The 118,849-nt window shown below is 35.2% G+C and overlaps 1 protein-coding gene across 2 annotated transcripts; it reads left to right on the plus strand.

The window, feature by feature from the left end:
- Window positions 1-5,033: 5,033 nt before the first annotated feature.
- Window positions 5,034-98,022, plus strand: LOC126819068 (CAD protein). Of its 2 annotated transcripts, XM_050546889.2 has the most exons (47): window positions 5,034-5,105; window positions 5,196-5,462; window positions 13,140-13,409; window positions 13,620-13,678; window positions 13,874-13,957; window positions 16,268-16,409; window positions 27,250-27,421; window positions 32,026-32,211; window positions 32,650-32,751; window positions 34,764-34,917; window positions 35,428-35,559; window positions 36,250-36,483; window positions 40,260-40,481; window positions 40,721-40,909; window positions 42,098-42,331; window positions 42,523-42,660; window positions 49,462-49,629; window positions 49,806-49,888; window positions 51,663-51,909; window positions 53,597-53,695; window positions 54,056-54,157; window positions 54,375-54,497; window positions 55,003-55,185; window positions 59,165-59,383; window positions 62,940-63,107; window positions 64,084-64,266; window positions 65,108-65,212; window positions 66,562-66,807; window positions 67,008-67,089; window positions 67,841-68,007; window positions 68,615-68,779; window positions 70,627-70,758; window positions 71,876-72,077; window positions 72,314-72,429; window positions 73,570-73,785; window positions 74,788-74,995; window positions 77,409-77,444; window positions 78,574-78,633; window positions 82,992-83,176; window positions 83,623-83,700; window positions 87,312-87,453; window positions 89,494-89,564; window positions 92,714-92,839; window positions 94,207-94,362; window positions 94,859-94,960; window positions 95,088-95,182; window positions 95,662-98,022. In XM_050546889.2, exons 2-47 carry the CDS (start codon window positions 5,366-5,368, stop codon window positions 95,762-95,764), a joined length of 6,783 nt encoding a protein of 2,260 aa, XP_050402846.1. In that variant the 5' UTR covers window positions 5,034-5,105; window positions 5,196-5,365; the 3' UTR covers window positions 95,765-98,022. The 2 variants fall into 2 exon arrangements, with proteins under 2 accessions (XP_050402846.1, XP_050402847.1); XM_050546890.2 differs by lacking the exon at window positions 78,574-78,633.
- The last annotated feature ends 20,827 nt before the right edge of the window (window positions 98,023-118,849 follow it).

Consider the following 118,849-nt stretch of genomic DNA (forward strand, 5'->3'; position numbering starts at 1 on the left):
GTAAAGTGATGAATTTGTTAGAGCAGTAATAGAATACAGATTAATAGTAAATAAATATTAATATTGACTTACACGTGTAAAAAAAAAAATTAAAAAAAAATTGTTAGAGCAGTAATAGAATACAGATCAACAGTAAATAAATATTAAATATACATTATGCAAGAGCTAGATCTGCCTATTGCAGCTCTTTCTCTAAGCCTGAAATGTTATCTAAATTATTAATTAGACATTAATTAACTTGTCTAGACCATAATCAACTCTCGATGTCATCGCTAGCCTGTGATATTTACTGGATTAGCATCCGATTTGCTGCTCAACTTCCATTCATGATTTAATCATGAAATGGATAATCGAGACTATTTTGTTTATCGTACCGACTTTAGTAATGATGATCGAGGCTAGGCCAAAATAGTGAGAACTGCCAGCTCTTTATCTGATCTCCCATAATGTATCTTTAATATTGACTTAAAAATACATTATGCAAGAGCTAAATCTGTCTATTGCAGGTCTTTCTTTATGCCTGAAATGTTATCTAAATTGTTAATTAGACATTAATTAACCTATCCAGACCATAATCAACTCTAGATGGCACCGCTGGCCTGCGATCTTTAGTGGATTATGAGCCGATTTACTGCTTAACTTTCCTTCACGATTTAACAATTAAATGGATAATCGAGACTGTGCTGTTTATCGTACTGACTTTAGTAATGATGATCGAGGCTAGGCGGAAATTTCAATCGCTTAGTTCTCGGTTCATAGTGGATCAATTTGAATGAAATTTTCAGCAAATTGCCTTTACATTATCTAGTTTTTATACGCCCACATTTTCATGTGGACGTATATTGCCGTCGCCCCTGTCCGTCCGTCCGTGCGTCCGTCTGGACGTCCGGACGTCCGTCCGTCCACAATTGTTTGTGAACAGTCTACAGGTCACAATTTTTATCCGATTTCAATGAAACTTGAAATATAGGTTTATCGCCCTAAGATCTCGGTTCCTTACGATATTGGCGTCTATCGGACCGTAACTTCATGGATTATGGCCCCTGATTGTACGAAAAATCACGTTTTTGGCTTGTGAACACTGTAGAGGTCACAATGTTTATCCGATTTTGTTGAAACTTGAAATGTAAGTTTATAACCCGAAGATCTCGGTTCCTTTCGATATTCCTGAATTATGGCCCCTGATTGTACGTAAAAACGCGTTTTTTGGCTTGTGGACCCTATAGAGGTCATAATTTTTATCCGATTTAAAAAACCGTATTATTATATCACCGTTAAACCCTAAGGACGGTTGAGTTCGAATTTCGTGAAAATCGGCCCAAAACTGACAGACAAAATGGCCGCCGTTCGTTCTCAAATAGCGTAAAAATATGGTATATCAAGGTTGTAGACCCTATCGAGGCCACAATTTTGATCTGATTTTGATGAAACTTGAAATGTAAGTTTATAACACAAAGATCTTGGTTCCTTTCGATATTCGCGCATATCGGACCGTAACTTCATGAATTATGGCCCCTGATTGTACGCAAAAACACGTTTTTTGGCTTGTGGACCCTATAGAGGTCATAATTTTTATCCGATTTAAAAAACCGTGTTAGTATATCACCGTTACACCATAAGGACAGCTGAGTTCGAATTTCGTGAAAATCGGCCCAAAACTGACAGACAAAATGGCCGCCGTTCGTTCCCAAATAGCGTAAAAATATGGTATATCAAGGTTGTGGACCTATAGAGGTCACAATTTTTATCCGATTTTGTTGAAACTTGAAATGTAAGTTTATAACTCAAAGATCTTGGTTCCTTTCGATAGTTGCGCATATCGAATTGCAATTTCCTGAATTATGGCCCTTGATTATAGGAAAAATCACTTTCGTTTTAGCTTGTTTTCTGTCCATCTCTCGAAAATGTGGGCGTATCCTGCCTGGCAGCCGCTGGTTAACTATTATAGTAGTCAACTCGTTATCGAATCTCCCATAATGTAACTTTAAGCGTAAAAAAACATCAAATAAAAGTCTCCAAATCCTTCACATGTCTTCAAAAAAAAAATGACCAATGTTAAACGTCTATTGTAGAAGGGTGAATTACGACCCGATGTTAGTATTCATTGTATATTTTTGTTCCTCGCCTTTAGAAGAAAGCAGGGGACTATTAAAATGGTTCGTCCGTCTGTCTGTCTGTCCGTCACACTTTTTGGGACACAATAACTCTCCTTTTAATTGAGCGAGAATGTTCAAACTTGGTGTGTGGGTTTATTAGGTCAATGCCTAAGCATTTTCTGCTTAGGGTAAGCAAAGATAAGCAATTTATTGGTTGATGCTTTAATTAAGTGAGAGTGATGAAACTTGGTGTATAGTTTCATTACATCAATACCTTGACTAAGTTCGATAATGAGCATTTTCTTGCTCAGGGTAAGCAGAGCGATGCCGATAAGCAAATTGATTGGCCGAGACTTTGGAACACAATAACTCTCATTCTATCATTCTAATTGAGTTAAAATGTTCACACTTGGCATGTGTCTATTAGGTGAATGCCTTGATGGAGTTCGAAGATGAGCATTTTCTGCTTCGGATAAGCAGAGATAAGCAATTTGATTGGCTGATGCTCTGGGAAACGATAACTTTAGTTCTAATTAAGCGAGAGGGATGAAACTTGGTGCATAGTTTTATTACATCAATACCTTGACTAAGTTCGATAATGAGCATTATCTTCCCAGGGTAAGCAGAGCGATAAGCAATTTGATTGGCCGAGACTTTGGAACACAATTACTCTCCTTCTAATTGAACTAGATGGTTCAAACTGGGGGTAGGTGTTTATTAGGTCGAAATTGAGAATTTTCTGCTTAGGCTAAGCAGAGATAATCAATTTGATTGGTTGATACTTTTGGACACGATAACTTTACATGTAGTTCTAATTAAGTGTTAGTGAGGACACTTGGTGTATAGTTTTATCACGTCAATACCTTGACTAAGTTCGATAGTGAGCATTTTCTGCTCAGAAGCAGCGCAATAAGCAATTTGATTGGTCGATACTTTGGAACACAATATCTCTCCTAATTGAGGTAGAATGTTCAAACTTGGTGTAGGCGTTCATTGGATGAATGCCTTGACCCAATGAACGCCTTGATGGAGTTCGATGATAAACATTGTCTGCTTACGGTAAGCAGATATAAGCAATCTGATTGGTTGATGTTTTGGAGTTAGCCGGTAGTTTTCAGCGGTAGCAACCTCCAAATATCTTCACTAGGATTCCTTCTATCAGAAACCATCGTCAAAACTTGTTCCCCAAAAAATGGTCACGGATCTGGGGACTGTAAACCGACTATGGTGTTCGCTGCCACCGAGGTGATGTCGCATACTAGTTTTTTTTTTGTTTTTTTTTTTAAAAAAAAATGTTTTGAAAACCTTTAATATGAAAATGGAAACAAATACATTGTGTATACTAAACAGCAAAAAACCCCAACAAAAACAAAAAAAACGACCCCCCCCCCCCCAAAAAAAAAAAACAAACAAAAAAAACGTCAGTACGATTTCAAAATCAGAGAGACACTTTAATCAAATCATTCTAGAAAACGACTTACTTAATGGATCAAAGCAATTTTTTGTGAACAGTATGTTGACACATTAGTGATTAATTCATCACAATTCCAAGACATTACGAGAAGGTTTAGAGTCTGTACACAGTCTACACATCCGTATTTGGTGTGTCCGAGTGTTAATAACAGAAGCGCAGCGTCTGTACATGGAGTGGACCAGACGATTGATGAACGCCATTGGGAACTAGAACCACACTCTCAGAATAGCCTGGCGCAATCCATCGGCTGTGTTTGGTCTCGGTACGACGTTATTAAGTCTCCTCTGAATTTTATCCCAAGGCTGTTCAATCGGGTTTAAGTCCGGACTAAGGGCTGGCCAGTGCATAACGTTTACATCGTTCTGCTGTAGAAAGTCCCGAGTAATTCTGGCGGTGTGGACACGGGCGTTGTCATGCTGGAAAACGTTTCGATAACGTGCGAAATGTGGTATTATTATTATTATTATTGTTCGATTTATATGACGTGGGGTCTGAGTGCCTGATCGATGTAGCGCACTGTTGTGATGCCGCCTCCTCTTCCTGGACCAAGATTTTGGAACAAGACAGGACCTACTCTCTGGTTCAGGCCGATTCCACCCAAAACCATTATCTAAATCTTACATAAAGTAATTTAGAATACATTTGATTGTTTTATATATTTTATTGTTCGTATAACCATGTATAACCATGTAAATATCATCATATTATATTCTTTTATGTTCTATCTTTACAGATAACCAGCAATTTAGAGACAATCATGTAGTAAAACTGCCAATAATATCCTTTATCTAACAAGACATTTCTATAACATCCAGATTATATGTTATTTCAAAGTTCTGTTCTAAACTTAAAACCGTAAACTTTAGTGTAAATGAGTGACCTCGTGCTTTCTGATAGCCTAGTCATGCACAGTAGGCCTATATAGAGACTACTGATAACGCTGTGGGTATGATTTCCGTTATTTACAAAGCTGACCTTTTTTTGTTTTGGTATCCTACGACGAATATATTAGCAACCCTGAAGAAATCATATTAAGACCGATGTTGAAAGAATCCAAGAGTACGTTCACTTCTGTACTAGACTTGTCTATAACCATTGAATGAAATTATGGGAAAATAAGTCAGATACCAGTACCGGTACAAAATTTCTGAGAAAAACATTATATTAGGATATAAATGTCAAATAATAATTTATAATGAAAACAAAACCAAAAAACTTACAAAAATGCAGCTGCATATTTAAGAATTATTGTAGTTAGCCTACTACATTTAAAAAATGTAAAATTTTAATAATGACTAAGGAAGTCAGTCTATAAATAAATTTGAAAAGCGACGCGCGACCCAAAGGGCGACGTGTCGCTTTATAAAGGGTGACGTCGTGTTAAAAAGTCGACGTCGCTTTTTTTTAAAAGGCGACGCGGGAAGTGGCCGAAATAGAACACCATAGTAGTTACGCCCCTTCGCCAAATGAATATGGCGGCGGCCTCCATTGCACGTGTTTGTTTTCATTAGGGTGCAGAAGAAAATGATAATTTGGTAAAGATCAAAACAATGTCCAGGCTCACAATTTCCCTAATGTCCAGAGAAGATAATAGTAACTAAATATAACAATATTTTTATTTTCAGAATATAAACAATTTGATCTAAAACAGTCGTGGGAAATTTGAAGTGAGAAATCGGCATCTCCATTCGATTCGCTGAAACAAACTCAAACTGATTGATCAAGACAAGCCCAGGAAACAACTTTTACAGAAGATAAAGAGTAGTCCGGCGAGTGTAAAGTGGACATCAACAAAATGACTACCGCAAAACGATCAACTTTATTTTTGGAGGATGGTTCCAGCTTTTCTGGAACATCTTTTGGCGCGCCGGTCAGTGTTGCTGGCGAAGTAGGTAATGCACAATACTGAGGTCAGTGGTGACGTCACGTCTGAGAGACGCGCCGCTAGTATAGTGAACTTTCGCACCTCTACCAGTTCCCGCGGTCTTAGTGACTTCAAATTTTATTAGGGGATGTTAAGGGGGACTAGCGATGACATCAGATCAAATGTAAGCCGAATCGATCAATAACAACATTGCATTTTACCGACCTTTTAGTTTACACTATTTCTGGGATATTGCGGAGATAATATTCTTAATATTTAGAATAATAAAATCACACAAATATTATTTTTCTATATGAAAATTAATTCAAAGAAAATAAATTCTTTAAAATCTTTCAAACATCAGAATTAGAAGAAAAAGTCTCACTGCAAAGTGAGGCCGATTGGATTCTATATGTGATATAGGGAGATGAATTTCCCTATTTTGATGAATATAGGATAATATTCTTAATATATTTATGTAAAACACTCACTCAAATATCGTTTATTTTATAAAAATTAATTGATAAAAATCACTGAAGAAAATTTCAAGCATTAAAAAATGACTCACTGCTCATAGAGCGAGGAATTCACCCAATTCTGGGATATATTAGATAATATTTTTAATTTATATGATAAAATCACTCAAATATTACTTTGCTATGAAAATTAATTCAAATAAATGCTTCAGAATCCTTCAAACACAAGAAAAAGACTCATTGCACAGCGAGGCCGATACGATTCTATAGATGATATAGGGCGACTAATTTCCCTATATCTGGGAATATAGGATAATATTCTTAAAATACGTAAAACAATCACTCAAATATCATTTATTTTAATTTTTATGAAAAGAATAAAAAAAATATCCCAAAATCTTTCAAACATTAGAAAATGATTCACTGCACAGCAGGTCCGATTCGGTTCTGTATGAGATGGTAATGAATTGCTATTTTTTCTAGGATATATATATTCTTAATGTATGTAAAACACTCATTCAAATATCATTTATTTATTGAAAATTAATTAAAAAAATACTCCAAAATCTTTCAAACATTAGAAATCCACTATTTCTGGAATATATAGGATAATATTCTTAATATACGTAAAACGCTCAGTCAAATATCATTTATTTTATGAAAATTAATTGAAAAAATACCCCCAAATCTTTCAAACATAAGAAAAAGACTAACTGCATAGCAAGGCCGATTGGGTTCTATATGTAATGTAGGTTGATGAACATCACTATTTCTTGGATATATAGGATAATATTCTTAATATATGTAAACAGTCATTCAGATATCATTTATTTATCACCCAATAATACATTCTACAGTAGATATCGCTTGTGTGATATATTTCATAATCTCCTGAGGAGATATCGCTTTACATGAATTTGATTGGTCAGTTGAAAAGGAACTACTTTTTTTATTTTCAAAGAACAGTTCATTTCTTATTAAAAGTAACTTTTTTTTTTTTTATTAAAAATGAACTATTTTTATTCAATTGACCTTGATGGAAACACTGGGTCAATAAAAAGGACTTTGCAAAGGTTGAATTGCTGTCAAAAAATGATGTATCACTACGCAGTAAAGTTCAGTAAATCTACAGCAAAGAATTATATTTATCTATTTGTGCATGTAAGAAGGGATTGGGTGATAAATAAAATCTCCTACTCGTTGATGGCATCAGACTTCTTCGATATTAAATAGATTAGAACAGTACAGCCATATTTTGATTTAAACTAAAAATGGAGGAGCGAGACTTAGCTTCGAACAGCCAGTACGGTGGTTGAAATTATTGCACACGTCTTGTCAAACCTTCAAAGGCTAATATCTTCGCTCGCAATAGAGTAATTTGAATGAAATTTTTAAATTATTAATTTTACATTATCTATTATCTATTGTCGAACTATTATAGCAAGAATGGCTACCTCTTTATCTAAATCTAACATAATGTATCTTTATACATACATTATGCAAGAGCTAAATCTGCCTATTGCAGGTCTTTCTTGAGGCCGGGTATGTTATTTAAATTATTAATTAGACATTAATTAACTTATTCAGACCATAATCAACTCTCGATGGCATCGCTAGCCTTCGATGTTTATTGAATTGGGTTCCAATTTGCTGTTCGACTTCCATTCATAATTTAATCATGAAATGATTAATCGAGACTATGTTTTTTATTGTACCCATTTTAGTAATGATAATTGAGGCTAGTTTTTATACGCCCACATTTTCATGTGGACGTATATTGTCGTCGCCCGTGTCCGTATCGTATTGAACGATCTCTAAAGGCCATAAGGCGTGGGTGCTACTCTCTATTTTTATATGCCCACCTTTAATCATGAAATGGATAATCGAGACTATGTTTTTTATTGTACCCATTTTAGTAAAGATAATTGAGGCTAGGCCGATAATTCAATCGCTAAAATCTTGGTTCATAGTGGATCAATTAGACTGAAATTTTCAGCAAATTCCATTTACAGTATCTAGTTTTTATACGCCCACATTTTCATGTGGACGTATATTGTCGTTGCCCGTGTCCATATCGTATTGAACGATCTCTAAAGGCCATAAGGTGTGGGTGCTACTCTCTATTTTTATATGCCCACATTTTCATGTGGCGTATATTGCCGTCGCCCCTGTCTGTCTGTCCGTCTGTCTCGACGTCCATCCACAATTTGTTTGTGGACACAATACAGGTCACAATTCTTATCTGATTTTGACGAAACTTGAAATTCATTATGGCCCCTGATTGTACGAAAAATAACTTTTTTAGCTTGTGGACCCTATAGCGGTTACAATTTTTATACGCCCACATTTTCATTAGTGATGTGCGGTTTTTAAATTTTCTTTCGGTTTCAGTTTTTCTGTGGCAAAAAACCTTGGTTTTGGTTTCTGTTTTTTTTATTCATTTAAACACTGTATTATGAAAGTGCTGATTTATGGTTATTTTATAGGAATACTTGGAAGCTAGAAAAGATATCAAACATATTGATGTAAATTGTAAACAAGTTTTTTTTTACTGTTATATGACCTTAATTATGACTAGTAAAAACAAAGTTACTGTAAAAAAAGATCTGACAAACTTTGTCAAACACAACATAATAATAAAGTTACTGTAAAAAAAAGATGCAGCAGAAATATGTTTTTTACAAAGATTACATCTACATTTTGTGTCATCTAATCTTCCATAGTAAGCAAGCCATGGAGACATTTTACTTTTAGAATTTGGAAAAAGTAAACCGAAATGCACGGTTATTTTTTTGTTTTATCGGTTCAGTTTTTGGTTTATATGTAAAAACCGATACCGTGCGGTTTTTCGGTTTAACTAATTTTCATGTGGACATATATTGTCGTCGCCCCCGCCCGTCCGTCCACAATTGTTTGTGGACACTCACAGGTCACAATTCTTATCCGATTTTGACGAAACTTGAAATATAGGTTTTATCTCCAAAATATCTCGGTTGCTTTCGATATTGGTATGTATCGGATCGAAACTTCATGGATTATGGCCCCTGATTGTACGAAAAATCACGTTTGTAGCTTGTGGACCCTATAGAGGTCACAATTTTAAATGGATTTTGATGAAAATTGAAATGCATGTTTTTAACCCAAAGATCTTGAATCCTTTCGATATTTGCGCATATCGGATCGTAACATCCTGAATTATGCCCCCTGATTATATAAAAATTGCCTTTTTTAGGTTGTGGTCCCTCTGGAGGTTCCAATTATTATCCGATTTTAAAAAACGTTTGATTATATCACCATTACACCGTAAGGAAGGTTGACATAGAATTTCGTGCAAATCGGACCAAAACTGCCGGACAAAATGGCCGCCGCTTGTACGCGAATGGTGTAAAAATATGGTATATCAGGGTTGTGGACCCTCTAGAGGCCACAATTTTGATCTGATTTTGATGAAACTTGAAATGCATGTTTATAACTCAAAGATCTTGGTTGCTTTCGATATCTGATCGTACATTCCTGAATTATGGCCCTTGATGTTAAGAAAAATCGCTTTTTGTTTAGCTTGTTCTCTATCCATCACTTGAAAAATGTGGGCGTATCCTGCCTGGCAGCCGCTGGTTAACTATTATAGTGAGAACTACCAGCTCTTTATCTAATCTCCCATAATGTATCTGTAAGACACTCGCTGAAATATCATTTATTTTATGGAAATTTAATCAAATAAACTCTTAAATTTCTTTCAAACATTAGAAAATGAATCATTACACAGCGCGGCCGAATATGGAAATTAATTAAAAAAATGATACAAAATCTTTGAAGAGAAAGAGAGAAAGAGACGCCACTCTAAAGCAAACTATGTAATTTTGAGACTAACATATAGCTCAATTTTATTTCAATAATTATCTTAACGTGTAAGGGTCTTGAGCAGTAGGAAGCGATCCTTAACAAAGATTTTAGAGGAAGATTTTAGCCACTACAATGCATAATGTCAAAGCTGTACATCAAACTGTCAATCAAATTGACTGACATGGGAACCAGACATCCTTTACGTGCACCAAGTGCTAAAGGGTTGAAATAATTTGTGTTTAGGGATTTGTTTTGATATGCCCACATTTTCGTATGGACGTATTATACCGTTTCCCCTGTCTGTCCGTCCGTCCACAATTTGTTTGTGGACACATAATCTACACGTCACGATTTTTATCCGACTTTGACGAAACGTGAAATATAGAACTATCTCCCAAAGATCTTGGTTCCTTTCGATATTGGCATGTATCGGATCATAACTTCATGGATTATGGCCCCTGATTGTACGAAAAATCATGAGGTCTAGAGGTCACAATTTTCATTTGATTTTGATGAAACTTGTATTGCATGTTTATGACCCAAAGATCTTGGTTCTTTTCGATATTCACGCTCATCGAGTCGTAAATTCCTGAATTATGGCCCCTGATTGTACGAGAAATCACGTTTTTAGCTTGTGGTTCCTCTAGAGGCCACAATTATTATCTGATCTAATATATCTCCGTTACACTGTAATGCTGGTCGAGTTTGGACCAAAACTACCGGACAAAATGGCCACCCCTCGTACGCAAATAGTGTAAAAATATGGTATATCCAGGTTGTGTACTCTCTAGAGGCCACAATTTTGCTCCAATTTTGATGAAACTTTAAAGATGGGTTCCCGCGTACAAACTGGGTGATTTAATGGTATATATGGACCAAAAACATATTCAAACTAATTAATTTGTCATAGTTATGCTTCAAATCCTTCTCAAACATTGTAATTGCAAGGAATGCCCTGCTATTAAAATTTGATCAAACCAGGTCATGTTTACGTCACGTCTTGGAAGTAAGAGGAGAATTCATTGCATACATAAGACGTTGTTGTCTTTAATCGCTTACTATTTATTACAAATATCGAATCCTAATTAAATTCTCGGATTATCCACTACCTGCGTCTTTTTCTGTCATTTTTATCTCAGAAAGTATTGTACGTCTAACTCTTCATAAAGTTTATCAACTTGTACATCAAGCGCTCAATGTTCGCTTGTGACCTTTGACATCACGCGTCGGGCTGTTGATTAGGGGAACCCTTACATTTTTGTCCTGTATACGCTCCATGAATGTTTTTCGGGGAATCCAGTATTTTTCTAGTAAGATTGGATATCTCTACTTTCCATATATACCAAAATTGCCATACTTTTATTGGAAATAACCACCCGATAAATACTTTTCTGGGAACCCATCTTTAAATTTATGTTTATATCACAAAGATCTTGGTTCCTTTTGATAATCGCCCATAGTCAAATGTAACTTCCTGGATTATGGCCCTTGATTGTTCGAATATCACATTTTTAGCTTGTGGAGCTGCTAGAAATCACAATTTGTATTCAATTTTAAAAACCGTTAAAATTTACTGTTACACATCAATGAAGGTTGAGATCAAATTTCGTAAAAATCTGCCAGACAAAATGCCTGCTCCTTGTATGCAAATAGTGTAAAAATATGTAATACCAAGGTTGTGGACACTCTAATCTGATTTTGATTAAACTTGAAATGTATGTTTATAATCCAAGATCGTGGTTTCTTTTAATATTTGCGCATATCAGACTGTAACTTCCAGAATTATGGCCTCTGATTATACGAAAAATCACTTTTTTTAGCTTGTGGACCCTCTACAGGTCACAGTTTTAAAAAAAATGTTTAGATTTATCACTGTTACACTGTAATGACGGTTGAGTTCCAATTTCGTGAAAATCGGACCAAAACTGCCAGACAAAATGGCAGCTCTTTGTACGCAAATAATGTACATACCATGGTTGTGGACCCTCTAGAAGTCACAGTTGTTATCAGATAAAATAGATGTTTATGTTCCAAAGATCTCAGTTCTTTTTGCTATTAGCTTGTGGATTCTCCAGAGGTCACAAGTTTTTGTCCGATTTTAAAAACTGTTTAAACATATCACCATATTCCACCGTAATGAAAATTGAATTCTAATTTCGGCAAAATTGAAATGAAATTGCCCGACAAAATGGCCGCTCTTTGTATGCAAATTGTGTAAAAGTATGTAATACAAACGTTGTCAACCCGCTAGTACTTAAAATATATCTTTATATCCCAAAGATCTCGGTCCCTTTCGATATATTTGCGCATTTATGGCCCCTGATTTTACGTAATCACTTTTGATTTTAGCTTGATCTATATCCATCTTCTGCAAAATGTTGGCGTATCTTGCGTGGCGACCGCTGGTTTAATGGGGTTAAGTACCGGTATCTAATTTGGAAAATGTACAAACCCTAGTTTAAAATTAATCATTGAATGTGGAGCACGACAATCAAGAGAACATGCTTTATGCCTTATCAAAACATCTATCAATAATTGTCCACCGCCATTCGAAAAAAGCAGGGCACTATTAAAATGGGTATGGTACAAAAAAACTCTCCTCCTAATTGAGCTAGAATGTTCAAACTTTGTGTACATAGGTGTTTATCAGGTGAATGATGCCTTGCTGGTGTTCGGAAATGGCTATTTTCTGCTTTGATAAGTAGAGATAAGCAATTTGATTGGTTGGTGCTTTGGGACACAATAACTTTAGTTCTACTTAAGTGAGAGTGATGAAACTTGGTGTATAGTTTCATTACATCAATTAGCTTGGCTAAGTTGGGACGCAATAACTTTAGTTCTGCTTAAGTGAGAGTGATGAAACTTGGTGTATGTAGCGATAAGTTATTTGATTGATCAAGACTTTTGAACATAGCAACTCTGCTTTTAATTAAGATGGAATGGTTAAAAATGATGTAGATATTCATTAGGTGAATGTTTTGACTGAGTACAGTGATTAACCTTTCCTGCTAAAGCTAAACAGAGCTAGTCAATATTATTGGTCAATGCTTTTTGACAAGATTGCTTTGATTCTTACTGATGGAGAGTGATTTTAAAACTTAGTGTATACTTTCACTGCCAAGTACTTAAAAACCTTGACTGAGTTTGGTTGTGAACATTTTATGCTTAGACTTAGTATAGATAATCAGTTTGATTGCTTGATACTTTTGTAAAACATAAACATGCAATTGATTAATATGTGTCATCTATTTATTTTGGGATTTCGGTGGGTGACATCAGCGGGATCAGCCTTACTGTTGGCTTATTATTTACTAAGTGATTTTTTTTCCATGTGACTTTTTACGCAGCTTTATTAAAGTTTATTAAATAGAATGTTTTATTTTCAGTTTTTCAGACAGGAATGGTTGGCTATCCAGAATCTCTGACGGATCCGTCTTATAAAAGACAGATCTTAGTTTTAACCTATCCATTGATAGGCAATTATGGCATTCCTGCGGAAGAAAAAGACAAATATGGTTTAAAGCATTGGTTTGAATCAAATGAAATACATGCAGCAGCACTCATTATTGGAGATTTGACTGAAAAGTACAGCCATTGGAGTGCCATACAATCTCTATCAACATGGCTAGAAGACCAAAATATACCGGCTATTTGGGGTACAGTAATGAATATATTGGTTAATTTTTTTTATAGATTCTGAGATATACAATAACAGTCTGTTACAAATAGTTCATTCTGGAAGAAAATCAGACAATCCTTCTAAAATTCTGATTTGATGCTTGGAATTACATATATAGATTATGAAATATCATAGACTAGAAGACAAAAACAAATAATCAAATTCTGATAAACTTATATAATTTCAGGTGTTGATACTAGAGCTTTAACCAAAAAAATTCGAGTAAAGGGAACAATGCTGGGAAAGGTAAATGCTGCTAGAATTAGTAAGACTGATGGAATAGGTATTTTCATTCAATGAAATAGACAAAGTTTTATCCTAAGTAAAGTTAAGCCTTAGCCTTATATATCAAAACTAACAAACAAATTATTGTAAATTTCAATTTGAAAAAAAATATATTATGAATTTTATATATTACACGTAGTGACGTTTATATTTCAGGTGATTGTGGACAGTGAAAATCCAGATAGCATTAAGATGACTGATATTAATTTAATTAATTTGGTGGCAGAAGTTTCATTAAAGGTATTACCATATACCATCCTATGATAAAATGTTTTGTCTATAATAGGAAATAATATTTTGTAGTCTCTGTAACTTTGGGGGGACAATTTCTGACTTGTCAAGAGTTTTCACTCTGGGTTCCATTTTTCTTCCGCCAATATATTTTTTCCGCCAAAAACAATAATCATAATTAATAATCAGTAATTGTTACTACATTTGTACTCTCAATATAAATACATACCGTTATACATATGATGTTACAATTTACAAAATTCTTCTCTGCTTTGCAAATGGTTATTTTTATACGCCCACATTTTCATGTGGACATATATTGTCGTCGCCCCTGTCCGTCCGTCCGGACAATTGTTTGTGAACAGTCTACAGGTCACAATTTTTATCCGATTTCAATGAAACTTGAAATATAGGTTTATCACCCTAAGATCTCGGTTCCTTTCGATATTGGCATTTATTGGACTGTAACTTCATGGATTATGGCCCCTGATTGTACGAAAAATCACGTTTTTTAGCTTGTGAACACTGTAGAGGTCACAATTTTTATCCGATTTGGTTTAAACTTGAAATGTATGCTTATAACCCAAAGATCTCGGTTTCTTTCGATATTCGTCATATCGGAACGTAACTTCCTGAATTATGACCCGATTGTACGAAAAATCGCGTTTTTAGCTTGTGGACCCTATAGAGGTCATAATTTTAATCTGATTTAAAAAAACGTATTATTATATCACCGTTACACCCTAAGGACGGCTGAGATCGAATTTCGTGAAAATCGGCCCAAAACTGACAGACAAAATGGCAGCCGTTCGTTCTCAAATAGCATAAAAATATGGTATATCAAGGTTGTGGACCCTATAGAGGTCTCAATTTTTATCCGATTTTGTTGAAAATTGAAATGTAAGTTTATAACTCAACAATCTCGGTTCCTTTTGATATTCGCGCATATCGGACCGTAACTTCCTGAATTATGGCCCCTGATTGTACGAAAAATTGCATTTTTAGCTTGCGGAGCCTATAGAGGTCATAATTTTTATCCGATTTAAAAAAACGTATTATTATATCACCGTTACACCCTAAGGATGGCTGAGTTCAAATTTAGTGAAAATCGGCCCAAAACTGACAGACAAAATGGCCGGCCCTCGTTCTCAAATAGCGTAAAAATGTGGTATATCAAGGTTGTGGACCCTATAGAGGTCTCAATTTTTATCCGATTTTGTTGAAAATGTAAGTTTATAACCCAAAGATCGTGGTTCCTTTCGATATTCGCGCAAATCGGCCCAAAACTGACAGACAAAATGGCTGGCCCTCGTTCTCAAATAGCGTAAAAATATGGTATATCAAGGTTGTGGACCCTATAGAGGTAACTGGAAATGTAAGTTTATAACCCAAAGATCGTGGTTCCTTTTGATATTCGCGCATATCGGACCGTAACTTCCTGAATTATGGCCCCTGATTGTACGAAAAATCAAATTTTTACCTTGTGGACCCTATAGAGGTCATAATTTTTATCAGATTTAAAAAAAAACGTATCATTATATCACCGTTACACCCTAAGGACGGCTCTGTTCGAATTTCGTGAAAATCGGTCCAAAACTGATAGACAAAATGGCCGCCCCTCGTTCTCAAATAGCGTAAAAATATGGTATATCAAGGTTGTGGACCCTATAGAGGTCACAATTTTTATCCGATTTTGTTGAAACTTGAAATGTAAGTTTATAACCCAAAGACCTTGGTTCCTTTCGATATTTGCGCATATCGAATTGTAATTTCCTGAATTATGGCCCTTGATTGTAGGAAAAATCACTTTCTTTTTAGCTTTTAGATAGTCCTATTATTAATACCTAATTGATTGATAACTGGCTCAGCCAACGCACTAGACTGTAAGAGATACACGGCGTGGACAACAAAGTTATTTGGCAAGAAAAATTTATCGTCATACAGGAAAAAGTTACTGCCAAAAGTTTCGTCAGATTGAATATTTTATCGCCAAAATTATATCTTTATCAGAATTGGCGGAAATGGCGATCGACAGCGTGAGCGTTGCTTGTCAGTAGTAATGATTCTGAATTTGAAAATATTCAAGAAAATACACATAAGTTAGTATCAGAATTATGTTTTTTTGAGGAAAAAAAATCATATTTTTAAGCTAGAAAGTACTAGTAGATTTATTCTAAGTAAAACATATTCTTTATGAACAATAAAGAGCAATCGTGTATAAAGAGCGATAAAACTTTATGGTGCTAGTTTTGTTGTCAATTTGGTGTATAAGAAAACTTATCAAATATTGATAATCTGTAATGTATGCATTCTCTGTAGGTGCCTGTTGTATATAATAAAGAAGGAAAGTTAAAGATAGTGGCTGTAGATTGTGGTATTAAATATAATCAAATAAGATGTTTATGTAAGAGAGGAGCATCGGTTACTGTTGTACCATGGGATTATCAACTTAATAGTTCTGGTAATTATTTTCTTGATTCATATATTTCCAGAATAATATAGAACAGTGATGGGATTTCGCCCGTATTTTCTGGACATGTCCAGGGATGTGCCCAGGATTTGCTGAGTGGTGGAAAAAATAGCTTCCGAGCAGAGCGCTGAAATTTTTTTTTTTTGGAGGGGGGGGGTGGTCTTTTGTGTCAATTCAACCTTTCTTGGTGTTTTTTCAGAGCATCTGCTGCATCTGTTTCAAAGTCAAAAGCCTCTCATACTTATTAGTGATTAGTGAACAAGTAAAACAGTACTCGCTTTGCTGCCTAATTTATTTTTTTGTGGCAAGTGTAAATAAAATGGACTGTAGCTCAGCTGCCTCTAGGATTTAGTTTAGATTCGGTAGAATGAGTACATTAAAAATTGATCGTAAAACCGAAAGTATGACACCATTTACGACATCCAAACCTTTTAACATTGGAGTGCCGTAAATTGATCTGGGTGACCTATTTACGGCATATATACAAATTTAAAGAGCGTAGAATTGTAAAATGAATAGACCTACACAACTTCTAAATATAAATAAACAAAATACCAATACTTCTTTCTTTAAACTAATTTGGGATGATAGGGTCTACTACGGCACATAAAAATAAATTATGCCGTGGCAGACATGGTTTGCGTCGGCTTTTACCATGGGTTTGCCGTGGTTTAAATACGACTGGGCGGCTTTCTTCGATTTATTCTTTGTGCTGGGTGCAAGAGCCCGGCGCTGCCCGACGTAGGCACATCCCTGCATGTCCGACGCTATTTTCCAGACATCCTAAATTGTCCGACCAGGAATATACCCAATCGGACATCAAGACATGGTGAAAAATATTCAAAATTCCAAAATTGATATAGTGTACTAATTGTATAACTACCACTCAACCCGATTATCGTTGATAATAGACTGGATTGATTTGGTAATTAAGTGATCAACGTATTTATCGTGTTATACCATCTATACACCTACCTTGATTAACTACTTAATCTGCCTTGATTGACTGACTTGATCCTTTGTCAGACAATTCATCAATCTAATCTTAAACAAAAGTCACTGCTTCTCCTTTGTCAGACTATAAATCAATCCAATAAGAATGGTTATAACTTGATCTACGTGATTAACCCGTGATTTCTACATTGTCGGACGTTTTAATCTCCTTCATGTCGGCTGACAACACATAGAAATTAGTCTTATATGTCACATATACTAATAGTATATAACATCCCAAATCAATATACATTGTATGTGATAACTTGTCTGCAATAAAGCTATTTCACTCTCACACATTATGGTAAAATAACTAAAACAGGAGTATAAATCTAGCAAATCGCTTGAAATTAGGAAATGAAAACATTACACATCTAATGTCGAAGAAAAGGTTCTATATTGATGGCATATTCTCGGATTTATGATCATATTTAGAATGGCGTTTATGTTTTTGAACAAATCAATAAATGTGTCCCGTCATGGCAAAATGAGTCGCAGGGTGGAAATTTTGAAAATTGAGTTACTGTTATTTTCACATTCTGCAACACAGTACCTTCAATTTGATATTATAGTTTGTTTGAATCAGACAAAAAATGACTGATTTGTGTCCATTTAAAGCTACCCAACTCACCAAAGTTTTGAGCAAAAGCATGTCAAAGTTTTGATATGTTCCAAACAAAATCCCATAGCAACCAGGCCATTTATTTGCTGCTTTATCGTTGAATATATCTTTACAGGGGTTTTCAGGGGTGCTGAAGACGAAAATCGTAGTAAAAATTTGATCAGACGATTTCTGCCATTTATTTGCTATTTTGCTGTTTAATATTTTATTTATTTAGGATTTCAAGCATGCGGCATATTCACATGATACGTTCACTTTCGATTATTTTGGTTTTGATGTTATTGATAATGGCAGACTGTTTTTCCCACTTGAGAATCTTTGCATTTCGGCACGTTGGTCCGTCTCGTTTTTTCAACACATTTTTTGCATGCCGTATGAAGAAGCGACAGTAAACAGAAATCAGCTATCAAAACAATTCTCTTCGAAAAGTAAATTATTGGCCATTTTGTTTATTTCCATTTAAGGCCTATAAATTATTTTTTTAAAGATGAAACGAGATATCAAATAATCACCGCTTGAATTAATTATTTGGAGTAAATAATGAGTTGTCGACGGCTTTATCATTGATCCGAGACAGTTGATTAGTAAGGCTGGGAATCGATATGAAATTTCAATATCGATTATCGGCAAGAATTTGTCAGCGATTATCGATAATAATCGATTATCTTTTTTCGGAAAAATTCGAACTTTACCGACCTGTTATTTGTGTTGATCGAGTTACAGTAGTGTTATTATCCTAGTCTAATACTGTGCCGATGTACGTAAAAATATCAATTAATGTAAAATAATTAGTTGCTAAATGTAGGACTGACTTGAGTATTATTCTAAGTTCTGTTCTTGATTCATTTGAACCTTTTTTATCTCTGATAAATACAAAGACAATACATGGTTTCTCTTTGCAAGTGACTGGCGATCACACAGTGTTACTACTACTAATAGAATAAAATAAAATAGAAGGCGTCTATTGATTGGACAATAAAAAAATAATTACGGGCTTTCAAAGTAGAATTTTTATGATTGGTTAATTTAGATGAAAACCAAAGTAGAATTCTTCCACGAAATTACGAGAGATATAGATATTTTCCCTGGAAGTCAAAAACATGTTTTGTATGGGCTGTATCTGACATGATTTAGTAATAAAAGCTGAGTTGATCATTAATAATACAATTAGTTTTATCGTGAAAGCAGACGATTTCTCTACAAATCAACCAAGAACAAAGAAGGGAAATAATTCTAATTTTACTATATATCACGTGCGATTGTCATTGTTCACAAAGTGCGTGACCTATTTTAGTTTCAACTAGTAATAACAACAAAAACAACGAAAATATTAAAATAATGTATTTAATCTTCAAGTTTAGTTTTTTTACAATAATATATATTTAAAATGTGGCAGTTTGTAAGCAGAGGGGGGGGAAATAGTTGTGTTGACGTTGTGTATTCATTCATTCGTCTGCTAATGCCAGACTACGGCAAGTTCAGTCATGTGAAAGTGACCGTAACTTGCCGTCAGAAGGTAAATATACCGATAATCGATATTTGAATTTCAATATCGATTATCGTATCGCTAAATAACTTCTACCGATTATCGATTATATCGATATTTTTGCACAGCCTTATTGATTAGTATTACTCAATGACACACTCGCTTGTCGATTAATTTACATAATTCCTTGACGTGGTTATAATTAACGCTCAACGGTAATCTATATACCTTCAGAATTAATTTTTTTTTCTGCCACTTATCAGAAAACATTGGTACCCAAAAACTTTATCGCAAAAACCAAATATCTATTGTCCGCTCAAGCCAGCCACGTAACCATAATCCAAATAAAGGTGTTCAAAAATCTTTTATTGCTATTTTGATCTTTTGTGTCGATCGATAGTATATTTATAGACTCATTTTTGTGAAAATCTCTATTTCGATCAAAATCAATATTTTCACTTATTTTGTCTCTAGTTCAAAATTAGAAAATGCGCATTCCGATTCATTTTGTAAACTAAAGATTCTCTGCTTTAGAACAATGCCAATTATTATGCAAGAGGAATGACCGGTCGTCCCACTGCGAGCGAAGAAAAATAACCAATTTCGCTGAGAATTTTAAGAAATAGGACAGATTTAAGAATACGGTACTCTTACAAAAAACATCCAAATAAAGGTGTTAAAAAATCTTTTTTTGCTATTTTGATCTTTTGTGTCGATAGATAATATATTTATAGACCCCTTTTATGTAAAATCTCAATTAGGTCTCTAGTTCAAAATTAGATAATGTGCATTCTGACTCATTTTGACATACCGGGTCACAAATGTTGATGAACATCTCGATTGGCATACTGTAAGTAGTTAATTGTTTTAGACGATAGTGCGTTCTATAGTCGATTGTGATTTTTTAGCAGTTGATGTCACTCGCTCGTCGTGGTATCACGATTGTCACTGCCAAATAAATTTTGGGATGCTATTTTTTTTACCTTCTGCTGAAAAATGTATCTACTTATACCCTGAAATATACAGTAATTTTTGGAGGAATTTGAAACCGGTACAGGTCGGCAGTATTACGACAATACGTAATTTTGTAGGAATACTAATGACAGAAATTTCAATACCGTACGGGAATTAAATATGGAAAAAAAACGAGTTGCACCTTTTTATACGCCAACATTTTCATGTGGACGTATTATGCCGTCGTCCCTGATCGTCCGGACGTCTGTCTGTCTGTCCGTCCGTCCGTCCACAATTTGTTTGTGGACACTCTACAGGTCACAATTCTTATCCGATTTTAACGAAACTTGAAATATAGGTGTATCTCCAAAAGATCTCGGCTGCTTTCGATATTGGCATGTATCGGATCGAAACTTCATGGATTATGGCCCCTGTTTGTACGAAAAATCACGTTTTTGGCTTGTGGACCCTATAGAGCATTCTGAACATCTGAGACACGCTACCTGCGGAGAAGTATCTCAGACCCAGTCAGTAGCCATGATATCCATATCACGTGATCTACACATCACAGGTCATGACATTGGCGTCAATGGGTCATGAGGTCAACATTGTAAACAATAGGTTTATCTTCAGCATCGTGTCCGTTGCACCCATAAAGACTATATAATTCGTACAGTCCCAACATGTTCTCTCTTCTTCCAATGATTTTTCACAAAAATAACATCTACAACTCATAGAATTGACGTTGTCTTCAATGACAGCGTCTGCGAGGGTTGTTCAATTCTGTTGATGTTTTTAGCGTTGGGATTGACTAATAGTTAAGGTGTTTCAGTTCTAAAACAAATATTTTAAACTTTAACGCATATTTAGAAAATAGCCAAATTCTGGCTGGGATTACTGAGCGAAATGGCCATTCACTGTATACGTGCGAAAAAAAAGCTAGCCGCCAATTAATTTTCGTACGTTAGTTACGTACGCCTATAGAGGTCACAATTTTTATCCGATTTTGTTGAATCTTGAAATATAAGTTTAAAACCCAAAGATCTAGGTTCCTTTCGATATTCGCGCATATCGGACCGTAACTTCCTGAATTATGGCCCCTGATTGTACGAAAAATCGCGTTTTTAGCTTGTAGACCCTATAGAGGTCATAATTTTTATCCGATTTAAAAAACCGTATTATTATATCACCGTTACACCATAAGGACGACTGAGTTTGAATTTCGTGAAAATCGGCCAAAAATTGACAGACAAAATGGCAACCGTTCGTTCTCAAATAGCGTAAAAATATGGTATATCAAGGTTGTGGACCCTATAGAGGTCACAATTTTTATCCGATTTTGTTGAAACTTGAAATATAAGTTTTTAACACAAAAATCTCAGTTCCTCTCGATATTCGCGCATATCGGACCGTAACTTCCTGAATTATGGCTCCTGGTTGTACGAAAAATAGCGTTTTTAGCTTGTGGACCCTATAGAGGTCATAATTTTTATCCGATTTAAAAAAACGTATAATTATATCACCGTTACACCCTAAGGACGGTTGAGTTCGAATTTCGTGAAATTCGGCCCAAAATTGACAGACAAAATGGCCGCCCTTCGTTCTCAAATAGCGTAAAAACATGGTATATCCAGGTTGTAGACCCTATAGAGGTCACAATTTTTATCTGATTTTGTTGAAACTTGAAATATAAGTTTATAACCCAAAGATCTTGGTTCCTTTCGATATTCGCGCATATCGGACCGTTTCGTGAAAATCGGCCCAAAACTAACAGACAAAATGGCCGCCCCTTGTTCTCAAATAGCTTAAAAACATGGTATATCAAGGTTGTGGACCCTATAGAGGTCACAATTTTTATCCGATTTTGTTGAAACTTGAAATGTAAGTTTTTAACACAAAGATCTCAGTTCCTCTCGACATTCGCGCATATCGGACCATAACTTCCTGAATTATGCCCCCTGATTGTACGAAAAAACGCTTGTGGACCCTATAGAGGTCATAATTTTTATCCGATTTAAAAAAACGTATAATTATATCACCGTTACACCCTAAGGACGGCTGAGTTCGAATTTCCTGAAATTCGGCCCAAAATTGGCAGACAAAATGGCCGCCCTTCGTTCTCAAATAGCGTAAAAACATGGTATATCAAGGTTGTAGACCCTATAGAGGTCACAATTTTTATCCGATTTTGTTGAAACATGAAATATAAGTTTATAACCCAAAGATCTTGGTTCCTTTCGATATTCGCGCATATCGGACCGTAACTTCCTGAATTATGGCTCCTGGTTGTACGAAAAATAGCGTTTTTAGATTGTGGACCCTATAGAGGTCATAATTTTTATCCGATTTAAAAAAACGTATAATTATATCACCGTTACACCCTAAGGACGGTTGAGTTCGAATTTCGTGAAATTCGGCCCAAAATTGACAGACAAAATGGCCGCCCTTCGTTCTCAAATAGCGTAAAAACATGGTATATCCAGGTTGTAGACCCTATAGAGGTCACAATTTTTATCTGATTTTGTTGAAACTTGAAATATAAGTTTATAACCCAAAGATCTTGGTTCCTTTCGATATTCGCGCATATCGGACCGTTTCGTGAAAATCGGCCCAAAACTAACAGACAAAATGGCCGCCCCTTGTTCTCAAATAGCTTAAAAACATGGTATATCAAGGTTGTGGACCCTATAGAGGTCACAATTTTTATCCGATTTTGTTGAAACTTGAAATGTAAGTTTTTAACACAAAGATCTCAGTTCCTCTCGACATTCGCGCATATCGGACCATAACTTCCTGAATTATGCCCCCTGATTGTACGAAAAAACGCGTTTTTATCTTGTGGACCCTATAGAGGTCATAATTTTTATCCGATTTAAAAAAACGTATAATTATATCACCGTTACACCCTAAGGACGGCTGAGTTCGAATTTCCTGAAATTCGGCCCAAAATTGGCAGACAAAATGGCCGCCCGTCGTTCTCAAATAGCGTAAAAACATGGTATATCAAGGTTGTAGACCCTATAGAGGTCACAATTTTTATCTGATTTTGTTGAAACATGAAATATAAGTTTATAACCCAAAGATCTTGGTTCCTTTCGATATTCGCGCATATCGGACCGTAACTTCCTGAATTATGGCTCCTGGTTGTACGAAAAATAGCGTTTTTAGATTGTGGACCCTATAGAGGTCATAATTTTTATCCGATTTAAAAAAAACGTATTATTATATCCCCGTTACACCATAAGGACGGCTAAGTTCGAATTTCGTGAAAATCGGCCCAAAACTAACAGACAAAATGGCCGCCCCTTGTTCTCAAATAGCTTAAAAATATGGTATATCAAGGTTGTGGACCCTATAGAGGTCACAATTTTTATCCAATTTTGTTGAAACTTGAAATGTAAGTTTATAACTCAAAGATTTTGGTTCCTTTCGATATTTGCGCATATCGAATTGTAATTTCCTGAATTATGGCCCATGATTGTAGGAAAAATCACTTTCTTTTTAGCTTGTTCTCTATCCATCTCTCGAAAATGTGGGCGTATTCTGCCTGGCAGCCGCTGGTTTTTGTTACATACAAATTTGAATATTTTGTTGACATGTGAATTTTAATTGTGGTCTGAAACCATTTGCTTAAATAACAGTAAGAGTTATATATATATTTCCCTTTATTTTCGGTAAAATTGTCCGACAAGAAAAATTTTCTTAAAGGGAAAGATTCAGTAGTAGGGCCACATCAATTTGAACTTTTGTTCTTCGGGAACACCTATTAAAATTTATGACTTATTTCTTGAAGTAAAAAAAGATAATTTAAAAATCAAAACTACTTGGTTGCCCTTCTCAAAAGGGGGGGACAGTACTCTGCAGAAAATTTGTAAAGCCTTGGGTTAATTCAGTGTGGATGTACAGCTCCTCTTGTTTGATCTTTATTTATGATTTGAACATTTCACTAACTATAATCAAGAATCTAAATATTTAAGTATACAGTCAAGTGGACTCATGTCCCTTCTGACATCTGAATACTACAGCAGGGTGGGATGATTTAGTCAATACTACCCAATACCACCCAATACCACCTCAATATCACCACATACTACCCAATACTACAACATAATGATGCAAAATAGACATATCATTTGATTTTATTCAAAAATAGAGAGCTATATCGTGGGAAATGTACTTCAAATGCGATAACCATTTGCCTCCCTATACCACCCCATAAAAGCCAATAATAACCCAATACTACCAAACACTACCCAATATGATCAAATAACAACCTAATATTGTCAAATAACAGCACATTAGTATAATTACTGCAATGAATATTCGATATTTTGCAGAAAATTGAAATGTTTGCACAGTTATCTCCCTTTACAACCGGTAAATTGATTTTAGATTGCTACTCTGTTTAATCATCTTCTTTGGCTTTGCAGTTGGTTTCCAAGACGACAAACTTAAAATAAGAAAAACAAGTATGACGATATACCATATTTTATTCCCAAAATGACCCATCTGTCTCTTACCACTTGATAAGGTCGTCTGTCAAACAAGGTGGGTTTCATCTCACTGTTAAACACCCCTTCGCGCAAGCGAGTTAATGAAATAATATTGAACTATATGTTTGTCCCAAAATTACCTAGTTAGTGTCGATTGTATTTATTTTAAAATTTATGCTTTAACAAAACAATTGCATAATGTATAATTCATTTCATGTCATCTATTAAGTTATTGCGTATTTACTTACTGCACAATGTTTCATTTTAAAATTAACAAAATTGCAAGTTTCTTTCCAGTGTGTAATTCTCGACGCGACACTTCTTAGTTCTTCAAAACTATCATTTGCGGCCTGTTACAGCTCTGTCAGTTTCTTTGATAATATAAATAAACCAGAACTTGATTACCCAATCAACAATCTTAACCTCGTTGATTAATTGTTAACTCAGGTGGAATGTATAAACGAGTAGAGCATAACACATTTGTAATAAACATGTGCATAGTAATAAACATATGCAATTTCGTTAATTTTAAACTAAAACATTGTCCATTAAGTATAAATGCAATAACCTAAACATATGCATATGTGGGAGAAAACTGGTGACCATGTCTATTCATTTAGGTGGTAATGACATCGCCACGACATAGTCACCTGTGGGTATATACTGTAGAATACTTAGAATTTGTTCAATAGTGTCGATATTCAAAGAATCGGTGGAATTTTGACGAGGCTTTTTTTTTTCAAAGGCGACTGGTTTGGAACCGGAATCATTTAAAAGACAAAGAAGACGCGTTAATAAGTCATTAAAAGACAGATATAAAGATAAATTTGTGTGCTATCCTGACATATACCCAAATGATTTTGACAGGACCGCGTGTACTTTTAAACAGCATGTTATACTAAAATCACCAGGATGAAGAAATAGATATAGTATAAGAAGACTTTTGAGTAGGCCACAAGACCGTTAAATCAACATTTTTAAATCAACCTCTAAAATACTCTTTTATTTGGATGCTTGGCTGTTTATTTTATAAACTGATTTTATTTTAATGCATTTTTAAATCTTTGTTAACTTCTTTTAAAACTCTTTTTTGTCTTGGAAGAAAACTGCAAAGCCCAACAAGATGATTAATCTGAGTAGCAATCTAAAATCTATTTGTCGGTTGTAAAGGGAGATAACTGCGTAAATATTTCAATCTTCTGTAAATTATCGAATATTCGTTGCAATTATTATACTGATGTGCTGCTAATTGATGATATTAGGTTTGTATTTTACAATATTGGGTAGTATTAAGTAGTATTTGATAAGTATTTGGTAGTATTGGGTTATTATTTGCTTGATTTGGGTGATATAGGGAGGCAAATGGAACAGCCAGACATCGGTAATCACATTTGAAGTACATTTTCCACGATATATCTCACTATTTTTGAAAAAAAAATCAAATATGCTCATTTGGCACCATTATGTTGTAGTATTTGGTAGTATGTGGTGATATTGGAGTGGTATTGGGTGGTATTGAGTAGTATTGGGTAAATCGTTCCGCCGACTACAGCATTCTGTGAAATCCGTCATCATTTTATTGTCCCGATTTATTTCCTTATTACTTCAACCAAAAAAGTTTTGAGTAGTCCGGATTCTAAATATTCCGAATTATGACATCAATCAGCAGTTCTGTCACATGATTTGTGTTGAATTAACATTGGATAATCCAGCCTTCAATCAGTGGGTGTTAACTGACAAGCAATAACCAATCAATTATCTGTGAGCATAAAACACATGTTGGTCTTTGTTGATTACCTTGAAGAATTCTGTGTGCGCATTCCATCTATTGTTGAAGGGTATTCTCTGGAAAACATTTAATTACGATGAAAACAGTTTGTTTTTTAGGGCATTACCCGACTGCACATTGTGTGATAAAAAGATTAGCGCTAAAGGTAAAATTTCAAAAGAACGATTAACAATCTTATTTTGTTGTAGCGCGACCGGTGAGAAACTGAAGACATTTGTGATCAGAAAAGCAGTATTTGAAGGTAGAATAATACTTCCGGTGTTGAGACATTTGAGTATTCCGACATGCTGTGTAATCCGGCATATTGTATCGATCCCGTACTATGTCGGAATTGACAGAGTCCACTGTAATCAGATTAAGTAAGACTGAATATTATTTTGTCCATAGATCTTTAAACCAGTTTTATTATTTTAAAGATTATTTTCTTATTTGTATTCTACAATTGTAGATCTACATATCCAAACTTTGATTATATGTATTTGATTATTTTGTAGAATATGATGGATTGTTTCTAAGTAATGGACCTGGTGATCCCAAGATGTGTGATGCCACAATTGAAAATATTAGACGTATAGTTTCAGAAGACAAATATAAACCTATATTTGGTATATGTCTCGGTCATCAATTACTGTCACTAGCCATTGGTGCTACAACATTTAAAATGAAGTAAGTTTAATCTCTGACATTGTTGTTTAATAGAGCTCAACAATTACAAAAAACACATTTAACATTCACAATGGATTATAAAAATGTGTCAGAAAATATGTTTTTTTTTCAGAGAAACTTTACTCTCTTTTGAGAAATGGCAGCTGCATAGTCCTTGCAGTAAGTGATTGTTGTAATACCATTTGATCATTTATGTGAAATTGTATTAGACGAATATAAGTGCACCAAAGTACCAGGGTATATGATGAGAAAAAAAATTAATTAGCAATTAGTGGATGTTTAACAAAAAAAAAAAAATGCTAATCAATCTGAAAATTGATTAGCAGTTCCTCTTGATTGAATAGCAAATAAGTAGATTTTCACATTATCGTATTGAACGATCTCTAAAGGCCATAATTTCTACCAGTATACTACTAATGTTTATGTGTGTATAGGGGGGACTTTCATTTCCTTTAAATAGATTTCAATCACAAAAAGTTTTATGTTATGTAGCATATCGTGTTCTGAGGAAAAAAAATTAAAAAAATAGGTGCTCCTCTCTATTTTTATACGCCCACATTTTCATGTGGACGTATATTGTCGTCGCCCCTGTCTGTCTGTCCATCTGTCTGGATGCCATCCACAATTTGTTTGTGGACACACTACAGGTCACAATATTTATCCGATCTTGACGAAACTTGAAATATAGGTCTATCTCCCAAAGATCTCGGTTCCTTTCGATATTGGCATGTATCGGACCATAACTTCATGGATTATGGCCCCTGATTGTATGAAAAATCATGTTTTTAGCTTGTGGGCACTCTAGAGGTCACAATTTTGATCCGATTTTGATGAAACTCGAAATGCATGTTTATAACCCAAAGATCTTGGTTCCTTTTGGTATTCGCGCATACCGGATCGTAACTGCCTGAATTATGGCCCTTGATTGTATGAAAAATCGTGTTTTGAGCTTGTGGTCTCTATAGAGGTCACAATTTTTATCCGATTTAAAAAAAAAAAAACGTGTGAATAAATCCCACTTATACACTAATGATGGTTGAGATGGAATTCCGTGAAAATCAGAAAAAACTGACGGACATAATAGCTGACTTTTGTACGCAAACAGTGTAAAAATATGGTATATCTAGGTTGTGGGCCTTCTAGAGGCCACAGTTTTTATCCAATTTGGATGAAACTTCAAATATATGTTTTTATCATAAAGATCTTGGTTCCTTTTAATAATCACACATATCCAAACGTAACTTCCTGGATTATGGCCCCTGAGTGGTCGAAAAATCATATTTTTAGCTTGTGGATTCTCTAGAGGTGGCAATTTTTTTTCTGATTTTAAAAAACGTTTAGATATATCACCATTCCATCATAATGAAGGTTGAATTCGAATTTCGGGAAAATCAGAAAGAAACTGCCCGACAAAATGGCCGTTCTTTGTATGCAAATTGTGTATAAGTATGTAATACAAAGGTTATGGACCCTCTAAAGGTCACAATTTTTATCCGATTTTGATAAAACTTAAAACATATCTTTATATCCCAAAAATCTCAATCCCTTTTGATATTTTCGCATTTCAGACCATAACTTTCTGGATTATGGCCCCTGATTGTTCAAAAAATCATTTTTACTTTTAGCTGTTCTCTGTCCATCTCTTGCAAAATGTGGGCGTATCCTACCTGGCAGCTGCTGGTTCATATTAAATTCCCATACAGTATTCAAATTTAAGTCTAATATTCCTACAAAATTAGGTGTTTTCATAATACGATAGAATGAAAGCGTACCTGCTTCAAATTTATGCCAGTAAAATATTCCTTCAAAATTACGTGCTAAGAAAAGTTTGTAATGTCGAAACATTGTTTGTCTTCATTATAAAACTATATTTTAAAATTACATCGTAGCATCGACATCCATATGCAATGCATGCATTTTTTCCCGCCAAAATGAACCAAGTAGTGCCATTTTAGTCGCAAAGTAGTTTGTTAAATGAAAATTAAACTGCAGTGTGCGCTTCGGATGGCTACATTTTTCGTATGATTATAGACTACAGAATATTTTTGTTGTTCAGTGAATGGAAAAAGATTAAAATATTGTGTGATAGCAAATGGGATGACAGATGGGAACATGTGATCAATTCTTACTAAGGGAAATGGTTACACATAAAAATTATTGTTTTGTGAATAATTATCGAACTTGTATATTTACGGAATTATCAAATTTAACGTTTGTACTAATTACTTAATTAGATCGTGAACTGAATGACTGTTAAAAGTTTAGCTTACAATTAGTTTATTGACTAATCCTTGACAACTTTTAATCTCATCTCCCGAATGTCCATACGCAGTGTAACGGTAAATCATGTTAAACATTTTTCACGCTTAATTTGGGACAAGAAACTTGATTCGTAGATTCCCTTAAATTTGATAAATTTCTGCTAATCAAATTAATATCTGATTCCCACGTGACTTGCATCATTTTTGTTTAGCAAACTGTGATGCGATACTGCTTATCATATTCCCTGCAGAGGACATGAGTTATAATTTGATAAATACGTATGTTTTATTTGTATTCTGCATTGTCAGTATATTAGCTATGGTATAAGTTTATTTAAAATGCAAGCTATTGTGTGAATAACAGGAAAAGAGATCTAAGTTCAAGGATAGATTCTATGTCCAAAAGTACATGATCGGAAAGTTACCGTTGAAGTCCAAGTGGCAAAATCTGGGTTGAGTGATAGTGAGAAAGACTTTATTATATCTATGTTAGTATCCTATGTATCAGAGTTTAATATAAAACTGTAATCGAGAAACTCTGGTATTTGTTGTTCCTGTTAAAGGGACAATAACACTCTTGCTGGCTTGACAGCTCCAGAAAATAAAAAATAGCCTTATTTTAAGTACTAGATGTGTTAGTGTCCTACCTGTTGTGTAAATTATGCATTAAATCCTATTTTACTTGTCCAGAGGGTTCAAAAATATTTTTAAATCCAAGTCACATTTGAAAAGCTTTACGTCAGGCTTTTTAAATCATTTAGTTGAATTTTTCCAATTTTTATACGTCCACATTCATAATGTGAACGTATTATGCCGTCGCCCCTGTCTGTGTGTGTGTGTGTGTGTATGTATGTATGTGTGTGTGTGTGTGTGTCTGTGGTTCGCCTACAGGGCGCAATTCTTCATGGATTTTCTTCAAACTTGGTATACTTATTCCTTATACCCCAAGGAAGATCCCTATTGTTTTTGGTGCATGCCCGACCCCCCGGGGCAGAGCCACGCCCATTTCTAGTATTTGTTTGTTTGTCGTCTACAGGCCACATTTCTTAACTAATAATCTTGAAACTTTGCATACACATTCTTTGTACCCTAAGGAACATCCCTATCGTTTGGGGTGCATGCCCAACCCCCAGGGGCAGAGCCACGCCCATTTTCTTTTCGTGTGTCTTTGTGTCGCCTACAGGGCGCAATTCTTACTGGATTTTCTTCAAACTTGGTATACTTATTCCTTATACCCCAAGGAAGATCCCTATTGTTTTTGGTGCATGCCCGACCCCCAGGGGCAGAGCCACGCCCATTTCTAGTATTTGTTTGTTTGTCGTCTACAGGCCACATTTCTTAACTTATAATCTTGCATACACATTCTTTGTACCCTAAGGAACATCCCTATCGTTTGGGGTACATGCCCAACCCCCAGGGGCAGAGCCACGCCCATTTCCCATTTTCTTTTCGTGTGTCTTTGTGTCGCCTACAGGGCGCAATTCTTACTGGATTTTCTTCAAACTTGGTATACTTATTCCTTATACCCCAAGGAAGATCCCTATTGTTTTTGGTGCATGCCCGACCCCCAGGGGCAGAGCCACGCCCATTTCTAGTTTTAAAAAGTACCATATCAATCAAAGCAGGAATGTGGACGTATATTGCAGCGGTAGCGATGCTCTTGTTTAAATTAGGTGTGTTAAGATGAAATTTGTATCATCAATTAATTGGAATATTGTAAAATAGTGCAATTTGTTGACCAGAATAAAGATTGGGACATATTATTCAGTTACAACAACAGTGGTATTGAGCCTTTAATCATTCTATTTAAGACGCAGTATATTCAATCACAATGTGAAGTCGTTGTTAATGGGGAATGTCAGAATGATATTTAAAGATACGCCCAAACCAGTTAAAGAATTACAAATACAACTAGAGGCAATACTAGACAAACAAGGGCTGTTCCAGAATATGTACTAAGAAACGATGCATGGGTTATACATCGGATGTGGCGACTGGTTTTGCACCTAAATAAAACAAGCTGAAGTATAATATTGTTGTCTGAACTTTAGTTATTATGATTACCTTCCCAGTTGTCTCATCTCTTGTAGTTGTATGTATTTTCTATTATTTCAAAACAAGTACTATCATGCTATGGCTCAAGAATAGGGTATGACGCCATCACAGCCATCTTCGAATTGTGACGTATCAAAAATCGAAGTTCGTCAATCAACATGTAATTGTCCAAGGAACAAACATGCCAAGTTTTCTTAGGCATTTTACAAAGGGCATCGCCACCAATATGAGTACCAATCCAAAACCAGTGTGGTTTTATTTATTCAATAATATGATGGTTCTTTGCAGATATGGTAACAGAGGTCACAATCAGCCTTGTATATATCAAGATACAATACGATGTTATATAACTACACAGAATCATGGTTTTGCTGTTGATGCTAATACATTACCAAAAGGATGGGGACCATTGTTTACAAATGCTAATGATAAAACTAATGAAGGGATCATTCATGAAACAAAACCCTTTTTCAGGTAGATCTTGTATAACAAACAACATAGATTTTTGATACATTCACAAAATTTATTAGTGTTTTAAAACTTATTTCTATAATTTTGCTTTTTAAAGATTTATTTAAAAGAGATACATGTAGCTGATGTTATCTGCTTTGCAGCTTAAGAGTAAATTTCAATTTAGTAAAGGTATAACATGAATGTGAATTTGAAGGTAGATTCGTTATGACTTTTTATACACCCACATTTTGACCTGCTCATATGTTGCATCACTCCTTTCCATCAATTGTTCTGTCATTCACATTTCTTGTTGGCAGAATTGTCTACAGTAATACATATTTTTTTTCAGTAATAACAATTAAAGTTACAAAGTATTGTACAGAAGCTTTTATTATGACTTAACTGCTGCATTAATTATGGTTTTCTTGCCTGGCAGTCTATGTTGATCCTTTATTTCAGTGTTCAATTTCATCCTGAAAACATGGCAGGTCCACAAGATCTGGAACTGTTGTTTGATGTGTTTCTAGCTCAAGTAGCAGCCCATAAAGCAGGTGAACAAAGGTATATATTGTTTAAGTTTACTTACGTTTTCAGTGAAAAAATGAAAAGAGCACAGTCTTTAGTATCATTGTGATTTTAAAAAATTGAGGAAATAGATTTAATGCATTGAACTCTTTTAACACAATAGCCATATAAATGACAAATAAAATCCTACTTATTTCTTTATTACTTCAACCAAAAAAGTTTTGATAAGTCTGTAATCTGAATATTACGAGATCAATCAGCGGTCCTGTCACACGATTTGTGTTCAATTAACATTGGATAATCCGGCCTTCAATCAGTGGGTAGAGTGCTTCACAGCCTCAATTATGTTGCTGATAAAAATCTAACCTTCTCTTGTCAGCATAATCCACCACTGAACAGAAACCTTGAATGAAAACTATTGAGTCCTGGGGTCGCATGTGCTCTGCAGACAGCAAACATTGGCCCAAAATAGACATTCATGTGACAATATATTCACTTATTCATCAATGAAGCCATGAAAAAAATTTTCTTCTTTACATGTTTGACTTTTAAAATAGGAAGTAACTAACTTGATTAAAATTTTGAATAAAACTCAGCGATTTTATTTCTAATTTTGTTGATTGTAACCAATGGTTCTCGGTTCAGTCAGCTCATGTAGTTTCATTCATTTTCTATCTTTTTTAAAACTCATTCTCGCGGAAATATAGCGAAACTGCCAGACTGTGAAATATACTTTTATTTAACAGCCTTCGTTGCCGCCTTAGGGAGTTTAGAAGTTAATTTGTTGCTAGCTCTAAATATGCATAAAAATAATTGAGACTGGAAATTAACTGAAAGAAATTTATTTCTGTAGTCTTGATTAACCAGACTTGTCTGATTAAAATGAAATTACGGTACCGGTCACAGCACTCGAATTCTAATCTTTTTAGGGCGTGTGACACATAATAGGATAATTACAAAGGATATTTAACGACTAAATATGAGTATGGTATGAACTTTCTGCATATTGGTTTATATGGTCATCTGCGAATTCCTCCATTATTAGAATGTTTTAACTATGGAATTGTTTAGTCTCATCACTCTCTAAGTTAACAGTCAATACAAATTCCATTCATTCATTCATTCTTGGTGTTTCATTTCTACATCTTGCACGGTACTTTGACAGATCACCTATAGACTGGTTGAAATCAGGTTGATTTAAAAAAAAGTTCCCCAAATACTTTATAAGATTAATTATGACACAAATATATGAAAGCATACCTTTGGATTTTTAAATACAAAATAAGTCAGATTATTTAGCTAATTCCAAAGATTTAACTATAGGTACTTCTACCACAAGCCAGTGACCTAAATGTCGTCAACTTTGATCCCATCAAACTTGTTTCCTTTTGAGACTTTGATTATGGAGTGATAAGGTTAATAAATACTGTAAAATAATTAATTGGTCAATCAGTTGAGGCTATTTATTGCTTGGCAGAGAGTCCTAATAACCTTTACAAAACTTCCAGAGACTTATTACAAATGACAATGAGTCTTAGTGAAAGCAATCAATGTTGTGGCTACCATTCCCGAGTTTGACGGTCAGATATGGTATGGAAACGAATACAGGTTAGCAATTTTTGAAACGGTTCAACAGTGAACCTAACTGTGACCGGTTAACCGAACAACATTCAGATCCTTACATTGCATACATAAACCATACAAAACAAATTTGTGTATTATCATGACAGAACACATGTCAGTTGATCAAATGATCAAATGAGAGAGAGAGAGAGAGAGAGAGAGAGAGATTTTATTTCAATAATTAGGTTGCGCGTAGAGTTCTTTAGCAGTGGGATGAAACCGGAGGACCCGGAGAAAACCCACCGGGTTGGACAGGCGCCCATACTCCTTGTCATGTACAACCTGTTGATCAAATGAACACAATATTATTATTCAAACCATTTTATCAATAAACCATTAAACCCCATTTCTTTTGCTTTCATTTGTTAGATAATGTTTAATTAGGTATTTTGTATAAGTTTGAGCACATATTTGTATATTTTCAGCCTAACTGTAAAACAGAGATTATATAAAACACTAGAAAACCCTAAAACATCAATGGTAAAACAGACTCCTATTAGACCGAAGAAAGTATTAATATTAGGTTCTGGTGGTTTATCTATAGGTCAAGCAGGAGAATTTGATTATTCAGGTTCACAAGTAAGATATTACATTCTTGTAGAAACAATTTAATTACCTATCTCTTTGTTAAATATAGTAATGTGTACAATTATATATGTTGCTTTCAAAGAAAAATGAGAAATTTCTAGACTTTTATGTGATCCGAAGAAAACCCCACTGAATTGAATTATTGGGCCAGCCAAATTTACAAAATATCAGTGAAATTGGCTTCCAAAAAGAAATAATACATTTGGAGATTTGTAAATGCATGTGATTCTGTTTTAAGCACAATCTAAGAAAATAAAAGAAGTGAAAATTTATTGAATTATTAGGCCTAAAAGAAAGGCAATAGAGATTTTATTATTAGCCCATACAAAAGACATAAGTATGTGTGCATAAAAAATCATTTGTCATTTATTATAATTTTATTGAAGGCGATTTAAAAGATGTCCAGACATTCACATGACCTTCAATTTATCCTTTTACCAGATTGATAAAAAAAGGCCTTTTTATTCTCCTAGCTATAATAGGGATTTCATATTTTTTCAGGCAATAAAGGCATTAAAGGAAGAGTCCATACAAATAGTTTTGATAAATCCAAATGTTGCTACAGTACAAACATCAAAAGGTCTGGCTGATAAAGTCTACTTCTTACCTATAACAACTGATTATGTTGTACAGGTGTGTTGCAACTTTATATATATAATTAAAGGGGAATTATGGGAGATTTGATAACGAGCTGGCATTTCTCATTATAATAGTTAAAAACTAAGTAATGTAAAAGGAATATGCTGAAAATTGCAGTCAAATTGCTCCAAGATAATAGCGATTGAATTTACAATAAAAAAAACAAGGTCTTGATTATCCATTTTTGCGTTTAATCACCAATGCGCATTGAACAGCAGATCAGATTCAAATCCAATGAAAATAGGACACATAAGGTGACATTGAGAGTAGATTATGGTCTTTTCATGTGAATAAATGTCTAATTGATAGTTTATATAACATTTCAGGCCTAAACAAAGACTATAGGTAGATTTAGCTCTTGCATAACGATGTTAGAGAGAATACTATTTGAAATGTCATCATATTCATTGCATGTACATAATAATCTCATGCTTTATTGTGCCTTCTAGAGTTAATCTCATTTTGGGGTTGTCAACAATCCATGAATTATGATTATCTCAATTTGACATGATTTGCGCATACAGTTTCCATTCCATGTTAGATTAGATTGTGTGCAATATTTTAGACAAATTTGCCAATTTTATGGACGTTTTAAGATTAAAAACACTTTCTGCAGATCAGTGCTGGCCGCTGATCATTTATATCTTTACTTATCAACTTATTATTTAAACCCCTTTCATACAGGTGATAAAATCGGAGAGACCAGAGGGTATTCTTTTGACTTTTGGAGGGCAAACAGCATTGAATTGTGGGATACAGTTGACCAAATTAGGGATTCTAGAACAATATGGAGTCAAAGTTTTAGGAACACAAGTTTCATCAATAGAATGGACGGAAGATAGGAAGATATTTGCCAACAAAATGGCAGAAATCAATGAAAAAGTGGCTCCTAGTGAAGCAGCAGAAACTGTTGAACTGGTAAATGCAATGAGTAACATTATTTAATAATTCGAATTTAGCTCTGGGTATAAGAAATTGGTGTGGACTTGACAAGCCTGCTTATATTTTGCTCTGGTTGGAAAACAAAGACTAGAGTATGTTACAAGAGTTCTCTGTCTTGTCGGAGCCACGGTGGCTAGGTGGTTAAGACGCTGGCTCACTAGCCTGGAGGTCGGGTGTTCGATCCCTGCATTGGCTGAGAAAGTTCATCCTGATTTTCCGACGTGGTTTCCCCTTGTCAGTGGTGCAGAACGGAGGGCCTGACAAGGACAGCTGTCTAGTCCTTCGGATGAGACGAAAAACCGAGGTCCCGTGTATACATTAGAATGCACGTAAAAGATCCCTTGGCAGTTGGAATTCGATATAAGAGTAGGCGATAGTGCTGCTGCCCAGGCAAAATTTCCCTCATAGCACACTGTATGGCGTATGCCCGTCTTCATTAGCCCAGTATAGGAGCAGAACAGTAGGACGTTAAACCTCATTTCATTTCTCTGTCTCGTCACACAAAATTTTTGAAATGGTGAAATGGTTTCCTAACAATTTAATTATATGAATTTAGCTCTGAGTATAAGAAATTGGTGTGGACTTGACTAGCCTGCTCATATTTTGCTCAGGTTTGAAAACAAAGACTACAGTATGTTACAAGAGTTCTCTGTCTCGTCACACAAAATTTGTGAAATGGTGTCATAACACTAGGGATTTGGTATCGTTTAGAACGGGGTTTTTAGCGCTGGAAAGTATGCATAGAGTTTACTTTTAAAACATCGTTCGATAATTGATAAAAATCGTTTAAGAATTACATAAATGGTTTAGTTAGTACTATGGCTTAGTTTATTGGTAACGGGTTTAGTTTCTCCGAGAGTCGTTTAAAAATGGCCGACCCGTTCACTTATCTACGACGTTTACTTATTAGACGAGCCGTCTGCTTTCCCGAGATACGTTGGAAAATCAACACACCGTTTACTTATCTACGGCCTTTACTTATTAGACGAGTCGTTTACCTTCCCGAGATACGTTGAAAAATCAACACACGATTAATTTATCTATGGCATTGAAAAATTAGATGAACCTTTTAATTTCCCGCGAGCCGTTTATCCGATCGGTTAATTTTGATTACGATTATTTACATATGAAGTACGAATAAAAAAGGAGAATATAAAAAATGCACACTCATAGATGATCATCTTACCGTGGTCGTAGTATTATATATTATCCATTATCCTATAAACTTAGTATTCCACCATTGACAAATAAATCAAAAATCGGTAAATCCCGTCCCAGGTAATTATACAATTGGATCGTTGTTAGTTAGTTGTATTTTACGTCCGCTTCCACTGAGGTGATATCACAAATAAATTAACTAGTCTTTCATATGTACACGTGGTCATAAGTCAAGGTCACAATTAGAAAAATATAAAAATCTACCAAGGTTTACAAGTTCAGATACATTTTTAGTACATAAAAGATTAAATGATTTAAAAACAATGAGGTTCGAATAATAATACTTTTTTATATATTATTATCTCAGATTTTTTTAAATTGGACAAATTAAAACAAAATGGTACTCAATCGTACAATGGTACATAATCGTTTACTTCTCTCAATATATTTAGTACTATATCGTAACCTTTCAATATTTAAATTATGACTGGACAAACGGATTCTTGTAATTTCACGTCTGTATTTTCTGTCTATTGGTTTAGTCAAATAATATTGTAAGCCAAATGTATTCACAATATGCTTATAAATGATACATTTACTTGATAATTCAAATTTCTCAATACACTCCTGTCTAAATATGTCTAATAATCTTTGTCTGATGATATGGATACAATTTGTGTTTATGAGATGAGCAGGTTTTTCCCATAAATCTCCCAAGCCAAATTTAAAACGTTCCTTCTTAACATTCAGGACCCACGGGTCATTATTTATTAACACATTAGAGTAGCAAGAATTAAGTAAGACATTAGTAGAAGAACGTATTTTAATCCAGTATTTAAATATCCGTAATTTTCTCGTAATGATTAAAAGGAAACGTCCAAGTTCATAATAGATCATGTGGGAATTTGTGGTTGTTCTTGTATCTAAGATTTTCCTAAGGTACCTTAAATGTATTTGTTATATATCATGTCCCGAATGAAAACCTCATAATTTAGAATACAAGACATAAAAGTATTTAGTTACATTACTTACAATATTAAAATAATTTTCATTACAAACTTTTGAGACTGAGAAGAGAGCTTTTCGACCCTGTTCAGCAATGTGTTTTTGTATAATTAGATATTTACCATTAAAAAAATTTTTATCGGGCTCTTTCATCCCCCTTGTTATTATAATTAACCGGGATTGTACTTATCGTTAAATTAACTGTTAAACACTTACTTATTGTTACAGAAACAATAATGTATGGAATATATAAGTTTTACTCGTCGATTTTTGTTGATTACCGATCACGACCAGGATTAGTTCACCGCTGTATATTCGTATTGTTTGTTAATTGGCGTTATGATTTTAGATTTTAGGTTAGTTCACCAATGTTTTTGTAGTAAAGTATATTCGTATTGTTTTTATATTTGCCGTTATGATTTTAGATTAGTTCACCGATGTTTTTGTAATAAAGTATACTCGTATTGTTTGTTAGTTTATGATGTCTAACATCATTTATCTTCTTTATAAAAAAGGTATTTTATAATTACATATTGACAGCTTAATCACTTGCCAAAATACATCATGGACTCGACGTATTACCCAATAATCAACTAAATTGCACAGGGGTCCCCAATCAAGTGATTACGCCGTCTGAAAATGGGCGACAGCTTGTCTATAGAGATTGACAGTGACTTTTTTGGCGCCAGTCTAATGTACAGTCTCGCGAGATTGTGGCACTGCTATTGTGACCTTGACTTATGACCACGTGTACATATGAAAGACTAGTTAATTTATTTGTGATATCACCTCGGTGGAAGCGGACATAAAATACAACTAACTAACAACAACAACGATACATTACCTGGGATGTGATTTACCGATTTTTGATTTATTTGTCCATTCTGGAATACTAAGTTTATAGGATAATGGATAATATATAATACTACGACCACGGTAAGATGATCATCTATGAGTGTGCATTTTTTATATTCTCCTTTTTTATTCGTACTTCATATGTAAATAATCGTAATCAAAATTAACCGATCGGATAAACGGCTCGCGGGAAATTAAAAGGTTCATCTAATTTTTCAATGCCGTAGATAAATTAATCGTGTGTTGATTTTTCAACGTATCTCGGGAAGGTAAACGACTCGTCTAATAAGTAAAGGCCGTAGATAAGTAAACGGTGTGTTGATTTTTTAAATTATAACGGGAAAGCAGACAGCTCGTCTAATAAGTAAACGTCGTAGATAAGTGAACGGGTCGGCCATTTTTAAACGACTCTTGGAGAAACTAAACCCGTTACCAATAAACTAAGCCATAGTACTAACTAAACCATTTATGTAATTCTTAAACGATTTTTATCAATTATCGAACGATGTTTTAAAAGTAAACTCTATGCATACTTTCCAGCGCTAAAAACCCCGTTCTAAACGATACCAAATCCCTAGTGTAACATACTGCTACTTTTTTTAGGATAGGGCAATGAGTTCCTTTCTGACTGTTTTGGAACGATCAGAATTGCTTGATATAAAATGGTACATACATCAGAAGGACAGAAGAATCTGACATTATTAATAAAGCTGATGTTTCATGATGTATTTCAGGCAGTACAAGCAGCAGATAGATTAGGTTATCCAGTCTTGATAAGAGCTGCTTTTGCTCTGGGTGGACTTGGATCAGGTTTTGCAGATAATAAAGAAGAACTGGTAATCTTAGCAACAGCAGCTTTTGCTCATACCAGTCAAATTTTAATTGATAAATCATTGAAAGGATGGAAAGAAGTAGAATATGAAGTTGTGAGAGATGCTTATGACAACTGTATTACTGTAAGTTTAGTTCTTGATTATTCCTGTATTTAAGTGGAAAGTTAGATTTTGATGAGTAAATCTTACAAAATAGATATTTATTTTGACAATCAGCATTTAAAAGAAAAATAAATCTAAAAACAAAGATAAAAGTAGAAATACAAATAAATATTTTTATCTTCATATAAATTAAAAAATTACAAATAAGAAAAATAAAATATAACCTAATTTGAGAAGTTAATTTAGAAATTTAATTGTAGGTTTGTAATATGGAGAATGTGGATCCTTTAGGAATTCATACAGGAGAATCTATTGTTGTAGCTCCTAGTCAGACATTGACCAATGAGGAATATAACATGCTTCGTACAACAGCGATTAGAGTTATCCGCCATCTTGGTGTTGTAGGAGAGTGTAATATCCAATATGCTCTTAATCCAGAATCACAACAGGTAAGTTTGTACTCCATATTTTTTTTTGAAATTGTTTCTGGGTATTTTGTAGAATTGATTTTTTTTTGTCTAGATATTGGTGGTTTCAGAATAGGATTTGATTTTCTAACAGTAATTTACATGCATCTGTTTTATTGTAGTCACAAGTTTACAAGAAAGTTCTAACTTATGATTCCTGTTCATTTATCATAACATTATATAAGATGGGTTATAAGTGGCTGAATGATCTAATGTGTGAGCATAAGATCATAAAGGTCTTTCATCGAGTCATGTGGCATGATTTTGATTCCCAGGAGTAGGACTGCCAGTCCAACCTCTTGGATTTTCTACGACTTCTTTGGTTTCCTCCCACTTCTAAAATCACCTATGTGCAAGCAAGTTATTAAAATAAAATGGCAAAAGGTGTTAGTTCTGAAATGACAAAGTTTGCTTCAATTAGACTTTATACCCTATTTGTATATCTGTCTCATAACATTATAATTCAGTTACATACTTTTTCTGAAAAAAGAGATTATAATACATGTAGCCTACAGTGGACTCTGTCACTTCCAACATTGTACGGGATCATTAAAATATGGCGGATTAGACAGCATGACAGAATGCTCAATACAGGAAATATTATTATACCAAAAGTATAATCTTCTTCTGTAATATATCAATGTTTTATTTGGTTGCAAAAGTTCACTATTTACGTTGCATAGCACTCACATTTTTATCACACAATGATCGGTCGGGTAATGCTCTAAAAACAAAACGGTTTCATCACAATTAAAAATGTTTAAGGGAGAATACAATTCGTAGAATTGGCCGAGGTGTGCCGAATGTTTAAATGCTTCGACGTTAAAACCACTTGTGCGTCATTCTATTGATATCCACGGATTGAAGGCCGGAGTATACAATGTTAATTTCATGCAAATCGTGTGACGGGACCGCTAATTTATGTCATAGTTTGTAATATTCAGAATACAGATTACTCAAAACTTTGTTGGTTGAAGTAATAAAATAAATCACGACATGTATACTTAAATATTTAGATTCTTGATTATAGTTCAAATCTGCAATAAAGATCAGAAAAGAGGAGCTGTACATCCGCACTGAATTAACCTAAGGCTTTACAAATTTTCTGCAGAGTACTGTCCCTCCCTTTAGAGTCTACTGTAGTATAAAATTGATTTATTTGTTTTTTAGTATTTCATTATTGAAGTTAATGCTAGATTATCAAGAAGTTCTGCATTAGCTAGTAAAGCTACAGGGTATCCACTAGCTTATGTTGCTGCAAAATTAGCCTTAAACATTCCACTACCATGCCTTAAAAATTCTGTAACCAATTCAACAACTGCATGTTTTGAACCAAGTTTAGATTACTGTGTTGTAAAGATACCTCGTTGGGATTTGAAGAAATTTTCAAGAGTTTCAACAAAGGTAAAGCTTAAAAGATTTTTTTATTGCTCCTTCAGCTGAATCCCAATATTGTTTTTAGAATTGTCAAATATGTTCAGAATACATCAAAAAGAAGTTTTTGAAATGCTTAAAAAAAAAATTTAATGCTGAATAATTTTGTGTGTGTTATATTTTGTTTTATGAAATGAATATTTAACAATAAATATTTCTAGATTGGAAGTTCTATGAAGAGTGTTGGAGAAGTAATGGCTATTGGTAGAAAGTTTGAAGAAGCATTCCAGAAAGCTCTCAGAATGATGGATGAAAATGTTTCAGGATTTGATCCTCATATACAATCAGTTTCAGAAAATGTAAGCATATAAAGAAATAGAATTAAAACTTTAAACTCTATAGAAATTTACAGATTCAAGTGGTTGAGTGCCTAATTGATCTAAAGCATTGTAAGGTGGTTCACAGGTCTGACATCTGGTTAGTACGGTCAAATGCCTAATCCAGTGGGCTTTTCCCAGTTTCTCCTGCCACTGAAAAGGCATGCTTGTAAATGATTTAATGATGTATGAAGACAATAACCCAGTAGTGTTAAGTAGGGTATCTCAATGATCTAGTTGTCTTAAATGAAATGGGGGGGGGGTGGATGGCCAAATGGTTAGCACACGTGCACTATATAATAAGGCCTGTCATTGAGTCAACTGGCGTGGTTTCGAATCCCCCGTTGTACGTGACAAGGAGTAGGGTCGCCTGTCCAACCACGTGGGTTTTCTCCGGGTCCTCCGGTTACCTCCCACTGCTAAAGACCCCTACGAGCAAGCAAATTATTGAAATAAAATTAAACCATATTGTTGTATTCGGATCCTTGGATCCAGGGGTGTTACACATTTATATGTGGGTGAAAATAAAAATCAACCATTCTCCATGTTAGAATTCCAATCTCTATCTTTATTACTCTAAAAGGCAGAAGAACTACAACATAAGGGAGACAACTTGTGTCTGCTTAAACATAAGGTTTCAGACCACAATGATATAGAATATACCACAATATGACATCCCCCCGCGTTAAAACAAAATTCCATAGGAATTTTTGAAAAGAAGAGATATAAATGGAAAAACATTCACACACTATCACACAAAAATAAGAAAAGCTTAAATATACATGAGAATAAAAATGAGGGATGATACGATATGATACCAAAAATGAGAAAGTAGTAAAACAAGAACAATATTGAATGTTAATTAAAACAAAACAAATTATGAAAATTACATGTCATCTATAATATACATAGAAATCCTACGATAACTCCATTTTGAAATGTTCTCTATAAAACAAACTTGATTGAGAAGTATTGCTCCAACCTAATACTATATTATCTCTTTAACATACAAGTGTATATCAAATTATCCAACTATCAGATACATATAAACAATAATGATCTAATTTTAACTATGAAGAGTCTCATCATAATATAGGAGTGTATGATGAATAGCAAAAATAGGTTTACCTTCAATACAAGCTTAAACACATTGTGTAAGGAACAATTCTAAAAATATTTACTTTGATATTTACGGAGATTACCAGTTACTTGAAGAGTATTTTCATTAATTAACTCATGAGCAATATTACAAAACTCAACATTATGATCTATATTAATCCATTCACAACTTTGTTGTTGTTTTGGGCTAAATTTGACAAGCAATTGAAATTTACCAAATTTAAATCTTGCTCTTTTGATTTCAATAAAATTGTCATCATTCACAACTTCTGTTAAGTAGTTGAGTTGTTCTTCCATTTGAGGAGGTGATAACATAGATAAAGAGGCAATAGTTTGATTAGGTATACATCTATTAATATCAACAGAAGTAGTAAATCTATCATAAGTAATAAACTTATTATTAAATTCAGGTAAATTATAACCATTTTCATCTGTAAACTGATACAAACTATCCTTAGTATTCAATACAGGTGAATCATTGCTAGATACAGATTTACCTAATTGTTTACGTAATTGGTCAATATGTGTTAATCTCTTTACTGGCTCATTAGTTCTTATGAAACAAGGTTTAAGCCGATTAATGGAATAGACATCAGGCAAAACTCTACCATCTAATGTTGCTAAAATGTAATGTGTGCGATCCAAAATCTGGTGGACAATCAAAGGTCCGCACCATTCAGCTTTGATTTTCTTTGACTTAGAGGTTAAAGCTGATGAGGAAGGTTTCAGAACATAAACAAACTGTCCTAATCCATAAACTGGATTTGTACTTAGACTGTGTGAGATACTAACATTTTGACTTAATTGTTTGCGTTTTTGCAAATCTAAAATAGTAGAAGACATAGAATCAAACTTTTGTTTCAAATGTGACAAATAATCCGAATAGGATTTACAAAGACTCTTGTCAAAGTTCCAGTTGAGAGAAGTAAGATTTTTGGGTTCTTTTCCAAAAACGAGCTGATATGGGCTATGATTTCCAAGTTGTGGTGAAACAAATGAATTATATGCATAACAACTGGTAGAAACAAACCTGACCCAATCCGTACCAAATTGATTTAGATTGAATTTGAGAAGGTCAGATACAGATTTAATATGTCTCTCAACCAACAAGCTACCATGGTTTGCAACACTGATTAGTTTGTGATCTATTCCTAATGAAGAACAAAGAATAGATACCAATTTTCCTGTCAAAGAGGATGCTGCATCTGTAATTAATACAGAAGGAGGGCCAAAAATGCAAACGATCTTTTGGATGATAGCCTCACAAATAGTTTCCGCATCAAGAGACTTCAATGGAACACACAGTATAAATCTAGTTATTTCGTCGCATATCACCATTAAATGTTTGAATCCACTGGGTGAAGCTGGCATGGATTTAAAATCTAAGCAAAGTTTATCGAAAGTTCGAAATTCGGTAGGTATTCGTGGATGAAAAATACGAACATCGTCTGACTTCGGTTTAAACTGTTGGCATGGATGGCAGCTGCTAATATAATTAGCTATGGTGTGAAACATCTGTGGAAAATAAAAAAGTTTCCGCATGGTGAGGTAAGTTCTGGTAATACCTTGATGACTGGATAGAATATTATCATGGTAAATACTGATTAAATTAGAACACATCGATTCAGGAATTGCCAACTGGAGACTAAATGTTTCATCCTTATGAATAATAAGACGAAATAATACATTATCATAGAGAATATATTCGTCAGATTTATTCTTAACCGATTTGGCCGCTGCACGGTTGGAAGGAAGTATACCGTGAGATAAATAGTCATAAATGGGTTTAAAATATGGTGATGTCTCTTGTTGTATACGCAGTTGATTGCAATCAATAGGAAGATTGTAATCTCGTATCATTTTTCTCTTGATGATTGAAAGTAATTTATCCAACTCTCGCTGTTTGGGAAAATGAGATTTAACAACCTGTGCAGAATTATGAACAACTGGGCTAGGAGGCATGCACAATTCAATAGGTATTTCAACATTGGGTGTCTCTGAGTCAAGGATTCGGTCAACAAGTCGAGGTTCATTGGGAAAAGTAGAAGGTGGTGCATAAACAGAAGACAAGGGAGTAGACTCTTGCTGAGTTGATTGTTGAATAGTATGAGACTTGTTGCCAGACTTTGATGTAGAGACGGCTTGTCTATCATTGGATCTATCTTCAAAATCACTGGGAAAATTATGAAGAGATTGTTGATTTGCTGAAACTGGAGGATTGGTAAGCATAGATGAAGAAGATAACTTTTGTTTTGAGGAATTAAGATCTGGAATGGGTATGTTCTGTTGTTTTGCCCACTGACGAGTTATAGGTCTTTCTGTTAAAGTAAATGCTGTAGGAACTACTGAATCTATCTCTGAATCATCCTCAAGGGGATTACGAGACAAAAAATCTGCGAGAACTAGCTCCTTTCCCTTTTTGTAACCGATCTTGAAGGAAAAATGGGAGAGTTTTACTAAAAGTTTCTGAAGTCGATTTGTACAAGGTGCACGTTTTGAATCAAATAGATGAATGATGGCTGCATGATCTATGTATGCATCAAATTCTACTCCACGTAATAAATACTGGAAATTGGAAATATTTATGAGTAATCCGAATAACTCTAATTCAGTAACGGAATATCTTTCACAAGCTTTTGGTAAGCGTTTTGAGTAAAATCCTAACAGTCGTTCTTGACCTTGAATGACTTGAGTAAGGTAAGATCCTGTTGCCAAGCGAGATGTATCGCTGTAAAGGGTTAAGCGTCCGGTGCCAGAAGGCATATATGAAACGGGTGGCTTTACTAACAAAGATTTTACTTTAGTGAAGGCTGTTTCTTGAGCTTCTGACCATTTGAAAACCGAACGTTTATTGGATATCTTATGTAGAGGTTGCAATATGGATTGCAAACTGGGCAAGAAGTTTGACAAATAATTGACAGCGCCCACAAAACGTCGTACATCTCTGGTTGACCTAGGCCTGGGAAGATTCTGACGAAACAAGAGCGCCAAGTATGGTTAGGCTTTCCACAGTAGTCACAGACAATTTGACGATTCCTATGACTTTGAAAAAAATCTTGACGTCTTGGAGAAAATTCTCGGTGATTTGGAGAAAAATCTTGACGACTTGAAGAAAATCGACTGTTATAATATGATCTGTTGTTATGTCTTGAGAAATGAGAATTTCGATTTTGCCTAGGGCTATGAGGTCGAAATTCATTGGTATGGCGTGCCTTAGGACTGATTGAGTGATCGATGCGTCGATTATCATTGGAAGAAGAATGATGAGAAGATGACCGTCTCCGAGGAGAAGAAAAACCTGAAGCAAATTGTCGTGATGGGCGTTCCAGCTCTAGCTTAAGATCAGCTAAATCTTGTTTTAAGTGTGCTATCTCAGTATCCTTGTCATTTTCTGCCGTGAAAAAGGTTACTTCCTTAGTTTTACTGTCACTCTTGTGAATGTCAAAGTAATACTGAGCTTTGAGAGCTATGTCAGAAATAGAAGTCCTGTCATTAATTGACATTGCCACAGCTTGTTGACATAATGATGGCAAAATGGAAACAAACTTGTATCGCAGTTGTGCATCAGCTATGTCCAACTGTCTTCCTAATCTCTGAAGTTCCTCTAAATTTTCAGAGGGCGGTTTAGTTTCGTCATAACAAAATGAAGCGTAATCCTTATGCAAACCAAAGGGCGTCCGATTATCAGAAAATCTCTCAATAAACTGAGTGCGGAGATCTGCCAAGCTTCGGAACACTTTACCTTCTATCCATAGACGTGCTTTGCTTTTTAATGTTTGCCTGAAGAGACCAACCATCACATTAATTCCTGCAACATTGACAGGGTTCTGATCATGATTATGATGTTCTAAATAATCCACGAAAGTCAAATAATGTGCTGTAGCAAGATCCCTACTTAGGATAGACCCATCAAATTTATCAGCATTAAAGGGCTTACCTTGAGCCATTTCAAAGTTGTACAAAATGAACTTATGAAATGTCACAAAATTAATTATGAAACAATATATATACATGTATCAAGCTTACAAAATGTTAGAAAACTAATTACTAAACAATATATCAAATTAACAAAATGGAAATTCAAGTACTGTACACAATAACACATTCACCCAACACAATCATACAATACAATCATACAATATCCTAACAACGATAACCAAGCAGGTAAAAAAAACACAAGTCAATAATATTCAATGAATGTCGATAATTGAACAAATGATTTATATAGGAAAATATCGCACAAATGTCACTGCAACTGCATATGCATCAAATCACTGTAGACTGTAGATTTCAAAATGTTACTATTACTATTAAATACTATTCAGTATGAAGCTAAAAACTGGCATGTTATGTTATAATTGTCACTGGACTGTCTAAGGCTAGAATTAAAAGTCGGTAGGCCTATACTACATCTACAATAATTGGTCTTCTCTGGGATTATCTACACCACACTGCCTGCTCAAGAATACTAAATAATATTACTACATTCACAGTCACATAAAACTGGAAACTGGATCGAAATCATAGTATGAATTGAAAATTAGGTAATGATGATGTAAGTTGAACATAAACATGGTTTAAATTATTCTGTCTTCAAGACTAGGCTCTCCAAAATAATTTCAGACTTTGGATAATTGTAGGCAATGTAGGGCTATCTCAATCTGATCTCATCTGTGATTCATTTAGTAAATTGTAAATGTAATTCTCTGCACAATGAAAATTCTCAAAATTAGAATGATACTAGATTGATTAAAGTTCCATCAGTTGACTAATATCAGTAGAGTTCAAGATATACAGTAAAGTCAAGCGGTATTGCTTAGTCCATTCTAAGAAAGCACATGGAAAGCACATGGCACAGATATGAAAAGCACATGGTACTCTTAAACTGTCACAAAAATCTGATTAAATCCATAGTTTGGTGAAAAACATACAAAATATGAAGCACAATAAGTTTAGGATGTTTTGCATCTCCACCATGTTGTATTCGGATCCTTGGATCCAGGGGTGTTACACATTTATATGTGGGTGAAAATAAAAATCAACCATTCTCCATGTTAGAATTCCAATCTCTATCTTTATTACTCTAAAAGGCAGAAGAACTACAACATAAGGGAGACAACTTGTGTCTGCTTAAACATAAGGTTTCAGACCACAATGATATAGAATATACCACAATATGACAATATGTTAGTCCTGAAATGGCCTAGTTTGTGTCAAGTGGACGTTAACCCCCCCCCTCTCTCTCTCTCTTAGTTATGTAGAGTGAGGTATCTAAATAACCTAGTTGTGTTAAGTGAGGTATCTAAATGACTTGGTTATGTTGAGTGAGGTATCTAAATAACCTAGTTGTGTTAAATGAGGTACCTAAATGGCCTGGTTGTGTTAAGTGAGCTATCTTAATGACCTAGTTGTGTTAAGTGAGCTATCTAAATGACCTACTTATGTTGAGTCTCCTAGTTGTGGTAAGGTATCTAATGACCCAGCTTTTTTTGTTAAGTGTGGTATCTAAATGATCTAGTTTTTTAGGTAAGGTATTTGAAGACCTTAATAAATTGGAATCATATTTTAGTTTGACATTTAGATACAGAATGATATAATTTTTACAATATCTATGGAAATTAGGGGTTTATTAAGAGAGATTTTACTGTGAACATTTTGTTTCAGGAGTTACAACATCCTACAGATAGAAGAATATTTGTACTGGCAGCAGCATTAAAACAAGGTTATAATGTAGATAAATTGTATGAATTAACTGCTATTGACCGCTGGTTTTTAAATAAGTTTAAAAATATCACTGATCATATAACAATTCTGGAACAATATCAACGACAGGTAAGCCCACTTGTGTTCCAAACTCTTATTTCATAAATCCCAATCTAATGAGGATCAGTAGAACATTAAACCCCATTTCATTTCATTTCATTTCATTTCTAATGAGGATCTAATTGTCATCATGAGTTTTGTTTCAAAATTTAAGTTCCAAGGTGTTATGTTTATCTTTATTTCAGCCAAAGAAAGTTCCTCAAGAAATTTTCCTGAAAGCTAAACAATTAGGATTTTCAGATATACAAATAGCAAAAGCTGTTTCAAGGTATATTTTTTAAAAATTTTGTTTACTTAGATGCACATGATACTTCCCACTATAGTATATATATATATATATGCTGCCCATATATTAAGTATTTCGCAGTTAGCTCATAGGTTTGACATCTACCAATAACAAATCAGATCATTGGTATGTGAAATGCTGTAGAGTGTAGGTATAGACGACTTGAAGGATCAAGTACTGAATTAATGTCTTCAGTACGTTTCTCTGAAATGAGATCTTCTGATACGATATAGCCAGGCATCTGTATTGCCGGATGAAGATAAGTGTCACTTACAAATGAGACCTTCATTTTTCATGAGAACACCCTGAAAAACTCATCCATGGATCCTCTGCATATAAATTGATATTGAATGTACAAGATCTGCTTTGGTTAAGTTTTTTTCTTGTAGAACAAAATGTCTCTATATTCTCGATAAATCCTCACTCATGTTTATTGTCCCCCTCCTTTCGAAGAAAGCAGGGGACTATTAAAATGGATCTGTCCGTCTGTCACACTCTTTCCTCCTAATTGAGCTAGAATATTCAAACTTGGTGTTAGTGTTTATTAGGTGAATGCCTTGATGGAGTTCGAGGGATGAGCATCTTCTGCTTAGGGTAAGCAGAGATAAGCAGTTTGATGGGTTGATAAACAAGTTGATTGGTTGATGCTTTGGGACACGATAACTTTAGTTCTAATTAAGCGAGAATGATGAAACTTGGTATATAGTTTCATTCCATCAATGCCTTGACTTAAGTTCAATAATGAGCATTTTCTGTTCAGGGTAAGCAGAGCAATAAGCAGTTTGATTGGTCGATTCTTTGGAACACAATAATGGCCTTCGAATTGAGGTAGAATGTTCAAACTTGGTGTTGGCGTTCATTAGGTGAATTTTTGACAAAGTTCGAAGATGAGCATTTTCTGCTTAGGGTAAGCAGTGGTAAGCAATTTGATTGTTTGATGCTTTGGGACATGATAACTTTGGTTCTGATTAAGTGAGAGTGATGAAACTTGGTGTATGGTTTCATCCCATCAAGCAGAACAATAAGCAGTTTAATATTGGTCGAGACTTTGGAGCTCGACAGGTTTGATTCTAATTGAATGATAGTGGTGAAATTTTGTGTATAGTTTCATTACATCAATACCTTAACAAAGTTCGGTGCTGAGCATTTTCTGCTTAGTAGAGACTTCAATCTGATTGGTCGAGACTTTGGAATACAATAAATCTAATTTAGGTGGAATGTTCAAAATTGGTGTAGGTGTTTATTAGGTGAATGCCTTAACCAAGTTCCATCATGCGCATTTTCTACTAAGGCTAAGCAGTTTCTACTTGTATATTAGGCTAAGTATCGATAAGCAATTTGATTTGTAAAGATTTTGGATCATAACAACTCTGCTTTTAATTTAGGTATAGATATTCATTAGGCGAATGTCTTGACTGAGTTCAATGATTAGTATTTCCCATTAAAGCTAAGCAGATCGAAGCAATTTCGTTGATTGATGCTTTGGGACAAAATAACTTTGATTCTAACTTATAAGTTATGGGGAGAGATGAAACTTAGTGTATAGTTTCATTACCAGGTACTTCAAAACCTGACTAAGTTTGATTCGTGAACATTTTATGCTTAGACTAAGCATAGATAATCAGTTTGATTACTTGATGTTTTTGAAAAAGATAAATGTGCAATTAATAAGTATATGTTATTGTTATTTGTTTATTTTGGGATTTCGGCGAAGGATATCAGCCTCACTGTTGACTTGTTTATATTCTACTTTCAGTACAGAATTGGTTATTCGAAAAATCCGACATGATTTTAACATAATACCATTTGTAAAACAAATAGATACAGTTGCTGGGGAATGGCCAGCCTCAACAAACTATCTTTATTTAACTTATAATGGTGAACAACATGATATAGACTTCCCAGGAGGTCATGTGATGGTTTTAGGGTCAGGTGTTTATAGAATAGGAAGCAGTGTAGAGTTTGATTGGTGTGCAGTCAATTGCATCCGAGAACTACGTAAGGTAAATTATTTTTATGGGTAATTTTTTAATCTAGATTTCTCTTCTGTGAATAAGTGCATAGTTTTAACATTCAGTCATCCAGGAAAGTCATTGTTAATGATTCTGTTTCCTGGGTGAGACTGTTTAGTTGCAGACTAAAGAAAGAATTTGTCTTATTTGCCATGATAAGAGCTGAAAAGTGTTGTTTAAATAGTAACTTAGAAGACTAGGTTATATTTTGTCATGCACTTGTTGGTGATTAAAGATCATATGTTTGAAAGTGTTACAGACACTTAAAATAGCATAGAGTGAAAGAGTAGAAACTAATTGAGACTGTAAACTTTAAATGGCTGTAACTTCTGTCCCTTAAAACTAGGAATTGATATTTTTATACATCCACCTTTTCATGTCCACGTATATTGTCGTCGCCCCTGTCCGTCTGTCTGTCCGTCCACAATTGTTTGTGGACACTCTACAAGTCACAATTCTAATCTGATTTTGACGAAACTTGAAATATAGGTTTATCTCCAGAAGATCTTGGTTGCTTTCGATATTGGCATGTATGGTATTGAAACTTCATGGATTATGGCCCCTGATTGTACGAAAAATCACGTTTTTAGCTTGTGGTCCCTCAAGAGGTCACAATTGCACCATATTGTTGGTTGAGTTCGAATTTCATGAAAATCGGACCAAAACTGCCGTACAAAATGGGCGCCCATTTTACGCAAATAGTCTAAAATATGGTATATCAAGATTGTGGACCCTCTAGAGGTCACAATTTTCATCCAATTTTGATGAAACTTGGAATGCATGTTTATATCACAAAGATCTTGGTTCCTTTCAATATTCGCGCATATCGGATCGTAACTTTCTGTATTATGGCCCCTGATTTTACGAAAAATCACGCTTTTAGCTTGTGGTCCCTCTTGAGGTCACAATTTTTATCCAATTTAAAAAAACGTTTTTATATATCACCGTTACACCCTAATGATGGTTGAGATTGAATTTCAAAACTGTTTAAATATATAACCATTCCACGATAATGAAGGTTGAATTCGAATTTCAGGAAAATCGAAATGAAACTGCCCAACAAAATAGCTGCTATTTGTACGAAAATTGTGTAAAAGTATGTAATACGAAGGTTGTGGACCCTCTAGAGGTCATAATTTTTATCTGATTTTGATGAAACTTGAAATGTATGTTCATAACCCAAATATCTCGGTTTCTTTCGATATTCGCGCATATCGGACCATATCTTCCTAGATTATGGCCCCTGTTTGTACAAAAAATCACATTATTTTTTTTAGCTCGTTCTCTGTCCATCTATTGCAAAATGTGGGCGTATCTTGCATGTCAACCGCTTGTTCTCTAAAACAAACATTGAAACAAAAAACTGGAAAAGATCTACTCTCTTCTGAAATTATGTATCAAAGTATGTTTTATAATTAATGTTATGGAACTGGATTGGTTCAGTAAGGCACTGGCCCACTGAACTGGAGGAGTCCCAACTTCAATCCTTGTGTTGGCTTAGAAAGGATTTACTGGCGTGGATGCCCTCTTTCCAGTCAGGGCAAAATATCCCTCTTAGCACACTTATGCCCATCTTAAGTATCCTGGTTGGAGCAGAAAAGTAGGAGGTTAAACCCCCATTTCATTCATTATTAGTTTTACCTGGGCTTAATTTAATGTTATGATTTTGTTATTTCAGCTGAACTATAAAACTATAATGGTTAATTATAATCCAGAAACTGTTAGCACAGATTATGATATGTGTGACAGACTTTATTTTGATGAAATTTCATTTGAGGTACACTTACATTTCTATAGTATTCATACAATACCCTCCAGCTAATTTTGTGTTCCGCTGTCAAAAGTTTATGTAACAAATTGGAAATAAAATATTCCCTCCCCTCCCCTCCCCCCAAAAAATGAAACAAAATATAAGATCAACCCAAGTCAGCAATTGATTTGGACCTAATGGAAACATAATCATGTACAGGAGCGGGAATGGATCAATTAAACCTAAAAATTCTTAAACAGTCAATAATAATCTTATAATTAATTAAGATCTGTATTATTATTATTTGTTATGATTTATTTCTGAACCGCCTAGTGCCTGAGTGATAATAAAGTAATATTTACTAAGTTTTTGTGTTATATATTTCAGACTGTAATGGATATATATGTTTTAGAGAATCCTGAAGGTATTATATTATCTGTTGGTGGGCAGTTACCAAACAATATTGCCATGTCACTTCACAGACAACAGGTATTGGATTTGTCTTTCTACACTGTCATCTTAAGTATATTTTGAGTTTCTTATAATATGCTTTAAATGTAATCATATACAGATAAACATTATGACATAAAACTATTTCATAAAATGCCATAATTAATGTGTAGTTACGAATTCGTTTTCAAAAATAATTTTTAGATTGTAAATAAATTTTCAATATCATAAATCAAAATTTGACATTTGTTTTTAGGCAAGGATTTTGGGAACATCACCAGAGAGTATAGATAATGCTGAGAACAGATTTAAGTTTTCTCGTATGTTAGATAATATGTCTATAAGTCAACCACGATGGAAGGAACTTACTACTATAGAGGTACAGTTTGATTTTATACACCCACATTTTCAAGTGGACATATATTGTCTGTTCACATTTTGTTTATGGACACTCTACAGGTCAAATTTTTAATCAGTTTTGGGAAAGCTTGAAATATAGGTTTATCTCCCAAAGATCTCGGTACATTTTTATATTGGCATTTATCGTTGTAGGTCTCTGATGAAATGTAAATGTAAGCTAATTTTTTGATTTTCTAAATTTACAAAACTGATGACAAATGTCTGATTTGTAAAACAAACATTGATTTTAAGATAGGAATGTGAAGTTTAGTGGACAAATATCGAAATATGACAACAAATGAAGAAATTTGAATTAAGGACTATGAATTAAGGACTAAGAATCAAGAACATTGAATAAAGAGCTGTTTGGTCTTCCATAGGTTGGCACCTAATATCAAATTAGTTGATTGTGAGGCATAGTACAATTGAGTTGGAAAGTAGTAAGTTAGTCAAGTAATTTAAAATCAGTTTGCTTTTAATTTCAGACTGCTATAAAATTTGCCAATGAAGTTGGATATCCATGTTTGATCCGTCCATCATATGTATTAAGTGGAGCTGCGATGAATGTGGCTCACACACATCAAGATTTAGAAAATTATTTAACACAAGCTAGTGCTGTATCTAAAGAACACCCTGTTGTTATATCCAAATTTATCTTAGAGGCGAAGGTAAGTCTCTCATAAGATGAATGAACATTTTTATAGGTCCACATTCATAATGTGGACGTATATTGCCGTTGCCCCTCTGTGTGTTGCCTACAAGCCGCAATAATAAACTGATCAACTTGAAACTTTACATACTTATTCCTTATACCCTATGGATGATCCCTATTGTTTTTGGTGCATGCCAGGGGGCAGAACAATGCCCATTTCTTGTATTTGTTTGTTTGTCATCTACACACCGCATTTCTTAACGTAACATCTTGAAACTTTGCATACTTATTCCTTATACCCTAAGGAACGTCCCTAGTGCATGCCCAATCCCCAGGGGCAGAGCCACATCCATTTTCTTTTTGTGTGTCGCCTACAGGCTGCAATTCTTAACCGATTGTCTTGAAAACCATAAGGTAAGCAGAGCGATAAGCAATTTGATTGGTCAAGACTTTAGAACATAACAATTCTGCTTTTAATTGAGGTATAGATGTTCATTAGGCGTATGTCTTGACTGAGTTCAATGATTAATATTTCCCATTAAAGCTAAGCAGAGCTAAGCAATTTCTTTGGTCCATGCTCTGGGACAAGATTACTTTGATTCTAACTGATGGAGAGTGATGAAACTTAGTGTATAGTTTTACTCACTACCAGGTACTTCTAAACCAGACTTTGATAGTGAACATTTTATGCTTAGACTAAGCATAGATAATCAGTTTCATTACTCGATAATCTTGAAAAAGATAAATGTGCAAATTATGTGTCATCTTTTTGTCCCCCGCCTTTCGAAGAAAGCAGGGGACTATTAAAATGGGTTCGTCCGTCCGTCTGTCTGTCCGTCTGTCTGTCTGTCCGTCTGTCTGTCCGTCACACTTTTTGGGACACAATAACTCTCTTCCTAATTGAGCTAGAATGTTCAAACTTGGTGTATGTGTTTATTAGGTCAATGCCTTGATGGAGTTCGAAGATGAGCATTTTCCGCTTAGGGTAAGCAGAGATAAGCAATTTGATTGGTTGATGCTTTGGGACACGATAACTCTCTTCCTAATTGGGCTAGAATGTTCAAACTTGGTGTATGTGTTGATTAGGTCAATGCCTTGATGGAGTTCGAAGATGAGCATTTTCCGCTTAGGGTAAGCAGAGATAAGCAATTTGATTGGTTGATGCTTTGGGACACGATAACTTTTAATTGAGCTAGAATGTTCAAACTTGGTGTATGTGTTTATTAGGTCAATGCCTTGATGGAGTTCGAAGATGAGCATTTTCCGCTTAGAGTAAGCAGAGATAAGCAATTTGATTGGTTGATACTTTGGGGCACGATAACTCTCTTCCTAATTGAGCTAGAATGTTCAAACTTGGTGTATGTGTTGATTAGGTCAATGCCTTGATGGAGTTCGAAGATGAGCATTTTCCGCTTAGGGTAAGCAGAGATAAACAATTTGATTGGTTGATGCTTTGGGACACGATAACTTTAGTTCTAATTAAGTGAGATTGATGAAACTTGGTGTATAGTTTCATTACAGTAATACCTTGTTATCTAAATTATCCCCCTTTGGTGATACAGTTTTTAGCATATAAACTAGATAATAATTATTCGGTTGACACACAATCAACGGCATAGAATACACGATGGCACAAGCTATAATAATTATTGATATAAAATATTATTTTATCGCAATTTAGCTGATATATAACTGGATAGCCCTCATAAATAAGTAGTGGAAGGAGGGAATCGATTTTCATATTCCGTTTTCCTGCAAATGTTATTTAACTTCTTTATTATATAATATTTGTATTTTTGTCCCCCGCCTTTCGAAGAAAGCAGGGGACTATTAAAATCGGTGTGTCTGTCCGTCCGTCACACTTTTTGGGACACAATAACTCTCTCTAACTGAGCCAGAATGTTCAAACTTGGTGTAGGTGTTTATTAGGTCAATGCCTTGATGGAGTTCAAAGATGAGCATTTTCTGCTTAGTGTAAGCAGAGATAAGCAATTTGATTGGTTGATGCTTTGGGACACGATAACTTTAGTTCTAATTAAGTGAGAGTGATGAAACTTGGTGTATAGCTTCATTACATCAATACCTTGACTAAGTTCGATAATGAGCATTTTCTGCTTAGGGTAAGCAGAGCGATAAGCAATTTGATTGGCCAAGACTTTGGAACACAATAACTCCCCTTCTAAGTGAGGTAGAATGTTCAAACTTGGTGTAGGTGTTAATTAGGTCAATGTCTTGATGGAGTTCGAACATGAGCATTTTGTGCTTAGGTTAAGCAGAGATAAGCAATTTGATTGGTCAAGATTTTGGAACACAATAACTCTCATTCTAGTTGAGTTAGAATGTTCACACTTGGCGTAGGTGTCTGATAGGTGAATGCCTTGATGGAGATTGAAGATGAGAATTTTCTGCTTAGAGTAAGCAGGGATAAGCAATTTGATTGGTTGATGCTTTGGGACACGATAACTTTAGTTCGAATTAAGTGAGAGTGAGGACACTTGGTGTATAGCTTTATTACATCAATACCTTGACTTAGTTCGATAATGAATATTCTCTGCTGTCATGTCATGGCTGAGTTCAATGATTTACATTAGTCGATGCTTTGGGACAAGATAACTTTGATTCTATCTGATGGAGAGTGCTGAAACTTAGTGTATAGTTTGATTGCTCGATACTTTTGAAAAAAATAAATGTGCGATTAATAAATATGTGTCATCTATTTATTTTTGGATTTCGGCGGGGGACATCAGCCTCACTGTTGGCTTGTTTTTTTGTCCCCCGCCTTTCGAAGAAAGCAGGGGACTATTAAAATGGGTTCGTCCGTCTGTCTGTCTGTCCGTCTGTCTGTCCGTCACACTTTTTGGGACACAATAACTCTCTTCCTAATTGAGCTAGAATGTTCAAACTTGGTGTATGTGTTTATTAGGTCAATGCCTTGATGGAGTTCGAAGATGAGCATTTTCCGCTTAGGGTAAGCAGAGATAAGCAATTTGATTGGTTGATGCTTTGGGACACGATAACTCTCTTCCTAATTGGGCTAGAATGTTCAAACTTGGTGTATGTGTTGATTAGGTCAATGCCTTGATGGAGTTCGAAGATGAGCATTTTCCGCTTAGGGTAAGCAGAGATAAGCAATTTGATTGGTTGATGCTTTGGGACACGATAACTTTTAATTGAGCTAGAATGTTCAAACTTGGTGTATGTGTTTATTAGGTCAATGCCTTGATGGAGTTCGAAGATGAGCATTTTCCGCTTAGGGTAAGCAGAGATAAGCAATTTGATTGGTTGATACTTTGGGGCACGATAACTCTCTTCCTAATTGAGCTAGAATGTTCAAACTTGGTGTATGTGTTGATTAGGTCAATGCCTTGATGGAGTTCGAAGATGAGCATTTTCCGCTTAGGGTAAGCAGAGATAAGCAATTTGATTGGTTGATGCTTTGGGACACGATAACTTTAGTTCTAATTAAGTGAGATTGATGAAACTTGGTGTATAGTTTCATTACAGTAATACCTTGACTAAGTTTGATAATGAGCATTTTCTGCTCAGGGTAAGCAGAGCGATACGCAATTTGATTGGTCGAGACTTTGGAAAACAATAACTCTCCTACTTTGATTGTTAGACTATAAGTAAAGATATACTGTTTGATTGTTCAATACTTTGTAAAAGATAATTTGTGATAAATTTATATGTGTCCTCTAATTATTTTCCTATTTCGGCGGGGGACATCAGCCTCACTGTTGGCTTGTTTGATTTTGGCTGGGGACATCAGCCTCACTGTTGGCTTGTTTTCAGAAATATTGGCCTTATGCCTGAAATAACTTGTATATACTTTATTTATTCAAATAGTTGCTTTTTAACTGCTGAACTTTCTGACATACTTTATATTGAGGATTTCTTCTGGACTTGATACTTATGTGGATTATGGACGGGATTGTATATTAACATGATTTGAAATCAGTATCTGTAGAACAATTGTATGATGTTTTAATTAATAGGAAATAGATGTAGATGCTGTAGCGTGTGATGGGGAAGTAGTTTGTGTAGCTGTATCAGAACATGTAGAAAATGCTGGAGTACATTCTGGCGATGCTACACTTGTCACACCACCTCAAGATTTAAATGAAGAAACATTGGGTAAAATAAAAGCTATATGTTGTGTTATAGCTAGAGCACTAGAAGTTACAGGACCAATGAATATACAACTTATTGCTAAGGTTAGTACCACTTTGAAAGTGCAAACTCTATATTTGTCATATAGGGTGCCAAACATACTTAAAGACCACATAAGGTGAAAAATCGAAATTTCATGTACGTATAGCCAATGGTTACTATATCTAATTTACGGCAAGTTTACACTCATCTGATCAAAGTTGTTTCGGCTGTTAACGTTTAAGTATCCGACAAGCCAAAACGCTTTTCAATTTTTCAATTACGACCTTAATCCGGTTGATTGGCTGGTAACGTCACAGGTACTACACATAGTATATACATTATTTATACAATATATCACTGTCTGTACAATATATCACTGTCTATACACACCACCAGTTGACTGGCCTAATCATAATCACAGATTATTGTCTTACATTGTTAAAGATTGAATATTTTAGAATGAATTTAAAATGCTGTATCAAGCCGTAGATCCATTTAAGCATCCTTTGTTTAAATAGGCCACATGACAAATGAAGATGACCCAAGCAATTCACGCATTTACTGATAATTTGGATACCCTGTAATACTTGATATCCCAAACTATTCTCTATAAGTACAGATATACAAATGGTGCCAGTCATTTGTCGATATATTCATTATTAGCTATATAATAATAATAACCATTTCTATACACAAAGAACAACTTTTATCTTAACTCATTTGAAATTCACAGCAAATATGGAATTTTTCGATGACTATGCATAACAATAGATCGCCCTAGCCAATCAACGCTAAGAATCTTATTACCATGTACGTTTCCATGCATACTACGGGCGTAGTAACTGAGGTTAAACTTTAGCGAAAATTGCATTGGATTCATGGACATGAATATCAAATACACTTGATCATACGTGGTGCTCCTGATGCCATTTGGTGAGTGATTAAATTGTCAATGTAATTGTAAAATACCTTTATTTTAAAGAAGTTAAACAATGTTAGACATTATAACCTTATCTTATCACAAATGTTTATCCATCGAATAATTTATATTCAGATTTCATATCAAGTCAATTAAATGTTGTTTAAACGCCAATCAACAAATAATACGAGGCTACTTTATTACAAAAACATCGGTGAGCAAAGCTTATTGATTATTGGGTAAATAGTAATTATAAGTAACTGATGAGTAAAACGTAATTAATTATTTTATACAATTAACGTGTGTACGATTCTACAATTAGTTCGTTCGTCGGGTATTACGCACACGTTCCACCTAGAGTTATGTCTTTGATCTGGCCGGCGTGAAAAAAAGACAATTACCTAATCATCGAGGTGTTAATTAATTTATGACCCCATGTCTGTGCAACTTTAGTCGGATTGATTAATTAAGGATATATTAACATCACTACACTTGCCATATTATTAATGCACAAAGATAGTTAGATGACCCTTCTAAATCTGTTATTCCATTTAGATGGTTACCAACAAATTTATTTGTACTGTTAATTCTAAAGTATATTGAGATATTTTTCCGTATTTCATTTTCACGGTCTATTTCAGAGTAATGAAGTCAAATCCGCATGCTGAAAGAAAGGCGCCGCACGATGGCTACAGGAAAAAGAGATACATTTGGCTTCTCTGATAACGGATCGTCATTTACAAATCGCGTTTCAATCATGTTTGACTTTTATGATACATTTTGCATGACCACATCTTTTTACTCCTGTACTCTTTTTCTCTGGAAATTACAACCAAAATACTCTTTCTAATGAAAATGTATCTCGAATCGTTAGGACTGCACATGATGGTAAAGGGACTCTTATCAAAAAGTCACTTTAAAACACAGTATTAAAATCGCTGTCGTGAGAAGAGAGGGAGGACATTATAAAACAATCTAAATTACAAAACAAATTATTCCGTAGTCAATTGTTTTATTTAATTAGGAGATTAAGGAATCAGTGAGGCGTTAATGAATGCACACGCCGGCTGTATAGAGGTAATTAAGGAATAAACATTCCGAATATGCATTCGGTCACTGTGACGTCACTGGCGTCTGAGGGGATTAAGATTGTTTTCGATAATTGGCAAAGTCATTTTTACGGGAGGTCTATTTTTGCGACTTTGAGTGAAGATAGCTGAACTAATTTCAATCATATTAGTGTGAACTTGCCGTAATGTGGATATAGTAACCATTGGCTACATGTACCGGAAATTTCCCTAGTCCATCTTATGTGGACTTTAAACTTGAACCTCAAATGACGATTTGTAAAGTGATTACATTACGTAATAGCTCCAGTGCAAGTGCATTCATAGTCGATAGCTAATATTCACGTATGAAAAGCCATGAACATAATATTCTCTATACATTTATTAATAGATGAAAAAATCCTTGAACATTATCGTTAAAGAGAATGAATTTCTGCAATATTTAGATTGTCAGTTGTGAAAACAACAACTTTATGAAAACACTTTGGGTTTCTTTTTCAATTTGCTAAGTTGAACGGTCCCTAGATCCACTATCTTGATTTAATGTTATTTATGTTTTATGCTTGCGCTATTCATATATCTTACAGGATTCTGTTGTGTTTGGTTCAGTTCTTTTGCTCTTACTATTAAGTATGCTGGTTGCATCTTTCATGTCTCCACTGTTTCATATAAAATGGCTGACGAACAGCTGGCAAAGAGTCATTAGATTGATTTAGCGAGATTTATTTCAAACCAGAAACCGGTATGGAGCTGACAAACAGCAGCTTGAGCTAGTAGAGTGGTCAATATTTTGGTGCATTTTAAGTCAATTTTAAATGAATAGAACTTTTAAATGCATACAGAATTTGTCAGGTGAATGTTTTGTCTGAGTTTGATGATGAATATTTTCTACTTGAGCAAAACTGTCCGTCTGTTTGTCTGTTCGTCACACTTTTTTTTAATACAATAACTCTGCTTCTCATTGCAATAGAATTTCAAACTTGGATGTTCATTATGGGGATGTCTTGACTGAGTTCGACGATGAACAAATTCTGTTTAGGATAAGAAGGGATAAGCAGTTTTTATACGCCCACATGGAAATGTGGACGTATATTGCCTCGCCCTTGTCCGTCCGTCCGTCAACCACAATTTCTTGTGAACGCCCTACCACAAAAAGTTATTATCCGATTGTTTTATGTGGTTTATATTAGTGAGATGAAGAAGTCTATTTAATTTCAAAAATTTCTGTTCATTACACTTCTAGAGTTATGGCCCTTGTTTCACTTTGTTGCACCTTGGGAATGCTCTAACGCAAAAGCTTGTCAAATTTAAAAAATTTCTGTAGATTACATCCAGAGTTGAGACCCTTGTTTCAGTTTGTAAAACCATGTGAACCCTCAAACGACAAAATTTATAATCTGATCTGTATGGAACTGTCTTGTAAAGACCCGCAATTACCTACAAAGGAATAAATATGCGATGACCCTTGTCGACCGCTCAAGAAGATTTAGCTGCTGTGGGCATATGTTTCGTTGCCTGGCAACCTATCTTTGATATTTACAAAACTTTTACAACCTGTAGTTTTCTTAAATTTTTTAAATATGTATTGAGTTTTGTTTTTATGTATATTTCAATAATTCAACCAATTTTCAGGATAATCAACTAAAAGTAATAGAATGTAATGTGCGTGTGTCAAGGTCATTCCCATTTGTATCAAAAGCTTTAGATCATGATTTTATAGCTACAGCTACTAGAGTTATTATGGGAGAAATTGTTGAACCTACCAATGTTATATATGGATGTGGTAGAGTCGCAGTAAAGGTAAGGCCATATAAAAAAAATATTCTGGTTCTCAGGTAATCCCACTTCACTTAAAAATGGCAGTCTCACCAATTACCGCATGTAAATATTTTAACCTAGTTACAGAAACATTTGAATGAATCCAGAAATGTACTGTAGGCTCATTTAACAAGTATGAAACCCTGATAAATATTACTGACAATTGTAAATGATACTGGATAATCATAAATAACATGATGAAATAAAAGTAGTGTCTTGATGTTATCCCTTGACAAAATAAAACACAAAAATAAAAACCTCCCCTTCGCAGGATTGTTTGAGAACCAGAATATTATTTTTGTATTGCTTAAGATAATGTCTATTAGTTTTGTTATTTTTATAGAAAGGTTCTGTGGGATGGTTTAGGCAGTAACTGAAAGGGAATGCTGTAAATTTGTGTCGAGTTTCAGGGGGATTGGATGGCCGAATGGTTAGTACGCGCGCGCTGTATCATACGTTCTGTCATTGAGTCAACTGGCGGGGTTTCGATTCCCTGGTTGTACGTGACAAGGAGTAGGGTCACCTGTCCAACCTCGTGAGTCTTTTCCGGGTCCTCCGGTTTCCCCCCACTGCTAAAGACCCCTACGCACACATGAATTATTGAAATAAAAAAAATTAAACCATATGTTAGTCCCGAAATGACCTAGTTTGTGGTGAGTGGAGGTTAAACCCCATCTCTCTCTCTCTCTCTCTCTCTCTCTCTCTCTCGAGTTCATAATATCAGTACCTTTACTAAGTTTGATCATAAGCATTTTCTGCTTAGGTTATTCATAATGATAAACATTTTGATTGCATAGTGCTTTATAAAAAAGATAAATGTACAAGTCATTAATAATGAATGGGTGTCATCTATTTATTTTGGGATTGAGCCTTATGCTTTGACAATTATGATGTACAATTTCTGTAATAAAGTTTAATATCTAAATGATTGCTGATTTATATTTCATTGTATGGTTAGGTACCAGTTTTCTCATTTTCCCGCCTACATGGAGCTGATGTACTACTAGGTGTAGAAATGGCCAGTACTGGTGAAGTGGCAGGGTTTGGAGAGAATAGATATGAAGCTTATCTTAAAGCACAACTTAGCACTGGATTTAAGATACCACATAAAAACATTCTTATATCTATTGGAAGTTTTAAGGTAAACTATATTATGTTTGATTTTGGAAAGTTTCAGATAAGTGATAGTTGAAAGAAATTTTTCAACACAAGCCTTTTTTTGTCCCCCGCCTTTCGAAGAAAGCAGGGAACTATTAAAATGGGTTTGTCCGTCTGTCCGTCACACTTTTTGGGACACAATAACTCTCCTAATTGAGCTAGAATGTTCATACTTGGTGAAGGTGTTTATTAGGTCAATGCCTTGATGGAGTTCGAAGATGAGCATTTTCTGTTTAGGGTAAGCACAGATAAACAAATTGATTGGTTGATGCTTTGTTACACGATAACAATTGAGCTAGAATTTTCAAACTTGGTGTAGGTGTTAATTAGGTCAATGCCTTAATGGAGTTCGAAGATGAGCATTTTCTGCTTAGGATAAGCAGAGATAAGCAATTTGATTGGTTGATGTTTTGTTACACAATAACTTTAGTTCTTATTAAATGAGAATGATGAAATTTGGTATATAGTTTCATTACATCAATACCTTGACTAAGTTCGATAATGAGCATTTTGTGCTCCGGGTAAGCAGAGCGATAAGCAATTTGATTGGTCAAGACTTTGGAACATAACAACTCTGCTTTTAATTGAGGTAGAATGTTTAAACTTGATGTGCTATTAATTAATATGTGTCATCTATTTATTTTGGCATTTTGGCGGGGGACACCAGCCTCACTGTTGGCTTGTCGATGCTTGTAAATGGTCCAAATTAACAATTACCTGACTTTTTTTGCTTAAAGATTAATGATCAAAGATTTGTCCAAACCAGTAATGGCTGGAATATGTTCATGTGTCTTAATAAGTTAGCTGATCATCTTTTATTTCAGTATAAAAATGAATTATTACCAACAATTAAAACATTAATAGATTTGGGATATGAATTGTTTGCTAGTATGGGGACAGCTGATTTCTACAATGAACATGGATTGAAGGTACAGTAACAAAATATATTCTATTATTTCAGTTTAACATATTGTATAAAATCATTTGACATATTCCACACAATAAGTGAACAGCTATACATGGGCAAGCATGGAAGATGAAGATAACGTAGAGCTGCTGATCATCATTGGTAGGGTGACCCATGTACTCACAGAAATACAGTCCACCGCTGATAGTTCGAGACTACCACTGAAGCGTGCACATTCGCCGTGCCGAGACCAACTTTCTGACAGTATGATACTATAAATAGCCATGGCACGTGCAATTCTCTACAAATCTATCAACTATTACAGCCGTAAAAAATTTATTGTTGACGATTTTGAATAGCAGTAAAATTAAGCTTCTTGGTTATTACAGCAGATTTAGAAATTACGTTCGTTTCATTTTTTAAATCGCTTTATCATTAACTGTACCGTTCAGAGCGGCATCTTTTGGTTTAGTACAAATAATATCTCTGAATCACTCGGGTTAGACAGGAACATGATACTAGCAATAGTTTCATTTTACTTTTACAAGCTTCTTAAAACGATTGTTGATCTACCTAACGTGCTTATTTCTAAATTCAATTTCTTGTTCTAGCTTTCTGTTATGTTTCGTAAAAAAGTAGTCTTGATTATCCCGACCTGTCAATCAGACGTAGAATGGTCGATAGACTGGTTAAGTGAGACTAATTTCAAAACAAGGGCACGTAACCTATCTTTTACTCAAAAGTGTCTGGATGTTATGGACGACTCTTGGAACCAGTTTAAGTCTATTATTTATAGATGATTAATGGTCATAGCTTATTAAGTACAACATGATCGTTTATTTAGTGACTATAATTGTGTGAAACTGATTTTAGGCTTGGCATATATATAAATATTGTGGCGTAATTGTCGAGATATATGGAGATATTTATTTATGGTGGGTCACCCTGTCATTGGTATTTTTCAGACAATGTTTCAGTTTTCACGTGTTAATCCATGCTAATATGTACTAAGATTATTTAGCATTTGATTAAGAAAACAAAATCAAAATATTGATGGTATATAATATCCCGGCCTCGATTCAAAAGATTTAAGGCGACGCTGGCTTGTTGTGACCATATCCTTTTGTCAAATTTTGAATTCATCATATCTTTGTGTATGGAACCATTATCATTACTATATTTGTCTAAGAGAGCTTAAAATGGCTGTGAGAAATCAATGTAAAACTTACATTGGCCAAAAAGTAACTTAAAATAGGTTGATTAAAATCTTTATTAAAAAGTACCTTTGATTGCGTATGGTCTGAAACTCTATATCTAAGCTGTATTTTGGCACGTTTGGGCTTTAAATGATTTCTAAGCATTTTTATTTAGATAAAAGCTGTTGATTGGCCATATGAAGACACAGATCAACAAGGTAGAAATGGTGGGGAACAAAGAACAATAGCTGATTATTTAGCCGAGAATATGTTTGATCTTGTTATTAATCTGCCACTACGTAATGGTGGGTCACATCGTGCCTCGACTTTTGTAACTCAGGGTTACAAGACAAGAAGAATGGCAGTAGACTATTCTGTACCACTCATAACCGATGTCAAATGTGTTAAAATGTTTGTTGAGGTTAGTATCTTTAGTTGGAACTAATTATTTTCCTGAGGTTGTTTTCCTTATAGAAATATTGTACTTTTATAAATAGATGATCATTGATATATTGGTATAGAACTAGGGTCCAAAATACCTATAACATGACAGTTTGTTAGTCTTAACAAGTTAATTGTTTTGAATTAGATTTGATATATAATATATGATGTTCATTTCAGGCTTTGCGTATGTTAAAAGGACCACCTGCTGTTAAAACACATATAGACTGTATCTCATCACAGAAAGTTGTTAGATTACCAGGTACAGGAGTTTTCTACTTTACTTTTCCAAATACGCACTTGTTTTATGTACATTTTTTCCCGAAGTCATTAATTTCTTTTCTGATATTATTTGTCTATTCAGAATAAGGCTGCCAGAATTGTGACTAGGACTAAACTATCTGAACATGTTACACTTGTTTTAAAAGATCTACACTGGCTACTAATTAAACACAGTTTCAATTTTAAGATAAATGCCTTAACTTTTAACTGTATCAACAACTTCTCTGCACCAGCTTATTTGCCTGATTTATTAACACAATATGTTCAAGGTAAAACTTCATGTTCATCAAATAGTAATCAGCTAGTTTGTACTGTTCATAAATCTAAACTTGGAGAAACAGCATTCTCTTACGCTGGGCCAAAAGAGTGGAATAAAATAACAAAAACCAACAGAATAGCCTCAATGTATCAACTTTCAAGAAATGTTTATATTAACAGGATATTTTTTAATTAATTATCAAAATTAAATTTATGTTATATTTTGTGTATGGTCAAGTTTGTGTATGTCTATAATTTTGTTTTACTTGTGCTTGTTATCTATGTTATATTCTTTGTAAAGTGCCACACTTGAAAAACAATTTACCCATACAATGGCTGGGACATTGAGGTATTATGAACACACTTTAAAACTCTTGAAATTATTGAGAATTTTGTATAATCAAAATTAGATTTTAATTGATTCATGATGTTGCAATTTATGAAAGTACATGAATGTACATATTTATATACAGGTTTGATAGATGTTCATGTACATGTGCGGGAACCAGGAGCAACTCATAAAGAAGATTGGGCATCTGCTACAGCTGCTGCCTTAGCAGGGGGAGTAACTCTTATATTAGCTATGCCTAATACAAATCCACCAACAGTTGACCAAACAGCCTTTAATGTTACCAAAAAGGTACAATAAATAAATCTAATAAGATGTTGTAAGCAGTTAAATGTCTGTCTACCTTTAAGTAATAAGAATTATTGTATGATTATGCATCAGTTACTTGGGAATCACGGTGGCTAAGACGCTGGCTCGCTAGCCTGGAGGTGTTCGATCCCTGCATTGGCCGAGAAAGTTCATCCAGATTTTCCGGTGTGGTTCTCCCTTGTCAGTGATGCAGGATGGAGGGGCTGACAAGGAAAGCTGTCTAGTCGTTCGGATGGGACGAAAAACCGAGGTCCCGTGTACACATTGGCGTGCACGTAAAAGATCCCTTGACAGTTGGAATTCGATATAAGAGTAGGCCGTAGTGCCGCTGTCCGGGCAAAATTTCCCTCATAGCACACTGTATGGCGTATGCCCGTCTTCATTAGCCCAGTTCGGAGCAAAACAGTAGGACGTTAAACCCCATTTCATTTTATTTTCATTTCATTTTTGCATCAGTTACTTGAAAGAAGGGGACGAGTGACAGATACCCAAGAGGTCTTAATTAATGGAAATCAGATGATTGTTTTTCACTAAAATTTGTTGCATTCTATTATGACTAAATATATTGTATGTGTTGTATATTTTCCAGTGTGCCACCCAGGGTGCTCGATGTGATTATGGTATTTATGTTGGTGCTAGTTCTGATAATTTTCAGACGTTACCCCAAATTGGTTCTAAAGCCATTGCTTTAAAGATGTACCTCAACGATACTTTCACAACATTGAAATTAGATAGTATTGCTGTGTGGATGAAGGTAATTAATATTCTTATTTTTATTCTTCTGTTGACATCTTGGGATGAACCCCAGCAGGAGCCCTTAATTAAAGAAGGTGATTTAGGCTTACATCCCGTCATCACCAACATGGTACAACAAATCTGTAACGGAAGTATACTTGGTGGATTCATTCAACTACTTTATATAACATGAAAATATAAATCTCCATTGTTAAATCTTCCATTTTTATACGTCCACATTCATAATGTTGACTTACATTGCTGTCCCCCATTTCCGTGTGTGTCGCCTACAGGTTGCAGTTCTTAACTGATCGTCTTGAAACTTTACATACTTATTCCTTATACCCTAAGAATGATCCCTATTTTTGGTGCATGCCTGACCCCCAGGGGCAGAGCCACATCCATTTCTTGTATTTGTTTGTTTGTCGTCTACAGGCTGCATTTCTTATTCTTAATGTATTATCTTGAAACTGGGGGTGTTGGATGGCCGAATGGTTAGCATGTGTGCGCTGTATCATAAAGCCTGTCATTGAGTCAACTGGCATGGTTTCGAATCCCTGGTTGTATTTGACAAGGAGAAGGGTCACCTGTCCAACCTTGTGGGTTTTCTCCGGGTCCTCCGGTTTCCTCCCACTGCTAAAGACTCCTATGCGCAAGCGAATAATTGAAATGAAATTAAACCATATGTTAGTCCCTAAATGACCTAGTTTGTATCGAGTAGACGTTAAACCCCATTTCTCTCTCTCTCTCATCTTGAAACTTTGCATACTTATTCCTTATACCTTAAGGAACATCCCTATTGTTTGTGGTGTATGCCCAACCCTCAGGGGCAGAGCCACGCCCATTTTCTTTTTGTGTGTCTGTGTTGCCTACAGGCCTCAATTCTTAATCGATTGTCTTGAAAACATTTCATACTTATTCCTTATACCCTAAGGATGACCTCTATAATTTTCGGTGCATGCCCAACCACCGGGAACCGAGCCATGCCCAATTTTTGTGTGTGGCTGTGTTTTTTCTACAGGATGCAATTCTTAACAGATCCCTTTAAAACTGTGCATACCTATTCCTTATACCCTAAGGATGATCCCTATTGTTTGTTGGTGAATGCCCGACCCCAGGGAAAGAGCCACAACCAATTTTTCTTTATGTGTCTGTGTTGACTACAGGCCACAATTCTTAATGGATCGCATATATATTCCTTATAGCCTTAGGATGGCAACTATTGAGTTTGGTGCAATTCATGACCCCAAGGGGCAGAGCCACGCCCAATTTTTGTGTTTATCGTATACAGGCCGCAATTCTGAATGGATTATCTTGGAACTTGGTATACTTATAACTTATACCCTAAGGACAGCAACTATTGATTTTGGTATATGTCCTGACACCCAGGGATGTGGTACCATCCCTACTTTTTGGTAATTTTTTTTCTGTAAATACTCTTCAGGTTAGCTATAATTAACAGATTTTTTTTCATATGTATGGATCATTTTGGAACTTTGCATATGTATTCCTTATACCGTAAAGACAGCAACTATTTATTTTGGTGCATGCCCCGATCCCCAGGGGCGGTGTCACACCCACTTTTTTGTTGATATTTAGTCTCTAAATCTGGTAAAACAAACCCAACGCCTAGCCTTCTTTCTTCATTTTAAAAAGTACCATATCAATGAAAGCTGAATATGTTGCAGAGTTAGTGATGCTCTAGTTGAAGTTTGTAGCATTCACTTTATAAAGCATTAAGCCCAATATATTATTAATTTCATTCATATCAGACTTTATGTGATAATCCTGTTGTATACTTCAAATATCTACTATAAAATTTAATTTATTCTTATGTATTCTTCAATGTTTGTTTCTGTTTTTCAGCACTTTGAACATTGGCCAAAGAATCTACCAATATGTTGTCATGCAGAAGGAACAACTACAGCAGCTGTTATATTATTAGCAGATTTATTCAAACGACCTGTACATATTTGTCATGTAGCAAGATTGGAAGAGGTTAGTGGCTTGTATTTTGTTCACTTTATAAAAAATATAAAAAATATGTCACCGTTGCATCATATTGTTGGTTGAGTTCGAATTTCATGAAAATCGGACCAAAACTGCCGGACAAAATGGCCGCCCATCTACGCAAATAGTGTAAACATATGGTATATCAAGGTTGTGTACCCTTTAGAGGTCACAATTTTGATCCGATTTTGATGGAACTTGAAATGCATGTTTATAACCCAAAGATCTTGTTACTGTCGATATTTGCGCATATCGGATCGTAACTTCCTGAATTTTGGCCACTGATTGTACGAAAAATCGCGTTTTTAGCTTGTGGTCCCTCTAGAGGTCACAATTATTATCTAATGTACAAAAACGTTCAAATATATCACCTTTACACCGTAATGTTTGTTGAGTTTGAATTTCGTAAAAATCTTGACGAAAACTGCCAGACAAAATGGCCGCACTTCGTAAATAGTGTAAACATTTGGTATATCAAGGTTGTGGACCCTCTAGAGGTCATAATTTTGATCTGATTTTAATGAAACTCGGAATGCATGTTTATAACCTAAAGATCTTGGTTCCTGTTGATATTTGCGCATATCTGATCGTATCTTCCTGAATTATGGCTCTTGATGTTACGAAAAATTGCTTTTTGTTTAGCTTGTTCTCTATCCATCTTTTGCAAAATGTTGGCCTATCCTGCCTGGCAGCCGCTGGTTAGCTTGTGGTCCCTCTAGAGGTCACAATTTTTTCAGTTGTGTAGGATGGAGGGCCTGATAAGGACAGCTGTCTAGTCGTTAGCATGGTACGAAATAAAAAACGTCCCGTGTACACATTAGCGTGTATGTAAAAGATCTCTTGGCAGTTGAAATTCGAAACAGGAGTAGGCCACAGTGCCACTACCCGGGAAAAATTTCCCTCATAGAACATTATGACGTATGCCTGTCTTCATTAGCCCAGTTGAAGCAGAATAGTAGAACATTAAACCCCATTTCATTTCATTTTATGATTAAATCTCTTTGTATAACATAATTTTCATATTTATATTATTAGTAATGTCATTGAGTTTATATGGAAAGAATCCTGTCAACCAACTTCTAAAAATAAAATCTGTAATTTTCAGATACTAGTGATCCGTGCCGCAAAAGAAAAAGGACTCTCTGTAACATGTGAAGTGGCCCCACATCATTTATTTTTGACAGCAGATGACCTTGATAGAATTGGTCAAGAAAGAGGTCAGGTTAAACCGCCTTTAGTAAGGAAAGAAGATCAACAAGCATTATGGGACAATATGGATATAATTGATTGTTTTGCAACTGATCATGGTAGGAATATTCTGTACTTTATTAATTTGTGTCAATATTCCATTTCATTACTATTTATAAATAATGACTGGAGCTAAGAATTAGCAAGTTGACAATTTTTACCAAGAAAACTCCCTGAGAACCAGTAAAATACTTTTTATGGCAGGTACATTGAAATTTAAATGTCAATAAGTTGGGCTTGATATCAACTGGTAAAAAACTTGAAAACAGTTTTTAACATATATAACTTGTTACAGCTCCACATGCAGTGGAAGAGAAGAACAGTTCCAAACCACCTCCAGGTTTTCCTGGTTTAGAGACAATGTTACCGTTACTACTGACAGCTGTTAATGATAACAGGCTTACACTAGAGGTAAGTTAATATAGATATTTAACATAGAAAACAACAGATTCACATTTAAATCACTATGACAAATGCAGTGTATGTTTGACTCGTACTAGTGGGTTATAGCTGAGGCGCCAGAGGCGCAATCCCCAGTCCCGAATCTTTTTTGAAAATTTCCAAAAATAAAACTGAAAGAAAATGTTAAATCTGGGAAGAGCCCTTTTGCAGCTATAGTTAGTTAAGCAAAAAACTTCTACCTTAATACAGCTCTGTTGAGTATGGACTTATGAAGTATGAATTCTTACGTATGACCAATGTGATTTATACTTTGTTTCAATAAAATACAATAATCTTAGAGAGAATATTTTTGAAAGAATGGCGATAATCTAGAGTCAAACGAAATATTGGATCATTGCGGTATTTTTAATGGTAAAAAAAATGTTTGTCAATAAAATTTACATATTGCGGTATATTGATTTATTAAAATTATTGTCCATCCCTAGTTGAGATAGTTCAGAAGGTGGGCGTTAAACCCAATTTCATTCGTTTATCGACAGATTTGGACACCAAATTAATCGGTTCCAGTTTCTATCAATACCCTCTGAAAAGTGCTTTAAATCTCATCTACAGCGATCCAATTGTCAAAATTTTCCGGTGGACAACCCTGACTCCGAGGCGACCTATGCTGGGGCCCTTAGAAAAAAAATGCCTCTGGTGTATATCATAATTAAAAAGACTCAGACTTCACCAAAAACAAGTTAATGCTTTGTAAAGCATAACTTTGTAAATGTGTTCTGATACCAATTGTTACACGTTTGTGCATGAAAGGAGTTCAGTTCTCTACGATAATTATGAACAATATTTACAACACATTACTAAACATATTGACAAAATAGATAAATATTCAGTGATGACTTGAAAGTTGATAGGGATGGTCTTCATGGCGACTGTTCAAGTAAGGAGGAAGATTATTCTAATGTGAGGCTGCCAGATATGAAAATGATCTTCTTCGAAAAGTTTTTGATTTGTAAGTTGGTAATTGTAACTGAAAATTTCCTGATTCAAGGTTCCTAGAGTGTAAAATAATCCTGGAACTGTTAAGTGAACTTCCTGTTAAAATTTTTAAGCTGTATATTTTATAAGAATCAAATGTTATTGTATTTACAGGATATTGTATCTCGTTTATACACGAATCCTAGACGTATATTTAATCTACCAGAACAACCAGACACTTACATAGAAGTAGATCTAGAGAGCAAATGGACAATACCCCAATATATGAAATACACAAAATCAAAATGGACCCCATTTGCTGGAAAGAGCGTTTGTGGTGTTGTTAGACGGGTTGTTTTACGTGGAGAAACGGCATTTATTGATGGCGAGGTGAGAATTTTGCTTTTATTTCTACATTAGATTTACTGAGATATCTAAGGTTTCACTGCATCTGTGTAGTGGAAATCGCAATACACAAAGACTTTACTTTACTGTTCAATAGATTTTTTTTAAAGAAAAAGTAACACAAATTCAGGGGGGTTGGATGGCCGAATGGTTAGCGCGTGAGCATTGTATGGTAAGGTCTGTCATTGAGTCAACTGGCCTGGTTTCGATTCCCCTGTTGTACGTGACGAAGAGTAGGGTCGCCTGTCCAAATTCCTGGATTTTCTCTGGGTCCTCCAGTTTCCTCCCACTGATAAGGAACACCTGACACCTATGCGCAAGCGAATTATTGAAATAAAATTGAACCATATGTTAGTCCCAAAATGACCTAGTTTGTGTCGGGTGGACTTTAAACCTCATATCTCTCTCACAGGGTGTCCCATTTGATTTTTCGCAAAGTTATCTGAACTGTCTATGAAATCTTGTTAAAGACTGGAGATTTTTCAGATTTTTCAATTTCTCCTGTGACAACATACAGTGATGTGAAGCCACGATGATCGCTAACCTGGAGGTCCCTTGTTTGATCCCTGTGTTGACCGAGAAAATTTATCAGGATTTTCCAGGGTGGTTCCCCCTTGTCATTGGTGCAGGACGGAGGGCCTGGCAAGGGACAATTTATAGTCATTCAGATGGAACGATAAACTAAGGTCTGTGTACACATTAAATTTGACGTGCACGTAAAAGAACCCTTGGCAGTTGTAATTCAATTTAAGAGTAGGCCATAATAGTATTAGACCAGTCGGAGTAGGACAACCCCATTTCATTTCATTTCACATACAGGGAAGCATCTCGAGCCTGCTTTAGACAATGTGGTGGACATATATTGTTTTATTGCCTTGCACTGCTAAATTATGATATAATTAAGTTGTTTTATAAATCACTTTATAACCTGGAATTTGATTAAAATTTGTTTTTAAATTGACATGATTTTAACTTTCCATTTCTCAGATTTTAGTCCAGCCAGGCTTTGGTGTTGATGTAAGGTCGATGACACCACACAATCAATTAGTTACAGTTGAACCACCTCAGCTCTCATTATATATTCCACCTGTATCATCACTACCTATATCCGAACCAGGTAGTCCTAGAAAACTGGGTGGTCATACTCACGACAGATATATTCATCCTATTAAAAGTTTTGACAGTTTTTCTTCTTGTAAGTTTTTTGAATTTTCGAATTATTTTTGTATACCTAATTTTTGTTGTTGTGGTCTATATCTTTTGTGACATACCAAGACTGGTTTCTGTTTAACAAAGATGATTTTTTTACATATTCTGAACTTAATTTTCAAAATCTTATATTAAAAATCTTATATTAAAAATGTAGTGAATGTCCAAACTAATATGTCATTCAGATGACTATAGCTGATGTTTAGTTCATTACACTGTATTTATCCTACTTGACGCTGCAAATTTTCACAAAAAGTTGCATGTTGGCTGAAGCTGACACTGTTAGCCTGACCTGTTGAGACAGCCAAGATAGGTAGCGAGATACGTTTTTTGGAACTGATTAAATGATAATCAGGGTTTCTAAACCAGCTTAACTTGAGCATCTGAACAGCATATAATTAAACAAATAAACACATTAATTAAAAGGTTTATGTTCGGACAAAATCGTTCTTTATTCTTGGTATTTGATAACTTGAACATTGTCTTATGGTATTTTTGGTAGTTTTTTTATGTGTATTTAAACATTTTAGATTTTAATTGCTTTTTATGCATCCACATTTGAATGTGATTGTATATTGTTGTCACCCTGTCGTTCAACTGTCTGTCTGTCATTTAGATATCTTGTTAACCCAACAGAGGCTACAATAATCTATAATATTCCCTATTTTTGTCTGCAGCCTTTCAAAGAGAGCAGGGGACTATGAAAATTGATTCATCCGTCTGTCTGTCAACTTGGTGTTTTTAGGACTTAAGCTGCTGGTATTGTAAACTCAAAGCCATTAAAAAGGCAATGCCAATTTCAAAATTTATTTACTGCAAAAACTTTTAACAAATGTACATAACAATTGACAAAATCGAGATAACAAGCATCTGTGGATAATTTCATGAAAGAATTCACTACAAATGCACAAAACTGAAACGTCAGAGAACCATAAAACATAGCAGGGGTCAGCTGAAGTCAATATCGGGTATGTCCACCCTGAGCTCTTACACATGCCTGAAGTCGCCTGGCACAGATGTCTCACTTCACGCTGTGGGATTGTTTGCCAATGATTTTGGGGTGCCTGTGCCAACTGTGCAACAGTTCGTGGTGGCACTGCTTGAGTTCGAACCTGTTGTCCAAGTTCATCCCAAAGGTGTTTGATCGGGTTACGAACAAAGCGTTCATGTCGACGTCGGTAGATATGGTGACGTCCATCAGGAAAACGTGAGGTTGAATCGGGATTCATCCGAGAAGATGACATTTCGCCATGGTATGTTGTGCAGATACCCCTGATTTGCGGCCCATTGCTGTCTGGCAAGTCGATGACGATGCAAAAGGATTTGACCTTGGTATGGTCGACGGCAGCCTTTCGACTGTTTGAGGGCTGACCTGACATTGCCGTGTTCCAACAGTTCCCCTGGCAGTAGCTGACTGGAACCTGTTGCACGGATGCTGTAGTCGGATGTAGCAATCTTGAGAAGCAGTTGTTGCAGGTGGTGCTCCAGGTCAGGGTCAATCGGCAACTCTTCCAGTGGCGTGGAAGCGTTGTCTGAGGCGAGCAACGGTCGATGGGTGGACATTAAAATTAAAGTGTCTGGTGACGGCCAATAGCTCTGTTTCTGTTTTCTTGTCTAAGGCGTGGCATTAACCGAAGTGATGAATGTTGAAATTTTGATTTGTATTTAAAGGGGCAGAGTGCAGGGAATGCACGTGCAAAACGTGTGACATGGGACTGCTTAAAATCGTGAAAAAAGAACTGACATTGGGTTCAAACCCAGAACTCCACAAAAAGAGACCCATCACAAATTTCACCTATGTGCCACAAGAAAATGTTTACCAGAAATATTTCACGAATTAGGCATTGCATTTTTAATGACTTTGAGTGTATATTCTTGGCCTGGCAATCTATATTTTTGCTTTTTCTAAGTAGAATCTTTTTTTCTTACTTTTGATTCTTTATAACTATATACAACCCACCCATATAGATACAATAGTCCAGGCATTTTAACTCAATTCTGCATTATCTCGGGCAGTTGCTGCAATAATAATAGTTACCACGATTTATGGTCGGTCTAGACGTATATTGTCCACATAATAAAAAAATAGATCATATTATGATAACTAGATAAAAATTGGCATTTTCGGGCCAAAACTGGTGGCCATTTTGGATTTTAGCCATTTTGACCCATTTGGACACAGGTTTTATTTATATTTCGGACTGGGACTTTTTTTTTTGGTGATAATTTACGTCTAAATCGGCCATAAACCATAGTTGGCATTTCTATTGCAGCAACTACAACCCACTTTATAACTCTATACCTGTACCACCCACATGTGTGAACATCTAATCTTAATCTTTGAACACAATTTGTAATAAGCTTATTTTTTTAATGTTTGTGTGTTTACTTAAAAACAGTACCCGAATCTCCAGATTATAAAGATATTCGACCAGGTAAGTTTTCTCCCTTGAAAATGCATGATTTACGCAGAGTAATTATTGTGCGTGAAGGTATGAATAAATGTGAATACATTGTCTACAGTGGTTTTGTTTTTCAGTTATTGTAGCTGGATAGAAGATATTTTTATTTCTCTCTGTACATGTCAGCCTTTTCAGCAAAATGGGGTACGATTTAATTCATTTGGGTGATAATTGACACGGAATGACCCACAACACAGATTTTGAAAAAAATCGAAAAAATATCGAGATGGCATGGGACAAGAATGGCTTTAACATATGTTGGAGACATTAGTACAAACTATAATTACATCAAGTTTCAGATTTTTAGGTGCTCATCTACTGGGTTATATCGGCTTGAAAATACGAGGCAATTTTCAAAAATTTGTGTCTGAAACCGTATTCGAGGCCAATTTTGTGGGAATCTAGTGAAGACTGATGCGTTTTCATATGTTTCTTCTGTAGTACTACCGGTATACTGGATAGGCCAAAATTTGGGTCTATATCTATTTTTAGCTCCTGGAGCACTACAAAATCCAGAAAATATACAATTACACCTAAATTCTTTTGGTTTTTATGGCCAAGTAGCATGCGAACCCTGTAATTTGATCGCAGATTCGTAATCTACACAAAAAGTTCTTTCCGACTACCAAATTTGAGCTGTATATCTTCACTAGAAAGGTAAAAAATAAGATAATCTGAAACTCAAATATTTTTTTTTTTTTTTTAACACATATCGGTAACTCAAATGCCTTTATCATAGTGATTTATAGTTCAGATGCTGACGGACAATTACAAGAAATTAAAGATGGCAGAGTAAAATTAATGTGTACATTATTTGGATATAAATTATGTTAAGATTCGAACAGTATGGCTTATGTAAGACTGCTTTCTACTGTATATTTGCTGTTTATTATAAGAATAGTGTACCTATAACATTTATTCTTGTGTTTAATGTTGGGGTTTAGCTGATATATTTTATTCCTCAGGTTTTATCTATTTCAGCCTTGTAGCTATTTTTGAAGAACTTAAATTTTCCTGCTTGACAATTTATAAGTAGCGGGTATATCAAAAATTGAACATACAAAACTTTTATTTGTAATTTTATTCTTTCTTTTGATTAAAGCTGTAGGTCTTCATTCTATATCTGAAACATGTGTGCCATCAGTACAGGATAAACCTATAGGTAATTAGGTATAAATAAATGTTGCTGTAGTTGCAATTATATGTTATTGCTTTAGATTAGAAATATATATTTAGTTATCTCTTATCTGTTATCTGTTATTATCTCTTATTATTTAAAATATTTTTTCTTGAAGGTTAATTTTATATTGGGCAGAAATTTCTTTCTTTATTCTAATTCTAACCCTTTGTTTAAAGTTGGTGATCGTCATTTACATTTTTCAGACAATATCTAATTTTTCATAGATTAATCCACGCTAAAATGTACTTAAATTGATGTTTAACATTTAATTAAAGATACATTATATGCAAGAGGTAAATCTGCCTATTGCAGGTCTTTTTTTGGACCTGAAATGTTATCTGAATTATTAATTGGACTTTAATTAACATACCCAGACCATAAACAACTCTCAATGCCATCGTTAGCCTACGATATTTAACGGATTGGAATATATTTTTTCAAAAATAGTTAAACGTAAAACTGGATAATTGAGACTTTGTTTTTTATTGTACCGACTTTATAATGATGATTGAGTCTAGCTTAAAATTCAAAAGCTAATATCTCTGTTCAGAGTGGAGCAATTTGATTGAAATTTTCAGCATATTCTATTTATGTTATCTATTTTTATACATGCACATTCATAATGTGGACGTATATTGCCGTCGCCCCTGTCTTTGTGGGTGTGTATGTATTTGTCCGGGTTGCCTAAAGGGGGCGCATATCTTAATGGATTGTTTTGAAACTTTGCATACTTACTCCTCATACCATGATCCCTATTGTTTTTGGTCCTTCCTCAACCCTCAGGGGCATAGCCATGACATTTTTTGTATTTGTCACCTACAGGCCACAATTCTTAATGGATCATCTTGAAACTTTGCATAAGGATCATCCCTATTGTTTGTGGTGCATGCCCAACCCCCAGGGGCACAGCCACGCCTATCTTCTCTTTGTAATTCTGTGTGTCTGCTACAGGCCGCAATTCTTTAAATGGGTCATCTTGAAAACTTTTTATACTTATTTCTTATACCCTAAGGATGACCTCTATTATTTGTTTGTGCATGCCCGACCCCCTGGGTCAGATCAGAGCCACACCTAATTTTTGTGTCCGTACAAATCCTTTTGAAACTTTGCATACCTATTCTTTATACCCTAAGGATGATCCCTAGTGTTTTTGGTGAATGCCCGACCGCATGGTCAGAGCCACAACCATTTTTTCTTTGTGTGTGTTGTGAATTGCCTACAGCCCAAGGGCAGGGGCAGGGTCACGCTCCTTTTTTTTTACGCCCACATTTTCATGTGGACGTATATTGTCGTCGCCCCTGTCCATCCGGACGTCCGCCCACAATTTGTTTGTGGACACGCTACAGGTCACAATTTTTATCCGATTTTGACGAAACTTGAAATATAAGTCTATCTCCCAAAGATCTTGGTTCCTTTGATATTGGCATGTAGGACCATAACTTCATGGATTATGGCCCCTGATTGTATGAAAAATCGTGTTTTTAGCTTATGGACACCTTATTAGAGGTCACAATTTTGATCCGATTTTGATGAAACTTGAAATGCATGTTTGATCCGATTTTGATGTAGAGGCTACAGTTTTTATCCGATTTGAATGAAACTTTGAATATATGTTTTTATCATAAAGATATTGGTTCCTTTTCATAATCACACATATCCGAACATAACTTCCTGGATTATGGCCCCTGATTGGTCTAAAAATCTCATTTTTAGCTTGTGGATTCTCTAGTGGTCATAATTATGCTCTTCAAAAAAAGTAGGGGTTATTCAGAAACAATACAAAACTGTGGAAATGCACTGCTGTTTTTATTAGAGGTAACCAGTGTATGTTAATAACAGGCCAAATACCTACACATGAACATAAACAGTTCATATGGGCGGTTTATCTGACGGCCCCATTTCACTCGCAAAGAGATACACCGTCAAAAGTGAAAATGGAGGTTTTTGATTTTTGTCTTAATAATGAGTAATTGCTCCACCAATCCTCAGACATTCAGCATTTCGTCGTGGCATGCTCCTAATCAGCCGTCCAATCATGATTTGGGGCAATCTGACCCACTCCTCTTTCAGTGCCACGGCCAATTCTTGCAGTATTGTCGGTAACACACTAAAGCAAAGATACACTAAACAGTAAATCTTATGCAAGAACCGATGGGAAAGCAAACATGGATAGATAAGCCAGCATGCGGCAGTTTTCATCAACCCTTCCTTGAAGTGTCAAATTTGACAATGAACCCCTCCCACGTGTATGGCGCTATTGCGTGTCGCATGTGCAGCTCAATAGTTCTGTTGGGGCGATAAGTTCTTCATCTGTGAACATACTCTCAAAGCATGTCAAATGTCCATGACTAATTACCATATCGCAACCTGCATAGGTATTTGCATTTCAATAACCCCAACTTTTTTTTGAAGAGTATATTTTTCCGATTTTAAAAACTGTTTAGATATATCACCATTCCACCATAATGAAGGTTGAATCGGAATTTTGGGAAAATCTAAATGAAAGTGCCCGACAAAATGGCTGCTCTTTGTACGCAAATTGTGTATAAGTATGTAATACAAAGGTTATGGACCCTCTACAGGTCACAATTTTTATCCGATTTTGATGAAACTTAAAACATATCTTTATATTCCAAAAATCTCAGTCCCTTTTGATATTTGCGCATTTCAGACTATAACTTTCTGGATTATGGCCCCGATTGTACAAAAAATTGTTTTTGTTTTGAGCTTGTTCTCTATCCATCTCTTACAAAATGTGGGCGTATCCTGCCTGGCAGCCGCTGGTTTTGTGTTTACCATCTGAAGGCCACAATTCTGAATGGATTATCTTGAAACTTAGTATACTTATTCCTTACACCCTAAGGATGGCAACTATTAATTTTGGTGCATGATCCGCCCTGCTTGGCCTGTGTCACACACACTTTTTGTTAATATTTTGTCTATAAATAATCTACAGGTTGAAATTATTAACACTTTTGAATCCAATTCGGCATGATCCATCATAGAGTTGTACCTATTTATGTTGTTCTATATCCAACCCCCAGAGGGCCGAGCCAGGCTGCAATTCTGAATGGATCAGCTTGTAACTTTGCACATTTATTTATTTTGGTGCATGCCCCGACCCTCAGGAATGTGGACGTATATTGCAGCGGTACAGATGCTCTTGTTTATATTATAGCGAGAACTGTCAACTCTTTATCTGATCTCCAATAATGCCCCATTAACTAAGAAAAAGTCAAAATATCCATCCAAAAGTCATAGGTGGCGCTGGCTTGTTTCATCTATATTTTCTATATATCGTCTTCGGTTGGTGTCAAATTTTCACTGGAATTGAACCATTTTTGGACTGATGTACCTTTTAGAGATTCAACTTTAACTGCATTCTAGGATTAACAATTCTTCAAATAACGATCAGAGACTCTTACCCGATCTTGTTTCTTATTATTTTGTAATTTATAATTCAATTACTTATATTTACTTATTATATATATTTAAATGATTCTATACTTCTTTGATTTAGATCAAAATAAAATTTAGAATTGTGTTCTTTGAATTAGTCAAGTGGAAAACAATTGAAGCAATAGGCCTATATGATAAAATCTTTGTTTTGAAAGGTTAACTGGATTAGTTTTATTTTTAGCTTTTAATCTGATGAAAGTTAATTTTAAAAAAAAAAACACTTCTTAAAACTGTCTATAGATGTAAAATTTTCAACAAAGATATAAGAGATATTGTCATCTCACAAAATATATCAAAAAAGTTTCATATAAAATGTTTTTTGTCTTACTCAGAGAGGTCTTATTCATTTCAATGGTGTTGGTTATTTCTTACATGTTTTCTTAGTTATAAATTACTTAAATGTACATCTAATGATAAAGTGACAATAGGTTTTGATCTTGGTTTTGACTGAAAAAGTTCCCCAGGAGTTGTCCGGCGTGGTTGCCCCTTGTCAGTGGTGTATGACAAAAAGAACTGGCAAGGAACAGTGTCTAGTCATTCAGATTGAATGAAAAATTGAGGTCCCATTTACACATCCTGCACGTCAAAGAACCCTTGAAATTTTTTATTTGAAAAAAGAGTAGGATGTATTGCTTGATGTATGTCCGTCTTCATTAGTACAGATGGAACAGAAAAGCAGGATGTTAAATCACATTTCATTTCATTTGTATTTTACCACACTCACTAATTTTTATAGGTGATAGCAATTCAAGTGATATGCTTCCAGTCATCAAAAACCTACATGTTTTTTTGTAATTTAAAAAAAAAGAAAAATTAATATATAGGTGCCAAGTTTGGAAGGAAAAGCGTGATTAATGTGTTTATGTTTGATTATATTCCAGCTGATAGATGGCTAGCACCGATGCCACTAAAGTCACCAGTTCATACATCACAGGAGCTACACAGTGGTTTAATGGATCCCGGTAATCTGCCAGTACAACATTATCATCCTGTAGGCATGCCACATTATACACCAGGTCTAACTGGACATCATGTCTTGTCTGTTATATCATTTACAAAAGAACAGGTAAGTTCACCCCTTATAAAGGGAGGTTCTGAGGTCCAAGAGCACAGTAATTGTAGAATTGATTATGGGAAAATTTAATAAGTGCTGTAAGTATATTCATTTGGAATGTGCCTTTTCTGTTCTGATGTGTGCCTGTATACTGCCGACAAAATATTATATTTTGTGGAATATTAATTATTCTATTCTGTTTCTTATTAAAGCAGCTAACTTATGCACCAAAAGGCTAATAAACATTTCCTTATGTAAATAATAATAAAACAATGGAGCTGAAAGGTCAGTATAAGGAAAAATGAATGTTTGAAATCAGTAGAAAGTGACATTTTGGAAAGACTGATTTTAATGTGTATGGTCTGAAAATCTTAATTTGCGTTTCATTCTGCAAGTTTTGTCTACATACATTCGTAAACAACATGAAGTTTTAAAACGTTTTTTTATTTTATTTCTAGCTACATCAAATATTTAATCTTGCCCATAATTTCCGAGTTGGGGTAATGAGAGATAGACCTCTCGACTACATCTTAAAGGTTTGTTTTAAAACTTCCCAATTTGTCCTAAAAAGTATTCACATAAAATGAGAATAATTGAAACTTTTTGAACTACATTCCACTACTACCGAGCCACAGTGGCTAGGTGGTTAAGACGCTGGCTGGCTAGCTTGGAGGTCGAGTGTTCGATCCCTGCATTGGCCGAGAAAGTTCATCCAGATTTTCCGACGTGGTTTCCTCTTGTCAGTGGTGCAGAACGGAGGGCCTGACAAGGACAGCTGTCTAGTCCTTCAGATCAGACGAAAAAAGAGTTTCTGTGAATATATTGGAATGCACGTAAAAGATCCCCTGGCAGTTGGAATTCGATATAAGAGTAGGCGATAGTGCCGCTGCCCGGGCAAAATTTCCCTCATAGCACACTGGGTCAATTCAAGTCCCGGGTTACGCTTGCATGTGTTAAGGTTGTGTTGTAGTGGTGTATAACTGGTGTTCTTTTTAGTGCTTTAACCTGAGCTTCTCGATTTAGCACTAGTGTTTACACCAGTGTCTAAACTAGTTTAATACCAGTGTTAACACTGGTGGAAAATAAAAAAAAAACCTATAGCACTAATGTTATTTTCAAATGTTACATTTTGTTTTTGTCTTCTGTTCTAACACATTCAATTCTTTGCATGAGCTGGCCAAATAAAACAAAATCCAAAAGAAAGGTAATTGGGGAAGTTAAGTAACTAGGATATATGTTGAATTTTTGTAGTCTCATTTTATCATTATTCAGTCCAAATTTCCTAAAAATTTCTCGTAAATTAGCAACAACATTTCTTTGTCTTAGGTATGGATAAAAAAATATCATTTTAAGCCTTGAAACTAAATCTAAAAACCTTAAAAGAAATTCCCTTCTTGCCGTCTGCTGTTTTACACCAGTGTTGTAATAAATGACTTGAACTGATATTTTTTTTAACCCCAAGGGGTTAGTGTTAGAGTTATTTTTAACAAGATAATAACTTTTATCAGGTTATTATTACCTAACAAGTTTTTATGACTATTATAAAAATAATATTGCACAAAGCTCCTTGTCTTTATATTTTTTTCATGTATATTTCTTTCTTAAATCGGGAAATTGATATTGAAAATATAGACGAACTGAGGGGCTCGGGTATAAGTTAGTGTTTGGGTAACACAGATACAACACTGGTGTTCATGTAGTGTAAATATATCCATATTTAACACAACCTCAACACCACAGACCTTAACTCGGACTGATTTCAAATACAGAGGGGGTCCGAGGTTGAGTTAGCACAGCGTTACACCAGTGCTACACTGATCTAACTGGTGTTAGACACTATACCACCTTAACCCAGAACTTGAATTGACCCATTGTATGGCGTATGCTCGTCTTCATTAGCCCAGTATAGGAGCAGAACAGTAGGACGTTAAACCTCATTTCACTACATTTCACTAGAGCTGTGCGATATCACCGGAAATAGATATCGCAATATTTTCAGAAAATATCACGATATAATCACTATATCGCGATATTTTATAAAATGTCAATAATTTCAGGTTATATCCTTTTAAATATAAATAAACATACATAAAAAGTTGGAAATACCCCTGTGTATTCACTTGACACTTTCTAGTTAATATTATTAAAAGTTCTGAGTGTAAATACAGTACAAACAAAATTCAAACTTAGATCTAATAACCATGAAGACTTGCTAAAAAATGCTGGTCAATGTGTTGTTTATTACAATTTTAATTTCCAAAATACATTAATTATGATATTTTATTTAAATTAAGAATATTTACATATGAAGGAGGCACAAAAAAAGTAAAAAAAAAAACATAATAAAAAATTTCTGTTCTTTCCCTTTCAGCCGTGCATGGTTTATAGCCATGAGCATGATTGGATGCTATTCTGTATTCATTTACCCTTGCAAATTTGTGTTTTCTCATAAGTGTATGCCTTTTTGAAAATGCATTATATAATACAAGAACACTAAATTAAACTATTAAACATAATTACTATGTCAAAAAGTATTCATAGATTTACATAGCAAATTTTCGGATCACGGACCACCATGACACTTCTGACGCTGAATGATAATCAATCTACCGGTAGTTGGCATTATTTATATTTCTCTTTTATTGTCCCTGGCCTATTGAAGAAAGCTGTTAAAATGGGTTTGTCTATCTGTCTGTCCGTCACACTTTTTGGGACACAATAACTCTCCTTCTAATTGAGCTAGGTGTAGGTGTTTATTAGCTTGATGCCTTGATGGAATTCGAAGAGAGCATTTTCTGCTTAAGTAGAGATAAGCAATTTGATTGGTTGATGCTTTGGGACATATTAACTTTAATTCTGATTAGGTGAGAGTGATCAAACTTGTTGTATAGTTTTATTACATCAATACCTCGACTAAGTTCAATAATGAACATTTTCTGCTCAGGGTAAGCAGAATGATAAGCAATTTGATTGGTCGGGACTTTGGGACACAATAACTCTCCTTATAATGGAGCTAGAATGTTCAAACTTTGTGCAGATGTTTATTAGGTCGATGCTTTGATGGAGTGTGAAGATGAGCATTTTCTGCTTAGAGTAAGCACACAATAACTCTCCTTCTAATGGAGCTAGAATGTTCAAACTTTGTGTAGATGTTTATTAGGTCGATGCTTTGATGGAGTGTGAAGATGAGCATTTTCTGCTTAGAGTAAGCACACAATAACTCTCCTTCTAATTGAGCTAGAATGTTCAAACTTGCAGAAAGTGGTTTTTTTAGGTGGATGCCTTGATGGAGTGCGAAGATGATCATTTTCTGCTAAGGGTAAACAAAGATAAGCAATTTGATTGGTTGATGCTTTGGGACATGATAACTTTAGTCTTAATTAAGTGAGAGTGATGAAACTTGGTGTATAGTTTCATCACATCAATATCTTGACGAAGTTCGAGAATAAACATTTTCTGCTGAGGGTAAGCAGAGCGATAAGCAATTTGATTTATCAAGACTTTGAAACACAATAACTCTCCTTCTGATTGAGGAAGAATGTTCAAACTTGGGTTAGCGTTCATTTTGTGAATGCCTTGATGGAGTTTGATAATGAACATTGTCTGCTTAGGGTAAGCAGATAAGCAATTTGATTGGTTGATCCTTTTGGGCACGATAACTTTGGTTATAATTAAGTGAGACCTGTAAAACTCTGAGTATAGAATCATTATATCATTACCTGGACAAAGTTTGATGAGAATTTTCTGCTTAGGCTAAGGAGCGATAAGCAATTTGATTGGTCAAGACTTTGGAAAAAAACTCTGCTTTTAATTAATCTAGAATGTTTAAACTTGATGTTGATGTTCATTAGGTGAATGTCTTGACTGAGTTCAATGATTAACATTTTCTGCTAAAACTAAGTAGAGCAAAGCAATTTCTTTGACTTTGATTTTATCTGATAGAGAGTGATTAAACTTAGTGTAAAGTTGATGATCAGTTTGATTGTTCGAATATTTTGAAAAAGATAAACCTACAATTATGTGTGTCATCTGTTTATTTAGAGATTTCAACGGATTATGTGCCCTGATTGTACGAAAAATTCCACTATTTATTAATTAGTTTGGAATATTAATTTCATTACTTAAATCATCACAATGTATTTTACAGGGAAAAGTAATGGCATCCATGTTTTTTGAAGCTAGTACAAGAACTAGTTGTTCATTTGGTGTCGCCATGCAGAGACTGGGTGGATCTATTATTAACTTAAATGAGGTTACATCTTCTGTACAGAAAGGAGAAAGTTTATATGGTGAGTAGAAACCACTGATGGGATTTTGCCTGTATGTTCCGAACATGCCCGACACTATTTTCCAAACGTCATAAATTGTCCGACCAGGGAATATTCCCAATCGGACATCAAGACGTGGTAAATAATATTCAAAATTCCAAAATTAATATAGTGTACTGAGTGTATAACTACCACTCAACCCGATTATCGTTGATAATAGGCTGGATTGATTGGGTAATTAAGTGATCAACATATTTATCTTGTTATATCGTCTATACACCTACCTTGATTGACTGACTTAATCCTTTGTCAGACAATTCATCAATCCAATCTTAAATTGAAGTCATTGCTTCCCCTTTGTCGGACTATTCATAATCCAATAAAAGTGATTTTAATTTTAATCTACATGTTTACCTCATGGTTTCTCTATTGACGGATGTTTTAATCTCTTTGATGTCGGCCAACAACACGTAGAAATTAGTCATATACGTCCCATATCCTAATAGTATTAACACCCCAAATCAATATACATGTATCCCATAACTTGTCTAAATAAAGCTATTTCACACACACACACACACACACACACCCACACACACACACACACACACACAAACATCCAAAAATATTAGACAATGTAAGCTTTGTTTCTGATTGCACACGGTTATAGTACAATAACTGAAGAGAAAGTAGAAATCTGGTGAGATGCATGAAATGGAAATGTGCCAAATTCTACACGACTAATGTCGGATGGTATATTCTCGGATTGATGATCATATTTTGAATGGGTTTTATGTTTTTAGTTAATAAATAGACACTCTAAGAAATGTTGATAAATATTTGGATTGGAATATATTAAGTAGTTAATATTAAGCGATTATTTAGCAGATGATGTCACTCACTCGTTGTGGTAGAGCGACAGTTACTGCCAAATAAATTTTGGGATGTCATTTTTATACGCCCACATTACAATGTGATCGTATATTGTCGTCGCCCACATCCGTCCGTCTGTTAACTGGTCATGTTTTGGTTGCAGTGGGGAATCAGTTCCAAAAATTACTAATGGATTTTCGTTTTTATATCATATCTGACCTTCAAAAACCAGGAATGGTAGCTACCACACTGTTTCCGGTCACTGAAGACGTACTTCATATTACACTTGTCATTTGTAATCATTCTTCCAAGCTCATAGACGTAGCATGAGATAGCCTCACTCATAGGTAGTGACTGATTGACAAACAGTATTTATTAACCTCGGCACTCTATACACAAAGTCTCAAAAGGAAACAGAATAGTTCGATGTCATAAAATAATATTAAAATTGACAGGACAGTAAAATCGTTTACATCATCGCTCGAGCAATGCCGGCGGGGGTCAAAGTTGACGACATACATACGGGTCATTGGTACTTCCGTACAGCATGGCTATAGTGAAAACTGAAAGGGACACGTGTAGTAAATTATTTGGAAATATAGCTGACATGTTAAATAGTAAAACTCATTTCTCATTTTGTGTTCAAAAATCCAAAGGTACGCTTTCAAATATTATGGCATAACTAATCATTTAAAGAATTAGGGGTGGAGTTATTTTTAAATCAACCTGCTTGCTTGCAACTGGTCAATAGCCTATGTGGTGTCAAAATACTTGATCTGTCTAAGTACCGGTAAGATGGAGAAATGAATGAATGGAGTTTGTGCTATAATACAAATAATTTACACCTGTGTCACAAAGTCATCCTGTATAAAAATTGATCAAATGTTAATAAATTTGTAAATGAAATTTGTTAACGTAACCAATATTTCAATTTGCGTAACCAGGAAATCGGTCGCATGTTGTTGAGTTGGCACGACTGCACGTAACCGATTGGTATCGTTTGCGTGAAATTTTGTGGTTTGCATTAACCAGTTATTAAGTTAGCTGCTCTCAGCCCTGTGTATAACACTAAATTGATAGCGTAACATGAATGTCATTTATGGATGTCTGTAATTGGTATTAAAATTTAATGCAAATACTAAAGTAATATTTCAAGAAGCTAATATTGATATTATTTTTATGATACAGATACTGTTGCCATGATGTCAGGCTATGCTGATGTGATAGTGTTAAGACATCCTAAACCAGGTGCCGTTCTAGTAAGTTCAGTAGTTTCTACATCTATTATATATTCAATCTAATTAAAACACAGATCCTATTTCGTTTCGTTTTTTATAGTACAAAATTTCATTTATCTGTCTGTACTACACTATATATGCTAGGATCTGGAAGAGTTGTTATATAACTTGCATTCTGGAAAGCGTGAGGGATTAGCCAATGAAACTATCTGTTACGGCAACTTCTTGGCATGCCATGCGCGGAACTGTGGGTAAACCTCTTGAAACGTCAACGCTGATTGTTTAATCAATGTCCAATGCTTGTACGACCCCTGACGCGACCTACCAATACAACTGGTCAGATCTTCATGTAGTATTTAGGCCATTGAAAGTATGAAAAAACAAAACGAAATATAGATCTAAATCTGAAGGGCCAAACGAAAGGAATGGCTTGACAAGTATTCAGATAAATACGGACTAGATTACTTCAAAACTAATGAGGAAGAGCTGGATATACGCGAAAAACCTGTAACACCAATTCAGGATCGCATACCAAAATCCAGCGGCAAAAGTAAAGGTGTCCAAAATCAAAATAGGGGGGTTGGATGGCTGAATGGTTAGCGTGCGCGCGCTGTATCATAAAGTCTGTCATTGAGTCAACCGGCGTGGTTTCGAATCCCCGGTTGTACGTGACAAGGAGTAGGGTCGCCTGTCCAACCTCGTGGGTTTTCTCCGGGTCCTCCGGTTTCCTCCCACTGCTAAAGACCCCTATGCGCAAGCGAATTATTGAAATAAAATTAAACCATGTTAGTCCCGAAATGACCTAGTTTGGGTCGAGTGGACGTTAAACCCCATTTCTCTCTCTCTCTCTCCAAAATCAAAATAAACATGTTTTAGAGGAAAGACAATATATTCCAAGGCCTAAACCACAACGCAAGACAGGCAAGAAGTGGGACCTCGTCGTCAAAGATCATACGAGAACAAATGCAGGACAAGGAAACAAAACATATATTTCCGAGATACCGAAAATACACACAGTGCAATAGGAATTCTTTTTTTAGGCCAGGGCCGACAGAAAAATCGAAACCGTCCAAAGAGCCTTGAAAAATAGATCGTATAGTAATAAATCTAAGCAGCGTTAAACTATCTCTCAATCATATTCATTTATTCAACAAGGGCCTAAAATTCACGCCCACACCTCGAAGTGATAACTGTGCTTTAATGTCTGAAATCTCGCAATACTGCAGGAAATTAAGACTAGAACACCATCATCATAAGGCTGATGTTGATGACCCATCGGAAAGCATTACAGAATCACAGTGTCTAGTTCGAAACAAATCAAACTTCACACCGAGATTAGGCAAAGATGTACACCTCGACAAATTCATTACTACTGTAGCATCTCACAAAATTCAACCAAGACCTTACGAACCAAATTTAAGTAAGGGTGAACAAAGGGCATTAAACATCTTCGAAATATGATTTAGGCGTGTCAGTACCAGCTGTATCAAAATGCAATGACCATTTTCTGCTTAGGGTAAGCAGAGATATTCAATTTGATTGGTTAATGCTTCGGGACACGATAACTTCAGTTCTAATTAAGTGAGAGTGATGAAATTTGTTGTACAGTTTCATTAAATCAATACCTTGACAAAGTTCGATAACGAGCATTTTCTGCTCAGGGTAAGCAGAGCGATAAGCAATTTGATTGGTCAAGACTTTGGAACACAATAACTCTCCTTCAAATTGAGGTAGAATGTTCAAACTTGGTGTAGGCGTTGATTGGGTAAATGCCTTGATGGAGTTCAGGGTAAGCAGAGATAAGCATTTGGATTGGTTGATGCTTTAGGACACGATAACTTTGGTTCTGATTAAGTGAGAGGGATGAAACTTGGTGCATAGTTTCATCACATCATTACCTTGACTAAGTTTGATTATGAGAGCATTTTCATCACAGGGTAAGCAAAGCGATAAGCAATTTGATTGGTCGAGGCTTTGGAGCTCGACAACTTTGATTCTAATTGAGTGATAGTGATGAACCTTCGTGTATAGTTTTATTACATCAATACCTTAACAAGGTTCGATGCTGAGCATTTTCTGCTTATACAAAGTACAGACTTCAATCTGATTGGTCGAGACTTTGGAACACAATAACTCTCCCAATTCAGGTAGAATGTTCAAAATTAGTGTAGGTGTCTATTACGTGAAGGTCTTGACATAGATCGTTCATGTGCATTTTCACTAAGGCTAAGCAGAGATAAGCAATTTGTTTGGTTGAGACTTTGGAACACGATAACTTTGGTTCTAATTGGGTGTGAGCAATGAAACTCTGAGCGTAGATTCATTATATCAATAAACTGACTAAGCTCTATGTTGAGAATTTTCTGCTTAGACTTAAGTATCAATAGGCAATTTTATTGGTCAAGATTTTGAAACATAACAACATAATTGAGGTATAGATGTTAATTAGGCGAATGTTTTGACTGAGTTCAATGATTAAACATACATTATGCAAGAGCTAAATCTGTCTATTGCAGGTCTTTCTTTAGGCCTGAAATGTTATTTAAATTATTAATTAGACATTAATTAACCTATCCAGACCATAATCAACTCTAGATGGCATCGCTAGCCTGCGATCTTTAGTGGATTATGAGCCGATTTACTGCATAACTTTACTTCATGATTTAAAGATTAAATGGATAATCAAGACTATGCTGTTTATTGTACTGACTTTAGTAATTATGATCAAGGCTAGCCGGAAATTTCAATTTAAATGAAATTTTCGGCAAATTGCCTTTACATTATCTAGTTTTTAACTATTATAGTGAGAACTGCCAACTCGTTATCAAATCTCCCATAATGTATCTTTAATATTTTCCATTAAAGCTAATATAAGCGGAGCTTAGCAATTTCTTTGGTCAGTGCTTTTGGACAAAATAACTTTGATATTACCAGTTACATTAAAACCTGAGTTTGATAGTGAACATTTTATGCTTAGAATAAGCATAGATAATCAGTTTGATTACTCGATAATTTTGAAAAAGATAAATGTGCTATTAATTAATATGTGTCATCTGTTTATTTTGGGATTTTGGCGGGGGACATCAGCCGCACTGTTGGCTTGTTTTAACTATTTTAGCAAGAACTGTCAGCTCTTTATCTAATCTTCCGTTATTCCGCTTTAATTACAGACAACAGCCAGAACATGTCGTAAACCTGTAATAAATGCTGGAGATGGTGTTGGAGAACATCCCACACAAGCTCTTTTAGATGTCTTTACGATCCGAGAAGAAATTGGTACTGTTAATAATCTTACTGTAAGTATTGTTACATCTTTACAGTTATCTGCTTTATTTTGTTTCAGAATAACTTTTACAAGAACTAATAATAATAAGAAAAATTTATTAAATTGTTGTTATGCTGGGAAACATTGTTTCGATGACGTGCGAAATGTGGTATGGCGTGGGGTCTGAGAGCTTGATCAATGTAGCGCACTGCTGTGATGCCGCCTCCTGTCGCTGGATCAAGATTTTGGAACACCACAGGACCCACTCACAGGTTCAGGCCGATTCCACACCAAACCATTATGCTTGGACCTCCCCATGAGTCTTGTTCCATGACACATTGGTCAGAATAACGCTGGCCACGTCAACGCCATATTTTGGTCCTGCCATCTGCAGTTGATACGCAATACTAACTCTCATCTGTGAACAGAACACTTCTCCAGTGCCTGTGTCGCCAGTTCTGGTGTTGTTGGGCAAACTGTAGACGTTCACGTCGATGTTGAGGGGTGAGGATCTGTCCATGGATGTTCTTACTGGTGAGACGTCGACGCACTGTATAGGTATTGATGGGTCTTCTGTGTGTTCCCACTGTCTGACGTGCTGTCTCAGATGCCTGTGTGAAGGGATTCTGCATGTGCTGAAACACAACATGGAGGTCTTGTCGCCTTGTGGTATCTACCAGTTCGGTGGGGCGATCATCCGTGGTGTTTGTGGCCTGAAAGCGTTGCCGAAGCCTGTAGATGGTCCGAACATTGACCTGGAAGTGATTGGCAACGGTTTGAACAGTGTGGCCAGCGTCAAGTCTTCCAAGTGCCTGGTTTCTCTGAGCTGTCATTAGTTGTGGCATTCTGCTGACATTGTAGTGTGAATGATTCAACCAGGCATGAGGGTGCATTTTATAGGGCTGGTCCCGGTGAACAGCACGTGCAGCATGAGTTACATGAAAATCATGGAGAACACATTACCATCTCAGAAGTCAGGTTGCGTTTTTGAGAACGTTTCCTGGGTTCATTTCTGTGTTTGGGAAAGAGACTTATTGCTCGGGTAAAGTTGGAGATGTGGTCACAAATATACATTTGGCAAGTTTTATGCAATGCGTCTATTCAGAGTAACATACCAACCTGACGTTTCTTTTGCTGCTTAGTATATAAAAGACATGTAAAAGTATATCAGTAAACTTATAAAGAAACCATAAAAAATAACACCAAATTTGTGGACATTATTATTTACTCTCAAAATTATCTAAGAAATCAAAAAGGGGCTATACATTACAAATTTGATCAATATTTTGAAGGCATAATGTTACAGACCAACCGGAAAGGGAATTTTACTCATAATTTGATGGTTTGTCCTATTTTTATTTGGAAAAAGATTAATGTTGTTATTTGTATTTATTTTAGATAACAATGGTAGGAGATTTAAAGAATGGTAGAACAGTTCATTCTCTAGCCCGTCTGTTAACATTATATAAAGTTAATCTAAGATATGTTTCTCCGGCTGGTTTAAGGATGCCAGATGATATACAAGACTTTGTAGCATCCAAGGGTATAAAACAGGTATAAATTGATAATACAACCTTTAACCAATATTTATCTAATAGATGTAGTAAGATTCGGTGATTACATTGATTCATTGATCACTTTTTAGTATTGGTTATTTGATTAATAGTAAAATGAGTGGAATTAGATCACCTTGTTGTTTCCTATAGTAAGTATTTGTTTTAAAATCAAATAATATTCAAATCAAAATTTACGCATAAAAGAAAATATGTATATATTTGAAAAATTCACTATTCATGAAATCTGAAAATGGGCCTTGAATTATCATTTGAATTTGATCAGATATTTGAACTGAATGTGACTAATAAATTGGGATATCCAAATAGTCATTTAAGTATATTTGATCTGACCGCTACTTTCTATAGAAATCTAAGAATGGATACTTTTAGTAGGTTGCTATTTTTACTCATTTTGCGATTCTCTACTGGTATGACACCCATGTATAATTGTATGCATGATATAGCTTATATACAATCTATCTATGTATTTATAGGAGGAATTTACTAATGTAGAGAAGGTATTATTAGATACTGATGTTCTATATATGACAAGAATACAGAAAGAAAGATTCTCTAATCAAGCTGAATATGAACAGGTAAAACTCATTTTTATTTGGTTTATCAACATTAATCCTGTCTTAAATATTACAAAAATGTAACATACAATAATAATAAATGGTATTTAATGAACTTTAAACCTCAATATTGTATAACTATATATAGGCATGTGGTCAGTGTGTCATAACTCCAGAACTGATGACGAAAGCTAAAAAGAAAATGGTGGTAATGCATCCATTGCCACGTTTAGAAGAAATAAGGTAAGAATATATTTTATTGTCTAGTATGTAGAAAACTATACAAGATAGACTTTAGGTTATAGAAATTTTAGTACTTGAATTTAATTTTACTATTTGTCGTAGTTGTATACCAGAAAACCTTGTTCACACCCTCTTCGTTCTTTTTATGGGTGTTCATTATATCAAGTCATTTTGTCGGCTATCGAAAATTTTTGAAAATCTGCACAGTAGGGGGGAAAGTCTTCAGATTTTAATAATGTATACAAAATATATATACATATACATTGGTAGAATAATAGATTTCCATGGCAATGGATTAGAAATAATATCAGGTAATGTACAACAAAAGGTTATAAAGTATATAATACATAATATGACATTAATTGACAGTCTTCCTGGTAAAATCTGGCAATAATGTGCCACTCTCATTGTGAAGTAAGGGAAGTCAATAGATGTGTATGATATGTTTTATGAATAAAAAAACACAATTAATATTTCAGTCAAAGTTTCGATACTGATCCAAGAGCAGCCTACTTCCGTCAAGCTGAAAATGGAATGTATGTTAGAATGGCACTGTTGGCTTTAGTGCTAGGAAAATGTTAAAAAGTTCCAGTATATGATGTAAACACTGCTATTTCATATCAATACTCAAAATTGTCTCATATTATAAGCTTTATATATTATGTACATGCATTTCTTTTATGGGTGTTGCTTTATTGGCACAAAACTGAAAATCTCATACATTATTGAAATATGTTAAATATCAGCCATTTCTTATATCCTGAATGAAACTAAATGTTAGTAACTCATACATTATTAGAATATTTTAAATATCTAATCAGCCATTTCTTATATCCTAAATGTTACAAGCTCATACATTATTAGAATATTTTAAATATCGTATCTAATCGATCATTTCTTATATCCTAAGTGTTAAAAACTCATACATTATTAGAATATTTTAAATATCTAATCAACCGTTTCTTATATCCTAAATGTTACAAACTCATACATTATTAGAATATTTTAAATATCGTATCTAATTGATCATTTCTTATATCCTAAGTGTTAAAAACTCATACATTATTAGAATATTTTAAATATCTAATCAACCGTTTCTTATATCCTAAATGTTACGAACTGATACATTATTAGAATATTTTAAATATCTTATCTAATCGATCATTTCTTATATCCTAAATGTTAAAAACTCATACATTATTAGAATATTTTAAATATCTAATCGACCATTTCTAATATCCTAAATGTTACAAACTTATACATTATTAGATTATTTTAAATATCTAATCGACAATTTCAAAACTCCCGTCTTTTATTAGCCCTTATTGATACAGAAATGTAAGATGTTAAACCCCATTTCATTTCCTTTCATTTTAAAACTATACTTAAATATGCCTTATGGATCTCATATAACTCATAATCTTATGTGTGAGGTTGTGTCTGAACACCCTTTAAAAATCACAAATAGCAGATGTTTAGAGGTGTAGAATCCATTAATTGATTAATGTTGGTATTAAAGATATTGAATCTATTAATATTGGTATTACAGATATTGAATTCATAATTACTGTGTATGTTCATGTTGGTATTAAAGGCATTGAATTGATTATTATTGTGTCCTATTTTTGGAACATGGTTCCAAGACATAAAGCATGAACTGAATATAGTAATATAGATTCACAGAACTGGTTAAACACGTTTCAAATGTAATTCTAATACCGAGTTCATTGCTACGATAGATGGGTAATGAAGATTTGAAGAAACGAAAGCAAAAGGAAAACACAAGTTATTCTTCTATATAACTGACTGAAGTAACGTGTGATAACAGATACACTGGCGAATTTCTGCTCACTAATAATTTCTTCGAAGGCCAGTGGTTGTTATATGAGACTTTGGGAGGATATCTGACAATTCAAAACAAAAATTGACCGTCACTAGATAAGAGAAAACGAAAAAAAAAAAAATAGAAAAAGTATGTGCATTACCATGTTTTTTTATTAAGTATAGAATGAATAAAAACAATTGATCATGATGTTACTAAATAACAGAAAAAGTAGTTATATCCATACATACCTGGTGTTTTTGTTATGAATGATTCTTGATGTTGAATTGGTATTGTTCAATGTAGTGGATTATTGTTTAAGTATGTCATTTCATTTACATGTATTTATATGTATATTGTTCATGATATTGAAATGATATTTGCCATTATTTGAACAGTTTCTCTTTCCCACAATATATTTGGTATATGTATATATGTCAAAATATCAATCAAATATATTTTATATTAAAGTGACATTATGTAAGAGGAGATAAACAGCTTACAGTTCTTGCTATAATAGTTATAACATAGATATTGACAAGAGAATATTCTGAAAATTTCAGTCAAATTACTTCACTCTGAGTCTAGATATTAGCGATACAATTATAGGCTAGCTTCGTTGTCATTACTACTGTTCTTTTGAAAATACGTGTAAACAAAGTCTTGATTATCCATTTTTGCGGTTACCGCATCCACCACAAATCGTATTTGAATCTACTAAATATCGCAGGCATCCGATGGCACCGAGAGTTGAATATGGTCTTGGTAAGTTAATAAATGTCTAATTAATAATTTATATAACATTTCAGGCATAAAGAAGGACATGTAATAAGCAGATTTAGCTCTTGCATAATGCATGTTTAATATTTTGAAGAATATGTAATTCTATTTGATTAAAACAAAACCCCAAAACTTTCATAGCTAGGGTGAATATTACATATGTATATATCAAAGTGCTCTCCAGGAGTTACAGTATGTGAAAAGAGAGAAAAAAATAAAGTACTATTTTTAAATAAATGATTATGAAACTTGTGCTCTATATAAGAAGCAATTGCACATTGTTCAGTAGGGTGTTTCACTTTTCAGTTTTTTCGTCATTTCTAAGGTTTCTACCCGTCACCTCGTCTATTTGCATGACATGGAAAAGCAATTTTCATTATCCAGGGAAAAATGATGTTCAGAATGACACTGATCTACAATAGGTTGAAAATGGCAGAAGGTAGTGACTGAAGGTGAAGCTCCGGTGTAATATATTCACTACACTATTAGTCTGGCAGAACTATGTCTGAACCTGGAAATTGTATACAAATTTTTTTTTTTATGGTTGATTTTTGTAGCCTAGGGTGTCTTCTTTCAGAATCTGCCGGGTGAATCTCGGTCACCCTATAACTCGCATAGTATTTAGTCTAGGATGATAATATTGGTGTCTAACCGTATGTTTTGGGGGGTCAAGGAATACACTAAAATCGTTCATTATGTTGTGGGATGATTGGATGATGGTAAAATCCAAAATGCTTGACAATATGGCCGTTTAACTCGTTAGCGGGGGATCGATTATTTCACCAAACTAGATTATATTTAGAGACAAACTTTTTATTTCTGGACATGGGAGCATATGAGTGATATGGTAACACCACATGCCTATCAGGAGCCCCAGGGCCACATGTCAGACTCTGGAGCAAGTTGGTCGGTTGTAATGTTCTAAATTTAGTAGCCTTCACCCAGTAACACAGTGCCGGATCAAGTTCCCGGCGGATTACGATGTTCCAGTGAACGCCACACAATAGCTTGGCGATTAGCTCTTTTCACGTTCCCTGCAAATGGATCGTTTGTTGAACAAGACTACATGGTTTTGGTAAGGATGATGACGATGTTACATTTCAAGTTTTGGATATCCATAAACAGCCGATTTATACACAATGGCCCGTGTAAGCATTGATTCTATTGGAGCGTCTACTACTCTGACGAGTGAGAGAGAATACAATCAAGCTTCGCCACTTTCAAAGCTGTTCCTTTCCCCACGACGTATCAGCATGTAACCGTGTCACACCCAATAAGAGCATGAGCTGGCAGGATTTCAATGGTACTGGACATGTGTTCTCAGTAATTGAATCAATATCAACGATTGTTCTTTCCTCGATTGGCGATTTGATTGTAAGCTTGTTATGAACAGAGCTCTTGTAAATCGATGCCTGAAACACGATGGAGGGTATAGGCATCCGAAACGGTAAATGTATGTCATCATCCCCACCTAAACCATGTAGTATTGCTCCAAAGAATGATGCATGTGTTGGGAAGGTAAAAAGATGTCATCACCAAGTTATTGTGTGGTGTTGACTGGAAGATCGTAATCCGCCGGAACTTGATCCGGAACTATATTGCTGGGTTAAGAGAACATTACAACCGGTCCTCCGGAGTCTGTCATGTGGCTCATCAAGTGGATGCAAGCCTGGCAGCTCATGTAGTAGGCGTGCTTGTAGCTGCACTAGGGATAGTTTAGATTATACAGTATTTTGTGCTTGTGGCAAGTTGTGCTGTCACAGGTTGCAGCCAGAAACAAGACTAGAGGATTAAACTGAATAATACCTAGTTTTGTGCAGGTTATTTTCGTGTTTTGCGGGTACAAATTTGTTTCTTAAAATATTTTTAAAAAAAAACCCAGCTTGTGCCTCCCCTTTCAGGACCGATCCATGCGGCCCTGGAGCTCCGGATAGGCATGTGTGTGGTGTTATGTCCAGAAATAAGTAGTGATATGTCAAGCACAAAACGTCCGAAAATCCTGAAAATGGCCACTGGCAGCCATTTTGGGAAGAAAATTGTGAAAATATCACGGTGTAAGTTTAAGCCCCAGTGGACTTCGGTGACGGGTAGAAACCTTAGAAATTACGAAAAAAGTAAAAAATGAAACACTCTGTTGTTCAGTCATATAATAGATAGGGATAGCATTGATGTAGTGTAGGACTGGGGTGCTGTAGTAGAGAGGTCAGTTCTATAATATGGTTGGCAATGCAGCAGTATGGGGGGGGGGGGCAGTGTTGTGAAACATAAAGCAGTGTTATAACATGGAGATCAGTGCCTTAATACGGTTAGCCGTGTTGCAGACTGGAGGCCAGTGCTGTAGTAAGAAAAGCACCATAACAAGGAGAGCGATGCTGTAATAGGGAAGTCAGTGCTGTAATAGTGAAATAATGCTGAATTGCACACTCTTAGGGAAACCTGCATTCTTGTTTAAGAAAAATGTTCTTTCAGTGGAAAATATTCTTGTAAGCAGTGCCATGTAAAAATTACAAATTTTGCACCTCTTAATTGGCTGGGGCTATTAGCCACAATATGTAGTAAGACAATTCGGAGACTATTTGCCACATATGGAATGTCTGCGTTCTGCAATAATCAACAGATTTCAGTAAAACTTACAGATCATGTTATAACATTAATAATATCTCAAGAGTAGCCAAAATTTCGACCACTTCCAGTTAGCGATTTCCGAGATATCAGGTTACCACACATTTCATCATTTCATGTGGCACGAAACTTACAGAATATGATAACATTCATAATATCTCAGAGAAGCCAAAATTTCAGCGGTTTCCTAGATACCAGGTTACAACACATTTAAAGCGGCACGGCTGCAGACCGCAATTATGAACCGATTTCAATGGAACTTACAGATCATGATAACATTAATGCAACTTTCAGAGTAGACACATTTTCGGTCACTTCCGGTTAGCGGTTTTGCAGATGTGTTACCACATATTTCATGTGGCACGACCATGGACTACAATTATCAACCGATATCCCTGAAACTTACAGAATATGAATATATCTCAGAATAGGCAAAGTTCGACCACTTTCGGTTAGCGGTTTTGAAGATATCATGTTACCACAATTCATGTGGCACGACTACAGACCGCAACTATCAACCGATATCCATAAAACTTACAGAATATAACATTAATAATATCTCAGAGTGTGGTAACCGGATATCTCGGAAACTGCTAACCGGAAGTGGCCGAAATTTTGGCTACTCTTGAGATATTATGTGACAGTATTGGGTCTTTAAGTCAGGTTCTGGATGACAACATTGGTTTAACATCTTATAATACTTTTATTCTGCTTCTTACATATCAAGTACAAACATCTCAATGTTAAAGACCCCATAACTAACGTGTATTGAGGGAGCCATGTCCTAGCTTGGCACAAATACGCCAACTCCAAGACGCTCTCCAGTGTTCCGTCTCGCCTAGCCTCCTCCTCGATGTCGTTTCGATTCTGGGTATATAAATCCTTCAAGACAAAGGATCTTATGTCAGATTTAACATTCAGTACAGTTTGCTTATCAGACAAAGGAAGTTAAATTATTATTATTATTATTACAGCATATTTATAGTGCACCCTTTCATATAACATGTTCAGGGGCACTTTACAAAGTGACAATGTAAATCATAAATAAACAACAAGATTATGGACATGTTAACGATTGTATACAGAGTCAGTTAAAAGCCTGATTAAATAAATGTGTTTTAAGTTGTTTTTTTAAAAGAATATAGAGATGTACAGCATCTTAAACTAAATGGTAGATTATTCCATAAAACAGGTGCTTGATAACTAAAAGAGCGCTGACCATAAGAGACTAGTTGAACAGTTTTCGGCTTTAAAAGTAGTTTATCTGATGTACGTAATGTTCGGCAAAACAGGCCAGTCACTAGTTGATGTTACATGATGACTAATGAATGCCAGCAGGACCACCAGGGGTGTCGATAGCGGACAGGTTGATATTAAAATCGGTTTCACGTGTGAAGATGGCACGAAGCGTCTATAACATCTGTCGCTATGTAACAATTATTAATGTTATCATGATCTGCGAGTTCTATTGAAATCGGTTGATTATTGCAGACTGTAACTGTGTCACATGAACTGTGTGGTAACGTACCCCATATCTCGGAAACCGAGAACCGGAAGTAGAATGTTTGACTACTCAGAGATATTATCAATATTATCATAATCTGTAAGATTCATTGAAATCGGGAAATAATTGAGGTATGTGATCGTAAGGCTATTCTGGAATTCTTGCATACCACATGTGGCAAATATCCACTGCCCTTTTTATTCCTCATTGTTTTTCACGCTCACACTTTCATATGGATGTATCTTGTCGCCCCTGTCCGTCCGTCCGTCCAGAATTTGTTTGTGGACAGTCACAATTTTTATTCGACGAAACTTGAAATATAGGTTTATCTCGCAAAGATCTTGGTTCCTTTCGATATTGGCATGTATTGTACTGTAACTTCCTGGATTATGACCCCTGGTTGTACGAAAAATCACGTTTTAGCTTGTTGACACTCTAGAGGCCACAATTTTTTTCTGATTTCGAAATGTATGTTTATAACACTAAAGATGTCGGTTCCTTTCGTTATTCACGCATATCGGACCATAACTTCCTGGATTTTTAGCTAGTGGTCCCTCTGGAGGTCACAGCTTTTATCTGACTTAAAAAAAAAACAACATTCGTATATATTACCGATACACCATAATGACGGTCGAGTTCGAATTTCGTGAAAATCGGACCGAAACTGCCGGACAAAATGGCTGCACATTGTATAAGCCAATAGAGTAAATGTATGGAATATCAATGTTGAGGACCCTCTAGAGGTCACAATTTTTATCCGATGCTGATGGAACTTAAAAACATATTATGTTTATATCTCAAATACCTCGACTCCTTTTGATATTCGCACATATCGGAGCGTAACTTCCTAGAGTATGACCCCTGATTGTACGAAAAATTGTTTTTTTATACGCCCACATTTTCACGTGGACCTATTTAGAGCGGGAGCCCAGAGGGGTAACCCAGCTGAAAAGTGTACTAATTTTTTTTCTATATGGTATCAATGTATGTATATCTGGTATCATCAAAATGTAAGTCTGCCGGATTTCTGGTGGTGGGTGTGGTATTCCACGCCCAAAATGCCACGCCCCCCAACTAGTCTAGATTAGCTCAAAAGTGTACCACATGAAAATCGTACAGCAATGTACCCTACATCTTCAGGTATTACAAAAACCCTCTGACGGACATTTCTAGTGGTGGGGTACCCCTGACAGAGCTATGTAATTGCCAGACATTTGTAGTGATGGAGTATCCCTGACAAGAGTTATCTAATTTCCAGACCAAAGCTAGGCTAGATTGGCTCAAATCTGTACCACCTAAAACAGCTTTGGAGTTGTTCAGTACCACGAGAGTAATCATGAATGACCACTGCCAGACAGTTTGTGTGGTGGGTTACCCCTAATAGACACGCCCAAAATGCCACGCCCTCCAACTAGGATAGATTAGCCGGCACTGTTCCCGTGGTCTAGAAATTTAAAAATTCTGCCAGGATGCGTAGATTACTAATACCTAGCACGTATTGAAGAGGCGATAAACTGCGGTTGCAGGACAATTTTTTTTTTCAAAAACGCATTTTTAGCCCCATAAAACGTTTTTTTTCCTAAAAATCAATTTCTTGCAACCGCAGTTCATCGCCTCTTCTATACGTGCTAGGTATTAGTATTCTACGCACCCTGGCTAAAAATTTAATTTTTTAAAACACGGGAACAATGCTTGCGAAGTTAGCCTAGTTGGGGCGTGTCTGTTAGGGGTAACCCACCGCACAAACTGTCTGGCAGTGGTCATTCATGGCTCCTGTGGTGTTACTGAACAACTCCAAAGCTGTTTTAGGTGGTACAGATTTGAGCTAATCTAGCCTAGCTTTGGTCTAAATATTAGATAACTCTTGTCAGGGATACTCCACCACTACAAATGTCTGGCAATTACATAGCTCTGTCAGGGGACTCCACCACTAGAAATGTCTGTGAGAGTGTTTTTGTAATACCTGAAGATGTACAGTACACTGCTGTACGATTTTCATTTGGTACACTTTTGAGCTAATCTAGCCTAGTTGGGGGTCATGGCATTTAGGGCGTGGAATACCACACCCACCACCAGAAACCCGGCAGACTTACATTCTGATGATACCAGATATACATGCATTGATACCATATAGGAGAAAATTGGTACACTTTTCAGCTAGGTTGACCCCCTGGGCTCCCGGTCTAATTGTCGTCGCCCCTGTCCGTCCGTCCACAATTTTATACGTATTATGACGTTACACTTTTGACGGATTCTGGTCTTAGGACGAACCGTATCGATATTCAGCGTTCCGCCCAAGTTCCGTTCCAGACGTCCCTCCATTGCCGGAAACCTTGCGAACGCGACAGAGGCTATTGCTTTTAACGGATTTTTTTTCAACTTTTGCTCTGAGCTTTAGGTTTATGACTAAACCCTATCGATATTTAGCGCCCGCCTTTTATACGCCCACATTTTCATGTTGACGTATATTGTCGTCGCCCCGGTCCGTCTGCCCGTCCGTTCACATTTTGTTTTTGGACACTCTACAAGTCACAAATTTTATCCGATTTTAACGAAACTTGAAATATAGGTGTATCTCCCAAAGATCTCGGTTCCTTTCGAAATTAGCATGTATCGGGCCGTAACTTCATGGAACATGGACCCTGATTGTACGAAAATCATGTTTTTAGCTTGTGGACACTCTAGAGGTCACAATTTTTATCTGATTTTTATGGAAATGTGGTCGTATATTGCCGTCGCCTCCGTCCGTCGTCCACACTTTCTTGTGAACACTCTACAGACTACATTTATGATCTGATTGTTTTAAAATTGATATATGTTGTTTACATTACTGTTTTGGAGAAGCCTATTTAATTTCAATAATTTCCATTAACTTCTTCTGGAGTTATGGCCCTTGTTTTACTTTATTCTACTTTGTGAACCCTCTAATGACAAAAAATATCATCCGATCTGTATAAACTTATTGTTTAAATTAATGAAACAAATAGGTCTATTGAATTTCAGCAATTTCCGTTAATTACGTCTAGAGTTATGGACCTTTTTCACTTTGTTGAATCTTGTGAATGCTCGAACCGATCTGTATGAAATTTATATGCATTATTTAAATTACTAAAACGAGAAAGGCTGTCGAACTTCATATTATTTCCAGAGTTAAGGCCCTTGTTTCAATCTGTAGCACCTTGTGAACCCTCAAAGTACAGAAATTATAATATGATCCATGTGAAATTGTCTTGTAAATTCCCCCCCCCCCCCAATTACCTTTAAAAGATTAAATATGCGACAACCCTTGTTGACCGCTCGGACGATTTAGTTACCGTGGGCGTATTTTTCGTTGCCTGGCAACCTATCTTTCAAATGTTGATTGAAGCACAGGAATGTGAGGGCATGTACCACAAAGTTGAAAAAAATACACCAATGAAAATAGTGTATAATAAAGCTTATTGGCACAGAGGCCTACGATGAAACTTTTGAAAAATTCAAATTCAATTTTAGAATGTCCAGAAAATAAGTTAAAGCCCTATATATACTCTTCAAAAAAAGTAGGGGATATTGAAATGCAAGTACCTATGCAGGTTGCTACATGATAAATAGTCATGGACATTTGAGATAATAAAAATAAAATAAAACCAAGTACGAACAATCCAAACCATCAGACAAAATTCAAAGTCCTAAAAAACGGTATAGGCAAAATGGTGTAATCAGCGAATGGACTGTTCACCGTGTACACAATACACGACAAACAGTGGTAACAGGTGTCCGGAAGAGTAAGCTTACCCTGCCAGGCGCCACACCTGCCATAGCTGCATCCAAACCATAAGACGAAATCTCGGTAAAATAGCGTAATTGGCCAATGGACTATCCGTATGCAAAATGCACGTGATGAACAGTGTTAACGATGTAGTAGACATAATCAGGGAGATAGTATACGCGTCAATTAAATATATCTAGAATAATAGCCGAAAGAGACGTTATATTTACCAATCGAGTCAATATGACGGCCATAAAACTTTTTAAAGGTTTTTGCAAGTTTAGTGGGCAAGTATTCCTATAGTTGAAGCTTAGGTGCTTAGGTGACAAATGCCTCGATCTACTTAAAAAATCAGAATAAAAGGAACAAGCTCTCGCATAACGAATTAGCTGAGACACAAACACTCCATAAGCTGGTGATATTGGAATGTTACTACTAATGAATGGAAAGTTAACAATCGGAAAGTCAAAGTCATCTCGTTTATCGTACAATAATGCTCAATCTGATTTAGATGAAAAGACAATGTGAATAATGTCTTTTAACCGAGCTTTTAATTTACTATGGGGAATTTTAGTGTACAAAGTAGAAAAGTCAAACGTTTGTATAGATGAGACTGAAGCAAGTGATCTAAATTGCAAACCATCAAGTAATTCTTTGGAATTTTTTAATATCCACATTTGATTAATACCACTACGAAAGTATATTTTGTCACAGTATGTTTGAATACCCACTTTAACTGCCTTTAGTATAGATGTCAATACTCTTGAAAGTGGTTTTGTGGAGCAACGGAATGAACCTGCTATAAAACGTTGTTTGTTGGGATTTTTATGTTGTTTAGGTATCCATTACAACAAGGGCAGATCTGTATAGTTATCTCCGCACGGAGTACCAAATGAAGTGAGTACAGATCTGTGATTGGATATAATTTCATCCTTACCAAGAGTAGAGCGTTTATACGTTGCACTGTCGATTGATTTCCCGAAACTAAGTTCTTTGAACACACAGTCATATTAATATCGTTTACATATAAACACTATGTTATTGGACGCTTTGTCAGCCGGAACAATGACATACTTGTCATGTAAGGCGTTGAGATTTTAAACAGTGCTAACATCATTGAAAATCGATTTAGGCCTAGTGTCAACTAACAAACGTTGCAAGTACGTTCTTCGTTTTAGTAAACGACTTATAGACTTAGTCCAATCTGAGAGAGTGTAGATAACATCTTCCCTCTTGGCCCATGATCTAGCGTAGTCCCGGTATTTGGGTCCTTTAGACAAAATCTCACGTACTTATTATTCTGAACTATGTTCAAATCCAGCTGTCCAGCTGGTTGGTAAAGGAAGGACGACCTAGAGCAAAAACAGCTTAGAGGGTTATCATATAAGTCTTTTGCATTGATGTTAGATAATGCGTTTATGTAATTAAATATTTTGGATGCAATGGGTTTAGTATAAGTATAGGAAATCCTAGGAACAGTAACAGTTTTGAAGTAAGGAGGGATGTGTGCTGTGACTTGCTTATTCAATGCCTTTATTAGCAAATTTCAGTTTTAGAAATGAACTGTTAGTGGTGTTAGACACATCAGGCTCAGTCGCAACGTCCAAACGACGGTGGGCAATGTCAAGAACAATGGATACAGCAGGATCAGTGCAATTTGAATCAAAACATTCAGATTTAAGTAGTTTCAAAATAGTAAGTGGAATAGAATATGATTTAGTATTGATATGGTGTTGCCCTAGTGGTTTTTGGATAATTTCCAAAAGGGCATCAAGTGAAATGATGCTCAGCTTGGGTGGTGTGTAGCGACGATGTCCATGACTGCGTTTTCGACGAAGAAACTTTGGGAATAACTTCATGACATTAATATTGCAGAACTTGTCGCCCAAACAGAACCACTGAGCTGCACATGCGACACGCAATAGCGCCATACACGTGGGAGGGGTTCATTGTCAAATTTAACACTTCAAGGAAGGGTTGATAAAAACTGCCGCGTGCTGGTTTATCTATGCATGTTTGCTTTCCTTTAGGTTCTTGCATAAGATTTACCGTTTAGCGTATCTTTGCTTTAGTGTGTTACGTTTAATTTGATCGGGAGACGTGTTCGTCGACGTCAACGTCAACCGACAACACTGCAAGAATTGGCCGTGGCACTGCAAGAGGGGTGTGTCAGATTGTACCAAATCGTAATTGGACGGTTGATTAGGAGCATGCCACGACAAATTGCTGAATGTTGAGGATTGGTGTAGCAATTACTCATTATTAAGACAAAAATCAAAAAACGTCCATTTTCACTTTTGACGGTGTATCTCTTTGCGAGTGAAATGGGGCCATAAGATAAGCCGCCCATATGAACTGTTTATGTTCATGTGTAGGCAATTGGCCTGTTATTAACATACACTGGTTACCTCTTATAAAAACAGCACGGATCCGGAAGTAGACATAGCACACGGCAGGTTGTGTATGCGGTTATTCAAGCGGAAGGGCCCCCTTTTCAACATGGCACCGGCATTGTTAAGGTTCGTAAAAGAGGAAAAAACATTGATAAACGCTACATGGTCCGTTTCGAAAAACCGTACCGGACGCCGCACGTCTTTCTTTAGGCCTGAAATGTTATCTAAATTATTAATTAGACATTAATTAACTTCATCCAGATCATAATCAACTCTCGATGTCAACGCTAGCCTGCGATGTTTACTGGATTAGAATCCCATTTGCTGCTCCACTTACATTCCTGATTTAATCATGAATTGGACAATCGAGACAATGTTTTTTATTGTACCGACTTTAGTAATGATGATCGAGGCTAGGCCGAAAATTCAATCGCTAAAATCTCGTTTCAGAGTGGATCAATTTGACATAATTTGTTAGCAAATTCCCTTTAATTATCTAGTTCTTAACTATTATAGTGAGAACTGTCAGCTCTTTATCTAATCTCCCACAATGTATCTTTAATGAAAACACTTTTAATTCGAGACATAGGTCTATTTACCGATTAAACAAATATTCTAAAATGACAAACTCTGTCTTAGTTTATAACCAGGCTGTAGTGTGTTCTAAGATTTATTATACGCCCAATTTTGTTTGTGGACACTCGACAGGTCACAATTCTTATCCGATTTTGACAAAATTTGAAATATAGGTTTATCTCCAAAAGATCTCTGTTTTCGATATTGGAATGTATCGGATCGAAACTTCATGGATTATGGCCCCTGATTGTACGAAAAATAGCGTTTTTAGCTTGTGGACACTTTAGGGGTCACAATTTTCATCTGATTTTGATGAAACTTGAAATGCATGTTTATAATCCAAAGATCTCGGTTCCTTTCGATATTTGCGCATATCGGATCGTAACTTCCTGAATTATGGCCCTTGATTGTACGAAAAGTCACGGTTTTATCTTGTGGTCCCTCAAGAGGTAAACATTTTCATCCGATTTAAAAAAAAGGAACGTTTGAATATATCACCGTTACACAGTAATAATGGTTAAGTTCGAATTTCGTGAAAATCGGACCAAAACTGCCGGACAAAATAGCCGCCTCTCGTTTGAAAATAGTGTAAATATATTGTATATCAAGGTTGTGGAACCTCTATAGGCCACAATTTTGATCTTAATTTGATGAAACTTGAAATACATATTTATAACCCAAAGATACTGGTTCAATTCGGTATTCGCGCATATCGGATCGTAACTTCCTGAATTATGACCCTTGATTGTAGGAAAACTTGCGTTTTTAGCTTGTGGTCCCTCTAGAGGTCACAACTTTTATTGGATTTAAAACAACGTTTGAATATATCACCGTTACACACTAATGATGGCTGAGTTCGAATTTCGTGGAAATTGGACTAAGGCTGCCAGACAAAATGGCCGTCTCTCGTACACAAATAGTGTAAACATATGGTATATCAAGGTTGTGGGCCCTCTAGAGGCCAAAATTTTGATCCAATTTTGATGAAACTTGAAATACATGTTTATAACCCAAAGATCTTGGTTCCTTTCGATATTCGCGCATATCGGATCTTAACTTCCTGAATTATGGCCCTTGATTGTACGAAAAATCGCGTTTTTAGCTTTTGGTGCCTCTAGAGGTCAAAATGTTTATTCGATTTAAAAAGGCGTTTGACTATACCACCGTTACACCCTTATGATGGTTGAGTTAGAATTTCGTAAAAATCGGACCAAAACTGCCGTATAAAATGGCCGCCTCTCGTATGCAAATATTGTAAATATATGGTATATCAAGGTTGTGGACCCCCTAGAGGACACAATTTTGATCCAATTTTGATGAAACTTGAAACCCAAAAATCACGCATAGCGGATCGTATCTTTCTGAATTATGGCCCTTGATTGTACAAAAAATCGCGTTTTTAGCTTGTGGTCGTTCTAGGGGTCACAATTTTTATCCGATTTAAAAAAATACATCATGTTTGAAAACATCACCGTTACACCCTTATGATGGTTGAGTTCGAATTTCATGAAAATCGGACCAAAACTGCTGGACACAAAGTGGCCGCCTCTCGTACGCAAATATTGTAAATATATGGCATATCAAGTTTGTGTACCCTCTAAAGGATACAATTTTGATGCGATTTTGATGAAACTTGAAATACGTGTTTATAACCCAAAGATCTTGGTTTGTGTCGATATTCGCGCATAACGGATCGTAACTTCCTGAAGTATAGCCCTTGGCTTGATTGTACGTTTTTAGCTTGTGGTCCCTCTAGAGGTCACAATTTTTATCTGATTTAAAAAACTGTTTGAATACACCACCGTTACATCCTAATGATGGTTGGGTTCGAAAATCATGAAAAGTGGACCAAAACTACTTGACAAAATGGCCGCCTTTAGTACGCAAATAGTTTAAAAGTGTGTGTAATACCAAGGTTGTGGACTCTCTAGAAGTCACAGTTTTATCTGATCTTGATGAACGCCAATAATCTCAGTCCATTTCGGTATTCGCGCATTGCAGACTATAACTTCCTGGATTGTGGCCCCTGATTGTAAAATGTGGGCGTATCTTGCCTGGCAGCCGATGGTTTTTCAAAATTGTGGGTCAGTCCTCTTTGGTTTTGACCCCTTCAAGTGAATAATTTCACATTAAATTTTGAGTGGAGAAATGTAGATCTTCGGGCTAGCTTGAATATTTTAGCAGATTTACCTCTTCTAAAACAAAAAAGCTTTAATCGACTTCGGTGACCTCTAATTTACAATTACAATTTGTATATTTACAATCTAGAAATCCCTTAAGCATCGGACAAAATACGTGCGTTAAGTATATCTGTTGAAGCATTCCAGGTATGCATTTGTATATTTACATTTCCTGAAACCTAAATTAAAAACCAAAGTCAACAAAAACGCAGCAAGTGTTGAACTATGTATTGTTTATATTGTGAATAAAAGGTGCGATCCTGACATATTTGACCCATATCACCATTTACAAATAGGACAGTAACATACACAGGGACCTATTCAACATAACAAAATAATTTGTCATATTGAACTAATATTTTTAATATGGGACATCATCTAAATTATTAGATTAAATTAAAATTGATTCAGCCGATGCTTTTTTAAGACATATATTGTACACAGACCAAGAAATTTTAACTCTTAAAAGTACACCTCGTACCACGCGTCCTTAGACGTAGTATTATTTATTATTATTACAGCCTATTTATAGTGCGTGTTCAGGGGCACTTTACAGAGGGCAGAATATCCCCCCACACCCACACACGCACACACACACACACACACACACACAAAAATTATTGATATATTAAAAGTTGTATACAGAGTCAGTTAAAAGCTTTTTTAAAAGAATATGTTTTAAGCTGGGGTTTTTTAAAAAAAAAAAAAAAGAATATAGAGATGTACAACATCTTAAAGTAGCTAAGTCTCTAACTTAATATCATCCAGAGTCTTTCACAGTGAAGTCACGAATTATTTGTCAATTTAAATTAACATTGATGTTGTGATGGGTTTTTGATATCCAATATTTAAGACAAAATAAACATTTTACGATTGGTACACGAATCGTATACCATAATGCGTTTCAGCGCCATTTGTAACAAGGGACAAGGAAGAACGAGGCTAGACATTCTGGAGAGCATGCGCAATAGACTGGAATAACCAGACGCTAGAGATTGCCACTCAATAAGACCTCTGGTGTATCTCGCCGAACATAACTGATATGAAATTAGAGTAAAAACGGAATCGACTGAATGTAAATCAATTTATATACATTCAGATTACATTATTATATGCGTTGCGACCCATTTCTTGTCAATATCTAGGTCCCAAATATTAGCAATTAAGCTCCTTTAATCTAGAAGGTCAATTATTACATAAAGCAGGACCTTGAAAGCTAAGAGAGCACTGACCATAAGAGACAGCAGTTTATCTGATATACGTAATGTTCAGCCAGGTGTATAAAGTTCTAAAAGATCAAAGAGGTAAACGTGGGCTAAATTATTTAAACATTTACAAGTAAGTAATAAAATTTTAAAATCATTTCAATATTTAACAGGAAACCAGTTAAAGTAACAAGTCTAGTATTCTACAGTATTCTGTACTTTTTGTAACTTATCTATAAACTTTAAAGGTAAACCAACTAAAAGTGAATTAAAATTATCCAAACGACCAGAGAATTAACAAGTGACTTAGTGGCCTCTACAGCTAAACATTTTAACTATATTTCTGATGTTAGAATAGCACAGTTCAAAATATTATTTACTTGAGTCCCAATATGCATGAAACTATTGACAATTGCGCAAAATAAGACGAAAAATATCACAGTTAACATGGGTGGGTTTAGGATTATGTTATAATACATTATTTTTATAATGTTATAGAAATCATTTTATTTTTTCGTGTAAGTACAGATTGTTTAGGGTATAAGTTTGAATATAAACGACTGTATACTTTTCGTAATGTGGTAAAGATCACAAATTAGACATGGGTGGTACTATAAGTACTGAAAGAAATACATTTTGCAGTGGCGGATCACTATTAATGCTTTGCATTCATCAAAAAACATTCACACCGCTTATTCTCTACCTTATATTTGGAGTCATAGTTGTGCAAAACTCCATTTTAGGCTCTTGTCAAGTTATCTGTAACCCGGCGTATAAGAGAAAAAAATAGTTATGTGATGAATTTTCTTGATATTTTGGTGTTTTAAAAAATCGGGGTCGGTTTTTGTTTTTCTATTTTGTTTCGTTAAAGTTTCCTGTCAAAATCGTGCAGAACTGGTTTTATTGCATCAATAAAACTAAAACGTAGCGTAGTAGGTACATGTATTTGATATGTTGTATATAAAATCCCAGTTTCGTTTTATGAAAGTGACCCCTGGTTACCCCAAATATACGTCAAAATGACCGGGGGAGAGCCCCCCCCCCGCGCTTAAAAGATACATTGTTTCAGGAACCTGGAAACCCCCCTCTTACAAAAATTCCTGGATCCGCCCCTGGTTTGCTTAAAACCAAGAGGATTAAGACGGGCGATGTTTCATCATTTAATTCCATTCTGTATTTGATCTCGTTCGCTGATTTTCAAAAGATGGCCACATTGCAAGACATTATATTAACCCAAATAATGTAAAATTTTCACAAAAAGATGATTTCGGGTATGTAATAACATAATTAGTATGTTTTTGATACATATATACGTAATACAATAGGCCACTTTGTCATTCATTGACCCCAAAAATGAACTAGACAGTATCTAGAGCCTTTTCATAGAAAAAGAAACCCGGTGGGTTTCATAAGCAAATAGTTTGCATGGATGGAGCTCAATGCATCTGGGGTATGTGATCGCTAATTGTTCTCTCATATTAACATTTATTGCAGAATCAAGCTTTTATTTCACTTAATCCCCTTAATCTTTTAATAGCAAGCTGTCATATTTGCTTTTCAATTCTGTTTTCTTGTATTAAATTATGTTAGTTTTACATTGAGTAACTCTTTAATTGCATAGCACGTGTTCACTATACATGATGACAAACGCTCACATCTAAGACGCATTTTAAATTTCCCTTCTATTACGAATTCTTATAAAACGACTTTGTTGATTTTGACAGATAATTACAAAATTGCCTGTCATCAAGTTTGTTCTTTATTGTGTCATAAATTACGGAAGCGTATAGGGGTCATGCAAAATTTTGTAGAAGGTCTCGAGATCCTGCGATCTTGTGATACTTTCTCGAGAACTCAATTCAATGTTCTCAAAATCCCCTAATAATTTTCGCGAGAATCTCCCTTCCCGTGTTAAAGATCTCGGGAATTCGAGTTAATTATCTCGGGATCTTGCCATCCTGTGTAAATTTTCTCGAGATCTCGGGTATTTTTATGTGTGCGCGTATTTTTAACGTATTAACCCCCCCCCCCCACACACACACACACACCCACACACGCGCGCACACACACACTCTCTTTTCCGAAAACCTTAATAGCACGATAGAGCCTACAACTTTTAACGGATTTGTTTCAAATTTAGTGTAAAGCATTGGGGTCATGAGAGGACGGTCTCTGTCGCTTCTGAAGTAACCTCCCTTTTCCGAAAAACTTGTTAACGCAATAAAGGCTACAATTTTTAACTGATTTTGTTTTTGAAATGTGGTGTGAAGCACTAGGACCTTTCGATTTTCAGTACTCCGCAAACTTCTATTCGAAGGTTACCATCTTTGTCCGTATTTTTTTAAAAAAAAATATTATGTGACGATGAGAATGAGAGGACGAACCCTATCGATATTCAGCATTCTGGGACCTTCTGTTCCTTAATATATCTCCTACCCTTCGCCCACTCCTTGAAAGCCTTGTTCACGCCATTGCACTGTTAGAAATTTTTGTAAAATTACAGTAGTACAAGCAGTTTTTGTACCTTAATTATCGGTATGTTCACCACAATGTAGTAGTTTTACCAAGTCTGGCGTATTTTAACGGAGTTTCGTGTATGTTTACAGAGTTTCGTGTCTTTTTTTACAATAGACGGTGATGAAATCAAAGACACATTCAAAATCAGTAAAAATACATTCTTACATATGTAATATTTCCAAACTGAACTCAAAATAAACAAGCATGCATGTAATTTTACAGATCTTACGTTTATTCACATTATTTTGTAAATTTACTTTTAGGTTAGAAATATAAATAAAATTACAGCAGTTCTCACTATAATAGTTAAAAACTAGATAATGAAATGGGAATATGCTGAAAATTTCTGTCAAATTGATCCCCTCGGAACCGAGATATTAGAGACTGAATGTTAGGCCTAGCCTCGATCATCATTACTTATTAAGTCAGTACGATAAAAAAAAACATAGTCTTGATTATCTATTTTTGAATTTAATCATTAATGAGCGTTGAGCCCCAGATCGGACTCAAATCCAGTGAAAATCCAACACATAAGATGGCATCCATGAGTTGATTATGGTCTTTTCATGTTAATAAATGTCTAATTCATAGTTTATAGAACATATCAGGCCTAAAGAAAGACCTGCAATAGGCAGATTTAGCTCTTGCATAATGTATGTTTAACTTATTGGTAGTTATCGTATTCGGTAAATTTATTGTCTCTTAGCATGCAATTTTAGAGATTTTACGTTTACTCACATTATTTTGTAAACTTTCAGGTTAGAAATATAAGTAAATTTACAGCAATTAAATTTTTACCAAAAATGTTCGGAATGTTTACCAAAATGATGTATATTTACCAAGTTTCAATCTTTTTTACAATAAACTTTGATGCAACCAAAGGCACATTAAACCCCGGTAAAAATACATGCGTAATATTTCAATATTGAAATGAAAATAGCAAAGCCAGTAGGTAATTTTACAGATTTACGTTTATTCACATTATTTTGTAAATTTACTTATTGGTAAATTTACTGTCTCTTATGTAAATTTACTGTCTCTTATTCTATTTTAGTATTCCATAGCAACGAACCATTCCTAATAATTATTGTCTTATAGTATTCATTCTAATTTATTAACCATAATATGGACAATCACATTTTGTGAAATTTGGTATATTGCATGTTATATATATTTATTTTTCTTTATTTATACGATCTAAAACGTGTATTATTATTCATCGTACGTTGATCAGATTGTAAGTATGTTCATTAATTTATAAAAAAATGTTTTGCTTTCTTGTCATAGATTGTATTATCTCGTAACCAAGGTCAATTGAAGACGGTTAATTAAACCGATTGGCCAGTGTTAGCTTGACTGTCTCTAGAGCAGAGTTACAATGCCTGCAGTAGACAGTACCACAAGCTTACATCTAAAATCCTGGAACGGAAGTTAAAATCATTGTGGTTTTTTTTTAACATTTGTCTGTAATTTTTCATTTACTGCTTTTAGGTAAATTTACATTAGGAAGTCTAAAAACAAACTTACTGTAACCGTTCATTTACTGTGTTGCGGTGAATTTACAGTTCAAAGTTAAAAAAACAAACTCATGTTATTTTCCATTTACTGTTTTAAGTTAAATTTACTCACAAAGTCAAATTACAGAAACTCTGTAATATTACAGCTGAATGTTTATTTACAGTAAATTTACTGGCAACTTTTGCTGCCAGTAATTTTCATGTAAATTTACCAGATTTTTTCTAACAGTGTGAGGCTTCAATTTTACAATTTTGTGTGAAGCTTTGGGGCCATGAAATTTATTGATATTCAATGGTTAGCTATCTTCCGTTCCGGAGTTGTACTCTCCATTCTTTGAAAACCTTGTTTTTAACGGATTTTCGATATTCAGTGTTCCGCGACAAGGATGACCCCTGTTAATTTTCAGCAATATAGGACTTCTGTCCCAGAGATATAGCAAGCACGTGAACACGATAGAGATTAAATTTCTTGATGAATGTTAGATCCTTATTCAATTAAATTGAATACGGATCTAGCATTCATCAATTTTTAATAAATTTTATTAAACAACCGAGTTTTCCTTTCGAATAATCTGCTGTTGAGGCATAGATGCTGCGTGGGCGTATCCCCACACTTTGTGTGGTTATCGTTCAAATTTCTTTTGAATCATTAGTGACACAAACAGAGGAACCCTATTTATTTTCGGTGGAACAATGAACCTTATTGATTTGCAGCGCTCCCTGTTTTTTTTTTTATGGCGTTATTCATATTTTCCGGTAAACCTTGTGAACGCGTTAGAGCCCAGAGTTTTTCAAGATTTTTTATTTAAAATCTGCTCCGAAGCATTTGTACCACAAGACAATAAACCCTCTGTCTAGCTTTATTCTAAAACAAAATATGGTCCGAAAACCATGCAATTGAACGTCGCCCACACATGAAATGATTTAACAAGTATGTCTGTAATTCAAAGCTTCACACATTAAAGCTAACGTAGCAGGGTTTTGAATTTCATATTTGGTGTGAAGTATTTGGGCCATAAAACGATGAACCCTATCGATTTTAATCATATTTCAAATTTAGTGTAAATCATGGGTACTCTATCGATTCTTTCATAAGTTAGCAGTTTTCCTTTGTAACAAATGTTAGGGTATTTTTTTTTTCTATCAAATTTGGTGCGATGTATTGGGCCAATGGTTGCTTCACAACGTGGAGACACTTTAATATATGGTGGCTGAAAGCGTCCATTTAGATCGGCGGGTTTCTAGATACAACGCAAGAGTCGCCGTTAAGCCAGCACGACGAAAAAGGCGCCGATCGGCGACTTTTTCGTCGTCCTAGCTTAACGGCGACCCGCGACTTTTACAACACGAGAGTCGCCGTTAAGCCACGCGACGAAAAAGTCGCCGAAAAAATCGGCGCCTTTTTCGGCGACTTTTTCGTCGCTCTGGCTTAAAGGCGAATCTCGCCTCGGAAGTTTATAGTTAGTTACATGCGCAATGGCTACATTTTACGCACACAGATCACCAAATATTTCTACGCCGTCAACCACTAATGTAGGGTGAAAGTTATTTTTAGTCTTTCTCTCCCTTTCCCTTTTCCCCCTTTTGCATGGCGATTTTTGGTGTAGAATCGAAGAAAGGGGTTTGAAAATACATTTTCTGCCAGGTTTTGGTGAATATTCATGATTTTGAGAGGTCGGTTAGGTTGAAATGTAGGGCCGAAAATTGCATGTCTACTTGTCCCTACTTCCAGCTTGTGTATTTCAAGTTTTTCATGGTAAACCTCATACATGCTTTTGTGCAAGAGTTTGCCACAGTTTGCTCCATCTGTGGCAGAAAGGGTTCTACCCAACGAAAATTTGGGAAAATTTTCCAGGTTTTGGTGAATATTCATGATTTTGAGAGGTCGGTTAGGTTGAAATGTGGGGCCGAAAATTGCATGTTTACTTGTCCCTACTTCCAGCTTGTGTATTTCAAGTTTTTCATGGTAAACCTCATACATGCTTTTGTGCAAGAGTTTGCCACATTTTGCTTCATCTGTGGCAGAAAGGGTTCTACCAGACGAAAATTTGGGAAAAAGTTAGAGCCGGTCTAAGATACGAGAATTAACATTAAATCTATGGGGAAATATTTAGTGATATAAAAACGTGTACATTTTAAATCTAATTCCAGTGTAACTAAACAGGTTTTGAAAGTACACGTATCTGTAACACTCATAAATTTTAATTTGCCCTAGTGTCACTGAAAATGTTGATATAGCTCGACAGCCCAAACTCATCCAAAATCTCCTCCATTCTGATTTTATATACAAGAAGTAAAATGTAGCCATCGCGCATGTAACTAACTATAAACTTCCGAGGCGAGAGTCGCCGTTAAGACAGAGCGACGAAAAAGTCGCCGATTTTTTCGGCGAATTTTTCGTCGCGTGGCTTAACGGCGACTCTCGTGTTGTGAAAGTCGCGGGTCGCCTTTAAGCTAGTACGACGAAAAAGTCGCCGATCGGCGCATTTTTCGTCGTGCTGGCTTAACGGCGACTCTCGCGTTGTATCTAGAAACCCGCCGATCTAAATGGACGCTTTCAGCCACCATAATAATATAAGGTTTCATATTAACTCGGGATCTCGAGAAAATTTACACAGGATGTCAATATCTCGAGAACATTAACTCGAATTCTCGAAAAAATGTACACAGGATGTCAATATCTCAGGCAAATTATCCGGGGATTTCGAGAACATTAAATTGAGATCTCGAGAAAATGACCACGGGATTCCGAGACTGTATCACAGAATCGCAGGATCTCGAGACCTTCTACAAAATTTTGCAT

The sequence above is a fragment of the Patella vulgata genome, chromosome 4 (genome assembly GCF_932274485.2).
Source record: "Patella vulgata chromosome 4, xgPatVulg1.2, whole genome shotgun sequence".
NCBI classification, from domain to species: Eukaryota; Metazoa; Mollusca; class Gastropoda; family Patellidae; genus Patella; species Patella vulgata.

What these genes read in the sequence shown, in the direction of transcription:
- LOC126819068 (XM_050546889.2), top strand. Translation starts at nt 5,366, where the DNA reads ATGACTACCGCAAAACGATCAACTTTATTTTTGGAGGATGGTTCCAGC. An exon ending in TTGATTATTCAGGTTCACAA is followed by an intron (nt 34,918 to 35,427) that starts GTAAGATATTAC and finishes ATATTTTTTCAG; the next exon opens with GCAATAAAGGCATTAAAGGA. An exon ending in CTCTCGACTACATCTTAAAG is followed by an intron (nt 83,701 to 87,311) that starts GTTTGTTTTAAA and finishes TGTATTTTACAG; the next exon opens with GGAAAAGTAATGGCATCCAT.